Source organism: Poecilia reticulata, chromosome 13 (assembly GCF_904066995.2).
Source record: "Poecilia reticulata chromosome 13, P_reticulata-male-v2, whole genome shotgun sequence".
Taxonomy (NCBI): Eukaryota; Metazoa; Chordata; class Actinopteri; order Cyprinodontiformes; family Poeciliidae; genus Poecilia; species Poecilia reticulata.
In genome coordinates, this window is record NC_088842.1 from 7,061,438 (window position 1) to 7,199,192 (window position 137,755).

At 39.6% G+C, this 137,755-nt stretch overlaps 7 protein-coding genes across 12 annotated transcripts; 4 read left to right on the forward strand and 3 right to left on the reverse strand.

Annotated features, from left to right (window-relative positions):
- Positions 1-4,490: 4,490 nt before the first annotated feature.
- On the reverse strand, positions 4,491-21,787 carry hic1 (hypermethylated in cancer 1). Of its 2 annotated transcripts, none has more exons than XM_008424948.3 (2): positions 21,143-21,787; positions 4,491-14,814 (listed from the first exon to the last, which is right to left on the reverse strand). In XM_008424948.3, the coding sequence occupies exon 2, from the start codon at positions 14,795-14,797 to the stop codon at positions 12,608-12,610; it is 2,190 nt and encodes a 729-aa protein (XP_008423170.1). In that variant the 5' UTR covers positions 14,798-14,814; positions 21,143-21,787; the 3' UTR covers positions 4,491-12,607. The 2 variants fall into 2 exon arrangements, with proteins under 2 accessions (XP_008423170.1, XP_008423169.1); XM_008424947.3 differs by having other exon boundaries at positions 19,775-21,787.
- Positions 21,788-40,922: 19,135 nt separating this feature from the next.
- Positions 40,923-51,454, reverse strand: tsr1 (TSR1 ribosome maturation factor). Its single transcript, XM_008424949.3, has 15 exons — positions 51,268-51,454; positions 49,953-50,056; positions 49,630-49,858; positions 49,240-49,374; positions 48,674-49,128; positions 47,811-47,955; positions 47,389-47,579; positions 44,062-44,279; positions 43,811-43,970; positions 43,627-43,737; positions 43,414-43,546; positions 42,537-42,653; positions 42,273-42,413; positions 41,275-41,349; positions 40,923-41,190 (listed from the first exon to the last, which is right to left on the reverse strand). The coding sequence occupies exons 1-15, from the start codon at positions 51,392-51,394 to the stop codon at positions 41,012-41,014; spliced, it is 2,520 nt and encodes an 839-aa protein (XP_008423171.2). The 5' UTR covers positions 51,395-51,454; the 3' UTR covers positions 40,923-41,011.
- Positions 51,455-53,248: 1,794 nt separating this feature from the next.
- taok1a (TAO kinase 1a) lies at positions 53,249-72,390 on the forward strand. 4 transcript variants are annotated; one of them, XM_017308406.2, is made up of 21 exons: positions 53,249-53,971; positions 55,283-55,451; positions 56,794-57,047; positions 57,915-57,986; positions 58,684-58,785; positions 59,932-59,977; positions 60,070-60,166; positions 60,263-60,376; positions 60,622-60,713; positions 61,281-61,374; positions 61,451-61,532; positions 62,090-62,257; positions 62,347-62,547; positions 62,668-62,799; positions 63,468-63,704; positions 64,564-64,692; positions 64,799-65,002; positions 65,589-65,828; positions 66,939-67,151; positions 67,272-67,454; positions 68,290-72,390. In XM_017308406.2, the coding sequence occupies exons 3-21, from the start codon at positions 56,916-56,918 to the stop codon at positions 68,791-68,793; spliced, it is 3,042 nt and encodes a 1,013-aa protein (XP_017163895.1). In that variant the 5' UTR covers positions 53,249-53,971; positions 55,283-55,451; positions 56,794-56,915; the 3' UTR covers positions 68,794-72,390. The 4 variants fall into 4 exon arrangements, with proteins under 4 accessions (XP_017163895.1, XP_008423172.1, XP_008423173.1 ...); XM_008424950.3 differs by lacking the exon at positions 55,283-55,451; XM_008424951.3 differs by lacking the exon at positions 55,283-55,451 and having other exon boundaries at positions 53,249-53,779.
- A 4,913-nt stretch (positions 72,391-77,303) lies between these two features.
- Positions 77,304-86,870, forward strand: paf1 (PAF1 homolog, Paf1/RNA polymerase II complex component). 2 transcript variants are annotated; one of them, XM_008424952.3, is made up of 17 exons: positions 77,304-77,455; positions 79,296-79,432; positions 79,577-79,621; positions 79,719-80,882; positions 81,936-81,968; positions 82,065-82,157; positions 82,247-82,368; positions 82,494-82,560; positions 82,674-82,775; positions 82,862-82,967; positions 83,567-83,635; positions 83,781-83,884; positions 83,974-84,090; positions 84,168-84,296; positions 84,385-84,490; positions 85,937-86,021; positions 86,139-86,870. In XM_008424952.3, exons 4-17 carry the CDS (start codon positions 80,836-80,838, stop codon positions 86,552-86,554), a joined length of 1,596 nt encoding a protein of 531 aa, XP_008423174.2. In that variant the 5' UTR covers positions 77,304-77,455; positions 79,296-79,432; positions 79,577-79,621; positions 79,719-80,835; the 3' UTR covers positions 86,555-86,870. The 2 variants fall into 2 exon arrangements, with proteins under 2 accessions (XP_008423174.2, XP_008423175.2); XM_008424953.3 differs by having other exon boundaries at positions 81,939-81,968.
- A 900-nt stretch (positions 86,871-87,770) lies between these two features.
- gmfg (glia maturation factor, gamma) lies at positions 87,771-100,765 on the reverse strand. Its single transcript, XM_081615056.1, has 8 exons — positions 100,682-100,765; positions 90,213-90,303; positions 89,781-89,877; positions 89,613-89,662; positions 89,224-89,276; positions 88,856-88,935; positions 88,108-88,181; positions 87,771-87,943 (listed from the first exon to the last, which is right to left on the reverse strand). The coding sequence occupies exons 2-8, from the start codon at positions 90,213-90,215 to the stop codon at positions 87,872-87,874; spliced, it is 429 nt and encodes a 142-aa protein (XP_081471182.1). The 5' UTR covers positions 90,216-90,303; positions 100,682-100,765; the 3' UTR covers positions 87,771-87,871.
- Positions 100,266-116,370, forward strand: samd4b (sterile alpha motif domain containing 4B). The gene is made up of 13 exons (XM_008424955.3): positions 100,266-100,588; positions 103,207-103,713; positions 104,867-105,343; positions 106,026-106,268; positions 107,500-107,609; positions 107,909-107,995; positions 108,102-108,375; positions 109,501-109,586; positions 109,693-109,808; positions 109,946-110,138; positions 111,361-111,487; positions 111,656-111,739; positions 113,463-116,370. Exons 2-13 carry the CDS (start codon positions 103,518-103,520, stop codon positions 113,489-113,491), a joined length of 2,022 nt encoding a protein of 673 aa, XP_008423177.1. The 5' UTR covers positions 100,266-100,588; positions 103,207-103,517; the 3' UTR covers positions 113,492-116,370.
- A 96-nt stretch (positions 116,371-116,466) lies between these two features.
- Positions 116,467-120,775, forward strand: socs9 (suppressor of cytokine signaling 9). The gene is made up of 2 exons (XM_017308107.2): positions 116,467-116,628; positions 118,758-120,775. Exon 2 carries the CDS (start codon positions 118,919-118,921, stop codon positions 120,569-120,571), a length of 1,653 nt encoding a protein of 550 aa, XP_017163596.2. The 5' UTR covers positions 116,467-116,628; positions 118,758-118,918; the 3' UTR covers positions 120,572-120,775.
- The last annotated feature ends 16,980 nt before the right edge of the window (positions 120,776-137,755 follow it).

The following is a 137,755-nucleotide window of genomic DNA, read 5'->3' on the forward strand; positions in this document are numbered from 1 at the left end:
GTAAAACACACCTGCAATTCTTTGTGTTTCTTCCAGCTTTGCACATCTAGAGACTAAGCAATCAATTGCATCATAAATAGTTCTTTTATTTTGGATAATCAAAATATCTTCCAGTTCTAGTGTGGAGTGTAATTTACAAACTTAAAGTTTATTGGTCTATGAGAGACCAAACTTCCAATGTGATCAATATATTACATGAAAATGGTATCAAAACAACAATTTGGTCGTTTATAGACCTGCTACGGACTGATGTTTTTGTCCATTGCTTTTCCAAAGCTTCAGTCAGGCTGGATGGATGAACAGCATCTGTGTGTCTAACCTGTTAAACTTTTCCACAGATTAGTTCAGAGTCCAGGTTTGATTCTAAACCAGTTCTAAACCTGGACTCTGAACTCCGCTTGAACTGTTCTGTAGCAGCTGCGGCTGGATGTTTGCGGGTTAGCGTTTGGATCCTGATGGAAAGTAAACACTGGCACCAAGCTCAAGTCTTAACAGATTCTCTTCCAGGTTTGGACCGAGTTTAGTTCCGTTCAAATTCCTGTCAACTCTGACCAGGAGAAAAACTTCTCCTCACAACACAACCCTACCAACAACATCAGAATATTTTACAACGATGGTGCAGTTTCAGTTTTTTTGTTTGTTTGTTTGTTTTGTTCTTTTTTTTTTCTACGCGTAGCACTTTGGATTTTTGTCAAAAATTTCCATTTTGGTCTCATCTGACCAGAAGCACCTTCCTCCACATTTTTGCTGTGGTTTCAAGCTGCTTCTATAATTAACACTCTCCTTGCCTGGTTTCTCAGTTTAGACACTGTAGATGTCCACAGTTATATCCCTCAGCTGTCTGGTTTTCACCCTTGGTCTGTAAAAATGCTCTCTGACAAAACTCAGAAAAAGAACCTTCACATCACAGATATAGCAATAATAAATATAAACTACAACACAGGTGGGTTTAATTTACTAATCAGTTAAATTTTGAATGCTATGCATGTGCATGTTGTAAGAATTGATCGGACTTAGTTGCACATCTCTTGGATCGTGAGTCTGATATACATGGATTCATTTGCTGTTATGCTTGAATTTCCCCCTTTCTATTCTATTTCTAGTCTTTATTCTATTCTATTCAACTAGTTGCACTGAACGTTATTCATTGGTGTCAAAGTAATGGGGGAAAAATCCAAATGCACACCTGACTTTTCACATTGTAAAAAAATCATAAATCTTTACACTTTGCAAAATTCTGTTTTGTTCTATTCCACCAGTATGATAACTCTATGAATGTGTATGTTATATTCTTAACGGGGCAGTATTGTGTATTTTTCAGGCATTTTATAGTACAATCAAGTAACTATATTACTGTCAGTTGTTATAAAAATGCTTTATATATCAAATATTACTTTATTATTAACTTTAATGACTTCAAATTGGGCGTCTGTCTCTTTAAAACCTCCAGATGTTTTCTGAAACTCCGCCTCCAGGAAGTCATCACAACATGGCTCCTCTATTAACCCGTTAACAACATTTGTACCATTGTTTCATTGAGAAGAAGATCGTATAGTGAGCTTGTCAGATGCACAGTTCTCCCAGGTGTTTGCTAACTGCTGCAGGCTAGTCTGTAGGAGCTGAGTGGAGGAGTCGCAAGGGAGGACTGCTCTGTGTGAAGCCCGGTCCAGCCAGGCCTTTTTGCACAGCTGAATGGTTGGCATGAGAGGTTAAAAGATTTCTCAAACATGCATAAAAGAATCAAGGCAACACTCCAGATGTGTTTTTGATGAGAGAATAACATTATAACACGATGTAAAGCTTAAAAACAGTCAATTATACATGATACTGCACCTTTAAATTTCTGTATATTCTCTAAAGTTTCATCAGTTCCACTAAAGGCGACATTTTAAACGCTCCATGTGCAACTGTAAGCAAACACGAGACATTTTCAATCAAACCTGACAACAAATTACTGCTTTTTTGTTTTTAACCGTATATATTGTTGATACCAGAGGATAGATACAGCGTGTGGCAGAGGGCAACAGAGGCTCAAGATGCTGGTGGAGATCACTAAAACCTGGCACTCATCCTTTGTGGCCCACTGTGGGAAACCCAACCCCTGAGACCTTTGACATTTAATACGGTGCCTCCGAGTGGCAGAGAAGCTTGAGAGCAGGGTGGTGGTAGGCCAGCTGCCAAAAGCCTCCTGCGTTCTCAGTATGACCAGCGGGCACCGTGGTTTCTGGCAGGCTGTGAGCTTCGAAATACTGCACTTGCTTTTTGCTCTCAGCCAAACACATGGCTTTTCTCGCTCAGAGAGGGGATCATCACCAACGTTTTAATGTCTTGGTTTTGGATCACAGTCATGTGGACTCTATCCTGGAGTGAGACACAGACAGAATTGTGTAGGAAACATAAATTAGTGCCCTATTGCTTTAAATAAACAGGCCAAACTGGAATGTTTTGCAAAAAAAAAAAAAATTCATACCCTTAGAACCTTCTTTCTTACCTTTAGTCTCATTACAAACACAAGCTTTTAATAACTAGATTTTATGTGATTGAGCACAGTGTGAATGGAAAAAAAAAGAGAGAAGAAGACGGTTCCATGGTTTTCCATGTTTTTTTTTCACAAATACAAATCTGAAACGTCTGGTGTACGTTTGTGTTTGGCCTCCCGGGTCGAGACTTTTCGGAAAATGTTTATTAATTACATTTATTAGCTGAAAAAAATTCAGGCTGCAAGTCTTGGTGTGTTGTGTGCCTCCCATCTGTGCGCTTCGAGAGACTAAAATGTCTGATCATTCTTACTTTCAGTTCAGAAAAATGAACTGCATCTGGAAACGTTAATTATTCAAGTTTACCCACGGTCTGGGGGGTCCCAATAAATTTTTTATTTTTTTTTTTTTTTTACCTATGCCCTGCTAAAAGTTTTACTGGCCTGGTCTGGCCACCCTTATGAAATGTTTTTTGGGAGAGTCACAGCCTAAAGGTCCCTGTGTTTAGCTCCATTCACATTACCATAATCTCTGTCAAGGAAAGCATTATCCTCCACAGAATGATGCTGTCACCCCCATGTTTCACCATGGCGATGATGTTTCCAGAGCAATGTTCAGTGTTGATTTTCCTCCATATGTATAGCATTTTGAACGTGAGCTCCTCTGACCAGAACAACTTCTTCCACGTTTGCTGTTACACAAGTGTTCAAAATTAAAGATAAATGTTGAACAGGACTCCTTATGAATCACTTTCAACAGTTCTATTTTTGGGGAGTTTTTTGCCACTAGTCAATAGATTACAGAATTGCAAGTTGTGCCCTGTCTTGTGTCGTATTAAAATCTCAATACATTGAAGTTTAAAACTTTAAGGTGCTAAACTCTCAAAAGTTCAGGAACTGAGAATACTTTTGTAAGTTCTGATTTAAAACAAACAAAAAAACTCTCACTGTTTAACATTTTGCAATCTAGGAGCGAAGCTAATACTGCTCTCTGCCTGAGGACCCACTTGACCCTGCACACATATGTCGCTTTAAACACGTCTCATTCTGTGCATGTGCAAATTCTACCGTTAAAGTGATTTATTCGGACAGCCAAACAAAAAAAAGAAAGAAGAAAAAAGAAAATGAGAAACTTTGCAGCCAGCAGCATTCCTGCTGGCATTTGTAGTCAAAGGGGGGGGGGGGGCGTCTGCACTCCAAGTTAGGGAAACAGCATTAAGTGAGACATGTGATGGATGTCAAACGTTTCGTTGTGTTTTCACCCACCGGCGGAACAGCATACAGTTTGGGGCTGGGGAGCTTCAGGGGGGGCTGGGGGGGGGGGTGGGGGATGTCTGTCATTACACCCAGTGAATATGATCTCTCAGGGAAGCACCTCCAGTTCATGAATGCCGATGATTTACAGCACCTGAGAGAAGAAATGCTAATTTGTTTAACGTCGAGACGTGATTTGTGGCTTGTTGCCTGATTCATATCAAACATCTGGAAGGCACCGTGATTTCTTATGTGCTGGTGATAATGGGGTGATTTTTTTTTTACACAGTGTGCGTGCATGTGTGTGTGTATGTGTGTGTGCTTGCCTGGAGGGTTTTTGTTCCTGCTGACAGAGTAATGGATCTGCTCATTGTTGCATGTGGACTTGGTGTGATGTATGAGATTCATTTGAAATTCTTTGTCCTAAATGAGGCACTCACATGTCTCCATATGGGAGATTATGAACTGGAAGGGCAGCGCTCTCCCGGAAAATGAACTGAAGTAGCTCATACTTGCGGTCATCATCGCACTCAAATGGGATTTATTGTGTTTTTTTTTTTGCCTCATATTTTTCTATTAATGAAAAACTCATTTCATGGGCAATCAACGTGGCTTCGAATATAAATGTTTAGAATTACTATAAATCAAAGTAGCAAAAAGAAATGGAGAAAAATATATTGAAATTATTCGCACATTAGAAACGTATACAGGGATTTTTTTTAATGTATATTCAAAACAAAAGCAGAAATCGACTCTAAAGTCCATTACGCAATTTGTTTTATTGCCAAGTTGATTTGGAGTATATCTGCAAAACAAACAAACAGAAAAAAAGACATTTTTCACATTGGCTTTTAAAAAAATAAAAGCCTTATCAACAACAACAAAAATCATCAATACGTCATTATAAAATGAATTTCTTATAAAAACCCACAATTAAATTTACACGGAAAAAGAAAAAAAAATAGCTATAAAACATTTCGACATGCAATAAATACATTCATTTCATGAAAGCAAGATAAGATCAATATTGACACAAAAAAAGGCAGAATGTGTGTGTTTTTTTTTTCTTTGAAATACTGTTTGGTTTAAAGTATTGCTTTTAATTGTAACCACTGCAAAAACAAAACAAAAAAAAGAAAGAAAAAGAAAGGATTGGAGTCTGCTCATGTTTTATGAAGTTCTGCTGCAATCAGATCCGTTTTGAGGTCCTGAAAAATCCCATTTCCACTGTAAAATGTTGATGTTCACTTCAAGTTCTGCACTTTTCCAACTGTTTCCAACAACTGCTGTCCGCAAGTCACTTTGTGCTGCTGCTGAACTTTTGCGTCCCCCTTAAGACTCAACGTGAGCTTCATCAGATTGTAATCGACTATATGAACGCGTAAAATATGTTTTTATTCAGAACCAAAGTAGATGCCTTCTGCATGAGGACCATTGAGGCTTTTGTTGGAATGGAATCTGTCACTGGTGTGGGTTTTTCTTTAAAAATGACTTTCTCAACTAGGAGCGACACTCCAAACGGAGCAGGGCAACCTAATTAAATCTGACCTAATCTGGTGCAACCGTCTGCCAGCCAGCTGTGTGTGTGTGTGCATGTTTGAGATTTAAAAATGCTCCAATTTCTGACTCTTTTTTTTCCATCTTTTCTCTTTGTCTTAAAAGAGTCAATCTTATGTTTTTTTCTGCATTTAACGCAGCTGAGCAGATGTAAAGTGACATGCGAACAGAAACCCTTGCACTATCCGGGCTACAAAGGCACACACTGCAGGGTAATCATCTCGGAAGACACGATGACGTGAGCAATCATTTCAAAAACTTGACAAGCATTGCTGCAATCAGCGACACAACGGCAAAAATCGTCAGCTTAAAAGCAGCCACGGCTATCGAGTGCAAGCTGTTTGTTTTTTGTTTTTTTCCCTCCTCTGTTTCTGCTTCTTTTTTACTCTCAACTTTTCTTCTTTTTTCTTGTTCTCTCTCCATCTCCAACGCATGACTTGGCTGGTGCAACCAAGGCGCGACTCAATTGTGCAATTTCAAACATGTTTACTTTACTGGCATCTTTCTGAGCATATTTTCCCCCTGAACATTTCCCCTTGCATTATTCTGCATTTCCTCTACAACGGCACACTGTCTTTAATCTTCCCTTTACCACACCGTCTCTTGGTTTAAAATCTGAATATAATAATAGTGTCGGAAACTTTTTTGTTTTGTTTTATTTTTTTTTTTTTGGCCCATCGGTTTGCACTTTCTTCAAACACGCATCAAAGCTCATTTTAGAAAGGGGGTGGGGGGACTGAGAAGAAAAAGAAAGTAGCTCTTCACATAAACATTTAGACAACAGTCATCTTCTGCATGAAAAACAGCTGGAAGTTAAGCAAGTTAACGGGAGAGGAGGAGCGCAGAGCGAGGTGAAGAGGGGAGCTGTGCTCCGTCAGGGTAAAAGGGCAGCGCAGCCAAGCTGTGCACCGGTGGGAGGAAGGGGAGGGAGTAGAGCCAGAGGGAGGGTGGTTGTGGGACTTCTTGGGAAAGCTCTAAAGGCTTAATAAAGTTTTTGAAAAATATCACAATGCGGCGATTTCTTTTTTTTTTTTTTTTGCCTAAGAAAAGTGCAGTTTGGGGGGAAATAAATAGAAAGCAGCTGCTGCTTGTAATAAAAAAAAAGTACTGTTCCTCGTGCTTCTGAGCAGCGGGACAGTTGAGACCTGTAGGTGGACAGGTGCAGCAAGTGAATATGTCAGATAACAGATCATTTGCTAATTAAGGCAGGAGAATATCTGTTAAGACTATAAGACAGTATTATGAATACAGCAAGACTTCAGCATAAATTTAAAAAAAGGGATTTTTTTAAAGGTTTTAAATATTAGCTAGAAAAATACTGTTTTTGTTTGTGAATATAGTGTTCAATATAACAATCTTACTTTGTTTTGATAAAGCCTAGATTTTTTATGTAGCTAAACTTAAGATGTTGGTTCAGTCAACTATTGAGTGGACTTTCCTGCATAGGATATTAAGGCTGATTAATGGACTGTATTATCAATTAATATATTAAATTAAATATTAAGTAAAAAAAAAAAATCTTAGTTCTGACATGAATTTCTGCATTGGGGCAAGAATGTGAGTTTGTTTTTGTCTGTAGCCTAACCTAGCTAGTTATTGCAGTTAGGGCTACAGTAAGGCGTTCTAGCTAACTGAGTTTCTTATCCCTGATGCTAAAGATGTCACTGCTAATGGACAGCACATTCTAGTCTAGCTTTATGCCACCTTCTCTGAGTGCATTTAAAAATGTTGTGTCAAGCTTTAGCTAGCTCAGTGACACCACTGATACTAAAGTCAGTTTGCTAGCAGAGTTTCTGAATCCTGTAGCAGTTGATGAAGAGTTAAGGTCATAGAGGAAATGTTTACATGCTACATTGTTTAATAAATGCTAAAGCTAACAGCCGGTTTCAGGAGTGTGCATTTAGGCATAAATTCATTTAGAAACTAACAAAAGTGCCATGATATGCCAGATAAAAGAAGACCTTTACTATAACGCCAAATTAGTCAGAGGCCTAGCTTTAACTGTGAAACCTAAGTTTCACAGTTTGACATGTGAAAGTCATAAAATTTGTACTTTAGTTTTGCTTTTACTTCTGTCATGTCTGCTAAGTGCTTTAGTCTTTTTGGCAAATGCTGTAAAATCTAATAAAAGTTAAACAGCGGTAGGAGAACAGGACAACTCTGCTTGTCAGTCACATAATCTTTTCCTGTTCTGCTGGTGGAGAAACACTTTCTTTTACAAAAACTGGCAAAGAGCCCTCTAAATATGCCCCCCCCTTTAATTTTTTTTTCTATTTTATATAACTACAAATCAGTTTTTAAGAACCTATTAAATAAATTTCAGACTATCTTAATCTAAACATTTATGGTGGCCATGAGAGGCTTTTTGTGTTGGTTTGTCATCTAAATAACATTAACGAAGGCAAATGGCATAAAATCCCTTGGGGCTACACCAGTAAATTGAAACAAGGCTCCAATAATTTGACTGTGACTAAATTAGACAGCCACAGAGAAAAAGAAACACGCCGACTTTTTTATTACTTATTTACATTTTACTTTCGGAACCACATGAAATAATTTACAGTGACATGCTGAAGCTCTTTCACCCCACTTGAACTCTTTTTTTTTTTGTCAGGTTACAACCGCAACATTGTATGTACTTAATTGAGATTTCATCCGACAGATTTACCCAAAGTAGTGAATAATTGCGAAGTAAAAGGGTAAAATGCACAAAGTCTATAAACATCCAAAAATGAAAATCCAAAAAGTGTGGAGTGCATTTGTATTTAGCTACTTAATTCTAAGTAGAATACATTTAAACTATGTTAGGGGGCTACTTTCATAATTTTAATTTATTTTCTGATGAAACACCAACAACTGGGCAAGTAAGCAACCTTAAATATAAACCCTAAAATACAATGAAGCAGCTTAGATGAAAACATTCAAGTGTTAAACTGGCCCAGTCCATACAAAAACCCTTGTTGAGGATAACAATACAAGAAATCAGTTATGCAAAGGCTTTGCAAACAAAGAATTAGCTAGTTTGCAAAAATTATATCAAAAATGAATAAAAATGCACGGCACACTTTTCAGATTATTTGTAAATAAAAAATGGAAACCTATGACCTTCTTTACCCCACTTTATAGTTATGCACTTCAACAAGATGCACCCAAGTTTGCGGTTGTAGCGCAACAAAACATGACATTGTCTGCAAAGATTAGTAGGGTAACATCTCAGATACAAACAGCATCCCTAAATATATATTTATCACCCTCAAGTCACGGTCACTGTGCAGCTCCTAAAGCACACACCCACAGTGACACTGAGCAGAAGTTTTATTCCCAAAGAGCAAATAAGAGGAAGGAACAGAGACGATACAGTTCTCTGCTCTTCTGAATCCAGGGCTTCAGAAGTACGAACAGGCTTTTCATACTGAGACAATGGCTCACGTCCACCCCGCTGCGCTCTCCCAGCTTCTCTCCCTCCCCATATCTGCTTGCGAGCAGAAACACACGGCACATCCTGCTCAGCGCCGCTCACCAGCCAAAAGTTCACTTCCTGCTCCTCGGCTCTTCTCCTTCACAGCAAAAAAAAAAGAAAACTAAATCTATTCCCAGGACACGCACTAACACAGCTCATCTTACACCCAGATAACGCGGTGACAGACAAACAGACAAGTAAATATTTCCCCTGCCCTATAGATGCTCTGCCAACGTACGCTGCTGCACACGTTAAAGCAGATGAAGAGAATTTCAAAGAGTGCATACTGTAAAAAATAAAAAAAAACAAGAAAAAAAAAACCATTCAAGCATTATCTTTCCGTTTCCGCTCAGCGCAGATTTGAAGTGGAAACGTATCGTGTTATTTTGGTGGTGCTGGCAAGGAGTTGGATTTTCACTTGAGCCAGTGAATGAGAGAGAGCAAAGGAGCCTCGAATTCCCACGACTCACATCCGCTTGTTCCTACATTTTACGACACATGCACTTGTTTATGGAGCGTGTTTTTTTTCTACCACCGAGAACCCTGCGAGCAGTCGTTTTAGGCTTTTTGGTCACAGAGCTCAGCTGAAGGCACCAGGCGACCCAGAACGAACAAGCCGACTTCCTCTGCGCGAGCGCGACCTCTGTCTGGCCGGTGTCAAAAGTTCAACATCTTAAGGAGAAAAAGGGGGCAGAGCGACGTGAGGTTAGTTTCCGAGATACTGCCGGTTCTGTTTAAGGAAGTGCTGATGAGGCATCACATCACGACTTTGTGGGTGGGGGAGATATTTCAAAACACAGCACTTGTCACCTAGATATCGCCGTATATGTGGCTAAAGACAATTAAAAAAATAAAATAAAAACGCAAACCGTGTATACCCAGTTATTAAAAATCACAAACATTTACAGCCTCTAATGGTGTAGGAGTAAAACATGTCAAACGACGCGCCTCTTTGAGGACGACAGTAACTATATATGAAAAAGCAAAACATAACATCACATGTAATCTCTTCACCCATAAAGCTATAATAGGAAAGGTAATGTTCAAACACACGAAAAAACCCACAGGTTTAAAACAGGGACTGCTTCCCCATTAGCAAAGAAAAAGGTGTATTTGTCATGGGGGTGGGGGGTGGTTGATATTTTTGGGCTAAGATTTACAAAATCTTAGCTGGGTTCAGTCCTGAGGTAAGCACCAGTCTTTTTGTGTTTTTTTTCCTTTCTTTTTTAATGTGCGCCACAAATCAAAAAGAAGACAAGAACAGAAAGTCACAAGATAAAGCATGCTCGATATGATCATATGCTACTGGAAGAGACGCCCTTAAATTATTGTTACATTTGAAAAAAAAAAAAAACATATTCACAAAAGTGAGGCACTTTTTTTTTTTACTTTAAGGCTTTCAGAATAACTACTTCTGTCACAGTGTATTTATGGCTTTAGTCTTCACATTCACCTCCAGAGGTTGGCGTTGGCACTATAGTGGTCAATTTTTTTTCCCTAATCTAAATCAAGGACTAGCTATAAAAAGGAAAAAAAAGGCCAACATATTCTTTGGTAGAAAGAATTGCAGACAAAGAAAAAAAAAGTGCCTTCAAAACACAACTTTTTTTTAAGTGCTGTTTGTGTTTTCAAGTTGGAAGAATTCCTCGGTCAGGAAATAAGTTTTTATCTCAAAACTTAGGCTTGAGCGGGGCTAATGGGGGAGAGGCAGAGAGGCAAGAGGAGGCACTTGGGGCTCGGATGTAACGTTTTACAGTGGATCAGAGGAGTGAGATGGCAGGCGTGAAATGGGACATCATGCCGGCGAGCAAGTGCGAATTGTCCAGGAGAAAGTGGGATTTCACAGGGATTTACTGGAGGACAGCAGCTGGGGGAGTGCTTGTTCACCCCACCGGCTTTTTCAGGGAAGAGTCACAACAGGCTGCTTTCTTCTGATCGTGTTGCTGACAGATTAGCAGCCTGCTGTGTGCGAAAGGGAACATCATCCCTCTAAGTTGGTAGAGTGCTTATAAGGCAAGGGGGCCACAACAACGCTGGAAAATGAGAGGGATGAGAAACCATGAGCCAGTATGAGAGTTAGAGGTGCAGGGGAAAAAAAATTCTATAAAGAATCGCAATTCCTAGTCCTGGGAATAATGAATCTATTCAAAATGCTCAAAACTTGATTTTAAAATGCGTTTTAAATGCCGCTCGGAAGTATTTAGAATAATTCTTGCACCATTTTTTTTTATTTAAGAAAAAGCCAGGCAGCTAAGCCAGCCTAATGTAAATTAATTTTATGCACACACCCTATTTTTGTGTGGATATAAACTAATTAGGTTTGATGCGGTTTGGAATATTAAAGAAATGCTTTAAATAAATCTTTTTCTCTTATCAGGAAAATCATTTAAATACAATCTCCAGACCATTTGAGTGGAAAGATTGGTTCCTGTTTCAAAAAACTCTTCTGAATTGAATCGTGACCATGAAAATGGGAATCAAATAGAATCGAAAGATTTCCATCGCTAATGAGAGCACTCATGAAATTATTAGACTGAGTAAAAAATGTCACAGATTCACATTGTTGAAACCAAATAATCTTCCTTACAGAAGAAACAAATTAAAATAGTTTTGCTCTAAGATTTGGAGTTTATACATAGACACCTGTTACTTAACACTGACTGGAAGTAATGAGGTAACAGGTGGGGGAGGAGGGGAGAGAGGTTCAGTGTTACTCAGTGCTCCATCATGCAGCCCCTGGAATCTAATGAAGCATCCACAACAAGGCCTCTGACCACTGTTGATCATCACTCAATTATTAAAATAGAAACAATGTCTGTCAGTCAGTGACAGACTCCTTCGTCACTAATTCAGCCCCGGCGTATGCCTCTCTGCCTCTCCGTTTCTACAAAAGCACAAACCAACACCCGCGAGTCGTCATGAGCAGGGATTAGTGTGTCATCAGCTGGGTATGTGCAATCATGTCCCACTCATGAGATCACAGGGCTCTGCTCAGTGCATCTCCAAAACAGCTGAAAGCTAAGGAACATTTGTCACACTGCAGAGGAAGCTTTAGCTCAAGAGTGGTTGAAAGCCGGGTGTAAAGCCGATTAAGCCACCGCTGCTGTCACATAAGGGATGAGCATTTATCCGCACAAAGCCCCGCCCCTCGCTAGGGAGTGGGGGAAAAAAAAGGCCAAAAAAAAGGCATAGAGAAATGCATTATGTTTCAGCTATTTCACATAAAAGGGGGAGACAAGCAAAGAATCAAGACACACAAAGTATCCCGTACCCCAAGATTGTACAAAAAAATTATAATAATAAAAATCCAGGTGAGTTGCTTTTTTCTTGATGTTGTTTAGACCTGAAAAGTTCTGAATATTGAAAAGAAGTCCTGCATATTGTTCCTTTTGTGCTTTTTGCTTTTTCCTTTCATACATGAATAGTACACAGGTTTAGGGTCAGATTGCAAAGTATCTCTGCAACATGTTTTCTTTGGATTTCATCATATACAAAAATAAATAAACAAATTTCCTTTTGGTTTTGACTTAGTCACTATGGCTCAATGGTTGGAATTAAGAAAAAGAAACATGTTTCTTTGCATAGACTGTACATAAATACTGAAGTTCTTTCAACGAGTGTCCCTTGGTCACAGAAAGTAGAGCTCCTTTATGAAGGAGGATTTAAAAAGATACATTAGATGCATAGAAAGGCACTTACAGTCTAAACAGTTCGGTGTGCATGAGCAGGCCCAGTTCCACCCGGGCCTGAGTCTGAGGTGCAGAGGAAGATATGGAGTTGAGGTGAATGGCTTTCGAATACTGCAAACTGTGAGTGCGCGCAGACCTGTCTGTGATTGCCACCTTCACATATCAAATGTCTTAGCTGGGCGAGTAGCGGTCAATGGTTCGGCTGTCAGAGATTGGCAGGGGAGGAGGGGGAAGTGGTTGGCCCAGGATGTCCATCTTTTCATGGGTGAGGCCCAGATGCTCCGATGCAAGCTTGGTGAGCGGGTAGAGGCTCTCGATGGCCTTTGCGTCTGCCACCAGTTGCTGCTGCGCTTGAATGAGAAGCTCGTTGGCCTTTTCCTGCTTCAGCCCCAGGTGCTCCGCTGCGTACTTGCTCAGGGGGTATATGCCCTCTGCAAAGTCCAGCTTCAGCTTCCCATCTGCCGTCAGGCCGCCTCCAGTCCCCCCACCGCTGTGCATCTTCATGTGGCTGATGAGATTGCGCTGCTGGGCAAACTTCCCCCCACACACCTGACATTCATAGGGCTTTTCCCCAGAGTGGATGCGCATGTGCTCAGTGAGGCGGTACTGGCGAGTGAAGCGCATCCCACATGAATCGCAGGCGAAAGGCTTGAGGCCCAGGTGGCTGCGCATGTGGCGCGTCATGGTGCCGCGCTGTGTGAACTTCTTGCCGCAGATGCTGCAAGGGTAAGGCCGCGTCAGCCAGTGCGTCTTCTCGTGTTGGCGCAACGTGGCTGGGTCTTTGTAAGACTTGTCGCAGTTGGAACAGCGGTATGGTCTGATCATTTCCCCAATGGTTCCCGAATTCAGGCCCTGGTCAGATTTGGTCTCCAGATGCGACATGCTGTTTGGAGTGTTGCCGCTGTTAAGGCTTCCGTAACCGTTTGTGTTGCCGCCAATGCCTTTGGTGCCACTGTTGTTGTTGTTCCCCATCTCCCCAACAGAGCTGTACAGCTCCTCCTCTGTGTGCGTCTCCACATGTGCGTTGAGCTGCTCTGAGCTCGGGAAGCCTTTATCGCAGGGGATGCAGACGTACAAATTGTCCCCGAAGCTTTCGGGCTCGTACGGCATATGGAATCTCCCGATGGGGCCAGTAGGGGATGGACGGCCCTCGCTGCTGCCCGTCTCCTCCGTGCCAGAGCCACTCTTGTCGTCCACGCCTTCGCTCTCCTCCCCTGGCTTGTGATGATTGTGATGCTGGTCCCCATTCTCAGCCCCTTCCTCTTCATCTTCATCCTCGTCTTCATCTTCGCCAGCATACGGCAGGGGCTCGTGTTTCACCCAGCGGTAGATGTTTCCCATTTCTCTTCCTGCCTCTCCACCTTCTGTCGGGGTGTCAGGGCTGGCAGGGCATGGGTAGCGGTCTGTCCCTTGGGAACCTGAGCGATGTAGATGAGGCAGGTGGGGGGCTAAGGGCTGATTTAGGTGGGGAAAAGGTGGAGGGGTGAGGGAACCTGCCTGGTCGACAGACTCCATCTTTTCAGACATAAAAGCTCTCGCATTTGCCCCTTGAATGGGACTAGTGGCTCCACTTAGAGTTCCATCCCTCTCCTCATTGCTGTGACTGTTTGCCATATGGGTTTGAGAGGGTATGTGCTGAGACTGGGAGGTGGGGCTTTTTTTGGAAAGATCGAGGCCGAAGCTGGGGGAGCAGTTCCTCTCGGCGTGGCCAGGGCGTCCCAGCTGAGCAGGCAGAGATGGGAACACCTGAGAGGTCTGGTTGGAAGTGGGGGCATACAGCTCGCCGCTATGGATGGTTATTCGATGGGGGACCAGCTCATCCAGCGACGGCGCCCTGGGTGTGTTAAGAATCCCCCCCGGAGGACAGGACTGAATCACAGGAGTAGAAACCCTATACCTGCCTCCACCTCCTAAACCCATGCTGCTGGGCCCCATTTTTGGGTAAGGTAGAAATGCGGGACCGTGACGGGGAGGGTACTTCGCAGTTCTCCTCAGCTTCTTTTTGCACAGAGCCACCAAGTCAAGCAGCTGCAGATAGCTGGCCGCTGCCAAGACGGCACCCAGATTGGGTTCAGTGGGAGACGTGGGGTCTCCCTCACTGAGGCGCCCGGTGTAGATGTAGTCCAGGATGACCCTGAAGACGGCTGGACTCACCATCTCGTGGTCGAGGTTGATGAGATTGTCATGGACCACCAGGGACTTCAAGTAGTGGCTGCTGGCGGCCAGAATGTTCTTGTGAGCTCTGAAGAGCGCGTTCTGCACCACAATGATGACATCGCACAGAAAGCCTTTGGTGCGCTGGCTGTTGAGCTGCAGGAGGAGATCCCTAGCATGACTTGGAACTTCCATGGCATCCAGCATAGTCTTCAGTCCACCACCTGCAAGAGCAAAAATCTGTAAAATTTCATGCAGAAGTTGTCGTCCTGAAGTCAGCAAAAAAAGGACATACACAACAACATGAATGAATCGGAATAAATGTTTAAAATTATTTTGTATATTGGATTAATGAGAGTTTGATTTCTAGCACATAAATGCATTTTAAGTTAAAGTTATCGTTACAATTACAGAAATGAGTGCACAGAGCATGCTGCTTTTCAGCTTGACAGGTTGGAAGGTAAAAAATCTGATGTTTTTTCTGATCAGTGAACACGCCATGCATAAACACTTGCAGATTGTTGTATCAACAACACTTTGAAGTGAAAGCTGCTACTGTTGGCCTTCTCCAGTATCAGTGAGGTGCACACACAGATGTATGAAGCTAAATAGATCAGTGGATGCTTTTTTCTGATAACTGCACACTATTTGGTCTTAGAATCTCATCCTTGCCTGGCAGTATTATCATTCTTCATTTATTTTCTATGTTTTTAACACTTTGCATGAATCTAAGTGCCTCAATATCCTGTCACTTTGCTGCCGCTACACCTGAATTTTCCCACCGTGGAACAATAAAGGATATTTCTATTTTAAGGTATTCTATTTTGTTCTTTGGAGTTCATTCAGGTCTCCAAAGAGCAAGGTTAATAGCAGTTCACAGAAAGGCTGTAAAAAATAGAACGACGTTGTTATTTTTTATCTTTTTGGGTTTTCAAAATCTATCTTTCGGGGAACATGTTGAACTTAAACATACTGGCAGCTCTTTTCAAAATTTCAGAGTTAAGTTTGGTGACGCTAACCCTGCTAATGGGTAACATAAAATGCTAAAGAAAGCTTTGAATATACACTCCACAGTTTATCTTTATCATTTCACAGACTGCTGTCCTGTGGTCTCTTCTAATTGAAATAATGACTTTTTCTAACTTAAAACACATACAGCTCTGGGACAAATGAAGAGCCCACTGCTCTGTACCCCATTGAAAAGCCTCCTGGTTGTTCACCAAATATTGATTTCTGAACTCTTTAAATGTTAGTTTTGTTGTTTCTAAATTAATATGAACTTGTTTTCTTTGCATTATTTGAGGTCTGAAAACACTGCATCTTGTTTGTTTCTCATTTCCTACAAATAAATACAAAATAAATTTTTGCTTGGAATTTCGGAGACATGTCAGTAGTTTATAGGATAAAAGCAATGTTCATTTTACTCAAACATATCAATATAAAAAGTACAAATCAGAGAAACTCATCGTCATTTTAAGCGGTCTCTTAATTTTTTTCCAGAGCGGCATATATTTTTAACTCTGTTTTTTATATATGTATTTTCTCTTAGTACATTTCTTGAAGAGAAATCCAAATTGGCCAAAACCGGAATCAGCAGCTTTGCAACAGTTGAGAAGTAGGCCACAAAATTCAGATTTTTAATAACAGCCTCTTTTTAATTTTGCGCTTTATGATTTAGGTTGAAACTTCATCTGACTCCACCTGATGGGAATGAAAGGAAAGTGTGTGGGATGCATCCACAAGGGCCAGTCAGCAACAGCGAACTTTTTGCTGAAGGTGAGCACCGGGAATGGTTTTCTCATTAGCAGAAATTCAAGTCTGTGCATTGACCTCCTACTCGGCGAGCAAAGGGGAGAGAAAGAGCTTGAGTTACCCAAACCTCAGATATACATCTATTCTGTAAATTGCCTGCTTCCTGCTAAAGGTATTCCAGAGGAGCAAGCGTGGAGCTTTACACAAAGCAAGAGACGAATGTTTCACAAGTGTGATGAACAGCAGGTATAAACCGACGGGGAGGAAGGACACGTCCAAAAAAAGAGAGGGCTCCAGCTCGCTCTTTCTCCTCAGTCATATAAGGACCACAGAGCACACGAGGTGTAAATCAGCGTTAGACGGTTCGATACTTTGCACTGAGACGGACTCCAGGAATCACACGCGCACACACACACACACAAGCGCACGCACTTAAACATCAACACTGATTGTTCCATCGGGCCTAAAATAAACGACGTGGTCCGAATGCATGAAAAGCGCCGTATTGTTCAAGCGGTGGCATCCGAGGACAGTTTACTTCTGAGATTAAACGTCTCCAGCCGTCCCCCAGGGGCCTTGGTGTCACTGATGGGGAAACAAGCAACTAAATAAATATCATGTCATCCGTCTGATCACGGTCTTCCTGACACCAGCTCATTCACTTCTTGTTTATTTCACCCGCAGCGCAAGCTCTCAGAATAAGAACGAGGAAGTATGAACTTTTAGAAAACCTTGACGAGTGAACTCATAAGAGGAGGAACTCGTGAAGACGAAGAAGAAGAAAAAAAATCCCATGCTGATTTTTATCCTTTAAAAAAAAATGTGCAGATTCTTAAAACTCGTGGGGAATTCTTAGCACTGTTTCTGATTTTTTTTTTTTTTATTTAATTTTTTTTTTTTTTGCAAGTGCATGTTCAGCATGACAAACGACAAAATGGAAAGTCAGTCACAGTGAGGAGTGGCAATTGTACTGAGAATTTCAAAATGCATCTTTATCTTTCAAAAACTCCAGCATGTTTTTTTTTTTTTTGTTTGTCTATAAACAGCCTGATTGTGACAATAAACACCAAGAGATGACAAAGAAACGCCCAAGTTGAATCAGACTCTATGAGGTCACTGTCATTACATATGTTCACACCTCTGATTACTTTTTTCTCTGTCTTGCTTCTGTTGCCTTTCTACTTCACAGCGTCCGTCGGACGCGCTGGGTGTAGAAGTGAACCAGATAAAAGCGTGGCTCAACTTTTCAGACTGGCTGAAATTTTCTCTCTCCACTCCACTCAGCTCATTATCGCTTGGTGTCAAACTCTGATACCATCAGTGTGCATTCTCAAGCAGCAGGCCGGCACATCAAGCAACGGCTGCATCAGAAGCAACAAAAAAGAAAACAGTCTCTCTTCTTGCACTGACTTTTATTTATGAGGATGGATATTAAAGAAAGCTCAACCTCAACAGCATTGTGTGTGCACCTAAATGATGTTGTGCGTACAGCACATTATTCTGGGTTATGTGTTGTGGTGACAACAAGCATGATAACTGCGGTCTAACCATGGAGATACCAAGTTTTGCTTTGTTTTTTTTTGTTTTGTTTTTTTATCTTTAGCTGCTTAGAAAGCCCACATCTTTAAAAATATATATTTCAATGTGACCTTCATGCAAAAAATAAAAATAAAAAAAGGCATAGTCACAGTTTTAATCACAGTATGCAAAAAGAAATCAATAGAACTATGAAGTGGTGTATGAAGATGATATTCTGCTTTTTGCACGCATTAACGTTCCGCTTTTGTAATTTTGTGGGTATGGAGAGAAGCAAAAAAAAAAAAAAAAACACTCCTAGCCCTGACATCTGTTCGAAACATTGACATTTCGTTTGAATTTAGCCACGCTCGTTTAACTCTGCTCATTTAGTACTTGTTTTATTCTTATTTTCTGCAGCACACAAGCAAATGTTCTAAGATTTAACATCAGCTGCAGCCGTACGTATAAGCACAAAAAAAAAGTTCTTGTGAAGAGTTTAAGTCCGGTCAGCAGAGATCAGAATCAGTTTCCTGCTTTTAATGTCAACGCATCTAAAAAAAAACTCCTCACAGATGTTTGAGATGCTGTTTGAAAGGGACATGTTAATTTCTACAGGAATAAACGCAGTGACATACGAGAATGCTAAAACCATCACGTTAATTTATAACGTGCAATTTCCGTCCAGGCAAACCCTTAGCAGAGCCAATGTCTGAATAGCTGTCGATTTGTTCATTTACTCGTTCAATCTCCCATTTCGAGTGCGATTTCCAATTCATTAAAATCCAATTTTGATGCGTTTGTGTTGGCGAATTCGTTGAGAAAGGGAATGACCCCCGTCTGAGAGCCGGAGAAGGCGCCCTCAGCACAGACAGAGGGAGGGCTCCGGGCTCCGGGCTCCGGGCTCCGGGCTCCGGGCTCCGGGCTCCGGGCTCCGGGCTCCGGGCTCCGGGCTCCGGGCTCCGGGCTCCGGGCTCCGGGCTCCGGGGGTCGCAGGGAGGCAGCGCTCCTCTCAGCCTCCGTCCGTAATCTGTTTTACTCCGCTTCGTTTATTGTGCAGTAAACCGAATCACGAGTGAACCCAGCTTTCTGATCCGAACCCATCCCCAACCTCTCCCCATCCAAGCTCACAAATGAAATGTCAGAAAGTGTAGAATCGCCAGCAAAAAAAAAAAAACGAAAAAAAAAAACGTGTCAACTTATTATGCACTGAGAATGTTGCTGAAAGCAGCTTCAGACGTGTCAACACCAAAGAAGTTTCTTCAAATCTCGCTGTAGCCAAAGGAAACCCAATTATTGTTTTCTCTAAGAGTGCGTTACGCTGCGCGTGAACGTCGTTCTCGCTACATTAAATCAACAACGTGACTAATGTTACGTTAAAAGGTAATAATAATAATAATAATAATAATAATAATAATAATAAAAAGAAGAAGAAGAAAAAAAAGCGATTGAGGGGAAGAAATTGTTTGAAAACAATACAGGATGAGACGTTAAAAATGCAGAATTAAATATGTTACTCGTCTTTACGTCATTTTAGATGACAGCGTTCATTCTTACGCACGTAAAAAAAAAATCCGCATCATCTTACGAATGTAATATTCGCCGTTAATAAAAAATAAAAAAATGTAATGTGTGATAAGAGGGCAACCTCTGTGTTGTTGATCAACTTCGACTTGAACAAAAACGCAGCAGAATGTACACTGACTTTAACAAGAAACAATAATAATAATAATAATAATAATAATAATAATAATAATAATAATAATAATAATAATAATAATAATAATAATAAAAGAAAAATCAAATAAAGAAAATAGGATAAAACTCCTTTGCTCTGGTGCCGGTTCTGAACCGGACTGCATAAATGTCATCCTTCCTCCCCCCCGCGTGTCGCTGCCTGAGCGGCTCGGCTCTTACCTGCATGCCCGATGTCTTCTGCCATCCGATCTAAGTCTCCCTTAATGATCATCTCAGCAGTATCTGGGAGTCATATCTGACGTTTCAGTGTTCAACTGCCAGCCTCCAAAAACCCATGCCAGTTTTCCGAGCGCGTCTGCCAGCTCTCTCTCTCTATCTCTCTCTATCTCTCTCTGTGTGTCTCGCTCTCCCTCCCTCTCTCTCTCTCTCTTCTTTTTTTATGATTATTAATTGATATGAATTTCTTCTCGCTCCTTGGGTCCGTCCTCCCTCCCACCTACGTTTTTCCTCCTCCCACTGTCTCTCACTGCCCCGCCTCTCTTTCTTATTCTTTAAGAAAAAAAAACATATATATTCCTATATGCTCGCACCAGCATCATCTCCCCCCCACCTTCTTTTCTTTCTCTCTTTTCTTTCTGTCTCTCTTAATTTCCTTAGCTATTTTTGAGTTTGCCCAATAACGCGGACCGAGATGATAATGGAGCCTCTGTGCGCCTTAAGTGTTTTAGCGCCCCGTGTGATGTCAGTCTATAATAAAACTAAAAGGTAAAATCGAGGGCAGGAACTTCAAGTGACCCCGACGTGAACTCCTCAACACATCGTCTTAAAGGGACAGGCAGCCGTCGTGTAGATCCGACGGTAAACTTTGGAGATGTTGGGGAAATAATTTGCGGGGGGAAAAATAAAGATAAAAAAAAAAAATACTATCAAGGAATACATCGTATTTATTTATTTCAATTTAATCTTGAGATGCAATTTCAACTAATTAATTTGACTTTGATTTTATCCTGAGAAATTGATTCATTTGCATTCTGTTTACTCTAATTGCTAAAAGGGGAAGGAAAAGGTCGTCCACTTTTTCACAAATACGTAAGAAAATGCCCTCAAATTAAGCTACAAATGTTCAATTTCTAGACAATGGAGCCACTAGGAGGTTGACTGGACACCTGCTGTGCAGCATTAAGTCCTCTAATCATCAGCTGAGACGGGTCCAGCCGATGCGTTGTTTACGCAAAGGGCCTTCGGGGCGAATAACTGTAAATATGATAAATATACAAAATTAAATGTTTGTATCTCCTTTTCATTTAGGACGTGTTAATACAATGTTTGAACTTTGTTTACCTTATTTATTCTCGAGTTTTTTTTTTAATTCCTAAATGTTCTCGACCACTTTTCAGCAAATATTACAGCTTCATTTTAAAAAAAAAAAAAAAAAAAAAAAGTTTTTTAGATAAACGGATGAGTCAAATCCACATGGTTGGTCGGCGTCCGCTGCGTTCAAAAAGATTTAAAAGGAAGCCATATAAGAAACCCTTGGATGAACTCATCCCTGCGGTCTGGATGCCATCCCTGCCCCCTCTCTCTTACCTCGGACTCATGTCTGGTGCTCCCGCCGCGCGTCTTCGCTCCTTTTCGGCACCCGCGCCCCCCCTCCAGCCGCCGCCGCTGTAATCTCCGCTGTTCCTCACCGGAGTCCTGCGAAAAGCCCAGAGAGAGAAAGGAAGAGATGTCTCTCCAGGACTCTCTCCCTCTCTGCGTCTCCCAGTCTCAGTTCCCCTCTCTCCGCAAGACAAGATTTTCTCACGTGTTAACAGGACTATCTGACACTTTGGGGCTGTATTTTTTGGGGTCCGATCGGACCAAGCACGCGGCCCCGGCCGAGAGTCTACGCGCACAGCGACACCTAACGGCAGAGCGCCGTATTGAGCCGATTATCCGGGGCCGCTTCAGCACGGGGAGGTTCTGAGTTTTGTTTTCCCGGAAGACAACAGGAAATGCACAATCGGTTAAGTGACATTTTACTAACCATGGATAAAAGTTTAAGTTTACTTTTTCAGATTCACAATGAGATATAAAGTGATGGATTTTAGATGCCTTATCTGTACTTGTGACATGGCAAATTTATTATTATTTAAATTTATGATGTATTTTCTAATGTATGTACTTCTCATGATGTATGGCTGACCTTACAAATACTAGCTTTAGTGATGAAAGCTGATGTTAGTACATCCAAATCGGCTTTAGTTAAAATTAGTTTTCTGTAACGACCCCGACCTCAACCCTATTAAACATATACGGAATATCCTGAAAAGCTGAGTAAAAAATAAAGAAACTTGTCAGCGGCTGCAAAAAGTGCATAGTGGAGCTCAGACTTGCTATGGGCCAATATGTGTATGCATTTATCTGAGCCTCTATGTACAAAATGATCTTTAAATGTAAATGTTTGGATCCAGGTATTTACACATATAGTGCCATTTTATAGCACAGTCAAGCATCTATGTTACCTATAGTTATAAAAGTGCTGTATGAATCAAACATAACTTAAAAGGAATCTGAGTTCGATATTTGGCGCTTTGAAATTGGGCCTCTGCCTCTTTAAGAAGCTCCTGCTCTCTCCGGCTCTCCGCCTTCAGCGTCACAGTTTTGCTTTTCGTTATGCCATTCACAACCGTTCATGCAGTGTTGGAGTCAGAAGTAGCTCATATGATGAGCTCTAGTGCGGTTCCACCAGGTGTTTGCTAATTCCTGCTGCCACTAGTCTGGAGGAGCTGAGTGGGGAGGGGGCAGCTTGGAAATGGGCTTCATGAAAGCAAGCGTTCAGGTTCCCCCAAATGACTGCTGAGGGGAGATTCAAGGATTCATCAAGCATGTTTGAAAGAGTCAAAGCGATGCTGCAGGTAAGGTTTTGATGAGAGAATAACATTACAACATGATGAAAAGCTCCAAAACATTAATTTTACACAATACCCCCAAATATGGAACGGTCATATTTGCTGTATGATCCACATTCTTAGAAAAAAGTACAGTTCAAAGACCAGCATGAAAAACTCAATTTAATATTATATCTACATGCGCATGTAAATCGGCGGGAATGTGTAAAATACCTATTAATAGACAAGAAACAGAAGTTAATCACAGAAGGGGCAAGTTTATCAACCTGGCTACTGTGTTGCAGCCGTGTCCTGATATGTGAAGATCAAAACATCCTCTTTAAAAAGGTGCCGCATGACAGTCAGTCCTACCGTGTCCTGTGGGAGTCATTCTTCAATCATTCGTTCCTCTTTCACCCTGTGCTCAAGCCAATCAGCAGTGATAGTATCGCTTTTTATGTTTTGCTCCTCTCTCCCTGAGGTTAAACATCGTTGTGTTTCAAAAGAACTGGTAAAAAATAAACATCTGACATCTCAATATTTCTCTTCTTTCACTGTCTGGACTCATTTTGATCCTCTTTTCACACAGACCAACCAAAACGATGCAACACTCTCGTCTTTCCCATTTTGAATAGTGGCTCTGAGAATTGGGCCATTGTGTCACATTATACCTACACCCCTATAAGAAAGAAAGTCATATGACTGACTTCAAAAAGTGACTTATATGTACATTTATTTTAGTTATTTGTTGTACTTTTTATTGCTAGTGAACTAACAACTTATTTCTAGATTGTAAGTGGCCATTGATTGTTGTGCATGTGGTTATTTCTTAGCCGGGTTTTATATATTCCAATAACAGATTGGAATTTCAAATCTTTTAACATTTTAAATGCTACTACAGAAAAATGTGAATCAAATGTAAAACTTCTTAAATATATCTTTATCAGGGGTTTGAAATGAATGTACAATGTCCTCATTCTGTCCTAAAGGATAGAATGAGATGCACATGTAACTCTACACCTGAGTAACGTATGGTAGTTTGTTTGTCATTCTTAACAAATGTTGTTCTTTGGCTCAATTATTTCTTTACTTTGGTGTGAAATAAGATTTCAATCTGTTAGTATCAAATGAAACAATACTAAACATTATTTTTTATATAAAAGTAGTTAATAAAATATGCAAAATATGTTGAATTTTTATTCTGCTTGTAAGCTAGCTCAGGCCATAAGCTTTTTTGTAAACATAAACTCATATATGATTGTTGCATTGGTATGAATTAGGGCTCTAACTAACGATTATTTTAGTACTCGACTAATCTATTGATCATTCTGACAATTAATCGCAGAAAAAATGGTACATTTAATCCACTTCAGCCTTTTTTTTTATCCATATTAGAAATACATCAAAACATGCAAATGTAATCATGTATTCTATTCCTTTTTGTAAATAAGACAATAAACATTTTGTTGCTTAAAATGCTACAACAAATCTGAGGGGTTTTGCAGACAAAGGTTTCTTCATTTCTGTACAGTTTTGGCTTAAATGCTGCTCTGAATTAGTTTTTTCAGCAAATGACCTTTTTTTTTTAGTCTGTTTTAGTTAACGATTAATCATTGCAAAATTAGTGGACAATTATTACAACGATCGATTAATCGCGATTAATCAATTCAACCCCAGTTTCTCAGGCGTTTTTAAGTCTTTCCATTACAACCAGAGCTCCTTGAAGGACGACGGGTCGAACTGACAAAACTAATTATTTTACCATTACAGGGGAAGACGCACACAGCTGATGTGATCCAGAGAAGCACTCGCCTCGCCAAGGTCTATTCACGTCTGTTTTGATCACAACAGCATCTGACAATCTCATAAAGGACGCAGGGGTCTCTTCCTCTACGAATTATGCAGAGTTCAAGGTGCTGCAGGTTTCATTGAAATGATGCAATCCACCCCAAGAGCCTGCCGAAGTCGAGGAAAGGTATTGTCTCTCGCTTCCACGTTGCCTCGATGAACTGATGATAACCTCAGCGGCAGAAGGGCTTGTGCTGAAGAATAGGTATCTTCTATCAAGGATGTGGCCGTTTCAATTCACGCTCCAAAAATAGCGTCTGCCAGCGGAAGAAGGTAATGATGTATTATGCTGATGCTCGGGTCTTTGGGACAGGTTTTTTTTTTTTTCTTCATATTACCGGTAATTTAAAATTATTTTAACTGTTGTTTTTGTAACACCGTTAAAGTTTTGAGTTTGTAAGAAACTGAAGGTTGTTTTTTCTCACGTTAGATCTACAGACCTTTCAAAATATTCATGCAAAACACTTTTCAAATGTGGATAATTACTATAAATTATAATGTATCTTATTGAGAGTCAAAGCGACAGGTCAACACAAAGTGGTCCAGATTGGCAAAGTGAAAGAAAAAGAACAAATAAATAATCAGCAAGTGATCATTTGAAAAGTGTGTCACTCAGCCCCCTTCAGGTGGCATTTGGTAGAGTTTCCTTGATCTGACTTGACCCTCTTTAAAGGTGAGTCAGTTTGTCTCTTCACCTTTTGTGCATTGAGAGTCAAATTGTTGTCCTCTTTAAAATAGCATAATTTCCCCCACAGTTTGTCATGTTAAAATCAACAACATTGAAGAGTTTTATTTGGATTCTCTGATAGACTAACACAAGCTGGAGAATAATTGCAATGATAGAGGCATGTAGTGGCATTCTGTAGCACAGTCAAGTAACTTCAGTTACTTTCAGTAATACAAATGCTGTACATACCCACAACATAAATTAAAAGAAAACTTCCTTTGTAATTTAATGCTTTGAAATATGCCTCTGTCTCTTTAAGAAACTTCTGCTCTTTCTGACGCTCCATCTTCAGCACGTCATCACAACAATGCTCCTCGTTATGCCATTTACAACTGTTCCTAGGTTGCCGTTTACAACGGTTTGGACTAGTTTATAATGAGCTCTTTTCATTCAAGGTAAGCACCTTCCATCGCATGTTAGCTGCATCCTCTGGGTTTGCGGCAAACCTTGACCAGGATTCTTTATTACTCTTCTTTCAACAATTTGTTTCTTTCTGTCTCCCCTACATAAACACAAGATTCACCACATTCACCAACCTGAGCTGTAGATCTCTACACATCCTGGATTTAAAGAAAAAGTGCAGCTCAACCGGTTTTAAAACAACGCATCTCATCCTCTCACTTCATATTTATGCAACCTCTCATGTTTTACTATAAAATACGTCAAAGTTTTGGGTTGAAACATTACGAACTTTTGAAAACAATGACAAGTTTTGCGTTTTCTCTTCTTCATGCCACTTTTCAAGAAATTCTGATTGCAGTGGCTGTCAAATGTCTCTTTATTATCAAGATAAAGGGCGACAATGGCGGCATGGTGTAGACAGCTTCAACGGTCATAAATAAAAACACATTTTGTACTCGCACAGGCAAAACGGATCCTGCGGAGAAGGCGCCTAATCGCCAGCGCGCGGCCATGAACAAATACGATTAAGACAAATCAAATACCTCTGATGTGATTAACAGCGCATGCAGGCCGTATCTGAGATAATTAAAGAGTCGCCACAGACTCATAAAGATCCCAGCTCACTTCCAGCTGGAAGGCTGCTATACATACCATACCCGCCCACACCCGGCCCCTTCATCACCCCGTGTTTTCTCCCTGCCAGTTGTCCATTAAAGGCATAAGAAAAAAAATAAAATCCCCTCCATAAAATAATAGTCATATAAAAATATACATTATTATAGACATACTGCTAAATTTGTGTAGGTTTGCAGGTCTCCATTGTCTTCCCAGACGAGCTTTATCTCTCCAGTCAATCAACCCCTCCAATTCCCCAGGCCTGTGCTGGACATTACATTTCAGCCTGTCAAAACACAATTTAACATACTGCAATCTGGAGCTCAGCAAACCTAAAATGTTGAACTTTTGATGAACCAAATGCAAAAAAAAAAATAAAGAGAGCCTTCAAATGGTTGATTGTAAGCATTTATTCGATTAAAACCCAGCCTGGAGAGCCCATCGTACCGCCTTGTTCATGCGAGGCGACTCTCCAACAGGAACCAGAGCTGCAGATAAGGCGGTCCGAGCAAAGCTAAATCCTTTAACAGCCAGCTGTCACCCTCTAAATCACACACCTTTCCACCCCCCCCCCCCGAACTATTTCTTCAAGTGTGAGGATTGCAGGTTTTTTTTCTCTCTCTCTCTTTCTTTTTACATGTGGTGTATATCTTTGCAGAATCTCAGCGACTGTGGAAAACACAATGAAGGGGCGCTCCGAATGACTGTAGCAGAATCTCGCGGTCGCTCACATGTTGCGGAGGTCACCATGCCTCTCAAGGCCCCCGGGCCCACCTCGTTCCGACGTTTATAGCGATGAATAACGCGATCACCTTATTATTGTTCCATTTGTGCCTGCCAGAACACAAGACAGAGCGCTTGCCGAACAATAGACAGGACTGGCTAAAAGTGATTTTATCACCTTAAAACAGATGTTCCGCACTTTTTCACGGCCTCAATCACACCAGGCCCTCTTGGCTCTCTCCTGTCGTTCTCTCATTCCAATCCGTCACCCCGTTTCTTAAGAGTTTCTCTCTGTCTTTTCGAAACGGGGACAGGGCCACACATATCTCCGTGATGACTTGCCCTGACCACTCCGCCATACCAGACGCACCCCCGCCTCTCGAGCTTCGGATTCCCTTCGCCACCAGAAATTGAACGGTAGGCTCGACATTTACGCACAGGCCTCTCCTAATTCATTGTAATGAGCGGCTTCTCGACAGCTTTAGTGCGAGGGCGTGCAAGACGTGTCATTTTAAATGAGCAGAACTTTTGTCCACATTCGGTCGCTATAGTTTTTTTTTTTTTTTTTCTTTTTTTTGCCCATCTGGTGGTGACTGGTGGTGGGGGCAATTATCATGCCACGATTAGTGCCAAATAAGAAATATTTCTCTCTTTTTTATCGTAAAAGGGAAGCGTGATTGCCAAATTGTTTCTGGTTTTGTGGACACTTGAACAAAAATCTTATGTTTCATTTTTTTTCTCAATCGGAGTCAGATTGAGCGTTGCTGCAGGTTTCAGTGATGCTCCAAGAAGATATCTCTGTCATGTAGATACGAAATTACTAACAATGAAACTAAAATGGAAAATTCTAACCTTTGCTACGTTGACAGATAAGCTTTGTTACTATCTTGCCAAAACTGAAGGTAGGACATCGATTCTATCAATGAAGAACCCCGCTGGAGTATTCATAACGCTTAAAAGGGGGATATTATGTAGAATAGACATTTTTATTTTGGCTTTACTTCATCAAAAATTCCTGTGGCACTCTGTAAAAAAATTATTAGTAGTAGTAGTATTAATGTAATTATTATTTAACAAACACTATACAATATCTCATGAAGTTATCGTCATTTTCTCCCTGATGTACCTTATCCTCCACCCCTTTACCCTCATTTCCTCTCTCATCCTCTCATACCCCGCTTACCATCATTTACCCCCTTAAGGGGTGTAAGTGGAAATGACGGTAAGCCCCCCTTACTGTCATTTCCGGGAGCCATCTGCAGGAGGAACAGGATGCTGCACTAGCAAATTCAGATCAACATGATGCCACTCAAGCTGATCTGAGTTCAGGTGGACCGCCAGAGAATGCCGGGACAACTGACCGCATAGTCTACCTGCCAAGGGAGCGAAAGTGACCAATCTTTGTGGTTTTGGGGTTGAGGATTGGGTAGAAGAAGTTCACGCCAGCATGCGAGCCCAGCATGTTGGAGCCACAGATTAGGCTGCTTTCATATTTGACCATCTCGAAGGTGAAGCCATTAGCTGAATGGTAGCATTGTTGCCTTGCAGCAAGAAGATCCTGGGTTTGATTCCCGGCCTGGGGTCTTTCTGCATGTTGGCATGTTCTTCCTGTGCATGCGTGGGTTCTCTCCGGGTACTCCGGCTTCCTCCCAAAAAAAATGACTGCCAGGTGAATTGATCTCTCTAAATTCTCCTTAAGTGTGGGTGTGTGCATGATTGTTTGACCTGTCTTTGTTGGCCTGCGATGGGGTAGCAACCTGTCCAGGGTGTTCCCCGCCTCTCGTCTGGACATAGGCACCAGCCAGCCTCCGGACCCCAATGAGATAAGGGTGTAAGAAAATGGATAGATGGATGGATGGCATTAGCTGAACGTGGGAATCCAAAAAAGTTTTTCACCATTTTGAAAGAACTGCAAGGTTGCCAACCTTGCAGTTCTTGCAATGAGTCATATTTCTCATTGCAAGAGGATGTTCTCCAGTTCTACTGCCTCTCAACTTGCCACTCCAACTGCAACTGAGGCTCCCCTCACACTCAGGCCACCACTTTTGGAAACTCCCGCTCTCTGAAAACACCTCCTCGTGTTAGTAGCCGGACATTAGGAGGGGCTAGTTTAGGCTCAGTGGGTCCCAAAGTAGATGAGGTGAAGGTGTGTTTAATTGCGCCTTGCCACACATTTTTAAAAATGTGTTCACCTTTTGTGATAGAAGTAAATTTAGAGGAACATTAGTGACATAAAAAAAAATTGACAGAATTCTGGACAATTTAACCACCTCCAAAAATCTGTGCATTTGCAGCCAAGGAGAGGTTTGACATCCCTGAAGAAACCAATTTACATATTGTGGAAGAAACTGGGACGGAGGTGGATGAAGACATTTTCACTGATGTTTGTTCTGGATCCAACATCCAGAACAAACATCTGATGTTTTAACGCAGAACAAACATCTGGATGTTTGTTCTGCATTAAATAAGGCCCATCTTATTTAATACATCTTATTTAATATAACTAAAAATGTGTGAAGGGTGTGTGAAGGAGAGGTCAGTGGAGATACAATAGTGAGGAATTCAGACCAACACACTGAAGTTCTACTTTATATAGACCATAAGTGAATGATTTACATGTGAAAAGGAAGAATTTAAAAGCATCATATGTCCACTTTAAATCTAACCCCAGTAACCTACTGGTTTCCAATATGAAATGTGATTTTAAAAGGCAATGAGCAACTTTTTATTTATTTTTTTTTGATGTTATAAAAAACTAATCTTTCAACTTTTGTGCATTTTAGGCAGAAAATGAAATCGGCCAAATTTTCTCTGAGATTTAAGAGCCAACTCTGGACTTTTTAGCCAGAGAGTTTGCCTACTGGAGTTGGTTGTAGTGAAGCTGCAGTTCTATTTTTCGATGCGGGTCATTTCACGGGTCTAAAAAGCTCTGAGAGAATTACAGCAGATGGGTTTATGCTCGCAATAACTGATCTAATCACTTTAGGGACTCTTTTTTTTTTTTTGGCTGACAGGGCAAAAAAAAAAATTAAACACTTAAGCAACAACAACTGAGCCTTTTAAGACACAATATGGCATGCATATTGCTGGCTTTGTTTAACTTCCCCTGTCCCCTTAGAGCACATGTGTCAAACTCAAGGCCCATGGGCCAAATCCAGCCCTCAATAGCTTCTTATGTGGCCCTCTAGATTCTAGACTAAATATTATATTATCAGTCAAATCAATGTAGTTTTTATCTGCTTGCTGCCAAATTATGTCAATGGGTCCCTCCAGTTTTCTGAGAATTATCGTGGAAATTCATGCAAACTCAACAAATCCCAACAACTATTTTGCGCTAACACATAAATTAGAGTTTATTGCAGATTTTTCTCAAAAATTGTCAAAAACGTTCTTACTTGTACTAATAAGCTGGCACAGCCTTAATTGATGTCAGACTAGTCCATGGTCTACACAGCGAGTAATAAAAATTTGATTTACCGTCATAAGTAAGTTCAAATATCGCAAATATTTCCAAGGAAGTACCACAAACACTTTGATTTTTGTTGCAAAAATTCACACACACAAAAATCACAAACTCCTGAAGGGACTGAAAACATGTTCAATAATATTATTTAATTTTGAGAATTCATTTGACATTTTAATGGCTTGTGAATAGGTTTTCTCAATAGATCCTGGCCCAGCCGGTCCTTTAAGACCATTTATGATCTTGATTTGGCCCAAAACGAAAATGAGTTTGACACCCCTGCCTCAGAGGGAATATTCCTTGCAATTTTTTATGTTTTTATCCAGAATGATAACTCACTTCCTATATTTCCAGATTCCCAGATGCCAATCGTATGTGTCAGTGAAGGAATGAGTTTAATAATAATATGACAGCTGGTGTAAATCAGCTCTCCATCTGACAAATCCAACGTTAGCTAGGTTGAAAGCAAAGCTAACAGAGCAAACAGACTGAAAAATCAAGTGATATTGATGCTAACTGGTTGTATTCCTACTTGAGATACATTTTTTTTTAGTTATTCCACAAGAGTATTAGATTACAACCACAATGAAATGCAATTATCTTCGACATGAACTTGGAGCCTTGTTTTCCAGCTTCTCCTAGCAGCGATGCTAGCATGTTTCTCCCCTCACAAGTCTGTTCAGCACATGGCTGTCCGACGCTTGGACTCTGCTCTCTGGTCTCCCCTCATTAGCCTCATACAGCGCAAGCATTCTCCCCTTTTTTTTTTTTTTCTTTTCCCTCCCCTGTAGCTTCCACTTACAGTGCACACAGGGGTTTAAGAGGGAAACTTTTGAGTTTTTTTTTTTTTTCTTTCTTTCTTTCTTATATCCAGCCCTCCTCCTTTTTTACTCTGCTTCTCCTCTTCAGTGACTAAATCACTTTTCCGGCTTCGTTCTGCTGAAAACCATATGGATCGTGACATCATCACGGCAGGAAGCACTGGGAGAAGCGAGTGATACAGCGGCGGAGGGAGAGAATGGCCTGCCAGGTTCTTTGTGAAGTGATGTCACCAGGAAAGCACTCTGGGAGGCCCAATTGTGGAGGAGGAGGTGGATGGTGAGTGGGGGCTGGGGGTGAAAGTAGAGCAGGTTGGATTTTTATTTTTTCTTCTTTTTATTCAGAGTTAATTCCCACCTGGATAATCAAGGGAAGTGGAGAGAGAAAGAGAGGCATCTACACTTTAAAGGGAACCATGATGTGATTTGTGAACGTGTCAGGTCATGGACTGTTGAACCTATGCTGCATTTTTGGTGCAGGTGCAGCTTCGATATTTTTTGTCCAAAAAATGTCAGGAGGATCTCAGTGGGGTTTTTTTTGTTTTGTTTTTTTACCTTAGAGGGACAAGGGGGGGATTCCTGAGAGTTACAAAACTGGTGCAGAGTGCAGATATTTTCTGTCTCATCCTCTGGGGCTTAAAAAAAAAAAAAACTTCTGCACATCATCTTGCTCCTCGTCGCTGGCAGCTCCAATCTGCTCGCCAGGTTTTTCCTCTGTCACTCAACCCTCCGAGCCCCCTCCGACACATTTTTGTTCTCTGCGTGAACTCTCTCGCTTTTTGTTGTCAGATCCGTCTCTCCGTACACCATCAGCGCTGACTCTCTGTCGGTGTACGCACGTGAACACGCAGGCACCGAAATACCCCTTCCCTCTGTGCCAGGCGAGAGCAGCGAGGAGCGGAGAGCAGGGGCCGAAGCAGCTGCAGGTTTTGGACTTGGTCTCGTCTTCTGCCCCCTTCTCCGTCTCCTCCCTGGCCCCTCCAGGGACGTGGAGCCTTGGCCAGGCCCCAGGAAGCAGGGAGTCAAGACCAGGCTGAGAGGGAGAAAAAAAAAAAAGGGGGGGGGGGGGGGGCAGAGGAGGGAAGGAAGGATATCGCCAGAGGAAAAGGGGGAAAACAGAGCAGAGTTGATGTTGAAAGGCAACATATTGTAGAAGTAAACAAAATATGAAGGAAAAGGTTTACAAAAGTGGCATTAAAATGAATTTGTTATTCACTGTTTGCCACTAGGTTCACTGCTTTTAAGATTAGATATATTTTATCTAAAAAGTTGCAGTATGTAACTTTGATAAAAATATATATATATTTAAATTTGCTCAAACTCACTATGTTGTGACAGTTTAACATGAGACAGACTCTCTGTGAAAACATTGAGCTCCTCCATGTGGTCCTACTGCCATCTGCAGAAACATACAGCTCCCAGTCAGAGACAGCCAATCATAACCAGGAGGAGGGTCTTAGGTCTGTCAATCACTCTCACGTACACGCTGCTCAGACCCTTTCCCTTGCTCTCTGCATTGCTTTGCCTAGTTCTAGCACAACAGAGTCTGCCACAAATGCTAGTTAGCTAGTTAGCATGGCCACTGATGACAGTAAATGAATAATTTTACTGGAACAGTAAAGTTGTTTCTCCACCGTTATCTCATTAAGCAGTTGGATTTCTGAACTGCCGCTGATCACTGAGAAAGGCATCAGTAATTTTCGACATGCCATTTTTGTTTAAATAAAACACTAATAAAAACTGAAAAGTGATCATAAAGCTCTGATCTGGTGAGATGTCTGTCTTTTTAATGGCATGCGTATGAATATTATGTTTTAAAATAGTTATTTACTGTAGTGAGTTTAAAAACACACGCAGCAAAAAACCCCAACAAAATCAGATTTATAAATGAATTTTAGACATTATTTCCTTCAGCTATATGATAAACTCATCTTTTCATCAAAAAGAGATCAGTTCTGATGAAAAATCCTCTCCTCAACCAGATGCTTATGTTTCTTTCTCTTTTTAAAAAAAAAGATTTTTTTTTCTTAATGTTTCATCCTAATTGGAAAGCCGAGCTCTTTGTTGTGTGCCATTAACAGCACATCACTGCTTGCGTAGGTCAGCCTCGTCTGCGTCTCAACGGTCCTTCAGAGGCTTGTAACTTGTGCTCTCCTGAACAAACCATGGCAACTGGATACAGAAGCACTTCCTGCATTTAGATATTCTCTTCTATTAATGCCTTAAAAATGCTGTAAAATGTGCCACAGGGAAAAGAATAAAGAAAAAAAACAACATTCAGCAGTTGCAAAAAAAATACGGGGTAGCTCTTCTAATGTTATGATAGAGGGACACAAAGTAGAGAGGAGCTGGAATGAAGGGAAAAACGATGCAGAGGGTTTTCATGATGTTTTCTTAAGTAAAAATCTTAAATGAGCGACATGAATTCAAAGTCCGCTGGCAGATTATTTCACTTATCACAATGCATTTTACCAATGTTATAAGTCAGTGGAACTAGCACCTTTTAAAATAAAAATTAAGGAATTATAACTGACTAACTTCTATATCTTTCTAAAAATCTGGACCAGATTTCAGAAAGGGCTTACAGGGGCTCTAGCCCAGGGCACCAATTTTGGAGCATCAGCCCAAAAATGTTTCTAAACAAATGTATGCTTTTCAAATATTGCACTTTATATAAAACTCACAAGCCGACATCCTGTGTGTTGTATTCATATTTTTGGGATATTTATGAATGTAAACAATGTTCAATTATTTGAAAATTATGAAGTTGTAGTTGATTTCTTTGGGAACAACGTGGGCCTGTTGACCATTTATTGATGCATGGCATATACTAAATATGCCATGCATCAATTCTTACTACATATAATGTACTGTCATTTGCATCAGAGAAAGAATTTGTCTGTAGTGCATATGGCACCAAAACTGGCTCCAGCCCAAGGGCCCACACTCATGTAAATCCGGCCCTGCTTGCAAGTTAGTTTCATCTTATTTCAAGTGTACCAAGACATTTGCACTGGAAGCTAAAAACACTTGGTAAGATGTTGTGTTTTTGCAGTGGCATTTTTCAATTCTAATCATCTGTCCACACTTTCAGTGGGGGAAGTGATCCCCCAGCATGATGCTGTCACTACTATGTGTATTTCACCTATGAGGTGAAATACACCCAGGAATTTCTTAAATTGTTTCCATCAGAAGAGCCATGACCATTTTTATGTTATTATTGTCCAGTGTGGATAAATTCTAAATGTACAGAAGCCTGTTGTTCCTGTCATCATCCAAATTCTCTGCTACTGCTTTTGTCTTTCTAATAATGTAGGTTTTCCTGGGATCAACCCAAGTTAACTTTTCGTCATCCAGAAAGGCCAGAAAGAGAAACGACATGCTAACAGATAAACTCGTCATCTCTCCGATCGGTCGACTTGTTTCATCTCCAGAGGAGGGTAGAGTGCCCAAATATTTCACTCATGAAAAAGCTGCGACAGATACTTCAACATATTTTTACTCAAGTAAAAGTTAAAGTAAAAAGTAGCTGTCCAAAAGAAAATGTATCAATCATTCAATATTTAAAAATGACATCATCAGACGGACCAAGATGTTGGTGTTTTAAGGACCAAAATGACAATAACTCGTACAAAAAATTAAAAATCGAAAAAAATCAGGCAAAAGAAAAGTTTTCAAATCAGTTTCTTTCATGATAAAACTCATGAAACTTTAATAAAAACAGCAGGTGTGTGTCTGTTTGGTGAATTTTTGGGTGAAAACATGTTTGTTTTTCACTCAGTCGGGTATAGAGAATCCAGAAATTAGACCGTCGTGACTTTGCTTTACCCTATTGATAATGTGTTGTTGCAATAGTAATCCTCAAGCAAGAGTAGTGATGCTTCATAATAACATTACTCAAGTAAAAGTAAAAATGTACAGCAATTTAGGAATAAAAAATACTCCTAAAAGTATTTTTTTTTTTTTATGTTACCTAAGTTAATGTACCTAGTCACTCTGTTCATCTCAGAGTGTCAGGACGGCTTTCAGTTTTAATAACTTCAGCTCTGATGTGAACAGAAAAGGAAATCATTCCTGCAACCACGTGATTTGTCACGGTCGGAGGGGACCGCGCTTTTAAATCCGACATCTTCTCAGCTCCATTCTTGGTGTTTTTGCGTTATACCTGCTTTGTTTGCTAATTGTGCTTCGTTTCTTGAGCGTGACTGAACACAGAAAGTGTAACGTTGGCGTTCTGAAAACGGTGAGGGTTTGAGACCCTTTCTTTTCGCTGTTTTATGGGGCTCTGTGCTGCGGCGCGGTGACCTCCCTCTCACCCTGGTGCCACCCAGCCGGTGCAGGATCCAGGCTCACTCGGGGCCCCTGCCAAAACCCCAGCACGCCACATCTGCAACCCATAAACGCCAGCCACTCTCACTCCTCTGCTCCCTCGCCCACATCGCTTCAGACTCTCACACTCATCCGTTTCACTCTTTTTTTTTCTTCTTGTCACCCACTAATGTTTTATTTTAATTTCCCAATTCTGCACCTCCCCCATCCTTTTTTTTTTAAAAAGAAAACATTCTTTTACTGTACATCCTTTATCTCCCTTTCCTTTCCCCCTCTTTCTCTCTCTCTCTCTCCTTCCGTTTCTTTATCCACATCCAACGGAAAAACCTCTCACCCATTATATCTCTGGTGAGAGCCAACTGGAGTGTGGTGGCAGTGAACTGGGAACCGCAGGACATTCCTGATCCCAGCAGCACTAAAAGTCACCAGCATTCGTGTCCTCTGATGAGAGCGTGTGCCAAACACACACTTCACTTATGGGCTGGAGACAGTCTTACCACGTCGCTGTTGGTCCCCCCTCCGAAGGCAGCTAAATGTTTATCTGTTTAAAATTGATAGTGTTGGGTGAGAAGGGGCGGGCGGGGGGGGATTTGTGCTCAACCTATTTTTGCAGGATTTTGACTCCTCTTACCGTGAGCTGCCACCTACTAAAGAATTTTTTTTTTAATCAGTCTTTAAAAGATGTAAAAAGAAATAAAAATGTCCAACTTCTTTAAAATGAAGACGAAAAAAATCAAAATTGTTCTTTCTTCTGAACGCTGATGCTTCCAGTTTGCCCTCCTACACTGTAAAAACAAAATTATACTAAGACATTTTTGGCCTATTCTAGTGCAAATATCTTGGAACACATGAAAGTATTGAGCTCGTTTTAAGTAAATAATTCCTTAATTTTGATTTTTTAAAAGTACCAGATTCATTGGCGGATTGTTCAACTTTTAACTGGACATTTTTCCCCAAGTTACAAGTGAATTAATTTGCCAGTGTAGCTATAAGTGGTGAGATGAACGTTTTACCATGATATTTTGTGATACTATTATGATGTCGATAAAAGCGATGGTAAATCTAAACTTTTTTTTTTTTTTGGTAACTTTATGACCGTGTGTCACAACAATTATAGCCCCACAAGCACAAATAGTGCTCTTGAAAGACATTGCCATTTATAATGCGCATCTTTAGGACACGAATCACATCAAGTAATGGGATTGGATCAGTAATCTGCACACAGAAACTGCATTTAGTCATATTGCCAGATAGTTTTTTTTCTGTTTATTAATACTCTCATCAAATGAACAGTTTAGAAAACAAAGCATTTTGGTAGTTTTAAACATCACTAATGGGAATTTATAGTGACAACAATAAATCCATTTTTTTAAAATCATAAGACATTTATCACAATAAATGAAAATGACAAATGATATGACAAGTCCTAATTCAAGTGTACTTAGATATTTGCACTAGAAACTAGAAAAAAAAATACTTGGTAAGATTTTGTGTTTTTCCAGTGTAGGGGCCATGCAGCCATCTTTTTTCTTCTTCTTCCACTTTTTCCAGCTGTAATCAAATGAAAACAAAGTGAACTTTTAACTTACTTTCTTCTTCCCAAAGCCCTCACCTTCTGATATCCCAGACACATTGGCATGCCTCTGCGGTTCAGAACCGATTCAATGCGGGGATGAATCATGCAGCTGCAGGCATGTGAAGGGTTCAGCAGTTTTTTTTTTTGTTGTTGTTGTTTTTTTTATGATAAATATAGAATGTCATATAAATCAGTGTTTTCCTACACAAGAAAGAACGAGCCAGGAGGGAAGGACACAAAGCTGGAAAGCGCTTTGGTTTTAGTTTTTCAAAACAACAAAGAGGTCGTGATCAGAGAGTGAGTGTGTGCTGGATCTGAGAAGAAGGGGTATGGGTCAAAACCACTGTGGTGAGAGGAAGAGTTTTATCAGAGCGTTTTAAGATGTTAACACTTCACCTCTGAGGATGTTGTGGTGTACAACAGAAGAATTATTTACAATAAAACCACAAACATCTATGTCACGCGTGTCAAACTGGAGGCCCGCGGGCCAAACCCGGCCCGCCTAAACTATTTATGTTCTGGGGTCTGCAGCCTTTACAATCTAAGGAGTCATTTTAGTCTTCAGTCCAACTAAATAAAATTGATTTAGAGCTGCATCTTTTGAGGGGGAAAAAAAGACAATTTCTCGTGAATAGCTACTACAGAAAATCTGTTGTAAGTTTTAAATAGTTATTTCATTCCTATTTTTAGGTTTTAATGTAAAGGAAAGCATAAAATGTTTTCAAAAAGATTTCTTATCTGGAATGTTGATATTTACACACAGTTTCCAGTCAAAGAAAAATACATCTAAATAAAAATGACTGTTACGGTTAGTATCATTACACTGTAGAAATTACATTGTCGCATTAAATTTTTTTTTATTAAATCTATTTTTAAAACTTAAAGTATTTCTTTTATCATTTTGAGTCAAAGCTATGAAGAGTCATTGCGAAAAGGTCCAGAGAGCCACTTGCGGCTCCGGAGCCACAGGTTGCAGATCCCTGCTGTAAACTCTAGAGGGCCATAAAAATGGTTCAGTTGTGTGCGTGAATATTATTTTGTCAACTTAGTTTTTGCCAAATTACATCACTGTGAAAAGACGACAATGACACAAATCAAATACACAAGTTTTACCAATACATTCTACCACAACCGGCTGTTTGTGGCCCAAAATGAAAACGACTGACACGCCTCATCTATGGACGATATGCGAAGGACCAAAACACAGTATCTCACGAATACGAGATGAGAGGATGACAACGCGTGGCCTTAAAATGCTGACAAATAAAAATCCGAAAAGTGTGACGTTCACTTCCCGTTACTCTAATACAGTGGTCCCTAACCTTTTTTGAGGTACCGAACCCACCAGTTTCATATGCGCATTCACCGAACCCTTCTTCCCCCCGCCCCCAACACACAAAATACTTTGCGGTATTCTGATTTAGGAATGTAATTATATTAGTTGTGTTACCACCCCCACGCCACTAAAGGCAGTAGCAACCCTGAAAAGATGCGACTAAGGAGTAGATTTAGACTACAGAATTTGGCAAAAACTGTGAGCTTTGCTGAAGTAAATAAAGACACAAGTTCAAATCCATGCCGAGAGTGGTACTCCTTCAAACAGTGCTCCTCCGCAGCTCCGATTGGCTAAGCAATGTAACGTGATCCTCTGCAGCAAGTGATGGCAAAGCGGCGCGTTATCACCACTTTACACAAGTGTCTTTACCTCCGCTGCAGAGGCTCCGCCGAACCCCTGAGACCGACTCATCGAACCCCTGGGGTTCGATCGAACCCAGGTTAAGAACCACTGCTCTAATACCTTCAAGTAATCGTTTTAGTAAATTACTAAATCACTGCAATTCTGAAACAGCACCAAAAAAAAAAAAAAAATCAACATCATAGTTCACAACTTCTCCATATGGCTGAAATTATATCGGAGAAATCAAGCTCAATTAGAGAATTTCCAGACGGAGCGCCGAACGGAGATGAGAATCGAAACCCTTTAAAGTTTGCCAAAATTCAGGCTCATGTGCAACAAGGTGAGACCAAAATGTCATCTTTTGACCAAAGAAGTTAAAGCCGATATCCTGGTCTTGAGCCGGAAAAGGGTAGAGTGCCTTCTCCGGGTCAGGGGGGTCGTCCTGCCTCAAGTGGAGTTTAAGTATCTGGGGATCTTGTTCACGAATGAGGGAAGAAGGGAGCGGGAGATCGACAGGCGGATTGGGGCAGCGTCTACTGTGAAGCGGGTGCTGTACCGGTCCGTCGTGGTGAAGAGAGAGCTGAGCCAAAAAGCGAAGCTCTCGATTTACCGGTCGATCTACGTTCCCACCCTCATCTATGGTCATGAACTTTGGGTCATGACCGAAAGAACGAGATCACGTGTACAAGCGGCCGAAATGAGTTTCCTCCGCAGGGTGGCTGGGCTCTCCCTTAGAGATAGGGTGAGAAGCTCGGTCATCCGGGAGGGAGTCAGAGTAGAGCCGCTGCTCCTCCACGTCGAGAGGAGCCCGTTGAGGTGGCTCGGGCATCTGGTAAGGATGCCTCCTGGACGCCTCCCTGGTGAGGTGTTCCAGGCACGTCCCACCGGGAGGAGGCCTCGGGGAAGACCCAGGTCATGCTGGAGGGATTACGTCTCTCGGCTGGCCTGGGAACGCCTTGGGATTCCCCCGGAGGAGCTGGAAGAAGTGGCTGGGGAGAGGGAAGTCTGGGCCTCCCTTCTGAAGCTGCTGCCCCCGTGACCCGACCCCGGATAAGCGGAAGAAAATGGATGGATGGATGGATGGATGGATGGATGGATGGATGGATGGATGGATGGATGGATGGATGGATGGATCCTGAGCACACATAAAACATGGTGGCAGCCGCATCACACCGTCTGGATGGTTTTCTTTAGAAGAGACAGAGAAGCTGACCATAGGTAAAGATGGATGGAGCAAAAATAGTAGGAAACCTTTATTGGATGCTCAACTAGCTACTTTTTTGTCTCCTGATAAAATCCATGAGCTTAAATGATCCAGTCCAAGTCTAAAACTGAATTCAATTGGTAAAGTGTGGCAACATTTTTAAATGAATCTTTTCCATCCCCCTTTTGAAACCAGGGCCACAGTTTGTACTTTCTAGCTGTGCTAAGCTAAACGAGGCCTAACCCTAGATAAATCGCAGCTGTAGCTAAACCGTTTGTCAAAAAAAGTTTGAATCCAAAGTGACTTTACAAATAAATTATTCATGTAAAACTGAAGTTTTTCCTGTAATGTCAAAATGTGAAACAGATCCAGAGGTATGAATACTTTTGAGAGGGACTTCAAGAACAGTTTGCTTGGAAAACAGTTGTTTCCATTCCTTTTTCTTCCCCCTGCCTTTAAACTGATGTAATGTTGGCACTGCCATGTATTTTGAAACAGCTTATAAAATGCCTAATCTTGTACTTTCCACAATTGTTTTCTGCATCAGGCTCATTCTGAAACCAGTGATTTATTTCACCCTGATAGGCTCTCTCTCATTTCCCCCTTTTTTTTTCCTTTTGGACCAAAATCCACTGAAGCATGGCTATGATAAACGATAATAAATACAACCTGACAGCTGCTATTTGTCCGAATTCTGAAACATAATTCATTGATTGCAGACAAGAACTTGTACTTTAAGTACAACTTGGGAGTTCTCGTGCCGTGATTGCACTTCCTCAAATATCACATCATCTCTGTGTAATTATTTTGTCCTTGTTACGTTTTAATGCGGCTGAAAGCTGCACACGCGTGACTTCAAAGATTGAAATGATGGATGACGAAATGTTCAGATTGTTACAAGTTGTTGTAGCAACAGGTCCTGCATTTGTTTAATCATTAATTGGGATTAATAATAATAATAATAACACAGTGCTCTTTGTTTGGTCTTCCATCACATCTGCTTGACCTTTATCAGCAAAAATTGATTTTGAAAGTAAAAATGTATGATTACTTATTCATTACTGCCATCTAGTGGTTCAAAAAAGTCAAAAGCAGCAAAGAACTAAACACATACTTAGCAAGATATTTAGTTTATTTAATAAGTTTTTCACTTTTTAAACATTTCAAAACACCATCCGTCTCTCGTGTTTTATTTTTACTCTTCTACTCCATATCCAAGTCATCCATTTCAATGGTCACCTCTTTCTTGAACCAAGGTAACTGCGGGGGAACGTACGGGTCATATGTCCAGTGAGGATACACTCTCTTGTACAAATTCATTAGGACGGTGTCCTGGGAGCGAAGCTGATTATCAAATACACATTTCATGTGACCGTGAGTTCCTGGAATGATGAAGCAAAAAATATTTAGAAGTCCCATTGGCGAGAAGGGTTTAGAAAACGAGAAGAATTTGGCCGTTTCCTCACCTAAAGCATCCTTGATGTGGCCTCTCCTGCCCCATTTTGTCCGCAGCTCCACCGGTTTGAACCACATGATGTCATCTGTTGCAGGAACGAACAAAAACAATAAAATCTAGCAGAAACACATAATAACTTTTCTCCTTTTAACTAATAGCCGTATTGTCTTCATCTGAAACCTTAAAGAAGTTCCAAACTGCAGCTGCCATGTTCCCTTTGTATTACGCTGCATTCACATGGAGTTGGAAGTTTCCAGTTGGGGAGTCAGTATTTAATGTTTTCATTTCTGTAACGTGGTAATAAGTATAATTCGCTTTTAGCTATTATTAATATCATAACCGAGTCATTTCCTTTCTCCAATTATACCAACGCTGCTTGAACGTAGTTCTGTTGCAATGAGCAATAAATCACATGATAAATTATAATAAACTCAATGATTTCCATCAGCATGAGTCGTCATTTTCTCTCTTTCTACCAAAGACTGGCGGATAATAAAAGTCTTCAACTAGCCTTTTTTTTTTGAAGAACAGTTTTGTTTACAAATACTTCATAATCTATTTTATTTGTTGTTTTACTTATTTTGGATATTGTAAATGTCTTTCAGTTTCAGTGTTAAATATTCATTAGAACTGAAAGTTTATGGATTTTTGAGAACGTTTTCTTGCTCTATTAGGCCATTACTATTATACTACTTGAAAATGCTCTGGAAAAAAAACAATATCGTTTATCGCAATAACCTCTGGGACAATTTATCATCCAGCAAAATTGATTTTGACAGACCTACTTGAATTGTGTGAACGTCTCAGGCTGGAATGCTTTATTAAAAAAATAAGCAAACAAAGCCACGCCACCGAATGTGCTAACAGTGCTACCCGTTATATCGGATGTTTTCATTTCTTGATATCGGGTCGATAATTATCGTGCCTATAATCATCGTGCACCCTTAACATCCAGTAAATATTTCTGCAGACAGCGTATAGAAAAAGAGTAATGGGCCGTCGTCTCACCTCTGTTAAAGAACATGTAGCGGACGACGGCTGACCGCCTGTTGATTTTGAAAGGGTGTCCGCTCAGCACGATCCGCTTCAGGACGACGCGCCGCGGGTCGCAGCTGAGCAGGCTACCTGTAGCCACCAGGTCCTGAACGCCTGCAGAACAAAACAAACAACTCAGAGCGACACTAGACGAGCCGACGGGAGTCAACTTGAAGACTGAAATTCCAGCAGAACACAGAATTGACTTGAATAAAAACCAGTCGGTGATGATCTCACCGTCGTTTCTCTGTTTGAAGAGCAGCACTCCTGCAGGAGGGAAGGTGATGGGGGCAAACACCGACACCACGGTGGGGGCATCCGGCCTCAGGAAGCGCTCCATCTTGTGCTTGTCAGCTGGAGTACAAGACAATACTTTATTCGTTTGCCAAATAATTTTTAAAAAAATGTATGGGAACAGATATATAGAGGTTTGCAAAATTATTCTATGGGCTGTGTAAAAACATGTTCGTTGTATTTTATTTTGCACTAATCATCCTTAGATAATGAGATTTTAGAATGAGCTGTTTTAGAGCTTTGTCTCTTTAAATTTAAATAAGCTGCTGTTGGCCACGCCTCCCAACTCAACAATAAGACTCACACATGAAAATGGCTGCAAACAGAAGCGCGATTAATTACGTTAAATGATCGTTAGAAATTAAAGTTTATTGATTCTTGAGAGGATGTAACTGCTTTATTATACCATTATATTCCTTTGAAATTGTCTCAAAACAACATTATGGTTTATCGCAATAACTTCTGGAACTGTCTTGCAAAATTTGTTTTTGTGACATTATAGATTTTTTTATATATATATATATATATATATATATATATATATATATATATATATATATATATATATATATATATATATATATATATATATATATATAAATGATTTCAGTATTGCTGTGGAAATATACACCACAAAACTTGCAGCTGTAAGTAAAGCAAAAAGATTGGAAAAATAATGGACTTTTAAAAGAATATGTTCTAATTTGTTGGTTCATTGGTCACATAAATTCCCAATGAAACACATTAAGAACTGATGCCATAAGACGACAAAAAATGTGGTTAACATTTAAAACTTCTGCTTGATGACTAAATATTTCACCTGTAGTGTGCTGAGAGAATATAGGGGAGGCCCGGAACCTTCGAAACCCACAGTGGAACACCAGTTCCTCCTTGGACTTGATTGGCTCCGTGTTGCTGGGGTGCCTCTGCACCAAGAGGTGCATCACTGACATCTGTTCCAAGTGGGAAACAATTCATAATGAGTCCAGAAAGCAGCACGCCGCGCAGTCTGCGGCTCCGACGGAGACGATACCTTCTGCTCGTGCGGCAGCAGAGACACCAGCACCAGGGGCTTGCCAGACTGGACGCTCTCCATGATGGAGAAAGGAACGTCGATGATGTGCAGCGTGACGTACCAGCCATCCTGGAGGCAAGGACATGCGGTCAGAAAGGAAAGTGCTGGGTCTTTTTTTGTTTGTTTGATTGTTTTTTGATACCATGGCTCCGTCCTCATCGGCCGCAGCCTCCGCCAGGATTCTACGGCGAGTGCGTTCGAAGCTCTGGAACTGGAATATGCGTGAATAATCCAGAGGCAGGTTCTCCATGGGGTCCCAAGGCGAGGAGCGGAAACTTTTCAGGCCCCTGTAGCGCTGAAATCTGCGGGATGAGTCAACTGTTATTTTTTTTTCTCTCTTTTTGGCGTTTTTCTTTTTAAAGTATGTCTCCTCCCACATGAAAGGTCGCTGACCTGATCCTAGCTGGAGCGTCGAGGGGCGTGTCCACCTCATCAGGAAACAACTCGTGCGATCGAGCCTCCCGGTAGCGCTTCAGGCCTTCTTCTTCTGCTGCTTCGTCCATGTTATCGTCGTACCGCTGATCTGCTCCACCTCTCTCTGCGGAGCACACCTCCTCTTCCTCCTCCTCTTCGTCGTCTTCGTCCTCCGAAGCAGCTTGGGAACCAGTTTCCTGGGCAAGAAGGAGGCGGAGCAAAGAAGAACTGAATCTAAAATGCTAACCGCCCACCGATGCTTTTATCGTTTGACGTTTTGCGATAACCACGAAAGTAGAAACAAAAATGAGGCAGATAACCGTTTGTCTCACAGTGTAAACAAATATTCTTACGTCGAATTGACCTGAAGAGGAATTGTTCTAAATAATAAGGAAAGTTCAGAGATTCACAAAAAAACTAAACCATATAGCCAGAGCTATCAGGAAATGGATCAAATTGAGATTTTATTCATTTTAGTCCAGACACGAATTCTATTTAACACCAGGGCCAAAAAGATTACATTAGCTTAAACGTGATGAAATGATTAATGAAATAATCGTCCACTAATTTAGTAATCGATTAATCATTAACTGGACGATTAACCACTAAAATTAACTACTTTTTTTTAGGAACAAAAAGGCAATTTGCAAAAAGAACAAGGCACTCAGTGCAGTAATTAAGCCATAACTGTACAAAAAATGCATATAGACAAAAAAGAAAAAATTGCTTGTAAATGTGTTCTACTCAGAACTCCTTAATTTGAAGTTTTAGCACCTTTTAACCACCTCTTGCTATTAAATTATTAATCAGTTAATCCAAAAAGTAATCAACAGATCAGACCTATATAACAACGTAACAGCAATACACTGTAATGATCAAGATTTCACTAAACAAATGCTGTTATTGCATATTAGCCATAAATGCTTATCTTCTTATTTAAAAATAGGAATTTAATTATTTGCTTGTTTTCATCTTTTCATGTATTTATTGTAAAAAAAAATATGGGTTAAGTGGTGAAATGAAACATTTGCGGAATGTGGGAATGTTTTATCTGATTAATCACCAAATTAATTGATAGAATAGTCAATTACTAAAATAATTTTTAGCGGGAGCTCTGTTTAAAACATTTGTTTTATTTTAAAAAGACCCTATAGCCATGTCCTTCGATTTCACGATCATGAATTCATTTATGTTAATCTGTCTCTTTAAATCCCTGCAAAATACATCAAAACTTCTTCTAATGTGCCAAAAAATATGAACAGCTTCAAAACAGAATAAATACTTTTGCAAGTTTAGCTTCCTAATCAGACCAAGTGTAGTAACTGGGATTGTTTTATTGCCACTGAACAAACTGTGTTTGTTTATTCAGAGCTGTTTGTGCAGCAGTGCTTCCTGAAGTATGTGTTGATGTATTGGAGGTTCTCAATAGATGGAGTAGGCATGAATGAGACTCAAAATGCCTTTTATTTCATGGCATGCCATCTCAAACTCACAAGTCCCAATAGGGTTCAGCCTTCCTTGGGAAGTTTGGTTATTTTCATACAGTTTGCGTATTTTCATAAAGTTTCATACAGTTAGCTAAGACACTGGGTCAAATTCTTGGCTAGAATAACTTTATCGACATAATTAAATTGTTGCAGTTTATTTACCACAAACTGGGTGAGCAACTCTAGTCTCTGTATCTCTAGTTTTGTCTAAAATATCTCAAATAAGTTCACAAATGAGGGTCGGCCAACGATAGCCGGTGTTAGCTAGTTAGCTAACGTTGATCCTGTCTGAAGTCTGTGGTAGTTTGACCACAGTAATCTCTCCTCTCTTGTAGATAAGTTAGAGATATTTCAGGCCAAACTAGGGACACAGAGGCTGGGGTTGCTCACACACTTTGTAGTAAATACATTTATTGAAGTTATTTCCAAACCTACAATGAAAATACTAATAAAGAGTCATAGTTAGCATGTAGTAAGTTGACTTGGCTCGCTGTCTGAAGCAGCCAATCAGATGCCAGGGTCTCCATAGAAGCAGTCCTAACCCCACCTACTGAATTTGACAACTAAAGTTGACAGTTTAAATTAATTCATGATGTGCTTCAGCACAGGAACATAAAATTATTAATTAAATCATGAAATAACTACATCTAATTTAAAAAAAATATTAAAACATTTATTTGAAGCACATACAATTAATTCTACATTTATTACCAGCTTTAAGAAATTAATGGCATATTTAAGTAATTATTTCATAAGTTATTTATTTTAATATGGCACTCTTAACTTGTTGGAATTCTTGCTTTGCATACACATAAATGGAGGACTCTGCCATGGATGCAAAGCATGGACAGGATTTGAGGCATCCTCCCTTTTCATAGACCCAGCTTCCAGCTTCCAGCATGTGTGGGAGGAATGAATCATCAGCAGTCGCTCACATGGCAAATCACAGGAGAAGTCTGACACATGAGCCAAAAACACACAGCATGGGGTTGATTCACAACCTCTCCAACATCCTCGCCGCAGTAATAATAATCACTGCCATTTGAAGTGCCCCTTCGCCTATTGTTACCCCGTACAACCTACGTATTCCTGCTCGCTAATGCCGACATCAAATGGACGCGATTAACAATTACGGGTCGTAATGAACCCTTTTCATAAGGCCAGCTTCCCCTACCCCCCCACCCCCATCCCCTCCGAGCTCCGACTTCTTTTCAAACACTGCTGGAAACAAATAAATGCTCGACCCCTCCCTCCGTCCAGACAGGAAGTTCGGTTCACAAGACAGGAAGACAGGAGGCTTCTCTCGGGACTCTGGCTCCAAACACTATTGTTGTGATGTGGCGAGCAGCCTGGCACTGCAGGCTGGAGACGGACACAGAAAACAAACAGTGCCTCTCTGCAGAGAGGTGCACTGTCCGTGGGTCACGTATGCACCGCTCGGCCGTTTTGCAACTTCGCCGTGGGTTACACCATCCTGGTCGCCATCAAAACGATTTAGGCATCTTCCAAAACATCAGAGACACAAATTTATATAGTCTTCGACTCGTACGGCCAATTGAAAGAGTAATGAAAGCATTTCTTCACTCATCCATGGCAAAGGATACCTGGATTTGGTTTTGAAATATCTAACAATAAGAGCGATGTCATTTGTTCACTCATGTTCTCTAACAATCCTCTGAGGCCTCCACAGTGTAACTGGATTTATGTTAAGGTTAAGTCTGAGCAGTCAGGTGAGTTAAATAACGTTATTATATTATTGCTATTTAAATCCAAATGAGCATTTTCTTGAACAACTTAAGTCTGTCATCGGTCAGCTTACCTGAGAGTGATTCTCCTCATCTTCTCCATCCATAGCTTCGTCCATTAGGTCATCGCCATCATCATCATCATCACTGCTTTCTTCATCTGTCTCACCATTCTCCTCCTCCTCATCTTCGTCAATGATCCATGTGGCCTGGTAGTCAGACGTTCCCTTAGGAACCTTCATCACACGCTTGTTCTTTCTGGCCTCTGAGCAAAGGAACGAACATCCAGGAGAGTAAAGTGTTAACCTGCAGTTAATACCAAATGCTTCCAGGCATGTGTAGGCATATTAGAAAACTGAAAATTTGATCTAAAGTAGCTGCGTACGACTGATTCCTGAACCTTTACGAAGACTCATGTCTTCAGTGATTTAAAAAAATTTTTTTATCTTAATTTCTTCTCTTAATCGCTTCCAGTTTCAGGATCTCGTCTCCTCACCTTCAGCGTCGAGCAGCTCCTGTTCCGTCGGCCATGTCTGCTCTCCATCCATGGGGTCCACCTCCGCCTCCGCCTGCAGACTCTCCCGGCTGGACGGGTCTGCCTTCATCAGCACCCGCACCGGGGCTTCGCTTTCATCTCCGTCCTGCAAACAACAAAATGACAACATGTTACGCCAAAATTACAGATGTTTTAACGTTTACTTTTTAAAGTATTGTTTCGCAGGATGAAGCTGAACCGTGTCGCGTTGAAGGAGCTGAGCGAAGGAGACTTTTCTGTTCTGAATGCAGACATTTGCTCACACTCTTCAGCTTTTGTGTGAAAAAGGCTTGTGTAAACGCCGTATTTCTAGTTAAAGTTACCATACTGTGAGAATCTATCGCAGTTCTAAAATGAATGGTTTCAGCATTTAAGCATTATTTTTAAATCAACACACATTGATCACTATACCTCTGATTTAACACTTAAAAAACAACAACACACATTTCATTCACAGAACAGAAGATTATTCAGATTTAGTTTTGAAAAATGTGCCAAACTTTGGAGCTCCACATTCCTGAACAAATGTGGAAAATGTTTAGTGAATTTATTTTAATTCATTAAAATGATTGTTTATGGACCATTACAAGAGAAACACAAAGTAAGAATGTAATATCTCTCCAATAATAGAACTTTAATTCAGTTGTCCATAATCGCTTAGTTACAAAATAAAAGACTATTAATATAGATAAACTGACCTGACAAGTATTTCTTTTTGAACCGTTACAGTGACCTCTATTTTATCATCACCCCTGCTACATTTACTTTAGAGGTTTTTACAAAATTTTTGATGTACACCATGATGTCTGTGGTTTAACGTTTACCTGCATCTCCACATCTCTTCCCCTTCCAGGTTTTGTCGCTCTGACTGTGGTCAGGTTGAGGGGCAGAGGGTCTGGCGGAACGTCGATCTGACTCAGCTGAAAGTCCCCGTGCCCGCTGATGTGCACCACTCTGTTGGCATGGAGGGCACGACCTCGGACGTACCCGGACACGCGCAGGGTCCCCAGGCCGCTGGGCCCTCCGCCGCTCCCCTCCACAGGGCCATTTGGCGTGAACGCCACACGCTCAGCCAAAAGATGGGAGCGTCTGGAACGGAATCCCAGCTTTCGTTGCCTCTGGCTTCCCAGGTGCCTGAGGAGGAGGGTGGCGTCTTGATCCGAGTCCAACGGGAAGAGGCGGCTGTCTGGGAACCGGACCTCTGTGATCTTTGATAGAGCTTTTCTGAAATCTACCCTCTTCTTCACCGAGATGTCAGACAAACCCTGACAAACCAGAGCTACAAGGGGGCAGGGTGGGGAGAGATTTAGGAGAAATTAGATCTCAGAAGACAAAAACCAGGGAAATAGTGTCAAATTTTCCACAAATTGTACAAAAAATGGGAACCAACCATGGCTGGGGAGGCCCTGAGAGAAGAGACAGGACAGACAATGATCTCCGTAAGTGTCCCAGCCTTCAGTTGAGTCCAGGACAAACACCAGGCTGTCTGCAACCTTGGCAACATCCAGCAGGGAGTGCATGTCATCTGGCCAGAGAAACAAGGAGAAAAGCTTGAAAAATGGGAGGAAGACAATCTGAAACTATAGTTATTCTGAACTATACTTTTTTTTTTCAATTTTAAAAAGTTTGCAGAATTCAACTAAAAAAAAAAAATGTGCAAAAACTTCAAAAATATTTCCATTGTGTGAAACCTACTTCATTTATGCAACTTTTTAAACCAAACTTTTGATTTAGAAAAAAAAAAAAAAAAGCACAATAACAAACATTCAACAAAACGTACCTGTGCTCTGGTTTAGAAATGTGAACCTCTGTTTGAAGCGAGGCACAATCAGTCCAAAACTGTCCCCGACGCCGCTGACGCATCGCTCCAGGTGCACCACGCCCCCGGCGCCTCGACCACGTAGCAGTTTGCTAACCGCCCCGGCGTCAGCATTAGCATGCAGGGACACCACGGTCACCAGGTGAGGAGGACCGTCCCTGCTGCCGAGTCGCCGCTTTTCCATCAGAACCTACGGGGACAAAAAAAGAAAAAAAAAAAAGGTTAACTTTGCAACACTGGTCAGAATTTTTAAATAGTTTGTTCCTCATGTGCATTGAAAGGACCTGGTCTTTCTTCGTTTTCCGAAGCTGATTGGCTTTATGTCGTCGGTCCATCTTCCTCAGCTCCTTCCTCTGTTTTTTAGTAAGGGTCGTCACTGACACCCTGCCTGCGAGGAACACGGGAACAAGGACGTTAAAGTTCTTATTAAAATCAGGAAAACAACTGGGGAAAAAAAAGACAAAGAGTGTGAAGTTATAACTAGGCCTGTCGCAATAAGAAATAAATCAATTAATTGCATGATAAATTTAAACAAACTCAATCATTTCCACCTGCGTGATTTATTGTTTTTCTCTTTTCTCTCTACCAAAAACTGGATGACAAAAGTCCCCAGTCTCGTGTTTTCATCTCAACTACTGCTTTTATTTGCTGTCTTATTTATTTATTTGGGGTATTTAAAATGTCTTCCAGTTCCAGTTTTAAACCTTTGCTAGAATTCAAAGTTTATTGATATTTGAGAATGCGCTCTTGCTTTATCATGTCAATATCACTGCATTCCTAGACAATGGTTTCAAAATAACAATATTACAATGTATTGCAATAACTTCTTTGACAATTTATCGACCAGCAAAAAATTATTATAATGACAGGCCTAGTTGCAACTTTGCGCTCACTGTGCTTTTTCTGTTGAGTGGTTAAATATCAAAAGGGATTGATATTGATTAGATAAATCTAATCAATAGCAGTTCTTTAAATAATTAAAATACTGTATAATCTCAAATTAATAACACAAACTATCCGTTACTTATTGGAAAATGAAAACAAATGCAGCAAAGAAAATCCGAACACTTGCAGGACATATTTACGAGCAATTAAAATTAGATTTTCCAAATTAATATGTTAATGCGAGTTAATTTTAGATCGCACTCAAAAGTAAAACGTAAAAATTTAACGATCATCTCAATTTCTACTTCAACTCTCCCCAACAAAAGAGTTTCAATATTTATTTATTGCTCATTTATTTAAAAAAAATTAAATACAAGTATTAGTTACAATGAGGAAAAGTGAGAGTTTGCGTCTTTATAAGTACTGACGCAAATATTGATAATGTATTTGATCATTGGCTGCAGAGAACAGATCACCGTACATTTGACTGTAACTCTCACACTACAGCTGCTCGTAGATCCCGCGGAGAACTTTGAAAATCCCGAAATGACCCGAAGTCGGACTAAAACCTGATGTTATGAACTATCTGACTGAAACATGTGTTATCTTGTCCTCTCAATTCCTTCAGACTGCAGAACACGTGAGTCAATCAAAGCAACAACCACAAAGACACGCAACGATATCTGTAACACTTCGCCACGGAACAGGGCCTACCTTTGTTTTCTCTTTCGATTTCACCTTTCGTCCTGTGTTTGCCATGTTTGTGTCCCTTATTTTTCTGTTTGTAAACGCCGGGTCTGTGGCCTTGTTGTTTCTCTTCATTCGCAGCCATTTTCACCATGTGCGAAGGTAAGCCGATCTACTTCCTGACTTCTCTGACGTCACCTCGGAGGCGTGTTCTCCATAGTGGTTTCATTCTTCAAAATAAAAGCCTCTCATCTATGCTGTTCTAGCACAGATTATGTTGTCTATTCCTGTTTCTCGTGAAATAAAATACAATTCTAAGTTAATCTGTTGGAATACTTACGAGTTATTCTTAGTTCTGTCTTTTTATTTTTTTGTTAATGTGAATACAGACTTCGGCTTTACCCGTGGTACGCCTACATTTCCACACTTAGACAATAAAGAAAGTTCTGTTTGTTCTATTCAATTCTATTTTACTCCATTCTATTTTATTTATTGTTCGGAAAACTTATATATCTACCGGTTAATTTTTTAAGAAAGCAAGTCAAATTTTAAACTTTAATTTTAACCCCTTTCTGTTCAAAAGCTGCTCTTGTCAATGCTGTCAAATATTTCAGGGCGTTTATGGTAAAACCGGGACGAAAACCAGCCACTTCCGTGAGCTATACTGCCATCTATTGGCCAATCAGTGTAAGTTTAGAAAAGTCAATTGTATGGTTGTTAAATTGTAAAAGTTTCAATTTTATTTTGATAAGAAACAAAAAGGAAAAAAGAATTTAGGACAAAAGTCAGCAAAATATCAAAGATATTACCTTTGTTTGCTGAAAGATTTTTGTAATCAGATTCATATCACTGAATCTGTTATTTTGCTTAAATGTTGTTGATATGCTTAACAGTGAGTATACTCAAGAACATTACATTTAACATTTTTAGACAATTTAAACAGTTTAGAAGTATTTATTATTTCCTTCTCATTCAATATAGTATCACTAATTTGTACAGATAAACTGTGTAAAGGAGATTATTTTCCTTGGAGAGGATTACAAAAAACACAATGACCAGAATGACCAAAGGACCAGAATAATGACAAAAATGTAAGTATTTTATTCAAATTCATACGCTTACATATATTTTCTTAGTATTTGACATATTTGCCTACTTTGGTATTTTTCCACAATTTCTCACAGTAATTTTATGGAATTTGTGCCCATTTCTCCAAGCAAAATAGGTCTAATGAGTCAACTAATCAGCTATCTCAGTAACTGTGCGTAATACACTCTTATAGAAGATTTGGTTAGAATCTTGAGAACATCTTTTGCTTTTGTTATATGGTAACTACACACATTTTGCAACAAAACATGAACATTTCTCAGACACAGAATTAAGACATGTTCATTCAAAGGTGGGTTAAGCACGTCTTTTCAGTATTTTGAAAAAAGTTACTTAAATTAGTAGTTCTGGAGCACTTTGCTTTTTATTTTTATTTGAGAAATATTTATTTTTATTTGAGAAATATTGAATTATTGCTACTTTTGCTCGAATGTATTGTCACTGGAAATACTTTTGTTTCAAAATAGATATTACCTACTGTATTAGTTTCATAACTTTTGAGATGGCAAACGTTTCTTCTGCCTTCATTTGTATTTTTTTATTTAACTAATTTTTTTCTACTTTAATCAGTACAATATGAAAATTTACAAACTGTTTTTATTTTGGGTTATTATTATTTTTTTTTTTAAATATTAAATCAAATGATCATTTTATTGATGTTGCCTTTTCACAAAATACCTTCTTACTTTTACTCTTGAAATTTCGTGGACTGGTATTTTTTGCTTCTGCTTGAGTAAAAGTATGTTGAATTTTACGTCAATACACTTTTTGAGTACTATACTGAACTCTGCCTATATTGTCTGGAAAGCCCTGTTTTCAGTATTGCTTGTTTTAAAATCTAAACCTATGATGTTATCCCCCTGCATAGCGCGTGATTTTAACATGCCTAAAGATTCATACAAAATAGTGGGGGGAATCCTCATAATATTACTTATTTTATTTAAATTGAATCAGAAGGCTACAAACTTTTCCAAGGAATAAATGCTTTGAATGACATGTTTATGTTACTTTGCGTTTTATTTTGTTGTTGTTTTTCTTGTCTATGTAGAAGGCAAACCTTTAAAGGTTTATCGTTTTTGAAGTACGGCAGGTTCCAGAGTTTCCGCCTCCTGGTGTTCCTGGGTCAGGGAGAGTTTACTGCAACAGGCAGGGCGGAACTGCAATTTGTACCATGTCGAAGCGAAGACCTTTACATAACTTAATAATTCAGGTGTCATTTGAGCTAAGTTAAATATCCAGTTCGTCAGACGACTTCGCAGATTCCACAGTGGCTTGTTTATGGGTGTTTTTGCCGCTGCCTGAACTTTTCTCGCATTCTTCCCTAGTGTATTTTTCACGAAGAGAGGCGCGGCGGCGGAGCGCTCGGCAGCCATCTTTGGAGCTTGCCTGGGAGTGGGAGCTGACTGCTGTGGCACCCCCGTTTACTTCAAGGGTGGGCATTTTAATCTTTAGTAATTTCACTGACGTACTCTGTTTAATCGGCTGACAGCGTGAAGAACCGCCAGGATTTATCTTACGAAGCTTCCGTGCTGGGAATGAAACTGGAAAAGTACTTTCTAATCCCAAATTGGTCTAAAGTGTACGCCACTCTCCTCATCCCTCAGAACTGGCCTGTCAGAACAGGGTGAGTTCCAGCTAACCGGCTAAGCTAAATTAGCAAACATTAGCTTGTTGGGCTTTTTAAATTTTATTTTCTCTTAATTAAACCAAACTGATGTTTAACTCACTGTCTATTGAGTAGTTACACAGTAGTTCAGACTGTTAACACATTAGGAACACTGCTTGAGCTGTTTCCTCCTATGACACGTAACTTGGCTAACGTGAAGTTTGGTGCTAACATTATATAGTCAACATTGGGAATCTCTTGAAACCTTTCGTTTTATATTCGCACGTTAGAGCTTTGAGTCGTGTGTTAGTTTCTTGCAATGTGAAGGTTTACCTTTGTCACTCACAAGACGAGTGGGAACATGACTACTTTAAGGAAAATGAAAGAATGTGAAGGCTGACTTGTAAAAGAAGGGAGTTGTGACCAGTGACATGAGCTGAAACGCCCAGGTAAGATGTGATGCTTGTCAAACCCCAGAAGTGCTCACCTGGGAAACACGTGAAGCAAACTTTACACTTATCAACAGTGCTGTGTGTATTAACGCAAAAATGTATTCACATTTTCCTACAGAGAATTTACTTATTGAAACACTGTATTTTTTTTTGTATTAGATGTATCTACTTTTTGTATACTTTTTAGAGTAATCGTCTGTTTCATGTCAAAGGGAGATTTTATGTGTAAGTAAGGTGAAATGTAGAATTTTAGACTTGTATTTGACCATTTCTATTTCCTTACTCTTAACCTCTAATTTCAGTTAGTGTCATTTGCAAAGAGAATTTCCCAAATGACACCAAAAATGAAGAGTTTTTAGAAGCAGAGACTGTGAGAAAATGTATGTCCCTTGGAAGAAAATTTGATTTTATTTTACCATTAAGTGTTCAGCTAATGAGTGCTTTCTTTTTTATTGAGAATAATAAAAGTCAGTTTATTGACTTCTTATAGCAGTTTCCTTATTCAGCTAAAAATTAGTTACTGTAGCACAGAATACATTTTGCACCATCTAAACCATATTCTGCTTCAAACTAAATATATTCTGTTCACATTATCCCTCAGATTAAAACTTAAGGCTATTTCCATGTTTTAATGGAAGCTGGACATATGTTCTTGATAAGATAATTTTATTAACATAAACCTTTTCAGTAAGTCCCAGCTATGCCATTATCTGAAGATGAAATGAAATGACAGCTATTTGTTTTTATTATTTCTTCTTCTTTGTCACGCTTCGGCCTTTGAGTTTTTCCCCCCTTCTGCTGTCAAATATTTCAGTGCATGTTTGCTCTTGTTTTTGTGCCAGGGATGCTAGATGTAACTTGTCAAGTTTCTCACTAGGGCCCATTCCTACCTCTCCGGAGCCGCGTGAACAGGAAGTGCAGAGAGTCGCGGTGTAGTGAGGGCATACGTTGGGAATTCCAGCCCTCCGGCTTTGTTGTCCTGTCCTGCCGCATTCTTAAGCGTTTTTGTGAGCGGCGGTTTGGAAGGCTTGTCCTGATTCACGGAGGTATCAGTTATCAGCACTTCTTTCCTCGTGTGTGTGTGTGTGTGTGTGTGTGTGTGTGTGTGTGTGTGTGTGTGTGTGTGTGTGTGTGTGTGTGTGTGTGTGTGTGTGCGTGCGGTCGAAAACGGTGTCATGACATATGACAACAAAGCTCATTGAATCGCACCGATGTCATAAAGGACAATAGCAATAAAGAGGCTCAGTTCTGCATGGTAATGAGGCTTTATTTCATGCCTGTGGCTGCATCTGTGTGGAATAGTGGGGTTGTTCAGTGTTGTTGTGAGACAAAAGATGTCTGCTTGGACCGGGGGCTGTTTCGCCCGGGCTGGGAAAGAAGTCTTGTGACTCGAGCGTCAGCTCTGCATCTGTTTGCAACTGATCATCTGAGCCGCTGCATGGACTCGGTAAATTTTCCTCAGTGATCTTCTACAGTCCACATTAGCAGGGCCATTCATAACAACGGCAAAGGACAGGAGTATTTACTTCCACAGAGGAGTGTATATGCGAAAGAAAAAAAATTTAAAGGGTTTTAACTATTAGAACATTTTTGTTGCAATTTCCTCATAATAACTAGTTGCATATCTTTTTGAACAGGCTGTTTTTATGGTAAACATATGGAAGATTTTAATTGAATTCAGCATTAATGTCTAAATAATAAAGCACTGTAGAAGACTTGATGTATTTTGTTCAACCCAAGCAACTTCTGCAACTGCTCTTTCTGCCAGCTGAATTGTATAGAATTTTTTGTTAAGATGACAAAAAGTACAAAACCAGCCATCTGAGATCAAATGTTTAAATATGTTGGGGGTAGGAATGGGCATTTATCGTATCGTTCATAATTTATCGTGATAACTTTTCTATCAGAGATGGAGAATTTTGATTAATCTCCGTCAAATAAATTCAGTTTAATGATCTTTAAAACTCCCCCAAACTGTCTGATTCTTTGGATTGTTAGTTTTACTTAATTCTGTTTATTCAATGAGAAAATCAATAAATACAGAAAGAAGAGGATGAAGTTATTGTGTGCAGTTCAGTGAGACAAATCACACTTCTTTATGTGATTGGTGTCCTAAAGAAGCGTGTTGCAAATGTTTTAATTGTTGTGCCATACAGTCACCTAAAAAAGTAATAATAAATAGTTCTTATTGTCACTATTGTCGTCATCACAGTGGTAGCACAAAGCATTGTACTGAAGCTGTAAGTCCACATTGCCCAGCTCTGCTGTATTTCTTCTGATTCTTATTCAAATGTATTTTTAAAATTGAGAATTTCCATAATCTTGAAAGACAATGTCTAATATACAGTTTTTTGTTCGTTTGTTTTTTTGTTTCTCCTTGTGTTGCAGCGCTGAACACATGAAATCACTGTCCTGCAGATGAACCGTCGCAGGGGGCTTGCCCGTCGCTGTCGCAGACCCAGATAGTTCCCGGCGGCGGCGGCAGCGGCACCGCCCCGACGTCCCCCGGCATGCCCAACAACAGCCGGGCGGGGAACCTGAAGGACCCCGAAATCGCAGAACTCTTCTTCAGGGAGGACCCGGAAAAGCTCTTCACAGATCTGCACGAAATCGGACATGGCAGCTTTGGAGCTGTGTATTTTGTGAGTTTGTTGTTTTTTTTTAACAGGACGTATAGCGATGCACCAGTGAGTCACCTGATCACATCCACTTATTTTCCCTTAATCAGGTTTTGTTCTTGTTCAATAAATGCATCACAACTGCAAACTTCCTCATTTATTCTTATAATCGCATTATAAAGCAGTGTATTATCTGATGCATTTTTTTTTTGTATAGGCATATTATAATATTGGAATTGGATTATTAATGCTTAAGTGATCTGTCCTTATAGAAATGTTTATAGTTTTTTTCAGTCTGACCTTTGAACTTTTGCTGAAAAATCGTCACAAAAAATTACATCTTCGTTCAACTAACTAAAAAAGGTTTTATTCCATACCGTTCTAGATCAGAGTCTGTTTATAAGTGTGTTTTAGTCTGACGCTTTTAAAGATTATATGATTGATTGTGTTGATTATGCTTTCAATACCAGATGAGTCTGTGTAATGAAGGCTTTCAGTTGGCTCTAAATGTTTCTGAGTATTCCCAACACAATATTTTTGCTCTTGATGAAGCAGTCTAAATGGTTGAAACCTATTTTTGTTTGATTATTTATTCAGTTATTCTCAAAATTTTGCATTTTATGTTTATTATTATCAGATCAGTATCTCCAAACAAAATCTGTTTTTTTTGGGGGGGGGGTTTACCATCAAAATAAAACAAATATTGCTGTTATAATAGTTCAGTAGCAACAAACTGCTGGTTTGATGGTCTAAGAAAAGCATTTTGCAATTTGTGGATGTGTTCATGCATAAAAATAAGACAAACATGAACAAATGACACACAAAGAAAAAGTAAATCTTCAAGTATTTGTTAAATTACAATGTTTAAAATCAGTTCTTCTTATCTTCCAGGCACGGGATGTGCGGTCAAATGATGTGGTGGCCATCAAGAAGATGTCCTATAATGGAAAACAGTCTAATGAGGTATAATGGCGTTTCCTGGATGCAAACATATGATCAAAAACCAGGAATGTTTGTGCTTTGGGTCATACTGTAAACACGTTTAATCAATTTTGCCTTGAATGCCACCATGGGGGGGAAAAAAAGAATTGCCCATAAACACAATCTGTTATATTTCTTCAAACAGCTGTGTATAGTGTCTCAGTATGAAGCTGTTTATATATATATATATATATATATATATATATATATATATATATATATATATATAATGTCTTTTTAATGATTGTAGAAGTTGACACTTTAAGGTTGTTGAAATAGGGGGAAAAAACTGCCATCTCCTAAAATTTGTTTATCAAACCATTAAAGAAAATGTCAGGCACACTACCAGCAGATTGTATTGCTGTCAGAATAATGGAAAAAAGTGCATAGTATGTTTGGCTTTTCTTGATTCTACATAATGCAAATGTAAACGTTTGTTAGGCTTCAGATCTTACACTGTTTTGTTGTCATTTAAATCATACTACATCAAAATTGATTGCAAAACAATTCATGGGAATTAGTCAGTTTTCTCAACTACAGCATTATATTCTATTATTATTATTATTTTTTTACTTCATAAAATTTGTTTCCAAGCTGTTTCTGGGGTCACTTAACATAAAACCTAATTTGATGTTTGCTCTCGTTTTCTTTTTATGAACTTTCTGTACTTATTTCACAGAAATGGCAAGATATAATCAAGGAGGTGAAATTCCTACGGCGAATACAGCACCCGAACAGCATAGAGTACAAAGGATGTTACCTGCGAGAGCACACTGCGTGGGTAAGGGCTTCATTTTTTTATTTTTTTTTAAATCAGGGAAATTGTAAAGTGACGAGGCCTGCTTGATTGTGAAAACAAAAAATTGTGATTGCAATTGTTTGTTTTTTTTTAACAAAATTAATATGTAAAATGAATACACCTTCAACAATCAACTTGAAGGATGGGTAGTTGCCTTGAACATTAAATCTTTTTTTTTTTTCAATTTGTTAAAAATAAGTGAGAAGTATTGATCCAGATGTAGCCTTTCCTTAAGAAGTAAACACAAAGAAAAGCAGCAACATGGTTTACATCAACAAACTTTGAAAAATGAATGAATGCACTGAAAATATATAAGATGCAGTAATGTATTTAAAAAATGAACTAAATTTTAAATAATATACAAAATACAAAAATTAATGATGGTTAAGATTGATTTTCTTATCATTTAACCTTTAATCTGTATTATTTCTTGATTTTTTGATACATCTTATCCGTCAATAATTATTAAGAGCAATGTATTTCAGCTCAACAATTTTAATGTAGTCACTAAAAGATTCCCTGAATTTGTTTACATGTTGGCCAAATGTATTAAATAAATTCTAGCTATTCACTTTAATAATAGATAATTGGCCACTTTGTGTTTGAATTTCAGGTAGTTGCATAAATGGGCTGCTTTTTTTGAGTGGTGCAGACATCACTTAGAAGCAATTATTGCAGAGAATGTTTTTCATCCACATCCGTTTCTTAGAACTCCTTGTTTTCTCACAAATTCCAATTTTTTGTATTTTTCCAGACACTGCTGCTGATTCCCTTTGCCACTTTGCCATTCTGTACTTATTGTAGTTTTGGTTGTTTTCATATTTGACTGAAAGGTACAAAATGGGGCCTTGTAGATGGATGTTTTGTGTAGACCTTAACTTTCCGAGGGACGTTTCGCTGGCTCTGTCATTAAAAGGATTAAGGGTGCACATCTTAAGAAAATTATATATGCCAAAAATAGTGCAGCACAGTTATACTGTAACTGTTCTTTAATTTTTTGGAGCCAAATCAAACTTGAATGAAAACTATTCTGTTGGATAGACTTATAAGTAGCAACTTAAAAATGTTGAACATAAACTGAAAGACAAAAGCAAGAAACAAATACACAATCTCTTTATTTCTCAACAGCTGGTAATGGAGTACTGTCTAGGCTCAGCTTCAGATTTGTTAGAAGGTGAGTTAAGTCAATCACAACAAGGGAATGTTGTTCCTGCTTTGCAAGTTTGTTGTCGTATTGCGTCACCAATGATAATTGATACCTTCCAGTCCACAAGAAACCCCTGCAAGAAGTTGAAATTGCTGCAATTACCCATGGTGCTCTTCACGGATTGGCTTACCTTCACTCCCACAACATGATCCACCGGTGCGTATTTGAGTATTTTTCAAGCAAACCTTTTTTTGCTCTGTGTTCTACCGTTACAGCGAAACGTCACTCGTTTCCTTCTGTATGTTTCTGCAGTGACATCAAAGCAGGAAACATCTTGTTGACTGAACCGGGTCAGGTGAAACTAGCAGACTTTGGCTCGGCCTCCATTGCCTGTCCAGCCAATTCTTTTGTCGGGACTCCATATTGGTAAGTGAACAGCCATGTATAGATGCATCTCTATACTCGATAGATTAGAATGTAAACAGGAAGGTCATTTATTTCAATAGTTCAACAGAAACATGCAGCGCTTTGCGAAAGTATTCATACACCATGAACATTTCCATATTTTGTCACATTAAAACCTCAAATATATATTGTGAGTTTGTTTTCGTCTTATGTTTTTACTTGTTCCATCTAGTATGTTTATCTTGGTGCATATGTTTTCTTCTCAGGATGGCCCCGGAGGTCATATTAGCCATGGATGAGGGTCAGTATGATGGAAAAGTGGACATCTGGTCTTTGGGAATAACCTGCATTGAATTAGGTACGTCTGTATTATCAAGATTGTTCCCCTCCACACAGTATTTAATCGTTTCTCCCAATCAACATTACTTTAAGCCACTTAGGCTGGCTCCTTGCAATAAAAGAAACCTCCACAAGTCTGTTGCTGGCACTAATGTGACTTTATTCATACATAACTTGCCTAAGCTTTCAATGCCTAGGCATGTAATTTATCTGCATTCCTTTTTTACCTCGTAAATGAAGGATTCTCGAGGTGTGGGACGCACCAAACATTCATCTCTGTCTGCTTTGTGTGAGCTTTTGTGTTTCCTAATTGAGGGTAAACATGCTCCAAATACTTCATCTGCTCAGTTATGTGTGTTTAGACTGTACACGGCCAGACAAATGAACCTTCAGAGAACGAAATCAACAAGCCTACCCTTCTTGAAGGCCAAGATTAGCTTTAAAAAACTAAAATCACAAAAAGAATTATATTGTGACTTATTTTTACCTATTCAAGTATAAACCTAATGTATAATATTTGCACTACACACGCAAGGTTGTCAACATTTTGGATTCTTTTAAAACTGATTAGCTTCTTGGTTTCTAGCTGAGAGGAAGCCTCCACTGTTCAACATGAACGCGATGAGTGCCTTATATCATATAGCACAGAATGACAGCCCCATTCTGCAGTCTACCGAATGGTGAGTGAAAAGTGATGCGACTCACAATGCTTCTGAAAATGTCATCTAACGACTAAATTTGACATACTTTTTTCAGGACGGATTATTTTCGGAAATTTGTCGATTCGTGTCTTCAGAAACTTCCTCAGGAAAGGCCAAACTCCGAGGAGCTCCTAAAGGTGGGGAATGTAAAATTTGAACAACAGATTCCTTTTAACTTTGTAGTCTTTTCTTTTTAAACAAGGTGTCTTCACATCCTTAAAACGTCTTAATGTAACTAAAATTAGGGACTTGAAAAGTCTTAAATTTATTTAGTAAATACAAGTTGGTCTTAAATACATTAATCACAGGTCTTAAATTTTGCTGTGGCACGACTTTTTAATCTCATATATTCTATGTAGTTTTCTTTTTTCCTCATAATTTTACTGTTGCGCAAAAATTTAAGTCTATTCAAAGCAGTTACGGCTATCACTAACTAGCTAGTTTTACCCTTGCTAGCTGCTACCTAACTAGCTACTAAATAATGTGAATTTATTACGAGTTGGCTGGATGTTGTTCAGCTTGGTAATTTATTTCTTTGAGGTTTTCCTTTGTACATTTCTGTCATGATACAGGTCTTAAATTCCATTGATTAAAGGTCTTAAAGTCTTAAATTTCAGTTTGTGACACTTGCAGTAACCTTGTTTAAACCATAAAAGTTCCAACATTAACTCTTAGTCTCTTTTCTGGCCCCCAGCATGCGTTTATCCAGCGTGAACGGCCGGAATCGGTCCTAATAGATCTGATAAATCGGACCAAGGATGCTGTGAGGGAACTAGACAATCTGCAGTACCGCAAGATGAAGAAGATCTTATTTCAGGAAGCCCACAATGGCTCCACGAATGAGCCGCAAGACGATGACGAGGTCTGCCACTAGCTGGCCTGTTTAGTTTAGCAGCATCCTCTATTGTTGCAGCCTTTTTATTGTTTCTTGTCCCGTGTTTGTGTATGTAGGAGCCGGACCCCAGCGTGAGCGGGACGGGCACGGTGAACAGCGTCGGGAGCAACCAGTCCATACCCAGCATGTCCATCAGTGCCAGCTCCCAGAGCAGCTCCGTCAACAGCCTACCCGACGCAGGCGAGGACAAGAGCGAGCCGGACATGGACGGCGACGGCACGGTGATGTCCAACAGCTCGGTCATTAATCTCAAACCCGTAAGAGAATCAAGTCCCAGAATCCTGAGTATTCTCATCACAACTGAGCTGTTGTGTCTCTGTTTTCTGGTTGCTATGCAGTTTCTTCACTCTGGTTTTGTTGTTTTTCCTTCTGAGCAGGAACAAGAGACGCTCAAAGAAGAGTCAGAGCCTCATGGTAGAGCCACAACGGAGCCACAAGCTGCCCCCACTCAGACCCAGAGGACGAGACGAAACCGTGAAGACTTTGCGACTATACGCACAGCGTCAGCGGTAGAAACGCCTTCTGTCCTTACTGGGAGTTTAGGAATTAAACTATCTGAAGTCATAAAGATGATGCAGGTGGAATTAGAGGCATTTCTACATAGAAACCTGATCCATATAAACATATGGACATAAACTGCGCATCATACTTTTGGTTCCCACAGATCATTTGACAGTATTATCATGTTGCTACTGTATGTTGTTTAGTGGATTATATTAAGTACTGACACTTGCCTGCTAAAAGGAAAACTGCAGCAATTTTGTCATAAGAAATACTTAATCTAATTTTTTTTTCAATTCTTGTGGCTCAACTGATAGTTATTCAGAAAGACTTCTGATTTTCCTGGCATATGTTTTCTTAACATGCATATGGATATGTTCTAAGTTCACTTTTTCATCTTTTCCTTTTATCCAGTTATTTAAAAAAAAAACTCAAACCCCACCAAAGGTTTTTTTATTTTTATTTTTTAGAATTATTCTTAATGTAAAGAAAATGTATCTCTTTGAGCTCACTGCTGAGTTTCTGAAAGGGTGACAGCATGTCTGTGTGGCATGGCAGATTTTTTTTTTCTAGTACAGCACATTATTGACAATATTTATGTAATTGTAATCCTTACAACCTGTTTCCATCAAGTTGATTAAAAAAAAAATAAAAATCTGTGTCTTGTGTTTGTCAGCTCACACGCCAGATGAAGGAGCACGAGCAAGAATCGGAGTTAAGAGAGCAGATCCTGGGCTACAAGCGAATGAGACGGCAGCACCAGAAGCAGCTGCTGGCTCTGGAGAACAGGCTGAAGACCGAGATGGATGAGCACCGGCTCCGTCTGGACAAGGAGCTGGAGACCCAGAGGAATAACTTCGCCCAAGAGCTGGAGAAGGTGGTCAAGAAACACCAAGCATCCATGGAGAAAGATGTGAGCTTCCGAAACACAAGCATGTACCAGCTCAAAGCTGTGCTTAACAATGTAGAACTTCTGAATATATTCCTTTTAAATATCCCCAGATATTGCATTAGGGAAGCAATGGTTTCAAGGGTTGGCTAGAAAATTTCTGAAGTTCTTTTTACCAGTAGTAGAAAATGTCATCTTCGCACAAGCTTGTTGGAAAAGTACATAAATCCTCTAAGAAGCGAGTCAGACGTACGCTGATTTGACTGATTTCAGCGATAGAATATTTTACTGTTTGACAAAAACACACCAAAGTCAGTAATAGTCTGCAGTGAAATTGTAGATGAAGTTGTTTTAAATTGTTAAAGTTGGCTAAAACTGTACAGGTAAATGAACTATAACCAATTATTTTGCTTTTTTATGCTTGGCAACGGCAAAGTCTACATGTAAGAAACAGACTTTTGACTGTCACTTCCAATCCTCAGGTTGAATTTAAACCACTTCAGTTTGAATTTGCTTGTCAACCAGCCACCACCTACAACTAAATGTTTGTCTTTCCAGTGCAACATTTGCAAATCAGTAGATAACTGATATTTTTAGCTGTACAGTTTGGATCCCCGCCTTGTTTTTAACATTGTGAACACAGCACTTTAATATATGTCCACATGAAGAGAGGTTACGCTTAATTAAGAGTTTTTATGTTGTTGTTAATTCACCTTCTATCTCGGAGTCACTGATGAAAACAAAAGTTCAAATCAATATGTGGATTTTCGCTTTCCGTGGATAAAAATGTAGCCTAACTGATGGTCCTACGGTGGCTGCTGTTTTGCATTGATCACCCTGATAATGGTGGGTTTTTTTGGTTTTGTTTTGTTTTTACCACTAGGCAAAAACATTTAGCAACGATGAAAAGAAGTTCCAACATCACATCCAGAGTCAGCAGAAGAAAGAGCTGAACAGCTTCCTGGAATCCCAAAAACGGGAGTACAAGCTTCGCAAGGAGCAGCTGAAAGAGGTTCCAAACTTCATCGCACTTATTTTCATTCATATTTGTCTTTCTGTGTACTACATTTACAAATTCAACTTTAGTAGTAAGGTCAAATGTGTTTATTTATCTGCAGCAGCTGAATGAAAACCAGTCGACGCCCAAGAAAGAAAAGCAGGAGTGGCTGTCCAAGCAGAAGGAGAACTTCCAGAACCTCCAAGCAGCGGAAGAGGCCAACCTCCAGCGCAGACAGAGGCAGTACCTGGACCTGGAGTGTCGCCGGTTCAAAAGAAGGATCCTGATGGCTCGCCACAAAATTGAACAGCAGCATCTGCGAGAGGTCAGCACTGCTCACTGTGGCATTTATTGACTGGGGATGGAAACCAGTTCATATAGAGAATTGTTAATCTGCCTGCCTAACGATTCCACTTGTCGGTTCCAATAACGTGAGATGTACACACCTCATATTTTGATTTAAAATGCATCCAAGATGGCGTACCGACAGAAGTGCTCCAAAGTATGAACCACATGGAGTAAAATAACAATAAATATCATTTGGGAAGGTGTTTTCCACAGCTGGAGACAAGTCCTGACAAATCCTTCCTGAAAAGACATAAAGGATTGCTGCCCTTCTGAAAGCAAATACAAAAACAAATGTACAAAAAGTTGCATTTCATGTTAAAATGTCCATTTGACAGATGTATTCTCATTATTTTTTGAGCCAGTTTTCATTTATTTTGAATCAAATGCAACATTTTTCATACTTTGAGTTTATTTCCTAATTCAATGACGATCAATAAGGAGTCTGTATCACTAAATTCTCATCAATTCCTGACAAAACAAAGTCTGTTTTGTTTGTTTTACTTTTAAGTTTCCACCTTAGGAAGTACCTTTTGTGATTTCCTCTTGTGTACTTGTGTTGGTAGGAATTAAACAAGCGTCAGACCCAGAAGGACTTGGAGCACGCAATGCTCCTTCGACATCACGAGTCCATGCAAGAGCTTCAGTTCCGCCAGCTCAACACCATCCAGAAGACGCGGGTTGAGCTGACCCGGCTACAGCACCAGACGGAGCTGACCAATCAGCAGGAGTACAACAAGAGGAGAGACCGGGAGCTTAGACGAAAACACGGCATGGAGGTTCGTCAGCAGCCCAAGAGCCTCAAGGTTGGTCTCTGACCTGTCGTGAAACTTGTTTCACTTTTTTGTGTTCAACATCAACTGAAACAGTTTTTCTGCTTCTGATTTTTTTTCCCTATGGTTCCTGTTAGTCAACATGCTATTGATAACTCACATCCTACTGGTAGTCTCTACGTACTAGTCATTGTATATGCTAGTGGTAGCCCTCATGCTAACATCAGCCTACAACTAAAATAAGCCATTTAGCTATTTTTTTATATATATATTAGCCACATTTAATATACTGAATGGAGTAAGTCAGTGCTACAGTAATGTTTGTTTACTGAGTTTAGTAAGTCCATGTTGGTCAACATGTTTGTGATACCCCACATGCTAGTGACTACATTTTAACTAACCATAGCATTGATGCTAATTTTTAGCATAACCCCTTATTTGTTTCCAACCAATACGCACACTTTGGCAGGCCCCTGTTAAATTTCTCCAGAAATTTTCTAGTTACCAATTCTTCGTTCTCAATTGTAGCCTGTTGCGAGGAGTCTGAACAGTCTTCCAATTTACAAATCTAAAATGAAGGCATTGAAATGCCTGAAATTCATTAGAAATGATGTAAGTCGGCTTTAAATGTCATAATCACAGGTCTCAACGTTTGTCGTGGCAGGCCTGTTAATTCTGTGTATTTTATCCAATTTATCTTTCATTATAGAGCTTTTCTGTCGAGCAAAGATTTGAGTCGCCCACAGACATCGTATGTTCTGTGACTCCAGGCGATTGAGGATGCAGCTAACTAGTTGCTAGTAAACCCATGCCTAGCTAGAAAGTTTTTTTTTTTTTTTACATTTATCATCTATTGTTGTTGTTGCCACTGGCTGACTTCTGTAGCCAGCCCTTACTAAGCTGTTAGCGTTCTGTGGGAAAAAAAGGCTTGGCCCTGTTCTATAAAATATGCAAATTTCTTTTGTTTATTTCTGTCATGATACAGGTCTTAAATTTCATTGATAATGTTCTTAAAACAAGCCTTAAACTCTTACATTTGAGTTGGTGAAACCTGCAAAAACCTTATAGTAGAGATGTTTGTCTCCTAATGCGATGACGGTCTACACACATTTTTAATCTAATCCCTGTTTTTCTGTTTTCAAGTACAAAGAGATCCAGATCAAAAAGCAGTTTCAAGACACGTGTAAGATCCAGACCCGGCAGTATAAAGCATTGAGGAACCACCTGTTGGAGACCACACCAAAGTCCGAGCACAAAGCTGTCCTCAAACGTTTAAAGCAGGAGCAGCATCGCAAACTTGCCATTTTAGCAGAGCAGTACGACCATTCCATCAGTGAAATGCTCTCAACACAGGCGGTGAGTTTTCAGTGCCAGAAATGTACAAGCAAGACTGTTGATCCTCAACGCAGCATTGCATTTTTATCATCTTAATGTTTCAGAATGAGTAACATTGTGTTGTTCATTCCTCGTCTTTAGTTACGCCTGGATGTGACTCAGGAATCTCAGTGCCAAGCATTACAGATCCAGCTGCAGCAGGAGCTGGAGCTTCTAAATGCCTACCAGAGTAAAATTAAGATGCAGACGGATGCACAGCATGCCCGCGAGAAGAATGACCTGGAACAAAGGGTGTCACTCCGAAGAGCGCTACTGGAGCAAAAGGTGTGACATTTGTTCACATTCAAGAGTATATTTCCTCCGTTTGTTGCTCGGAATTATGTTTAAAAAAAAACAACAAAAAAAACCACTAGCTTGAAGTGGAGAAAAGTCAATACAAAGCAGCTTGAAAACGAGCCAAACAAGATGACTGTTAATGTTGATTCAATATTTGGAAACGTACTGAAAGGCTTAGTCTACTTCGTCTGCCGCCATTGCTAAAACTACAGGCAGAGAAAAACATCATTGTTCACAACTTCTCCTCCTCATTGGCCCAGTTAAAATTCAACTAGATATTAAACCCAATTGGAGAAATCCCAGAAAAAAAGTAAGGGCTCAGAAATCATCCATTAAAAAAATGTGAGTTGGTCATAAATATTTTAATTACATGTCTTAAATTTTGTGATGGCAGGACTGTTTAATCTCGTACATGTAGTTTGTGTTTATTTTTATTTTTTTTCCTTGTGGGACTTGTCTTGACTCTGTCAAGCAAATGTTGCAGCTACCGCTAACTCACTACTAATATGCCATAGCTATCCAGCTAGCTTTAAATTTATTGCCTGTTAGGTGGACGACATTTGTCTTTGCAATTGGCCCATTTTTGTTTCCAATCCATACGATGCTGCATTCATGCTGTGCTAAAAAACTCAGTACTACTACTATGCAAAACGTGATTTTCTTTTGTAAATTTCTGTCATGATACAGGTCTTAAATTTTTTTAACGGCCTTGGAAAGTGTTCAATTTGTGTTGGTGCAGAAACCCTGTATATCTACTAAATTCTCATTCGTTTTTACCCTCATACCTGAGAATAATGCTCCATCTTCTTTGACTTTCCCGAAGATTGAGGAGGAAATGCAGTCGTTGCAAAACGAGCGCACCGAGCGCATCCAGAACCTGCTGGAGCGCCAGGCCAGGGAAGTCGAGGCCTTTGACTCGGAGAGCATGCGCCTGGGCTTCAACAACATGATGCTGGCAGACCTCTCCCCCGAAGCGCTCAGCAACAGTTTCCCCGGTGCGCCAGGCGGCTACAGCCAGCACCAGCAGCTGCGGCCCTCCTCAAGCTCTCAAGGGCCACGCTGGGGCAGCCGCGGTTCCAGCCTGAGCTCCAATCACAGAGGCAGCCACCACCACTACCAATCCAGCTTAGGAGGGTCGCCTATGCAGCAAGGGTGGGGGGGGCATGGCTCACCGGGCGGAGGAGGAGGTGGTGCGGGTCAAATGCAGTGGGGCCACCCACAAGGCGGGGCCCTGCAGGCAATGGGAGGGCGCGTCGAGCCCGGGATGAGCAGGAGCTCCAGTGTTACCTCGCAAATATCCAACGGGTCGCAGTTCTCCTACTCTTAGATTCGCCTTCCTGTCTGCTTTGGAGTCACTTTATATAGAAACCTGTCTGCCTGTGACACTACCCCCTTCCCAAAATGTCTCCCCTTGTACAGATGTGGATGTGTGGTGGAGTAAATGTTGCTCAGGTCAAAAAAAAAAAAAGGGGGCGGGGGGGAGCCTCCCTCTCCCCCAGCCCATCCTCAACGGCAATTTTATGAGCACACAGATTCTGAAATGCATGTTACACAAGAGTATCAACAAGTAAGTTTGACTTGTTTTTCTTTTTTTTGTTTTTACAGTTCTCCTTTGTGGAGGATATTTTTTCGTACGTTTGTGCTATTCACAGCCATTGCTCTCGTTTTGCACATAAAACACCACTCTAAAGCCTTTTGTAGGTTCAAACAATCGCATTAAATAGATTTTTTTTATTATTATAATTTTTATTTCAATTTTTTTATCTTCCCGTTTATGTTTAGCGATGCACTGGCCAAATTGTTTTGTTCTTTTTTTGTTTTTTTTTCTGTGGTACAGTGGAGAACCCAATCAAACGACTGGGGATGCTTTGCTGTTGTCTACCAGCCTGCTGTAGTGGCCCTTCATGTTTTTTTTTTAATTAAAAAATTTTTCGCTCCGCCTTAATTCTCGAGGATCAACCAAAAAAAAAAAAAATAGAAAAAAAAACTTCACAAATACAGAACCAAACAAATCTTAATCGCTTTAGACGGTTGCTTCTACTAACACTGTGCCTTTTAGCTTTCATTAGCTCAGTTTGTTTCAGCTAACTCGGGTTAAGTACTTTTACATTTCTTCATTTATCTCTGGTCTCTAACGTAGATTGTATTTTAGTCTCCGAAATGGTTTTGCATAAATTTCTACAACTAAATATAGCAGAAACATTCAAAGCTACTTTTTGGCATATTTTTTCTCTTTTTTTGTTGTTGTTTATGCCTGAGTGCAGAGAATGTCACTGTAACCCTTAAACGTATCAGCCTTCAAAAACAATCTTTAGTGCTAATCCTTATTTTTTATATATATAAATATATATTGGTGCCTTTTTAATACTGCTGCCTTTTTCGAAGCACTTTATACAGCTCGACGAGTGTAAGATTAATATTTGACTTCTTTTCTCAAAGCTCCTGGTGAATGAATGTTTCATTGGTACGCATGTAGAAAAGTCACTTACTGTGCTGTGATATTTTCTTTTTCCCCCTTTTGCATGTTGGACAGTATAAGTGAAAGCAATTTCCAAATTTTTACAGCCTTTTCTCTTTTTTGAGACTGCAGATGTGTGTTACTGCTTCTGTTTGTGTTTCTGTGTGACGTTGACTGAACAGAATATGTGAGGATGCAGCCTTTGTGTTTTTTTTTTTAGATGTGTACAGATGACAGTTTCCATGAAACCAACTGAACAAAAACTCGAACCTTTTATGTGCAGGCAGTGAGTTACGACCAAGACAACCGGCTCTGTGCTACTGAACGTAAAGGCTTATTGAAAATAACATTTTGAGGCCTAAATCCTTTTTTTTTTTTAGGTTGTTTTTTTGGGGGAGGGGGGGTAAGATGCAGAATCTGTCAAAAGCATTGATGCCTCTTGAACTTTTTGTCACATTACAACCGCTAAGTTGATTTCTTGGGGATTTTACTTGATATTACAACTGATGACACATAGGAACTCATAACTGTGAGGTAAAATAAAAATGTTTTTTTTTTTCTGTCCAATTCTTTGTTAGATCTTTTAGAAAACAGCTGAAATTCAGTCTGATTGACCTTGGACGGTATCTTTAACATCAAATATTTCTGCAGATTTAGTTGGACTTTGACTAGTCCATTCTCACTATTGCAGCTTTCACTATAGGTTTTGGACTATTGCCCACTTTTATGTTTTTAGGTTGTTTTTTTACCCCTTTCAACACTAGATTCCTCCCCAACGCACCCAAGTCATTTTTTTTTTTTTATTGTTTCATTTATTTCTGCATCACATCATCCCCACAGCATGACACTGCCTCTACTGTATTCCGCTGTGGGGACTGTGTATCCTAGGTGATTATCAGTCGTAGTTTTCCAAGCATACACAGACACACATAAATATATGTTTTGAGGGCTAAAAAACAGAAGTTATGTTCTCATCCGACCAAATAAATAAAAGCCTAATGAGGTACTTTTAAAGTTTGTGGTTGTAGCATGACAAAACATGAGAAGGTTCAAGAGGTGTAAAGACGTTTTCCCTTTTTTTTTTTCCTGCTAACAAAGTTTAAACTTTTTTTTTTTTTTTAAAGAGTAATTTGACATAAATAATTCAGGTGTGTCCTGTGACTCACGGTTGAAAATATTCACATTTTTAGTGTTCTATGGAAAGTTTGTTTTTCTTTCCTGATCTTCATGTAGCAGTATCAACCCTATTTTTTGGTTTATTTTCTTTTTCCAAGTCTCATCTAGTTGTTTTGAAAGCACCGGACTTGATTCCTCATTCTTGAATTCAGTCATCTCCTTTGAATGCCACCTTTGTAGTCTGTTGAGCAACACTTGTGCAGATGATTTTCCGAACCCTACACCTTCGAGCGTTTTGTCCTCATTCCAGCCTGATTCAGGGCTGTTGTTAAACTTCTTTTTCATTTTCTGACGACACAAAAAGTGCTGGGATTAATTTTTTTTTCCCTTTCAGGTTGTACTTTAATTTCTGTATATATTTCACCACAGAAAAGTATGCATAATATCAAGTAACGTAATATATGGCCTCAAAAACTTTTATGCCTACTGCTACTGTATCCAAGTAAGTTGTATTCAATTCTCTTGAAATTTTTTTCCCCCTTTGGCTAGAAATAAAATTATAATGTACTAATAACTGGGAGTTTTTCTGCAACTCTAAAGCCAAGACCAAGTGTTTGAATGTTACGCCAGCAAAACCTTGCATACATGCCAAGTTTTACTTTCAGATTGGACAATTCGACTTCACTCTAAAATGTGGCTAAATCTTGATGTTACAGTCAAGCCCGTACTTTCTTTTTCGCTTTTTTTTAATTTTTTTAATCGTTTCATGGAACAGTTTCTAACATCCTACTGACTGAAAGCGAGTGGGATGCAGGATTGTGAATCGGCAACTGAAACAGGATTCTCTCTCTGCGGTCAAACACTGTGCCATACCGGAAGTCGCCAACACCGAACATCCGCATGTCTGTTCTCATCTCGAAGCTTTCACCCGTTAAGTGACTGTTGGTTAGAATTGAATCTTAACGATCAAGTTTTTTTTTGTTTTGTTTTTTTGGTGGGTTTGGGGGTTAAAGTTTAATTTAAAAAGAAAAAAAAAGGCGGAGTTACAGACAAATGATGAAAAGATCGCATTTCTTTGAAGATGTCAGTATTCTTTGGCACATTACCACTACAACTTATAACCTGTATTAAAATGTATAGATGGTGGAGATTCTTATTGAATGTCAGATGTTATGAAGATACTACGTGAAAGATGGTAAAGTACTAAAATTGTGTAAAAGAAAAACTTTTTTTTTTTTTTTGAACAAAAATAGGATCCATTATTGTATTGTTTGTATTGTATACCATTTTATTGTGTTGGCAGAGGGATATTGAACAGAAATCAGCTGTAATAAAGTAATTTTAGTATTATTTTGGCTTGTGCTTCTTTTTTTTCTCCTGTAACTATAAAGAAGTGTGAATTACAAAGCGGGTACAGAATATTTTTAATTAAAACACATTGTCAACTTACATTTTCCAACCACATTTTATTGTTCATATTTAAATAGAATTTCAGACATTAATTGGTCCAAATCATAACGCTGAAGTGCATTGAGAAAGAGGATACATGTTGATTTTCAAAGAATCCAAACAAAAAAATGTAAGGGTTGTGAATATAAACATAAGTTGTATTTAAATGCATGAAAGTAACAGTAATGTGATTTAAAAAAATGTAAAAAAGGAAAACAGTTTGTTAAATGTGATGAAGCCTAATGTTCTTTGTAACTCCTCTCTGTTGAGCTCTGTCACAGATATTGGCACAAAGGGTAGTAAAATACAAGCAATTGGTGAAATACTTTGACTAGTAGAGTTTTAATGAGTGGCATCAAGAATCTTATTTGTCTTTTGCAAATACATGGCATATATTATAAATAATTCAGGCTTATTCATAACAACCGCGTGCCAAGGCAACGGGTGTGCTTAAATAACAGAGTAAAAAAGTACAAATGGTTTTGAGTTGATCACCCGTTTGGGTTATTTTACCTCTGCTGTGGAGCATTACAGCTGCTGCAATTTCTAAAAGTTCAATAAACGACAAACTTGGAATAATTGCCTCGTTGGTTTGCAAGTATACGCCATTCACAACAAACGTCAACACGGTAAATATGTTTCATGAAGTATTTAACAAACAAATGGCTTCTACTGCGATAATTATATGAAATTAAATTGTTTAATATAAAAAATATTTTTCATACTTTATTATTTCATTGTAGTAGACAGAAAAGTAGGTTATAAGAGACGGCAGAAGACAGGGGGCAAAGGTCAACGGGGCAGGACTCAAACCCGTGCGGTCTGAGGCCTCAGTACCCGGGTCGTGTGCTCTACCCACTGCGCCCTGTTTTTGATAGTTTATTTGCAATTTTATGAATAAAATTCCCTTTTTCTATTTTATTCACAAAATGTATCATTTATTCACACCTCAGGAAAATTTAGAGAGACCAATTAACAACAGTCATCTTTTTGGACTATGGGAGGAAGCCGGAGCACCTGGAGAGAACCCACACATGCACATGGAGAACATGCAAACCCAATGCAGAAAGGACCTCAAACCCAGGAACTTTTTTCTGCAAGGCAACATTGTTGCCACCAGAGCCACTGTGCATGTTTTATTCACAAAATTAATGTTTTAATCAGAATTTAGAAACCAATTAACCAAACAGTCATGATTTCAGACTGTGGCAGAAAGCCGGAGCGCCCGGAGAGAAACCTGCAAACAGGAAACCTATAAAATCTTTTTAGCCTTTATTCCTTAAATTTGGTTGTCATGAATCGCTGAACACATTACGACACTGATATTTTCAGTCCCAATTATTCAAACTTCTCCTGCCTCAAAATGATCACTTATTTTATCTTCTTGGATTTTTTCTTTTTATTTGTTGGATTTTTTTTTCTTCTTCCAAATTAAATATTTTTAAGTCCTCTCCAACAGCGCCTTCATCACTGTCAGGAGGAGAGGCATGGGAAACCATCATATTCTGGTGTCTTCCTCTCCATTTATGTCCTTTTCATAAATATAAATGAATCCCTTTTGTCTTCAGTCTTCATTTTGTGCAAGAGTTTGCGGTGTATAATTCCCTGTCTGTGTCACCACCAAATCAGCCCAGCCAGCCCAACAGAGACTCCAGTAGGCATTTTATCTCAAACTCTTTTCCCACCTTTGATGACAGTTTTCTCTCTCTCTGCTCCATCAGAATTGGAGAGATTTCGTTTGGGGAAAAGTGTTTCCCTGGATGTCTAACTGCTGAGTGGATCAGACTCACACAGCATGGGATGGATGAAGCCTACAAACATGTAGTTTCCCGAGCGAGACACCTCCTGGTAACACTCAGGTTAAGGACACTTTGAAAAGTGGCATTCACCCAACTGTTTTGGAATTTGTTCCTCCTCCTCCCATGTCAGTTTGACCTTGTTGTGCAGCTTCTGTCCTCTCCACATCTGGGATGTCTGAGCCAACGTCTGTTCTGAATTGTTAACATCCCCGTCCAGGTCGGTTATTCCTTTCGGAACAGACAGAAAAAAAATCATCCTTAGACAGAGCCACCCCAGCTGGGGTAGTCTTGTCTTTGAGTACTGGGAGCAACATACCACTGGTTGGGGTTTCACAGATGTTCCTATCTGGTAATTGAAGTTCTTCGCCCAGGTAACAGTTAGCCTAAAAAACAACGGATACCCTACAATTCAGAGGTGATATTTTGGACAAGTTGACGGCTGTGACGTCTCTGTTGACTCTCTCTGCCTCTGAGACAAGTGTCCCATTCGGGGAACTTGGTAATACAAACACACTGGTGTATGCGCCTTTTAGAAGAGACTTCTCTGGCAAAGACAGAGATGAAATCGGTGAAGTCAAAACCTGTGCAAAGGCTTTTGCTGTGAGGTCAGCAGCAGATAAATCTTCCCCACCCGGGTCAGTTTCTTCTTTGGGAACGATTGAAAAATCATTCCGTATGACTGTCCTCTCACAGTGAAGATTGTCATGTAATGTCGTCTTTGTAAAGCCACTGATATTGTTTTGACTGTCAACTGTCTGACTTTCAGAACAAAAAAGTATTTGTGCTTTCAGAATGAACTTCCTCATCCTCAGAGGAAGTATCCATGTCTTTAGCATCCACATTGCCAAAGTCATCTGTGTCCATTTGAACTTCATCTCTTGAGTTTTCGTCAACTGAAGAGGATTCTTCCATTGATGGATCCTCAGATATTTCTTCAACGTTTGTCACACTGTCACAGTTTGGTTTCACTTCCAGGTCCATTATGTTTTTGGGAACATTGGTAAAGACACTTAGCTGTGGCTTTAAACGTTACTCGCTCTAATCCTGTGAGCAATCAAACACATCCAGGTGCATTTGGTCATGGGAAACATCAACACTTTCAAAAGCATCAAAGTCATCTGATGTGTTTTTAATGTTTATTTCTGTATCCCCAGAGGAAGTTTCCAAGTGCAGCTCAATTTTCTTGTCTCCAGAGCGCTGTGTGAAACAGGAAAAACAGTTTCATATCTGGATAGCTGTTCTAACTCAATTACTTTTATATTAAGGCAAGTTTTTTACTGTCTGATATCTGATGTTATTTGTTTTAGGGGTGGGTTTATTCACATGGTTCTAGGCTATTACTGTGCGTGAGATTTTCTGCCCAGAGACGCAGGTGTTAAGCTTCACAAAAACAACTTCACTGAAAGTCACGGAATCTTTGGTGCCAAAGCCATCCTCCCTACGCAGTTTCCAACCTAAGAACAATGGACGTGTTGTTTTATGCGGAAACGTCTTAAATGTTGGACCAAATTTTATCAGCTATCTCGCTTCCATCCCTCCAAACTCCCCCAGATTGGTTCCTGAGTTCGCACAGAGCTCTCCCGACTTTTTTCATGTCATGTCACAAAGAAAAGAGCAGGTTCTATAGATTATCACACATCTCTTATAGTATCTTCAAACTTGTAAAACAGACATGAAAAATTGTAATACTAAGACATTACAATATTTTCTGATTAGTTTTCTGCTTCTTTGGTTATAATAAACAAGACAATTTTTCAACATATTAAACTTATACACTTAAGAATTTTATGAAAAACTCCATTAATTAGACTAATTTAATTAAATAGTGAATACTACATCTAATTTGAAATACTCTACTGATTATGCTATGCGTAGATTAAACCATAAGACTAAAGATAACAAAACTGAGGCCTACAAAAACTATCATAATCAACCTAAAATTTCCAACATTAGCTAAAATTAAACATCATTGAAAACTAGCATAATTAAGTTAATATTTCTTACAGAAAGCAGCCAGGAAACAGAATCGCGATTACATTAGGAGTTTGCAGGTGACAAGCAAGTCATTAAATACAATTATAGCTAAACACTGCCATTGTATGCTAAGCTATCGGTCACTGACTGATGTCAAAGCAGTACGACTCATGACACTAAACAGCACAAATCTATATCCTCTTTAAGAAATCCTACTTATAATTTACAGTTTATCGAATAAAACATTATTTTACCTTCTTACTTCCCGTTGCACCGACGTCCTCTAATTTCATCAGTTGACTTTTATTTTTTTGTTTCCAGAAGAAAGTTCCAGAACGCCAGACCCAAGAAGCGACGTGATTGGTCAATGGTTAAAAAAACTAAATAAATAACTATATATATATATATATATATATATATATATATATATATATATATATATATATATATATATATATATATATATATATATATTTATTTTTTTAAATAAAAAAATAAATAAATATATATATATATATATATATATATATATATATATATATATATATATATATATATATATATATATATATATATATATATATATATATATATATATATATATATATATATATATAACACATCTCTTCTAAGAGTGTGGTATACTGTGTATATTTGAACAGGGTAAAGTACCTGCAGTGACGAGTGTTTACTGTATCTTATTAAATAACAGAACAACAAAGCTGATATAAAAACAAGAGTTCTTTAAGTGTGTGTGTGTAATATGTCAAGTAAGAGTATTAGTAGCTCCTAAGTAGTACTTTTAAAAATTTAAAGTACCGTGCAGCAAAACTACTCCTAAAGATGCATTTCTTTCCTAAACAGTTATTAAAGTACTTATAAGTAACTGTAATTACAACTCATCCATAGTTTTAAGTCAGAATAATCAAAATTAGTCATAACAATAAACATTTCAAATATTTCACACCGAGAACATTTTAAAATATTACTTCCATGTAAATAGGCATCTTGTTTTGGGTGGGCCCCTTTAATTAAAGTGGGCTGACAGAACCGGGATCCACAGATTCAGCACCGTCCAATGAACTCCAGCCATAAGCGGAAGAGCGTCCTACGTAAATTATGACGAGCATTGTAAACAACAGCGAGCGAGTTAGCTTGTAAAAGTTATGCAGCCTCAACAGTGTTTGACCTGAGTAAGTATTCAGATTTTATTTTTTTACAAAATGAGCTTGTTAAGCTTGGGTTTCTGCTTCACAGTGCTGACATTAGGCGCATATAGGAAAAATAATCCTGTTGTGCTAACGTCACATATTGTTGTCTTTGATTTGCGTGTAATGTCATAAATAAACCCAATAGAAAATGCTTTAACGGGGAAACCAAGCTGCTTCTCAAAGTAAGCCCGTTTAAAGTGTAGCCAGCTTTTTTGCGTAGCTACTTGCTGCCTAACTCTGGAGACACGCTAGCTGTAATTGGTATGCTGCTCAGTAAATTGGTCAAGTAGGAATAACAACACACACACACACACCTCAGCTAAACGGTTGCAAACCCTCTTAACTGTGCTTCTCTGGCTAATGCCATGTATACAATCTCAGGAAGCGTCGTAATTTTAGTGACCTAGATTTAATTACTGATTAACCTCATTTTATTACACTAATTTAAAAAAAGAAAGTCCGGAGTTCATCCATCTTTGTCTATACAGGCTTATCTTTTCCTTTAAAACCACAATTGTGCACTGCTTTGTGTGTGTGTGTGTTTACCACATATAATGTCCAAATAAAAGTTTTCACAGATGAATGGTTTCTGCGACAGACTGGCGACCTGTCCAGGGTGACCCCCTCTCCCCCGGAACGTTAGCTGGAGATGGGCACCAGTACCTACCTACCGACCCCACTAAGGGACAAGGGTGTAAAGAAAATGGATGGATGGAGATAAATGGTTTTGTGATGCAACATAACTTTTAGACGTTTGTTTTGAAACATCAAATAACTCGGTATATATCTTTTGCAAGATACTGTAGTGAGATGAAAACTTAAACAAAAGTCAATCTGTATTATGTTAGTTAAACAATAATTCATTTTCATCCATCCATCCATTTTCTTCCGCTTCATCCGGGGTCGGGTCGCGGGGGCAGCAGCTTCATGGTCAACCCCTTATGTGTTTATATTACACCACTTTTTTAGCGTACAGAGTAGGCCTGCAGCTAATGATTATTTTAGTAATCGATTAATCTATCCATTACTGTGATGATTAATAGTATTAAAAAATAGTAGTTTCTATATATCCTTCATTTAATCACTTAAACGTTTTTTACACATTAGAAATCCATTAAAATATGCCAACAAACAAATAATTAAGATCCTTTTTTGTACAAGAAGTTACATATGTTATTGCCTAAAATGAATAACACATATTATTCATTTAGTAAATCTGAATTGGGTGAAGCTAAAACTCGGCCACTTGAGGAGTTTTAGCTCAAACCTATTTACCAATAAATGTGTTTGTGCCTTAATTTAATTTATTGTTTTTTCAGTTTTGGCTTAATTACAGCTCTGAATATATTGTTTGTTTCAGCAAACTGCCTTTTTTTTTATCTTTATACGCCAGTATAATTTAGTAATTTAATCGATTATTAAATTAGTTGACGATTATTACTATAATCATCCGATCACGATTAAGCCGATTAATCGTTTCAGCCCTGGTACACTGACTTGTATTGTTACTTAATTGGACCTAATAGCTGATTGTTTGGCGCTAATGACCAACTCACAGTGGCTGTTCTTCCTTTTAAAATGTAAAAAGCTAAAAATAAGCTCAAGGTTTCTTTAGGCATTTCAAAGTCATATGACACTGCTGCTACCAGTTTTCGTAGTTGGAGCGAAGACATTTTGTATTGTGCCTATTTTTGTTGTCTGAAAGCACAAATCTGAGAAAGACCTCTTATAACCTGTAGAAGTTTCTAGTGGTGTTCTGTATTCTTCATCTCTAAGTTGTTGGTTTTACACTTTGACGTGTGTGTAACTGTTGTTCTCACAGAGCTCAACGATGCTGTGTGAAATCCTCCTGTCGTCACTGTGGTTCCTGTTTGTGATCTTCTGGGCCGAGACAATAAGCGTGTGGCTGTTTTTATTCATGTTTTACCAGGATCAGGCGTTTTACCACTGGGGAGATGGGTAAGAGTTCTCCTTCCTGTCTTTTTTTTTTGACACTTGTAAACTTAAAAATGTGTTACTTGGAAAATCTAACTCTGACTTAAATCTGTGAATTAGTGATACATTTGTGATGCGTTTTTCCAAGCATTCACTTGATTTTTACAGGTTATTTGCAGACGATCCCGGGCAGATGATTTACATGTTGAGCAGGTAGAATGTCTTGGCGCTCAAGAATTAAATTTATGACATTTTATGTGTAAGAATATTACTAATTTGCAAGTTTTCCGTTATTTCATCGTGTTCGCAGAGTTGAAAACGCAGCAGAGACCGAGCCACATACCTGAAATGGAAATATGTCAAGAACTTTAAAGAAGACAGTGTCGCTGTCATATGACTGAAGAGCCAATGAAAAATGCCGGTTTCTCTTTGCTGCAAATGTATTCTATCAGTTTTCTGGGGAGCAGAACAATATAAAATATGCAAATCTGATTCTCACGTGAGCTCAGTGCAACTTTGTTTGACTTTCTTTTTCTTTTTTTTCTTCACTCTAAACTCCATTTTGCACTTGCACTGAGATCATTTCTGTCTTTTGTCTTCTCTATGCAATCACTGTTTGCTAGTTGCACTCATATTTGTGTTTTCTGGTCAATTTCAAATTGATGTTTTGAGTCCTTCTATGATTTAGCCTACAACTTGTAAGCTTATCAAAGCAAAGTAATGAGCTTTTTCTATTTTGAATCAATATTTGTAGTATTATCCTGAGTTTCAACAGAAAAGCAGTGGAAATTAAGATTTTTTTTTAAACCTGAAAAATCACAAGTTATATTTCTCATTTGTCTTGTTTATGCATGTGTACTTTATTGCATGTTAATTTTGTTTTGTTGTCCACTTTCAGTTGATAAACTGAAATTTCATGCTGACGTATATGACGTCAGATGGGACGTTTCCCTTTTGCGATAAATCTCTGTAAAACAGAACCAACTCAATATATATATTTTTTTAAATAAAAATGTGTATCACATTTTCCCCCACTGATGTGTAGCAGCATGTTTTAGTGTCTTTTTGTAACTTCGACAAATAATATTTTTTGTTCTGTATATTGAGTTATTAAATAAAATAAAACTATGTTCAAGTTTGTTGGTTACCGCGTTCCAGTTTTATACCACTCCGAGACAGCAGGGGTCGCTCTCGATAAAGAGACCTTTTCGTATTCGGAGGTTTTGCCACCGGTTCTTCCTCTTCATCCTGTTTTATCGTGAGGAGCTAAAAAAAAATGTGTAGTTTGTTGCTTTGTTAATATAAACATTTACGTGTTGTAGGTTGTGCGAAGCTGAGGAACTGCCGGTGACCTCGTTTGGATTTCTGTTTTATCTCCAAAACTAGCAGCTTTGTTTTGAGTTGCGAGGGGAGATTTTGTCGTAAACATGGCTCCAACGATCCAAACTCAAGCTCAACGGGAAGACGGTCACAGGTACGACACCACAGCTACACTTTAAAATCAGCAAGCGGCATCGGCTCCTTTTAATGTTCAGCGCCAGAAATGAACAATTATTTAACATGAACCAACAGCGTGAGATATTAACAGTTATTGTTTAACACAAACCAACAATACAGATTACCTTCCTGCAATAACTTGGCAGAGATTGTTAGTTGAGGTAATGGCGTTCTTGTTTATTGTGAGGAAAATTTTAACACTTAAAATGGCTCAGAATGAATTGGTTGACCGTGTTAAGTTGAAGGGGTACTACTGAAGAGGTATAAATATAACACATATATTGATTTAATAAACAGTTCCCTTGTTAAATACGTTAGAGGTTTTAAAGTGCTTCATAAAATTACCTCGCGCCTGTTGTTGGAACCCCACGAGTTTTAAGCACTGCCTTACAGTTGGGAAAATGCATAAATTTGTAGAGCACCATCCATAAACACGGATGTTTACAGTAAATGCAAGTAAAAAGAAAGCTGTCAATGTTACCAAAATTGGCTCTTAACTGATAAGCAAAGCTTTGCCTTCATGTAAAACTGCAGGAAATAAAGTTTTTTTTTTCTTTTTTTTAGGAAGGTGTAGGTAGATGTCTTCTCTATAATTAAGTATTGCAAAGTTTTTGCATTGGACTTATCTAATATTCAAATTTCATTTTGGACTTTAACTGTAAGTCTTGACAGAAAACTATCAAAAGCACTTATTGCATTACAGTGTGTGTATTGAATCCATTTAATCAGTTTTACTTTTTGCAATTGAATTACTAAATAAGTACTTCAATACCATTTTTTGTTTTTATGTATATATTTATTGGCTAATCTTTCCAGAACAGTCTCTGAGCTCATCACAAAAAGCCCCACTGCAAAAACCATGGACAGTTTTTTAGTTCTCCAATCAGACCCAATTACTGACGGTCTGGTCATCTACAGAAATAAGCAACAGCCGTTACATTAATCGTCAAAATAATCGATTAATCGATAACTAAAATAATTGTTAGTTGCAGCCCTCATCTAAACGTTTTCCTGTTTGTTTTTCTTGTAGCAGGCCGTCTTCTCACAGAACGGTGCCAGAACGGTAAGCACATTCATTATTTTGTAATGAATTGATGTAAAATCATGTTTGCCCAGCGGAGGTGAGTTGTAAATGTTGTTTATTGCGTGTCTGCTGCAGGTCAGGAATTGTTTGCAGAGTGAAGTACTGCAACAGCTTACCCGACATCCCGTTTGATCCCAAATTCATCACCTACCCATTCGATCAGCACAGGTGAGTTCATGTACCCACTTATCTGCCTTCTCTGTTGACTCCAACCTGTTCCAGAGCAACACAGGTGTGTGTGTGTGTGTGTTGTCTAGGTTTGTCCAGTATAAAGCCACTTCTCTTGAGAAGCAGCATAAGCATGAGCTCCTGACCGAACCGGATCTCGGGGTCACCATTGACCTCATCAATCCAGACACCTACCGTATCGATCCTAACAGTAGGTTTAGATCAATGCACAGTAAAAAATATGTGCACTGTTTTGTTTTTTTTGAAACTCGCAACTGAAACACTGAATACATTAATTCTAAATGTAAAAATAAGAAAATACGTTTAAATTTTCAGTTCTTTTGGACCCTGCCGATGAAAAACTGTTGGAAGAAGACATCCAGGCTCCATCCAGTTCCAAAAGGTAAGGCTTATTAGATAAGTAGCACAATGTTTTACCTTCTTTTTAGGTGTCTTTTTTTTTTTTTTTATAAGAAACATACCATTTTTTTTTTTTTTTTTTTTTTTACTTTTAAGGTCACAACAACATGCCAAGGTGGTACCATGGATGAGAAAAACAGAATATATTTCCACAGAGTTTAACAGATACGGCGTTTCTAACGAGAAAGTGGAAGTCAAGTAAGTTGGACTCTCCTGACTCTCCGTTTGAGAGCCTCAGTGTTTTTGGGAGGTTGTGTTTAAATCGGACCTTGTGTTGCGTTCAGGATCGGAGTGTCTGTTAAACAACAGTTTACCGAAGAAGAGATCTACAAGGACCGGGACAGCCAGATTTCTGCCATTGAGAAGACGTTCGAGGATGCACAGAAATCGGTGAGTGGGAATATTTTAGGATCAACTCCCGCTGCAAAAATGCGACGGGTGCACAATTCTGTTTCTGAATAAAGAATGAAGCATGAGTATAAATACGATCATTTCTTTCAGTAGTTTACAAAAACCAAAATATTGGTGCAGTATTACAATTTAGTACAAATATCAGAAAAGGGGATAGGCTGAAGCCAAAGGTTAACAATGCCTGTTGTGTTCAAAATTCATAAATCACACAGAAACTGCCACGCAGAAAAATAGGACAACAATTAATAAAATTTGTCGCCCACCTTACATCCATCTGACTTTAAAATATCTTAAAGTCTACATTTGTTAGCTTCATTTGTCTCACCACCTGTTTACCTGTTTTGAGCTCATCCAGATTTCTTGCAGAGATGATCTTTGTTGTGAATTGTTCTCCCCTCCCTTTTTCTATGTTTCCATTAAGTGTAAGTTACCTATTTCCATTGCAAATGCATTTTTTGTCACAAAAGCAATCTGTTTTGTTGAGTTATTTTGTTATACTCTATGATTCTATTCCAAATGTAAAACGTTAGGATGTGCATACATGTTAACAGTGTTTTTTTGTTTCACATTGTTTGCAGATCACACAGCATTACAGTAAACCCAGAGTCACTCCTGTGGAGGTCTTGCCTGTGTTCCCTGACTTTAAGGTGGGCTTACTGCTCAATAAATGATTTCAAAACTCTTTAATTTGTGTAAATGCTATTTTACAGTCTAAGTAATGTGAAGAGACGACTAAATGTGGGGAGGGGGAAACAGGTTTGACTAATAAGCCTCGTACATTTTCCCTTTCAGATGTGGATCAACCCATGCGCTCAGGTCATCTTTGACTCTGATCCTGCACCTAAAGACATATCAGGGCCAGCAGGTGTGGAAATGATGTCTCAGGCTATGATCAGGTATACACTTTTTTGTGTGTGTTTTTTAGCGTTAATGCTTACCATCAGTACCATATTTTTTACTTGAGTGTAATTTGTGTTTATTACAGAGGAATGATGGATGAGGAGGGAAATCAGTTTGTGGCCTACTTCTTGCCCAACGAGGAAACGCTTCGCAAGCGGAAAAGAGACTTCGAAGAGGGAGTGGATTACATGGCTGAGGACCTGTAAGCAAAAGTTTTGGATCAATATGGAGCTTATGTGTATAAGCCAGGGGCAATAAAAAAGACCATTTTGCTTTCAGGTACGATTACAAGATTGCAAGGGAATACAACTGGAACGTCAAGAACAAAGCCAGTAAAGGTTACGAGGAGAATTACTTCTTCATCTTCAGAGACGGCGACGGGGTTTACTACAACGAGCTGGAGACGAGGTAAATACTCAGACTATGACACATTATTTTCAAAAAGAAGATGATGGTTTTCTTGATTCCTTATTAAAAAATAAAACTTGACTTGTAGGGTACGCCTGAGTAAGAGGAGAGCCAAGGCTGGAGCACAGTCCACTACAAACGCTGTGCTGGTGTGTAAGCACAGAGATATGAATGAGAAGGAACTGGAGGCCCAGGTGAGTCTCCTGCTCTGTTTTTAGATATATGAATGTTGGGGCATATAAACTGAACTTGGGAACCATTTACTGCACAACAGTTACGTGACAAAGCTCAGTCGGTTGTATTTGACACTAGATCACAATCATCAAGTTGGTTCTCATATCTAAAGTCGTGGAAATATTTATTTAGGGTGAAAGGGAGGGGGTGAGGGGAGGAGCATAAGGTAGGCAAGTAGAGTTAAAACTTTAAGGAGAAATGTTATCTGTGAACTGTAGTTTAGAGACCTAACTGAACAGCATCCTACAGGGGAATTTAAAAGCTCTGTGAGCTGTAGAGAGTGAAAATGCCAAATTACAATAAATACATAGCTTAGAAAATGGTTATTTAAAAGTAATTAATGTATTAAAACTGCAAATAATTACAGAAATAATTTCTTAAAATAAATGTAATTATATTTGTTCGCAAGAGAGTGTTAGCTAGTAGGCAGGGCTAACGTTGATCTTGTCCGTAGTCGGCGGCAGCTTCCCACAGTGACGTCTCTTGTAAATTTTTTAGTGATATTTCTGAGCAAACTGGAGATACAGAGGCTGGAGTTGCTCACTCAGAGTTTGCAGTAAACAAATTACAACAATTTATTGAAGTTATTTTCACACTTCCTGTGAAAATATTGACCCAGAGTCTTAGCAAACTTGTATTTGATTGATCCCCATAGGGAAATTTCATATTTATTGACAATCTACTCCATCTGAAGGGTTAAATGTTAGCAAATACAAATATTGCTGTAAGCAATATAACATTTATTTAAATTTAAAAAACACATAAGTGTGCTACCTGAATGCATGTTTTTTTCAGGGGTTTTGCCAACCACATACATGGTTGAATATATTCACAGGGGGGATTGTTTTTGTAAAATGTACTATAGATTTGTAAAAACATCTAAAAAGTTCCAGTTATGAGGCCAACATTTGTAGCTAGTTGCATCAGAACAGCACTTCCTCTACCATCTCTTTCCCCTACTGTCAGTTCAGGCAGATTTAATCTACAATGCCACCCGCTGTTTAAAATAGGAACTGTCTTGGCCCTCTTCAATTTCATTTTCGAACGGCAACAGAAATTCCAATTAGAAAGTTCGTTTCTTAGAAAGAAAAACAATAAAATTGGTGGGGTTTTTTGTAGAAAAGTGTGCTTATTTCAATCTAAATGAGTAATTATCTGATTTAAAAGACTATGAAAAGTCAGTAATGATTCATTTACTGTATGTGTTATGCGTTAAAGATTTTTAGAAGGATTTATTAGTGCTTTGAAAAAATTATGAAAGTTTTAACTCATTTCTAGTGTTTTAGAGCTTAAAACAAGCAAAAAACTACTAGAAGGAGAAGTTTTATGGCTCTATCAGTGAATTATTAGGATTACTTTTTAGTGTTTGACAGCTCATTGATTATTTTATTGATATTGACTTTCAGGAAGCACGTAAAGCTCAGCTGGAGAACCATGAGCCCGAAGATGAGGAAGAAGACATGGACATGGACAAAGACATGCAAGATTCTGGTTAGTTCCTTAGAAATGAACTTCCTCTTACACATTCTGGATTTTTAATGACGTTTTAATTTGCACTTGAGTAAAAAAAAAGAAAATTCAAATAAAACTTCCAAATTGTGTCTCCAGGCGACGAGAAAGAAAAGGGCAGCGGCAGCGAGGCAGAGAACTCCGGCAGCGAATCCGAGAGGGAAGAGGAAGACCAGGAGCAGAGCGGCGAAGACGACGAAGAGGACGAGGACCGGAGCAAGAGGCGGAGGAAGGCCAGCGGCAGTGGGAGCGAGAGCGGCGAGGAGAGGACCCGGGAGATGCGAGACGAGGAGGAGATCTTCGGCAGCGACGACGACAGCGACGACAACGAGCCCAAGAACTCGGCCAGGAGCAGCGGCGAGGAAGGCAGCGGCAGCGAGGATGAGGCAGAGAACAGGCGAAGCCTCAGCGCCTCCCCAGCACACAGCGACCACAGCAGCGACCACTCGGAGACCCACGCTCCGAGCGGAAGCGAGAGGGGATCGGACTCCTCTGAGGCCAGCGACAGCGAATAAGACCCTCAGTCTGCTTGAGCTTCACGTTCGACTCCAGAACTTGACCTTCTCGCTCTGCCGGCGAGCCGAAAGCGTCGTCGTCCATAGCTACTTGATGCGCTCTTTGCGTTTGAACTCGATCCGTCTCCATTTAGTCTAGATTTTATTTGTAGATTTAGATCGCACAGTAGTAGCTGGATTTTGTTTTCGCCACTAATCTCTTCAAGATTGTGTGTAAGATCATGTAAAAATTCTTTGTTCTCTTTATGTATGACTTACTATACTGATACTGCTTTTGAAATGGATAATAAATCACTGGCTACATTTTGGTCATAAAGTTTGTTTGTTTTCAATTCTTTGAGCTGCACGGAAACTCAGATGCAACATTTTACGAGATTATCAATAATTGAAATTGAATCATTTATTGGAGTCAAACAAGTTTATTTTGTAAAGCACATTCCAGCAACACGAAAACATTAAAAATAAATCTTACATCACATAGTCAGCAGATTTGAAAACCAATAACAGATGTTACATTTTGGTAAGTGCCATCATCAAAATCATTAATAGACACCATATTGGTTAATGATTAATGCTCAAATTCAGTGTTTCAGCTGTTTTGTAGTTTTCTGGAAGCGTGTTCCAGATTTGAGGTACATAGAAGCTGAATGCTGCTTCTCCGTGTTTGGTTCTGGTTCTAGGGATGCAGAATAGACCAGAACCAGCTCAGTTCATTTATGTAGTTCCAATTCTCAACAAATGTCATTGCATAGCACTTTACAAAATGAAATAAATCGAATAATGTGCAGTTACCAAACGTCTCAGTTGAAGGAAAAGCTTAAATTTTATTTTAGAGGAATACTTCAAATTACTTTCATTCGTTTTATATGTTGCAGTTCTGATCAAGTCATTACTAAACATTCTTACGTAACACCAATCACGTAAGAATTGGTGTACATTTTTATATTCATCTAAACGTATGATATATTTAACATGGTTTGGCTTGAAATCAGGGCTAAAACGTACGAAGAACAGCTGTTTGATGTTTAGCTTACACTTACAGAATTGAAAAACATCAACATCAGAAGAAAAATGTATATACAGTATAATCTGCTTAAATTTTAAGGTAAATTAACTTGATGACTCAATAAATTTCATGGAAGCTCACAGAAATCCTATGTTACAATATTAAGGAAAAACAGGCAACGCATCTAAAATGAGTTGGAAACCAAAACTCTGTTGCTGTAAGTGAATGTTTTACTGTCACAACAAACAAAACAGGAAGTCAAATTCAGGATCTTGCTTAGGGAATGAAAAGCTGGTTTGAAAGTTGCAGTTTCAGCGAAAAAATGCCAGCTGGTTCTTGAGCCATTCTTCCGTCAGGTCGTCGGCATTCCTGGTTTCAAAGATCTTCCAGAGTAAAAGAGATGCTGTTAGTTAAACAAAAAAAATCCAAATAATGGAAAGAACAACAGTATTTTAAACTTTTACTTAGCATAACATGAAGGCCTGGCTAATTTCTGCCAGTGAATGTTTTTTCAGTGTCAGCCATTTTACTCATCAATCAGAAATACCTTTGTGAGTTCTGCGATTTGGACCAGTCGATTCTTGCTGCCTGCATACATCATCTGCTGCTCTGGCTTACACCCTGTCATAAAATGACAAATTAACATACAGTGCTGAGAGACAGAAAAAAATGAATTTGCTACCTTACAGATTTTATTCATTTTTTTTGTTTGTTTTTTTTTTTTGTAACATTTATGTTTCACATCATCAAGCAAATTTGAATATCTGATGGTGCATTTTGTGTTTTCCTATCAATTAACTTTCTTGCCCTTTATTCAATAGCTTCCATGTTTTCAAAAAATCTGATCATAACAATAGTTTTAATAATAGTCACAATCCAGTAATGCAAGTAATATTTCCAGAGGAATTTGTAAACCTGGGGTGTCCAAACATTTTGGTCACATGGGCCAAAATTGCTGAGTCAAAAGTATTCACAGACCACGAAAAACAAGAAAAACAAAAAACAAAAGAAAAACAAAGATCAGGCAAATAAAATTGTCCTTTGTGTAATAAAGGAATATTATTATTTCTGTTGTATTTGTTGTTGTTGTATTTAACATTTTCCATTTCAAGAAAATGATTACAAATACTAAACATCAAGTACTTGCGCTGGATGGGTCAAATTTGTATGATTATTGAATGACAGTTGGGAGAGGGTGCGCACAAATTCAATCAAATGGCCACAAATGGACCCGAGGCCACACTTTGGACACTCCTGACAAAAACGTTACGATTCAAGAAGCTGTAATTACTTACCCATTGGGCTTGAGAAAATGAAACAGAGGGGATAAGACACTCTCCCATCTGCATGGGTGTATTTGTAGCTGTAGACAATGTATGTGAGCTGTTGTCAAGGAGAATCGCCTATCTTTTTAAAACTGTACAAACCTTTCAGTTTGACTGGTAAAAACTTTGAGAATAATCCGGTCCCAAACCACAAAGTGAACCTTTGTGATGGAGTGAGCGTCTACTCTCGTGACCTGCGCAGGTTTTGCAAAAGACTGGGGAAAATGTACATTAATTTCTATCTCTTTTTGATGATCATTGCTGTTTCTCTCTATGTCAGCGTCAGCAAAACTCCCAGCTCTCTACAAAAAGAGTAAATACTGTTGACACTCTTAGGATATCTGGGTTGGCGCTCGGGAAGCTCATTTCTCAGGTCGTCCAGTGAGATATCCTGGAAGACAGTGAAGGATGTAAGTTACTTCAAAGCAGAAGAAATAAATGCAAATGTAGAAGAAGGAGTATCAGTTTTCATTTGTAAGTTATTAAAAAGTCCATGTTGGAAAATAGAAATAACACCAATCAAACCCTTCTATACTAATCCTTAGCAGATTTTAACATGTTTTTTTGACTGGAATTTTGATGATTTATTTTTGATGTTGATCTCTAATTCTTTGAAGGCCTCTGTTGCATCACCTTAATTCAGGACAGGAAATTTGCTCGATTGCTCCAAAACAATAAAACTTCCATTCACGAGATGGCTAAACTGTGAATAAACCAGCTAACTTACCTCATACTCCTCCTCGAGGATAACAAGCTGTTTCGCCATATCTATTTTAACTGAAATAAAAGAAAAACTTCTTTATTACTGTTGAAGAGCTAAAGTATCAATTGCAATACATTTTGAAAAAAAGAAATTGAATATTTTTCACCAGAATACAGTTCTTGCAGTACTTACTGAGTATGGCTGCATTGTTGGTTTCTTTTCGAAATCTGAACTTTTTCAGTTTTTCTCTCAGACTTTCTTCCACCTCACACACGACCAGAGAGCTTGACTGCAAACAGGTTGCAAGAATATATCTGTCAAATAAAGTACTCTATCTATGACCTAATCAAAAAGAAGCCAAAATAGCGCCTTACATAGATGACTTAAACTTTCATAGCAAATTTGATCATTCTGACATGCTAAGAGCAGGAAGTGTCATTCTGCACGAGCGAGAATCTAGTTTCCTGTTTGAAGATGAGAGGCGAATGGTCGACTTTTGCACTACTACTAAAGTTAAATCGATGTATCTACATTTTTCAATTCTTATGGGTAAAATTTCATAAAGTCCAGTGAAACTAAGCTGCATATCTAAACTCTAAAAGCCACTGCATTGACTCCACCTACCATCTTGAAAGGATCCTGTCCTGTGTGACACTGCCTTGCTGAAACTGCTTGCAACGAACAGCTTCTGTCAGATTGTCAGCAGATCCTCCTTCTGTGGACGAGGGGAGGGCAGATACGGAACTCGAGTCTGCAGCAGGACTCTTTCCTGTTTTTACTGACATAACGTCAGACATATTTTTGCACAAGCACAGCTGCAAAAATGTTGTTCTTTATTGCTGAACACAGAAAGAAACCAGATTATTTTCAGGATTTCCAGGGCTTTTCTCTTGCATGTCATTGCCACCTACTTACTTTCACTTCCAAATTTCACACAGATGTATGTGGCTGCGGAAATGTGGAAATGTATGTGTTCCGAACGAATCAGTCAACCTGATGTATGTAAACTGAAAACAGGAAGGGGTCGAGTACTAATCTCTGAGGTGCTCCAAGTCAACCCAGCGTGTAAGTTTTGTGAGCAATGACAAGATCTGTATTTGAGATTTGGGTGAAATAGATATCAACCCATAATTTTAAATAATACAAGAGAAACGCTGTGGTTGAAATTATAAGGAATGAGGGCAGAGTTAAAATGTAGTGCAACTGGTGCTGCATTTCATTTATAGTCGGAGCTTTCGAGTTGGAAAAATCAATTGGAACAAAGTCGGACATCCCACGCGGAAAGTCAGAGAACTTTTTGAATGCCAGCTTCGAGATCCAAAATGGCAGCTCCTCACATCAACAATAATATGTTGTGGTGAAAACATATTTATTTTACAAAACAGGCATGTAAGTTTTAGGAGTATTACTACCAGGGGGGTGAAAGTAGTTTTAAATTCTTAGGGGTTCTATGACAAAAGAGTATATTTATTTATTTATTTATTTATTTATTTATTTATTTATTTATTTATTTCTCAAAGGGATGAGTCCCATCCAACTATCGGCCAATAACCTGTCTCTCTACAACATGGAAGCTCATGTCAGGCATCATAGCGGCTAAGATAAGCGGGCACATGGATAAATATATGAGCACGGCACAGAAGGGCATAGGCATAAATAGGCAGAGGGGCCAAACATCAACTCCTTGTAGACCACACAGTCGCCCGAGACTGCAAAACCCAACACCAACCTGTGCACGGCATGGATTGGATTGATTACAAGAAAGCCTATGACTCAATGCCACATACTTGGATCATTGAATGCTTAGAGATGTACAACATCAATAGGACTCTAAGAACCTTCATTGCAAACTCAATGGGGCTGTGGAAAACCACCCTTGAAGCCAACTGCAAACCACCTGCACAAGTGTCCATCAAATGTGGGATATACCAAGGAGATGCTCTGTCCCCACTGCTGTTCTGCATAGGCCTGATCCCCTTCAGCCAAATCATCAACAAGACTGGCTACGGATATCAACTCAAGAATGGGGCCACAATCAGTCACCTCCTCTACATGGATGACATCAAGCTGTACGCCAAGAGCGAGCGAGACATCGACTCACTGATCCACACCACCAGGATCTACAGCACTGACATTGGGATGTCATTCGGATTAGAGAAGTGTGGTCGGATGGTCACAAAGAGAGGGAATGTCATCCACACAGAAGGGTTCTCACTCCTATTAGGAACAATAGCAGACATAGAGCACAGCTACAAGTACCTGGGAATACCACAAGCAAATGGCAACCTTGATGAGGTCACAAGGAAAGGAGCCACAGCCAAACACCTCCAACGAATAAGGCAAGTCCTGAGAAGCCAGCTCAATGGCAAGAACAAGATCAGTGCGATAAACAGCTATGCCTTACCAGTAATCAGATACCCTGCAGGAGTAATTAGCTGGCAAATGGAAGAGATAAAGACCACAGATGTTAAGACTCGGAAGCTATTAACCATGCATGGAGGGTTCCACCCCAAATCCAGCACCCTGAGACTGTACACTAGCCATAAGGAAGGAGGCAGAGTGAGTGTGAGAGCCACTGATGAAACATTCAAGATCCATAGATACATCAAGGACAATATGGATGTAGCAATACCAAGTGATTACAACATCAGGAAAAAGGAGCACGAGAAACTGGAGAAATACCAGGGCCTCAGAGAGGAACTGGAAAAGGCCTGGAAGGTGAAGACCACAGTGGTGCCTGTGGTCATCGGGGCCCTCGGGGCAGTCACCCCCAAACTGGAGCAGTGGCTAAAACAGATCCCAGGAACAACATCAGACATCTCAGTCCAGAAATGTGCAGTTCTAGGCACAGCCAAGATACTGGAGAAACCCTCAAGCTCCCAGGCCTCTGGTAGAGGACCCGAGCTCAGAGGATGAAAGAGAGAGAGAGAGGAGAGACACCCCCCGTGGAGAGTGAATGGAGATATAAAAATAAAATTCCCTTCTCACCCTCCGCGGGTGGTCTGTTTCATCCTCTGAGCTCAGGTCCTCTACCAGAGGCCTGGGAGCTTGAGGGTTCTGCGCAGTATCTTGGCTGTGCCTAGAACTGCACATTTCTGGACTGAGATGTCTGATGTTGTTCCTGGGATCTGTTTGAGCCACTGCTCCAGTTTGGGGGTGACTGCCCCAAGGGCCCCGATGACCACAGGCACCACTGTGGTCTTCACCTTCCAGGTCTTTTCCAGTTCCTCCCTGAGGCCCTGGTACTTCTCCAATTTCTCATGCTCCTTTTTCCTGATGTTGTAGTCACTTGGTATTGCTACATCCACCACAATGGCTTTCCTCTGTTCTTTATCTACCACCACAATGTCCGGTTGGTTCACCATTACCATCTTGTCTGTCTGGATCTGGAAGTCCCACAGGATCTTAGCTCGGTCATTCTCCACCACTTTTGGGGGTGTTCCCCACTTTGATCTCGGGGCTTCCAGTCCATATTCTGCACAGATGTTCCTGTACACTATGCCCGCCACTTGGTTATGTCGTTCCATGTACGCTTTCCCTGCCAGCATCTTGCACCCTGCTATTATGTGCTGGACTGTCTCAGGGGCCTCCTTGCACAACCTACACCTTGGGTCTTCTCTGGTGTGGTAGATCTGAGCCTCTATTGCTCTGGTGTTTAGGGCCTGTTCCTGGGCGGCCAGGATGAGAGCCTCTGTGCTGTCCTTGAGTCCAGCTTTCTCCAGCCATTGGTAGGTTTTCCTGACATCAGCCATTTCAGTTATTTGTCGGTGGTACATCCCATGTAGGGGCTTGTCCTCCCATGATGGTACTTCCAGCACCTTGTCTTCTGTTCCCCATTGCCTGAGACATTCGCTGAGCACATCGTCCGTTGAGGCTTTGTCCTTGATGTATTTATGGATCTTGGATGTTTCATCCTGGACAGTGGCTCTCACACTCACTAGTCCTCTGCCTCCTTCCTTACGGATCATGTACAGTCTCAGGGTGCTGGATTTGGGGTGGAACCCTCCATGCATGGTAAGTAGCTTCCTAGTCTTAACATCCGTGGCCTTCTTCTCTTCCATTGGCCAGCTAATTATTCCGGCAGGGTATCTGATTACTGGTAAGGCATAGCTGTTTATTGCACGGATCTTGTTCTTGCCATTGAGCTGGCTTCTCAGGACTTGCCTTATTCGTTGGAGGTATTTGGCTGTGGCTCCTTTCCTTGTGACCTCATCGAGGTTGCCATTTGCTTGTGGTATTCCCAGGTACTTGTAGCTGGGCTCTATGTCTGCTATTGTTCCTTCTGGGAGTGAGACCCCTTCTGTATGGACGACCTTCCCTCTCTTTGTAACCATCCGACCACACTTCTCTAGTCCGAATGACATCCCAATGTCAGTGCTGTAGATCCTGGTGGTGTGGATCAGTGAGTCGATGTCTCGCTCGCTCTTGGCGTACAGCTTGATGTCATCCATGTAGAGGAGGTGACTGATCGTGGCCCCATTCTTGAGTCGGTATCCGTAGCCAGTCTTGTTGATGATTTGGCTGAGAGGGTTCAGGCCTATGCAGAACAGCAGTGGGGACAGAGCATCTCCTTGGTATATGCCACATTTGATGGACACTTGTGCAAGTGGTTTGCAGTTGGCTTCAATGGTGGTTTTCCACAGCCCCATCGAGTTTGCAATGAAGGCTCTTAGAGTCCTATTTATGTTGTACATCTCTAAGCATTCAATGATCCAAGTGTGTGGCATTGAGTCATAGGCTTTCTTGTAATCAATCCAAGCGGTACACAGGTTGGTGTGTCGGGTTTTGCAGTCTCGGGCGACTGTGTGGTCTACAAGGAGTTGGTGTTTGGCTCCTCTGCTATTTATGCCTATGCCCTTCTGTGCCTTGCTCATGTATTTATCCATGTGCCCGCTTATCTTAGCCGCTATGATGCCTGACATGAGCTTCCATGTTGTAGAGAGACAGGTTATTAGCCGATAGTTGGATGGGACTGAACCCTTCGAGGGTTCCTTCTGTATCAGGATTGTGCGCCCTTCAGTTAACCATTCAGGGTGAGTCCCATTTTGTAGCAGCTGGTTCAGTTGAGCTGCCAGTCGCTCATGGAGGGCAGTGAGTTTCTTAAGCCAGTAGGCATGGATCATGTCTTGGTGCTGTCCAGTTTTTCATACCCGAGACTCTGTCTTGGACATCTGCCACAGTGATGGTTACCGGGGCTTGTTCCAGGAGGTTGCTGTGGTCCTCTCGTAGAGAGGTTAGCCACTGTGCATTGCTGTTGTGGGACGCCTCCCTTTCCCATATGCCTTTCCAGTATTGTTCAGTCTCCAGCCTGGGTGGGTCTGCTCTGTTGTTATGTGTTATATATATATATATATATATATATATATAAAATTGCTTCTTTGCTTTGGAGTTTCTGTGCTGATGAAATTTTTGCGAAGCGGTAAAAGCTGTGTAGCTCTTGCATTACTACAATATGGAGCTGTATTTCCCTCAGCCCACTGGCTGCAATGTTGACACCTTGAGGTGCCGTGAGACCTAAATTCTGAACATAGTCTTCCACATCGAGTTGATGGGGTAACAGGTCCAGAAGGGAACCACAGACAAGACTAGACACATAGACCATCTTCATCAGTTCATTTTAAATCCTGCATCGTATTCAAAAACAGTCTAATTATTATTAATAATAATGTCATCAAAAGCTGCTAACGCTTCTCATCTGATGGAGACATAAGAGAGAAGCTACTATTCTTTTAAAAAACAGATATAAACATATGTTTACCAGTTGGTTTAATAGTTAAAATACAAGAAAAGTGTAAAACCAACAGACTCATAACCAGTTTACAGGAAAGCATAGAAATGGACTCATTTATCTCCTTCCCGACTATCAGCAATGTGGGCTGCTGACACTGTGCTGCTGTTGTTGTCAAGCTGGAAGACGTTACGTTCTGTCTATTGTTTACGTTTCCGCACCATACAGAACAAATGTGTTCGAGTGGGTCGTTTACAACCCATCAAATATGGAGCGGCAGCATCATTTCTTTGGGATCATCCTTTATTCTATTTCTATGCTAACGTGTAAAATTATTAAACCAAAATTATTTCTTTGTAGCTCTTCCCCAAGCAGGGAACATTTCTTGTCAGCAGCAGCAAATGTTTGTAATATACATTTACTTTTACTTTTAAGATATTTTTAAGTCATGTATAATTCAAAATTTTAAACCTGATAGAATGATGAAAAATCCTACTTAAATTAATGGTTTTAATATACCATTGTCAATCTAAACTTAATATTTAACCATTACAGTCCCTGTTTTAATCCCTAATCTCCTGAAAAATACCCTTCTTAAGTCCGTCATGGCGCCTCAAATGATTAACTGACGCAGATGCCAAGGGTTAATAGTTTGAGTCATGCAGAACTAATTTGACCGTTTCCATAGCAACGATCAGAAGCAAGACATTCCCCCAGAACTACAGTGACTCATTGTAGCTATGACCTCATCTATGACATAGATCAAAGAACATCTGAGGTTTATGAATGCTTGTTCTCAAAACAGGAGGTTATATGCAAGGATCTCTTTGAGCTTTAACATCGTGTTTGAAAAACATTATTACAATGCAACAAATCAGCGTCACTACCTTGCTTTTCCCCCTGTCATTTGGAGCAGGTTATTTGATAACAATGGGAGTGAGAAAGATTTTCAACAAGCTACTTCCTGGAGTTACGTTCGATATCAGTAGTTACAAGGATGAGAATGAGTACGATGAATTTGGTGCGTACCTCTTTAAACCTTCCCCAGCTGTGAAGCAAACTTCACAGCAAAACCCAGAGCAAGCTGCCCCGACTGGGGCAGTTTGCTCATCAGGCCACAGCAAACAGAAAGATCATTCAGGTTGGTCTGAAGGAGAGAATGCTGATGAAGGGAACGATTTCTGCAATCATCCTGTGCATAGATTGAGAAGGGTTGGAACAATAAGGAGGAAGAAGAGTATGGATTGCGCTGATGATAGCAGCATTAGTCACCCATCAAAAGAGATCTGACCTAGGGGACGATTTCTCTAATCTTAAAGAACAAACTTCCCCGGCTGGGGAAGTTTACGGTGAAAAGGAGACCATTGAGTCAAAGAGCTCAACCTCTGCGCTGATGATGGCAGCATTAGAAGACTGGACCCATCAAGAGAGATCTGACCTAGGGGATGATTTCTCTAATCTTAAAGAACAAACTTCCCTGGCTGGGGAAGTTTTCTGTGAAAAGATGACAGCTGAGTCTGAATACTCAACTTCTCCTTTGATGAAAACAGTATTAGAAGACTGGACCCCTGAAGAGACCATTGTCCAGGTAATGATTTTTCCAATCTTCCCTTGGTTGGATGGATGGATATGTTAATGAACAGTGAAAAACTTGCGGAAAGTGTAAGGGAGTTGTAATTACAACTGTCCATCCATTTCATCTATCCATTTTCTTCCTCTTGGGTCGGGTCACAAAGGTAGAAGAAGGGAGGTCAAGACTTCCCTCTCCCCAGCCACTTGTTCCATGTCCTCTGGCCAGTCGAGAGACATAGTCCCTCCAGCGTGTCCTGGGTCTTCCATGGGCTTTCCTCCTGGTTGGGCGTGCCCTGAACACCTCACCAGGTTGGCGTTCAGGAGGTATTCTGACCAGATGCCCGAGCCACTTCTTGACGTGAAGCAGCAGCGGCTTTACTCTGAGTCCCTCCCAGATGACCGAGTTTCTTAGCCTATTTTTAAGAGAGAGCCCAGACACCCTACGGAGAAAACCCATTTCAGTTTTTGGGACGTGAAATGTCTCCTCTCTGGTGGGGAACGAGCCGGTGTGTGAGGTTGAGAGGTTTCAGCTAGAAATAGTTGTTCTTACCTCGACGCATGGCTCTGGTTCTGGAACCAGTTTCCTTGAGAGGGCCTGGACATACTTCCACTCTGGAGTTGCCCATGGTGAGAGGCGCCAGGCAGGAGTGGGCATACTTGTTGATTCCCATCTTATATAATAATTTAATTATTTAATAATAACAAATATTAGTATTAATATAATAAGGCCCCGGGGAAAACCCAGGTCACGCTGGAGGGACTATGTCTCTCGGCTGGCCTGGGAACGCCTTGGGGTTCCCCCAGAGGAGCTGGAAGAAGTGGCTGGGGAGAGGGAAGTCTGGACCTTCCTTATTAAGCTGCTGCCCCCGCGACCCGACCCCGGATAAGCGGAAGAAAATGGATGGATGTATGGATGGATGAATGGATTATTATTAAAATAATGATAATAAAATAATTATTTATAAGAATATAAATAATAATATTTATCCATCCATCCATCCATCCATCCATCCATTTTCTTCTGCTTATCCGGGGTCGGGTCGCGGGGGCAGCAGCTTCAGAAGGGAGGCCCAGACTTCCCTCTCCCCAGCCACTTCTTCCAGCTCCTCCGGAGGAATCCCAAGGTGTTCCCAGGCCAGCCGAGAGACATAGTCCCTCCAGCATGACCTGGGTCTTCCCCGAGGCCTTCTCCCGGTGGGACGTGCCCGGAACACCTCACCAGGGAGGCGTCCAGGAGGCATCCTGACCAGATGCCAGAGCCACCTCAACTGGCTCCTCTCAACTTGGAGGAGCAACGGCTCTACTCTGAGTCCCTCCCGGATGACCGAGCTTCTCACCCTATCTCTAAGGGAGAGCCCAGCCACCCTGCGGAGGAAACCCATTTCGGCCGCTTGTATCCGTGATCTCGTTCTTTTGGTCATGACCCAAAGCTCATGACCATAGATGAGGGTGGGAACATAGATCGACTGGTAAATCGAGAGCTTCGCTTTTTGACTCAGCTCTCTCTACACCACGACGGACCGGTACAGCGCCCGCTTCACAGCAGACGCTGCCCCAATCCGCCTGTCGACCTCCCGCTCCCTTCTTTCCTCATTTGTGAACAAGATCCCCAGATACTTAAACTCCTCCACTTGAGGCAGGACAACCCCCTGACCCGGAGAAGGCTCTCTACCCTTTTCCGGCTCAAGACCATGGCCTCGGATTTGGAGGCACTCAGCCTCATCCCGGCCGCTTCACACTCGGCTGCGAACCGCTCCAGTGAGAGCTGCAGATCACGTTCCGATGAAGCCAACAGGACCACATCATCCGCAAAAAGCAGAGATGCGATCCTAAGGCCACCAAAACGGATCCCCTCAACACCTCGGCTGTGCCTAGAAATTCTGTCCATAAAAGTAATGAACAGAATCGGTCCAACTCCGAGATATATTTATATTTATATTTATATTTATATAATTATATTATTTATATTCTCGGAGTCCAACTCCGAGAATATAAATAATATAATATTTATATTATCATTTATATTATATAAGTCCATCCATCCATTTTCTTACACCCTTGTCCCTCAGTGGGGTCGGGAGGGTTGCTGGTGCATATCTCCAGCTAACGTTCAGGGCGAGAGGCGGGGTCACCCTGGACAGGTCGCCGATCTATGTTTTCGCATCCACCTGAATAATGAGTAGTTGCGCCACTGTCCAGAGGAATCACCTCAAACCAGATGTTGGACTGGATTTTTCTGGTCTCAGCATCCTGGCGGCGTTCAGCTTGTCACCTACCGCCGAGATCGAAGTATTGCTCTAGTAAAGCACGAACAGCTCAGAAACAATATGACATGGGAAAAAAGCTATTAATGAATTGATTAAGTCGTGTTTTAGATTGTTCTTGAAAAACTAATCAGTCACAGCTGATTAGTGGCTGCAGCCTGCAGATACACCCACTGATTTTTTACATCAGACAGCCGCTCCCCTCTCTTGCAGGTACTGCGTACCCCCAATAAATCTTTTAGGGGTACGCAGCACCTGACCGTACCCGCCTACTTTCACCCCTGATTACTACCCTGCATTTTTACTTGAGTAACATTATCATGAAGTATCACTACTAATTGAGTAAAATTTCTGGATACTCTCCACCGCAGGTAACTTTAATATATGAAGTAAAAATGCGTTTTAACTTATTTAAAAAAAAGACAAAAAAAAACAAAACACTAGACACAGACACACTTTATGTTAAAATTGAGACTTTTTTTTTACACACAAGCTTTGCTATTCTATTGTATTTGAAACTGGAACTAGTTTGTCATTTTCTACATATATCACACTCTATTACTTTAATAATTTTTACATTAAAAATATTACTGAACATTTTGTCCTCTGCTTGAATTTATTGAATTTCGCAATTATGTTATTCATTCATATTAATTTTGTGATTTTATAACCTAATATGTTTGTCTGTGTGGTTAAATTTTTAAATATTAAATGTACCCTCTGATTAGTTTCTCAACCTTTTTGCGAAATGCTTTTTTTGACTGTCATTTGAGTAATTTCTTGGATGGCTACCTTTTACTTTGAGTAAAAAACGTTGAAGAAGTGTTACTCTTACTCGAGTGTGGTTTTTGGGTTCTCTACTACTCTACCCACCTCTACTTAAAAAAAGTACATGGGCAGACCACATACTTGTGTTCCATTTACACTCAAATTTACAAAAAAAAAAAAAAAAAAAAAATAATAATCTCCTACGGGAATGAGTGTGACCACCATAAGCCTACGGTGGCTATATGACTTCTGTAAGTTTTTTTTTTTTTTTTTGATAACCCACAAACCCGTCAATGGAAGCTTTGAAAGGTCTGGAACAGGGGCGGAAAACCATCATACGTACGTGAAAACGTATGACACTGTGCCCACGTCTTACGTCAACTCAAAATCGAAGAGGATTTCTCCAGGCGTACACTCCTTATTTTCTGTATCCCAACTAGCATTTTTGTACATACGCTTATTCAAAAATGTTGTATTTAAGACAACAGTTTCTCGCCACCGCCAATGATAATTCTTAAGGGTTATTATGCGTGGGGATGAAAACAAGCGTTTCTGCCAACTAAGCTAACGTAACTGCAGCCGTTAGCAGAACTATTCCTACTCTTCTGTCGAGCTAGCTGTGGATTAGCACTTTAGCCTAGCTCGCTAACCAGGCACATCTGAGAAAGGTAAACAAATTTTCAAATTCCATGTATTGTAAATAACAGCTTATGGATATTTGTGTTGTTATTTAGCCATTGCCTTATCTCAAGAGAAATTACCTTTAGTTGGACCGCTTTCGTCGCAAATTCTTTAAGTACCAACGGAGAAAAGGTGTAGCAGCAGCGTCAACGCAAAACAATACAAATCCCGAATCCCTCACCAGAGACTAGGCCGACTAGGCTAACTCCAGTTTACCGCTATTAAATATGCTCAACTGTTTGAGGACAGGTTTTGTTTTAATTGTCACTGTTAAAATCACGATTCACACGCCCACTACTTCCAAGTTACAATCGACATATGATACAGAGCTTAGTTTTTCTTTTATAATGCTAAGAGAGCTACCATTTGCCGTGATGGGAGTTAGCTCTTTTGACATCTATTTAAATCTCACATTCCCTTTGCTGTTTAGATGTGATCTGGTCAAGAGAACAACTTTCTCTTGATCAGACCATTTGTATTATAATTATATCATAGAAAGACAAACTTTGTTTCTCGTTTTATGACAGTATAGTTTGGGGTAATACTTTTTTCTTTCGCTGTTAACTAATACTGAGTATACAACTCGCCCAAGGAATAGTTGATTTATTGGTTTCCTTTTTACATACGTTTCTTCTTGTTGTTGGAACATGTGTTTATTCAGACATACTTGGGAAGCAACTTTTTGATTACTGAACTCTTGAATGCTTTTATTTATGTTCGATACTCCGCAACGGGCTTTGTTTGCATATTATTTCAGAATTGTCTCCTCAAATTTTCTCTCAGTGAACTTTTTGAACTTCTGTGCTCATAATTTATGCATTTCCATAGGTGGAAGAACCTGCTATTCCTAGAAATTGCATTGGTACCACATAAATGTTTTAGCATTACGTCCCAACCACAAACGTCAATGTGTTTTATGTGTTGAGCAACACAAAGCAGCACATAACTGTGAACATGAATGCTTTTACAAAAAGCAATCTGAAAAAAAAAAAAAAACATGGATTAGTATAGAACTTAGCAAAAAAATTAAATAAATATTCAACCCACTTTGGAACCACTAAGAAATAATCGTCAACTAATTTTTTTGCCTTTCTTAGATAGCTGAAGTTAAGTCAGATTGGATTGATAAATAGCTTTTGTATTTATTTTTTTTAATCTCCGCATCAGATTCTCAATAGGATTTCAGGCTGTGCTTTTACTAGGCCATTCTAACACATAAATATGCTTTGATATAGACCATTCTATAACATTTCTGGTAGTTTGTTTAGGATTACAAACCTCCACCCAGTCCTGTATTTGACCCCAAATATTTTTCCCATCCACTCTGACCATCTTTCCTGTCAAGCACAAGCATCCTCCACAGCATAATGCTGCCACCACCACCCTTAGTGGTGGATATGGTGTATTCACGGTATTGTGAAGTTTTAGCTTTCCGCCACATGTTAAACAGTGCTCCAAAAGATGCTCCAGGTTTATGATATATCAACCTAATAATGTTTTAAACTGTTCCACTTGTTAGTTTTAGTGATTTTGCTAATATTTAACAAACTTGTTATCCTAAGATACTGTATTGATACTAAGATAAGGTAAACTCCATTTATTAACTTGGTGACTTTTACTATATAGACAGTTGGTTGCACTGGGTTTTATGTTGGGTGATTTGGAGGGCTACCGGTTATTTTAATAATCAATTATTCTATCTATTCATGTGATTAATCGATTAATGGCTAAAAAATATAGATGCATTCTGCAGCTTTTTCATTTAACCACTTACACCTTTTTGTACAGTAGTAAAAATACATTAATAGATGCAAATAGTTTAATTTTAACATTTTATTGCATCAAATAAAATGGCATATCATTTTTTTGGTGTATGCTTGATCATTTGCAGCAAAGGACGAATCTGCAGCTTTAAAAATACTTTGACTTCAACATGTGAAAGGCCTCCCTTTCTGCAGTACAGTGTAGATTCAATCTGTTGACTATTTTTGAATTAACCAGTTATTAATTGGATCGCAAAAATTGGAAATTGTGAAATTGGAGAATTATTTAACACAATTTGAACTGGATAAAGCTAAAACTATGCCACTTAAGGTAGAGCATAATTTTTTTAAAATCGTAAATGCAAAATAAATATTTTTTTGCAGTTTTGCTTAATTCCTGCTCTGGGTGTGTTGTTCCTTCAGCAATTATCCTTTTTCTTTTGAGTTTGTATACTCCAGTTAACGATTACTTGATAATTAAATTAGTTGACGATTATTTAAGTAATCGATTCATCACGATTAATCGTGATGAATCCCTAGTGATTTGAATATAGGGCTTAATACAAATGTCCATCACCTTTTTTAGATTTTTTTGTTTTTTAAATTGCAAAAGTTTTAAAAATGATGCATAGTTTTCCTTCCAGCTAGCAGCTATGTGGTACTTTGTGTCGGCCTATCATAAAATCCCAGGTTTGTGGTGGTGTATGTGAAAATGATCTCAAACACAAAAATAAATACCAGTGATTTAACATTGGTATTTATTTTTGAAATAGTTTTAAAAATGGTATTCTTACAAACAATTTTTGTGAATTGTTTCAACTTTATTTTGTTGATCTAAATAGGGCACAGATGACGTGAAGTAACACAGCTCCTCCGTCGTGAGCCATTACCTGCTACGGCTGACGCACAGTGACCATTGAGACATCTTAAAAAAAAAAAAGAAAAAAAGAAAAATCCCAGACAGCATTCGTGTCTGCAGCTCCTCCAGCACCTGAGCCATGTGAGGGGGCCCCCTCGGTCCAACCTGAGGGGAACCCTGGACTGTTGAAACGACGACCCTCCGACCCCCGCTGTGCGGGGAAGGACTCATCCCGTCTCAAACTTAACGACCCCCCTCAGATCCCCGCCCACACATTCCCACTCTCCCCACGCCATGATGTTCCGGGATCAGGTAGGTATCCTCACAGATTGGTTCAAAGGCTGGAATGAGTGCGAACAGACGGTGGCGCTCTTGTCGCTCCTGAAGAGGGTGTCCCGCACGCAGGCTCGCTTTCTCCACATCTGCCTGGAACACTGGCTGGCAGACTGCACTGAGATCCACATCCTTGAAGCTGAGGCCAACAGTGCAGGTAACCCAGAATTACCGTTTGACTTACCGTTTTACAATTAATCAACTTACAAATAATTATCAATTACTGGTTTATTAGGTTAAAATTAGTTCCAATCGGATATTTAAGGTGTTCAGTTTGATCTTCTCTAAGAGTTGTAGTTTGGCCGCCATCCAGCAGAGGGCGGCACAACTTATTTTTAAACAGAGCCAGCTGATCCAGGAGAAAAGATGGCAGTGCTGCTTTTGAACAGGAAAGAGAGTGTCCAAACAGAGTCCGGTGTAAGATGTAATATTTACTTTATGCGGTTCTGTTTTGAATACTTAGCTTTATAAGCACCTGAAAAGTTCCTTAAGTTTGCCCTTCATTGAGCGCGCCAACCTGCATGACGGAGCTTCTGAACCAAAAAATACTGATTTGCTACGAAGGTTGGGATGACGTGACGGAAAAGCGAAGAGCATAACAGAAAAATAAGCACGGTTGATTTTGAGAGCTGTCGTTGTCGGTTAAAGCGCTTTATGGAGCGAAGTTTTCACATACATGAATGCTCTCTGTTCATGGGGAATTAAATGTGTAATATATTTAATTGTTTTTCATCTTTTATTTTTCTGGTAAACAATGCCTTGAGGGGTTCTATTAAAAACAAATAATATCTATTTGTTATTTTTAATAGATATTATAATGTTTCCGTTTATTCAGTCTGTTTAATACAACTGACCCAAAATATTGTGAAAATGTAATTCTGTTGGGTGCAGCCATGATGCAAAGATAAAGCGCACGACGCCTACAGGAGCCTCAGTCCTCCACGCGCCGACACTGGTTGAGTCCCAGCTGTTGACGCGTGTCTTCCCTCTCTCATTACCTGCTTCCCTGTCTGACCACACTCAAACACAGGCCACCAGAGCAAGAAATAACCTTTAAAACATTTTTCATCCCTTTACGTTATGAAAAGACTGTCGTCCCTCTTAATACAAGAGAAAACTCGGGTTTTTAATAATCAATTAATTGTTAGTTGATTGATAAGATCAATCGACTGCAGATTAACTCAGTAATCAGTAAGTGACATCCCTATGTTTTGCTATCTATACGCAACTGGTATAATAATGAAACTGATTTACTAAGTAGGAAAATATTCATTAACTTAACATTAGCTTTTTTTTCTTGTATTAATCAGCAACCGTCAGTCAGTGGCATCAGGAACCGAAAGAAAAGGTGGTGTCCCTGCTGCTGTCCCACTTGCCTCTGCTTCAACCACGTAATTGCGAGGCCAAATGTGAATACATGAAGCTGCTGCAGAAAGTGTTGACTCACACCATTGAGAGTAGCCTTTTCGTGGAGGAAAGCCGGCAGCTGCTCTCCTATGCACTCATCCACCCCGCCACCACCCTGGATGATCGCACCTCGCTCGCCTCGTGGCTAAACCACCTGGAGGAGCACCTTTCCAGTGGCTACGCATCCAGGGCACCACCCAGCCCTTACCACCCGCGCCAGGGCTCGGACGAATGGCCCGGCTCGGCCGAGGCCCTTGACCCCGGCAACGCGTGGCCGGACAAGTCCCCATCGTCCAGCACATCTCCCGCGGGCCAGAACGGACACATGCCGTTCCAAGGCGGGCTGTCCTCACCGATCAGTGGCAACGGCAATAACACAGGTATGTGTGATAAGCTTTTGATTTGAGAGTCAAATGTGCTCTAACAGTGTTGGCCGCCAGGGGGCGTTATGGGGGGCTTCAGAAAGTTTGGAGACATGAGAAGAAATATGCAGGAATAAAAAAAATCTGAAACGCTTAATTTTTAAAATCTTTTATCATAATTTTTGTTTTCTGTTTTTCAAACATTTAATATTTTCTGGCAAAGAAAAAGACCCAAAGAACTGCCGCAAGAAAAAAATTTTTTTTGGTCTGGTCAAATAAAATTTTGTGATTTTATATAAAAAATTACTTGCTTTCTTAGAATCACAAGAAAAGATTGTGTTGAAAAATGTTATTTTCTGGTAACAGTCATAATATATTATCTGATAATATAATATATCATTATAGATATATTTTAGATGGCCACAGAACTCATGTCCATCTAAAATCAAAGGAATGATGCAGCATTTATGCTAAATGAATATCATAATTTCTTGGAACAGTTGATCAAAAACTTTCTAAAAGTCGATGTTTCTTTGCATATTTTGTAGCATGTGGGTTTCCAAAGTGGGTCATTGGCCAGCGGTTAATGCTCTGTGGGGGGCCATGGCATGGAAAAGAAACCCGGTGCTAGAATACCGCGTTTGTAATGGAGATGGCTACGAGTGTTAAAAATATGTTGTTTTTTTTATCGTTTTTCCAGGTCTAGTCGGACACATGCAGCCAAGCCCTCTGAAGAAGCCCATGCAGGTCATCCCTTCCAATCCCCAGGCCTGTGGCTCAGAGTGGGGCAGTCAGGATGACGCGGGAGGGCGACAGAACTTCATCTCCACAGACCACGCACCGCTTTCACCTCAGAGCAGCATAGCGTCTTCAGGCAGCGAGCAGACAGAAGAGCAGGGCTCCGCGCGCAACACTTTCCTGGAGGACGGCAGCGGCATGAAAGGTCAGGATTAGCTCTTGTTTGGCTCTGGTCACATTGATCATGTTGTACACTATAGTGTAACCTTACTGTTAACTGCTTTCAAGATTTTGTGTACTTTGTTGTGTTGATTCGTTTTGTCTTTGTTGCTATTTCGACATTGTGAACAAAAATTTGATTTGTGATTCTTTCTGCAACCCATGGCTCTTCAACCCCAACCTCTTTGATCTGATTTGAGAATTATGTTATAATGTTATTCCCTCACCAAAAACATTCCTGGAGTGTTGCCTTGTTTCTTTTATGCATGTTCAAGAAATCCTTTAGACTGTTCCTTCAGACTAGCCAGCAGCAACTAGCAAACACCTGGTGGAACTGTGCATCTAATGTTATTATATACAAACTAGTTCTCAGTGCAATGCTGGTAAAAACGTTGTTAAAGGGTTAATATAGGAGCCATGTCTTGATGACTTCCTGCAGGTGGAGTTTCAGAAAGACCAGGAGTTTTAAAAAGACAATTTAATGGGTTAAATTATGAAGCCAATTTAAATTATACTTCATATACATGGTATTTTTCTAACAACTTGATTGTGCTATAAAATGTCACTATGTGCTGCCACTTGAAAAAGCTATAAGCTATTTTGACTATTGTGCATCATGTGCATACATTTTTCACCAATAAATTTACAGTAATTCAAAAATGGACTGGGTTGTAAAGGAAAATATTATCAAATATGTAAATCTTCCTATAAATACTGTACTTGGCTCAAGACACTTCATTTTGATTGGCAGGTAAAATGGTGAAACATCTAAATGCATAAAAAAAAGGAAAACTTACTATTTTTGTTGCATGAACCTTCTTGAGTTCAGTAGCCATCATATTAAAGTGTAGGGCCTTCCTTTGATACATAAACTACTAGAGTTTTCTAAATAATTTATTTTCTATTGGAACCGAAATTACTACACAGCTACCACTGTATCAGTAAAGGAAAGCTGCAGAATGTTTTATGTGGCACAGCTCTTAAAACGGAGAAAAAAAACTCGTAACTTTCAAAATTGTACTACGGTTGTAATAACAGCCCAAACCGCAGCAAACTAAAAAAAAATAAAGTCCGCTTTTGGTCTGGACCAAACTAGCGGACCAAGGGACTTTCCTGGTGTGAATGCACCCTTCACCAACCGTTAAAAGGTTGATATTTTTTTAATCATCTGACTGACCGTGCTAATTTTTTTTGACCGTTGTGCGTCCTCTTTGCAGATGTTCCTGCATGGTTGAAGAGCCTTCGCCTTCATAAATATGCATCCCTGTTCTCACAGATGACCTACGAGGAGATGATGATTCTCACGGAGCAACATCTAGAATCTCAGGTGTTTCCATTTGTTCTGTCCTCTTCGCTGCTCGCCGACTGTGGTTTCTGTACAGTCTTCAAACCTGGTGATGCGTAAGCTCTCAATGAGGCGTGAAATTAAACAATGAACCCTGCAGTTGCGTATATTGAGCCAGTCACACATTGTAGGAAATGGTCGGATATTTTCCCCCTCCCCTCGCCTTCCTTGAAACAGACAGTGATTAGGTTTGTTATTTAGTGACTGTATAAATTGCTCAGTGTGCCTTGAAAGACACGACTTCTCACACCAGTCTGCTGTTTGTCTTCTGTCTTGTTCAGAACGTCACGAAAGGAGCGCGACACAAGATTGCGTTGAGTATCCAGAAGCTGCGAGAGAGACAGAGTATACTCAAGTCTTTAGAGAAGGTGAGTATTTCAGCTTCCTCTGAAGCTACAACAAAGACATCAAACATCTAAATTCAGAGTGTACACTTCCGCATTTTTTGATATTGATGCCCTCGTGTCCTGTCAGGATATTTTGGAAGGGGGAAACCTGCGCAATGCCCTCCAGGAGCTTCAGCAGATCATCATCACACCCATTAAGGCCTACAGTCCGCCCAGCACAGCACAACCCGTCTCGGACACCTCCACTTCCTCAACAGACGGCACAAAAACAGGAGCGGACAAAGAAGCGACGTCCGATGACTTGCAGTCCCACAACCCACCCCCCTGCGACGGAGACTCGTCGGTCACGCCCATCTCAGATGGGGACATAGCGGGACAGTTCACTCGTGTCATGGGAAAAGGTAACATTAACCTCTCAGCTTCTGATTGTGGCTGATTGGAGTTAAATTGGGTTCATAAAGAAAGGTGACAGTTAGATTTGTCTTTTAGAAGGTGATTGTTTTAACTTGAGTAGGATGTCAAACCAATGAGAAATTTAATAGTTGCACTGCTGGAGCAAAAAAAAAAAACCCCCAACAAAACCAAGAAAAATCTTTGAAATCTCAAAGCAGTTACTTAACTGACATCAAGTTTTTCAATGCAGACCATGTGAACCAAAGATAATTTATTTTTCATAGGTCAAGTTGTATTATGTGAAATGATTTATGCTCCCAAAACAAAACTTTTCAACATTGTGTTACAATGACAGTCTTCAGCGCATTTTTATGGCATTTTATGTGATATAGCAACACAAAGTTGGATATGGGGTAAAAAAAATATACACAATTTTTTGTAAAAAAAAAAAGAAAGAAAAAAAGAAACTAAAATATTTATGTTGGCATTGAGCTCCACCTCCAGAGCCAAATCTTTGCATCACAACATTTCACTGAAAATCAAGTCATTTAGAGTGTGTATCTACCAGATTTGCACCTCTAGAAACTAAAGATGGGTCCAATAGGTCGGATTTGGATCCAATCATACAGATTTGATTTGAATAACTTATGAACAGCATTATTTAAATCTTAAGTCAGACTTTCAATTGGTCTGGACTTTGAGTGGGCCAGTCTAACTTGTGTATATGCTTAACTTCAAACCTTTCTCCACTGGAGCTTTTGGTGTACGAAAATATTTAGCAAATGTTAATAATGCTGTAGTTCACATATAATTTTGACCCTCTCGAATTGGACTTTTAATATTTGATACAATAGTATTAGTGTAATGGGAGGGCAATACAAGTCCACACCAAACTACTATTAATGTGTAAAAACTTGTTTTAGGCCGTTAAGCATTTTTCTTCTACTAAACAGATACGTTCTGCTTTGTCGGTCTTTTACATGAAATCCCACTTGATGAAATGCGCAATATTCTTACACTTTGCTAATAGAATCTTTATTGTCAGTTGTAAATCCAAAAGTTATTACCTTTTCTCTATCTGCCTCACCTCCTTAACATGTGTGGTAACATGAAATATTGTTTGGCCATTTCAGTGTGCACCCAGCTGCTGGTTTCAAGGCCAGATGAAGAAAACATCAGCTGTTACCTTCAACTTATTGAGAAGTGTCTAGCACATGAGGTGAGAAGTAGCTTCTATTTTTTTGTTCTTGGTCAGTATGTCTCATGCAAGAAGTATCAGTTATCAGAAACTAAATTTTTAGAGGCTTTTTTTTTTTGGGTGTTAGGCTTTCTCAGAAACTCACAAGAAAAGGCTGGTCACCTGGAAGCAGCAGGTCCTCAAGCTGCTGCGGCTGTTCCCTCGGAAAGCTATGCCGGACATGTCGGCGTACCGACAGAAAGGGTGAGGTTTCCTGCTTTCTTTTACCTTTGATCTTTCTCCTAACCACTGTTTTTGTCAGAATAACTTAATGTAACCTCACTGAATTCATCCTCCCCTTTCCTCCATATAACTCCCTTTTTCTACCTGTGCTGTTTCAGCTGGAACTATGGGTCAAACTCCCTACCCACAGCAGGCTCTGTGAGTGGAGGTGTAAGCCGACGGGGCCAGAGGCAGTTCCCGATGACCCCTCGTGGACTCCCAGCTGGGCGCATGTGTCTTCCTGGCGGGATTGGCGGAGCATCTCCACGCCACACACTCGCCAATCCTGCGTTGGCAGGACAGGGTAGACAAGTCAGTATTACCTCCAGGGAATAAAAAATGGCTCCTGCCTAGCATAGAGCGATCTTAAGCTAAAAGTGAGGTGTCCACTCATCTGTAAAAAGTCTTAAATTTATGTATATCAAATGAAAGTCTTAAAATGCCTTAAAAATGTACGTTTTCCTTAAATGTTACTTTCAATGTTGTCTTCAACTTTTCGAAGTTAATAAGTCTTAAATACGCTGGTGACAGGTCTTAAATTTTGTTATGGAACTTTTCTGTCAGGCAAAAGTTTGAGTTGCATGCCAACATCATGGTTGCGTTCTGTGACGAGGGGCAGTCGCTAACTAGCTGCTAATATACTTTTGCTAGCTAACTAGCTTTTTTATGCATCTATCCTGGGTAAGAGCAAATATAGAACAAGTTGGCTGGACAGTGTTTGTTTTTACCACTGGATCACTTCTTTTGCCAACAAATATGAGCCAGCAGGGTCTTCTAACCTATAGTAAGCCTTTTTTTCTGTCTTAAATTTCATTTGAGCTGGCAGTGGAAAGATCTTAAATTTGACTTGTTGAAACCTGTTAATAACCTAAAAAGTATTTCAGTATACTAAACATTTTTGCATTTTGTCAAGTGATATCCATAGATTTGGTATTTTATTTGATTGAGTAATAGTACTATATAATTGTAAGGTGGAAGGGAAGAGAGAATGTTGTTTGAAATAAATTTTCCAAGAAGTTAAATTTGCTTTTAGCAGAGCAGAAAATCTTTTTACATTTACCATTTCCTCAACTACACTCAAGGTCTTATGTTAAAAATACAACATTTTTGTATTTTGATTAGCATAACATGAATACATTTCCTTCCAGTTATCATTTATGTGCTTCACTATGGTGGTGAATGAAATAGTGTCTCAATAAAATACATTAAAGATGTTTTATTGTGGGAAAAAATAGGGAAAATTAAAAAGTTGTCTGAAATCCTGGTAGGTGCTGCTGTATGAAAGGTCAAAGCACTCATAAATGCGAAAATGTTGATAACTGGGATAAAATTTAAGTGGATGACATTAGATGCAGCTTGTAATTAGAACCTAATGCATGTTTTTAAAAACTTGATCACAAACATTGGTTTTCCTTTGTTGTCCCTTTTTTGAATCATATTTTTTTATTATTATTGCATATGTCTGAATGATTAGCAAACCGTTTCCAAAAGTCTGTATCAGATTGATATGACACGGTGTTGTCTTCCTCCACAGAACCTGTGGTTTGCCAACCCTGGGGGCAGCAACAGCATGCCAAGTCAGAGTCGCAGCTCTGTGCAGCGGACCCACTCGCTTCCTGTCCACACATCTCCACAAACCATGCTCATGTTCCAGCAGCAAGGTGGCGCACATCAGCATATGTTCATTATGCTCATACACTTACCCACATTAATCCTCTTTCTATATTGCAAGAAAAACATTTTTAAAATTTAGCAAGAAAAAAAAGCAACAAAAAAACAAATGATTGAGTAAATAGGATCTTAATGTCAATTCTTTCCGTTTTCTTAAGAATGCCAAGTTCCAGGCTCTGACCTGGAGATCAACCCCACGCTGGAGTCACTGTGCCTCAGTATGACGGAGCATGCCTTAGGGGGTAAGTGTCCCCACCACACATTAACTATCCGTGCTACTACCTATGAAACCTTGCATGTTTGTTCATTCAAAGAACACCAACTTGTGGTGTGTTTGATGGGAAATTAGGAGAAACAGCTGTGTAGCCAGAAGAAAGCTACTAATCACTGTTTGCATTTCCATTACAAGTTGGTGCAAAACTTTGTCGATATTCTGCTAATGGCCGAAGAACAAAGTTTTGCATAGTTAAAATTATATGGAAATAAGTTTGTTCATGCTATAAGTCATTAAAAAACACACTGCGCCAACATCCTCCAGCTACCGTATTTTCCGCACTATAAGGCGCACCTAAAAACCTTCAATTTCCTCAAAAGCCGACAGTGCGCCTTATAATCCGGTGCGCCTTATATATGGACCAATATTGAGCCACAACAGGTCTAGCAACTACGGTAAGCAGCCGCCGACTTCATTTTCCCCCGTAGAAGAAGAAGTGCGCGGTGCATGCTGGGATAGTTGTCAGAACGCTGGTTTGTTAATAAAGTTTGATAATACATTTAAAGCCAGGGGGTGGAGGGGGTCGGGGGAAGAGAGACAGAGACAGAGACTGCGGCGGCAGCGTGTCTGTTGATCTGTGTTACCCAGAAAGCAGTTGGGCAAAATATCGCAACACCAACACCGTGAGTGAAACAACGACTGGGCAGCCTACTATATAAAGCACTTGAGGATCACTTCTTTACAAATGTGGATGTGTAATAATAGAGTACGGAACAAATCGGCAACCCAAACTGAAGCATCTATTCTATGCGGTGGTGCGCCTTATATATGAAAAAAGTTTTAAAATAGGCCATTCATTGAAGGTGCGCCTTTTAATCCAGTGCGCCTTATAGTGCAGAAAATACGGTACTTCCTGCTATGGTCTTCCTCGTTGTTTGTGTCAGTGGCAACATCTGGTTGCTGATCACGTGACTCGTGATGCAAAAAGTGTTTCATTGCAGTATTGTGAAATAAAGCACTTTGACAACAGACACAACACCCCCCCCCAACCGATGCGTCGTTTTTTTTTTTAGCAAAAATCTTTCTATGGACCCATTTGTGTCTTTAATAAAGCTGCTGCTGCTGCTAATTTTTTTTTTTTTAATTAGCGTTAACATTACGCAAATGTATTCTCGAAATGTCAAATTGCTCAGTATGGTCACCGGAAACTCAGCAAGTGAGGGCAACCAGAGAAAAAGGCTTCAACTTGTAAGGGAAATATAGTGTTACAGATGAATATAGAATTATTTCAACTGATTGTGTCACTTACAGCATTTGCTATTCATATCTGATGGACCTGAATAGGGAATAAATTGTTTAAAGCTAAAAAGTAAAAAAAAAAAAGATTAAAAAAACTTAGCAAAACTTTGAAAATAGATGGTACTGTTTAAAAGAGAAAAGAAAAAGTAAAATGACATCCTAAAGGTGGCGTATTTCATATCCACTGTCTTAAATACAATAACTGTGACTGAAATGCATTCATTAATGTCAAGATTAATGGAATAAGATTAAGATTACAATGGAAAACAAAACAAAATGCTGTTTTAATGGGTTCTAGTCATTATACATACTACCACCTACTGGACAAGAGATGTAATTTCACCCCCCAAAAATTTCACCATCATTGGGGTTTCCCTACCTGACAAAATTAAGACTTATATGTATACACTCAATGCAGGCTGTTGCCTAACTGTGTCACGTCTTCTTCTCAGATGGAACTGATCGGACATCAACAATATGAAGAGGAAAAAAAAACAGACACTTCATTTGAGGCCTGCTCGGTTCAGCACAAAGACAGATGTGATGCTTCAAAAAAAAAAAAACAAAAGGAAAAAAAAAAAAACCCAGGCAACGCAGTCACTACAATATGACAAAAAAACTGTGTATATGTTCTTTAATATTTTTGTACTTTATTATATACAACTAAGTTTATTAAAAATGGAATACAGATGATTATTATATTGTGGAACAGAGAAACGGTGAACTGTGTCGGCTGTGCCATGTCACCTGCAGCAGGACTGTGACATGGTCGTGCAGCGGTTCAGTTTACCACAATACGGAGAAAAAAAGAAAAAAAAAAGCAGTGGATTGGTGCTGTCTTTAGGGGTTCTGCCCTGAATTTGCTCTTCTTCTCTTACTGCCTTGGAACAAGGTTTTCTATCCACAACACACTGACAGCCCCTTCACCCGTGTTCTAGATTCGAAAAATGATAATAATAAATATCCAGCCACAAGTGAGGCACTTTTATTAACTTATCTTTGATATTAGGCACTAACTGTAATTGGTCATCATGGTACACTCTCTGAGGTTTCACCTGGAGGTTGGTGTTAACCTACTAATCCTATAGGCAGCTCTAGTCAGGGCTTTAAAATTAGGCTGTTTTTTTTTTTTTTATGTCCTCGTTGGAGATTTCGTTGCACAAACGGAAACCAGAGGACCAAACAGGAGTGAGAAATAGTTTGTATTTCAACTTTAGGGCATCTCTTTTTGTTTCACTTCGACATATAAAGTAAGAAAAAAAAAGTAACTGTCCTCCTCTAAGCTTCTACAAAGCCAAAGACAAGGGTTGTGCGTTTGTTAATTTGTGAAAGATATCTGTAGTGAGTTGCAGCAGAACAATTAAACGAAGAAAAAATAGCAGTGTGAAAAAATTGCCAGCCGCAACTTGTCTTTTATTTTAACGTCCTACATTATAAATGATGATGAATCTCATTTTGTGCCAGGGAAACCCCGAAAGGGGGCGAAGGGGCGGCTTGGTAAGAGCTGGCGAGGTTTACACCGTGCAGGAGCTTGTTAGACATTGAATTTACGATCCAGTGAACGCTAAATGAAAAAAGATCTCGGTTCTCTTGTGGGGGGAAGGGGAACTTTGCGATTTGGCTTTCAGAAAACGTTTAAGAAACGCTCGGAGCGCCCTCGTCCTTTAAAAATGGCCAACGTGATGATTTGATGAATCGTTCTTTTTTTTTTTTTTTTTTTGAGGTGCTTGACGATGTCCATGTTTTGTTTTGTTCTTTCCTGTTTGTCTGTGTTTCAAGTCTCAGAGCTCCCTACGTTATCATCTGTTATCAGTGTTGAATCAAAAACTTGTCTTTTTTTTTTCCCCCCCCAGCTTCTGTCTTTGAATGTGACAGAGCCGGAGGTGCATGTTTGTGTGATAATGGACTTTTTGGATCACTTTTTGGTTGCTTCATAAGGCAGGGAAAAGAGAGAGAGAGAGAAAAAAAAACATTCGTATATTATTTCAGCAGAGCCATAGGAGGTCTGTCTAGTAAAGATGGTTATTTACAGATATCTTTTTTCCAATTGTATTTTTTACTCTTCCCTTGATATTGATGACTTGTGCTTCTTTTCTATAATCGCATGTTTTGCCACACTAATGCAACACTGTTGTAGATAAGAGGCCATGATGGCTGACGGCGCCAGGTGTCGCCAACAGCTAGAGACCAGTCATCTTGCAACAAATGTTGTGTTCATATCGCCTAAATGTCACTGTTTACATCTTTCTGGGATGATCCCCCGATTCATAATATTTGATGTCATGAGTAATCTATTGTCTCGCAATGTAACACATAAAAGAACTGAAGCCTTCTCACTTTTGAGATGGCTGGGTAGAGTCTAAAAAAAAAAAAAGTCCTCTGTCTGCAAATCTGTGGACTCCAAATAGCACTCAGATTTTTTTTTTTTTTCCCTGTTTATACAAAGTGGATGACGCAGTGAGGAGAAAGAACAGCTTTCTCTGGCTGTGTGATTTCAAACTGTTAGCTGTCCATGTCCTGATAAAACTGTTCATCTGGTGCCTAAAATGGAAACACTCGAAACATTTATTTTAAAAGTGGCTGCATTCTAGTCATGGATTTCTTCAGAGCAGGCTCTCGGATTGATCTGACTTAGTAAAAAAAAAAAAAAAAGCATTGCACCCACAGTCTGAACTCCAGTTTGTGAGGTAAATGCGGGCTTTACGACACGCAATCTACTTTTTCTTTCAGCAGTCCACTATGTTCATCAGCTGTGTTGTCACAAATGGCTCAGATTATCCTTTTCATAGCCTCTGTTGCTGTCAACAGCCTATTTATTACATTTAGTGGACACAGAGGTACAATACAGATTTCTGCAAGAGTGTGTTTATGATGCTGATGCAGCAGGGGATGACGATGCTTATCTGAGCCAAAAATAAAAATGATGCGATGAGTAAACTGAAACACTTTTCACCGGGCCAAGGAATATGTTTACTCCATGTTTACATTCCAGCGATCCAAGAAATGAGTTGGGGAGGGAGGGGGGGGGGGATGCATTTCATGAGTTCAGCCTGGTGTTAGGAATCCAATAGAAGAGGTACAGGGCTTGTGTCATATGGAGACAACTACCAAGTGTTGCCCAGGGTTTATGATGGTTCAATTCTGCAGCCAGCTGTAGGTCACACTGCGCGTGTTTGTCGTGTACAATTTATATTTAATTATAAATAACTTTCCCCCTGACATTTTCTAATATTTTGTGAACCTTTTGCATCACATGCTTTATTCTACTTTTTTACTGTCACTTTTGTTTGTGAATGGTCTGAAGTACAACATCCCTCGGATCATGACAGTCCAAATAAAGAGGTTCAGTTCTTTTGCAAACTACAGTTGTGTTTTTTGTGTCCACTTGGATTGACTTTTGTACTTTAGAGAAGAATTGTATTCATATAAAAACGTCTTGTTTGCTTTTATTTTAAAAATTTGCCACAATTCCGTGTAGCTTTCACTTCCGAGTCATAGGTAGTTTCCCTCCCCGTCTGCTGTTCGTCAAGCTAACAGCTAGCTTCCTTTTTAACGTCCTTACTTTATCAGTGGAAATGCTACGTAGTTGATATGGAAACTACATTGCAATTGCTCAAGGTATGTTTTAATTTTGTTTATTGGCAACTAAAAACGAGTTTTACGAGTTGTTTTACCATTAAAACAGTCGTTTCTTTCCAGGAGTTGGGAGTAGCCAAGTTAGCAGAAAGCTAGTCGCTAAGCTAACTTAGCTTGTACCCAATGAAAACAGCTGACTTAGCTTAGCTGAGATGCTAACTTAGCAGCTGCTGTTAACCTTTCTCCCGTTTTTCTAAGACATGCATTATAAGTAAATTTGCGAGAAACAAAACAAAAGATCCCCAACATTAAACGGGAGTTAATGTTAGTAATGTACATAAAGTTGATAGATGTCCGAGTCTTTCTCGAAATCACAGTAACTTGGTGTGATTTAAGGAGACAGAACGAGAAAGTAAGTTAACATTTTAGTGTTTGGTTTTATACCGAAAATAAAATGAACAGTATATGCAGTGGGATGCTTTTATACCACGCAGTCTTCTCCAGAATATGAAGTTATTATAATAATGTTAACTAGTTTGAGTAACTTCTAATTTTTGAATGAAAGTAGAAAACTTAGGGTTAAATCGTAGTAGTTTAGATTTAAAACTGTTGAGCCCGTATTAAATGCAGGCGGATAGATGGAGTCACCTTAAATTTAATAAATATGCATATTTCTATCAAATTTTGTTTTTTAATTAGACCAAAATGACATAATAGTATGTATATCGCCAAAAATATTCAAAATCTAATATTTGTGCATTATTTACGTTGGGCATGGATAATGTTGCAAATCAATATCTGAGACACATGTTTTTTTTTCTGTTTCCAGTTCCTGAAATTGCCAGTTGATGTTTTTTTTCTGGTATTTGTCTGAAAATCTTGAGTTAAAACAGTTTTCAGACAAAAATGAACCGTCACTGAAGTACAGCCATAACTTAGGTTGTTGAGGTTGCATCAGTGCATATAACAAACCTTTTAATGATACAGGCCAGTAAGCTGACAATTGACATCTATGGTAGGGATGTGCAGACAAAAAGAAAACTTTTTTTTAATAGTTATTTCAATAGAACAATATCTTCAGAGTCCTCTAGGAGACATGAGGATTTATTTTTCTTTTGCATTCCCTTGCAATAATGTACTGATCAGTTCATGCAGCATAATTGAATACATTCTTACGATGCCATAGTACTTTCTGCTATATTATATATTCTGCTTTCCTGAAGTTTTTCCATGTATATCAATATCTTGTGAAATATCTTAAGTTTTATATCTTTTTCTTTAGGATAGAATTGCACCACAAACCTATAATATAAACAGAAACTTTCAGTAAGAAGGAAAAAAATGGAAAAATGCATCCAAACTATTTGGACTATTTCTGAGTTATTATCAAGAGATAATAAAGTGATCTGACAAAGAGACTACCAACTCTTTTGTCTTGGTAGTCTGAATGGTTTAAATGGCTGTTTTTCATGTGCAGTTCCCTTACACAAACAGACAAACATTCAGTGACTAAATCGATTTACAATCAGTTTTTTGCACCAAAGAGATAATAATAAACACATTTTCACATTTTCCAATGTGTATATATATTTGAAATTTTAAATTGACATTTGTAGCTGTATGCTAAATATGTCCCCTAGAGGGCTCTGTAAATATCAAACAAAAAACATATATTCAGTTTAGGGAAAACAAAATAACAACCATGTTCGAAGTGTGTAGCCAAAATAAAATATTAGAATATTTCAAATAAAAATCTGGAGGAAAATTGGAAAACAGGCCATCATTGGGTCTTTTCACATTAACATCCAAAACATCAACGGAGAAATGATTTACCAGACACAAAATCAACTTTCCTCCATCTCGGTCTTTGGACCTCAATCTATGACGGACCAAAGGAGTTAGCTGAAAAGAACAGAATATTCAGAGATTGTACAAAGAGGAATGCTCAAGGCTCCAGCCTTGTGAAAGTATTGTCTTTTTGGTGGTGAACAATATGGTTTTTGTTTTTCCCACTAAATTGTGTTCAATTGAAAACATTTCTAGTATGAGACTCTTGGACTGCAATATTTTAAGACTTTTTACATATCATTAGCATGAGTCAAATTTGTGCCTGTATGGTGTGAATTTTTTCTTGTGGTGAGTAAATTGTGCTGTCATTTTTGTTTTTGCAGGTTGTTCAACACCTTACTGACTACTATACTTGGACATTGATAGACATCTGAAACTAGTGATGTGGATGAAAAACTTGCTGAAAAATAACTGCATATCCAGCTTATCCTATGGCGACTTTCTAGAGTGGTACAACTGTAACTTCTTCTCCACATAATCTAGAATGTCATTACCAAATGAGTCGGGAAACAGAGGGAAGGAGCGAGAGAGGGGAGCTCGCCCAAAAGTGAGACAGAGCCGGTCGGAGGAGAGAAGAGACTCTGCTGGTGGTCGGAAAGGCGGGAAGGGAAAGAACAAAGGCCTCTCCACGCATGACACCGCCACTGAGCGACCCGTCAGTGACGGGTTTGAGTATGGCGAACTGTTGAACGATCTGGAGGCCAGGAGCCAAACCTCTTCTTCCACCTCCCCACTGAAGGAAACCTGGAAATGGCAGGGCTTGGACGTGGCGGGATCCACTCCGGGGCAAGGCGTCACCGCCAAGCAAGGTCAGGGCACCGTTTGCTCTGCCGCAGAATTACCTCCCCTCAGTGAGGTGGAGGGCCGAGGCTCAAGCAGCAGCCGCACTCTCAGGCAAAAAATCCAGGATGCAATGGGCCAGTGTTTCCCAATAAAGACCCACAGTGCTGCAGCGGCACCACCTCCACCCCCGCAGGCCTTTTCATCATCAGCCGCCTGCGCCTCCTCCTCCAGGCGGAAGATCCATCTCAGCGAACTGATGTTGGACGACTGCCCGTTCCCCGTAGGGTCAGAGCTGGCTCAGAAGTGGTATCTCATTAAGCAGCACACAGCCCCCATCACCCAGCCTCCCCTGTTGGATCCCGCAGCAGTGGTGTGCAGCGCCCCGACTTCGGCGACGGCCGCCGTGGAGGATGTAGACGACAAGCTGCGAGAGCGCAGGCGCATCAGCATCGAGCAAGGCGTGGAGCCGCCGCCCAACGCCGAGATCCACACGTTCGAGGTGACGGCTCAGATCAACCCACTGTACAAGCACGGCCCCAAGCTGGCTCACGGCATGAACGAGTTGGCCGGCACCGAGGGCGCCTCCGCTCACCAGCAGCAACAGATGCTTCTCCAAAGGCAGCAGCAACACCAGCTCCTGCTGCAGAGCTGCTTGGATACGCTCGACGAAGTGGCGGCCTCAGCGTCCGCTTCCCTCCACGCCTCGGACGCCGCCTCCGATCCGCCAGTCGACACGGAGGCGGCGGCAGCAGCGGTGAGCAATTCGAGCTCTAGAGCCGCCGCGCTCCCTCGAATCGAGCACCAGACGCCCCACGAAGGCTACCGCTTCCACACCCAGATCGACTACATCCACTGTTTAGTGCCGGACCTGCTGCAGATCACCAACCTCCCGTGCTACTGGGGAGTTATGGACCGCTACGAGGCGGAGACGCTGCTGGAGGGGAAACCCGAAGGCACCTTCCTGCTGCGCGACTCCGCCCAGGAAGACTACCTGTTCTCCGTCAGCTTCCGGCGCTACGGCCGCTCGCTGCACGCGCGCATCGAGCAGTGGAACCACAATTTCAGCTTCGACGTCCACGACCCCAGCGTCTTCCACGCGCCCACGGTCACGGGCCTGCTGGAGCACTACAAGGACCCCAACTCCTGCATGTTCTTCGAGCCCCTTCTCTCCAACCCCATCCACCGCACACACCCGTTCAGCCTGCAGCACGTCTGCAGGGCGGTGATAAGCAGCTGCACCACGTACGACGGCATCAACGTCCTCCCCATTCCGAACGCGCTGAAAAAACACTTGAAGGAATACCACTACAAGCAGAAAGTGCGAGTACGGCGGATGGATACGTGGTGGGAATGAAGAAGACTAGAAACTGGACTCAACCAAATATTTAAAAGTATCTAGCTGTATCAACTCACACAACACTGTATTTATTTATTTTATTCCTGCTGAATCTCATAGCAATTGTACTAAACCACACTGATGAGACAACGTGTAATCTCACTGATCTTGCACATTCAGAGCGATGCTAAGCTGAAATTAAACAAACAAGTTTCAGATTCATGCTGCTTAGAGGACTGCATCTCATCTGTGTCTTCAAGTGTGACTAAATCATCTTAATTATTTGATGATGAGGGTATGAATCAAGATGATTATAATGGAACTGCTCATCGATCACACACTGAGAAGCTGAAACGCGTCCTTACGGGGATCGGCACTGAGGTGCTGCAAGTTTTACACCGCAGTGCAGAAAGAAGTCTTTGTACTTGAGCTTTTTTCACATTTTGTCATGTTAAAAACCACAGATTTAACTTTTTTGCCTAGATTTGGACCAACATAAAGTAATAGATTATTTTATTAGTAATTTTAACCAGGTGTATACCATTGAGATTGAGAGTGTTTTCTCATTTGATAGTCCCACGGACTCTGTTCATTGGGGACCAAAACTGCAACATTTGTTACATTTGCAGCTGATGCGGTTCGCTTTCACACCGGCACGGTCAAATCAACTAAACCGTTTGAAAAACCTGCTCTCTCCCCCCCGCCCCCCCCCACCCACCCCCCGTGTGGAGTCGCTGCATCAAGAACCACTGAAGGAAACCAAACAAAAACCACCGAAGAAGATTTGAGCAACTTCCTCCTTTTTGTAAACAAAATAAAACGGCATCAAATTTTAGCAGTTGTAGGATTTCGCTTTTGTCTCCGGCGAAAGACCACGAGCCATTTTTCTCACTAGCATTAGACTCGCATGTTTAGTTTAGTAATATTTACCCAGAATGCCCTGCTGCGTTGTAGTCATTTAGTTGTAGCAAAAATAAATTAGTAAAAAGATTAATTAAAGCGGTAACGGACAGATGAGTCCTCAAAATTAGTAAAAGCAGCCTTAAAACATTTACTGAAAACAGCACCTTTAACTTCATGGTTTTCTTTTTTTCCTAACTGGTTCCTAGAAGATGAAGCAGGAAACTGAAAATATTTATTTCCAAGTTCATTTCGGACCTTAGGCACCGAAAGTAAAAAAAATAAAAATCTGCACCTTATCAGTGATTGATGTAATTAAACTGCATGCAAATCCAGCTGTTACGTGAAGACCTCAGGTAATTGTTAGATAATATTGCTGAAAAACTCCATCACATACCAAGAAGCTCACCTCTCCAGTTTGTGATTCTGAAAAGAAACGGCACAAATTTTCAGTGTGTAGTTGTGGAAAGCTGGTAGAAACGTACCCCAAAAGACTGGCTGCACCTGTTCTTTCAAAAGCTGCCTCTACAAGCTCTAAAACGGTGAGTAGAATACAAATGCGTGACACTTTAAAAAAAAAAAAAGAGTTTTATTTGTGTGACAAAATGTGAAAAAGCTTCCAGCAGCAGTGGGTTTTGTGTTTTGCGAAGCTACGCCATGAAACCAATCGTCAGGTTTGAATTTTGGGTCAGTATGCAACCCAGCCTTAATGTCAGGAGGTTCATGTGCTACATTGAAGCAACCCGGTATTCCGTCATCAGAGACCTGTAGCAGAGGATGAATTACAGGTAAATATAAACCGAGTCTCCTGACTAACACTGAACTGCTGCACAGTAAGGAGTTTAACCGGAATTTGGACGGAAATGTATTTTTCCCAAACTTTATTCCTGCTCTCATTGTCGACAAAAATATCTATTTCTTAAAAAAAAAATAAAAAAAAACTAACAAAAAAAATTCTATTGTTTAAGCCATTACTGTTGGTCTTGATAATCTCAAGTGTAATGTGGGCTTTGAATCTTTTTTTTTTTTCAAATTTGTTAAAAATATCACTATCAATATGAGAGGTAATTATGAAAAAAAAGCTCTTCTGGCTCATTGTCTTCCTATGACCATCTGCAGATATACAGCCAGGAGGAGCATCTTAGCACAGCAGAGCCTGCCGTGGATGCTAAGGCTAGTTAGCATGCCACCAGAGGCGGTGCATAAACAGTTTTCCTGAATTGGTAAGTTGTTTCTCAGCCATTAGCACATCTAACGTCACATGCACAGGCTGATTGACAGCCAGAAGACCCTCCCCCTGGCTCTGATTGGTTGTTTCTGACCAGTGTATTTCTTCAGATGGCAGTTGGACCACAAAGAGGAGGTAGAAGATTTTTCACAGATTATCTGTCTCATGTTGTACTGATACAACATAATGACAGTTTTAACAAATATGTAAAAAAATAATAATTTTTTTTTTGTAGAAGTTATGAAATGTGTTGGATGTGTGGAGATTTTATAAGCTAGTTCTTAATTTGAGGGACAAAAGTTGAGAAAATAAATAGGTAATTAAATATTTATGGATGTGATCTAAATAAAATTAAAAATACTCTTTAAGAATTACATTTTATATCTTTAAGTTGTTAATTTAAAAAAACGTTAAAGCAATAAAAAAATCAGATTCTTGGATCTAACTGATGGGTAAAAGTAACATTTTAGCTTATTTCATGATCACTTCAATACAGAAAATATATATTAATTAAATGAATGCTGAAAAATGTGTACCTTTTAAAATCTTTATGAATTTTAATTTGAATAATTTTGCTATTGATTTTATTGAGTGTTTAGTAAATTGGTACAATATAACACTCAATATTTATTTAACATAGCTACTAAAAATGTCAAAATATTTGATTCTGATGCTTTTGGCCCTTGTTATTAAGTTACATTTATTTCTGTTTGCTTTTTCATCCAAAACTGAGTTTCTACTTTCACTTTGTAATTTTCACCAAGGAATTTAAGGCTTTAAAACAAGAATGAAGAGGGAATTACTTTTCACAGTATTGACTCTTCTGGATTTCTAGCTAAAGTAATACTGCTGGTGAAATTGGCTTATTGTAGTTTGTTTTGGGGATTTAAATCACAATTTTATTATTTCATTATATAGGTTAAACCAATCAAGTACTGTTTGGAGACTTACTTTAGAGCACAAGGAAGGTGTTAAAACTGAGAAACCTTTGTGTGAAGGTGTGCCAGAGCCAAAACACAACAACTTACCGTATGTTGATAAAATGCATATTCAACTTTTCTAAATTTTTGAGTTAAGATATATTTTTTAAACATTTTGTCTTGGCTACTTATATATACTATTCTTAAAATGCCTTAAACTTAAGCAGTTGGAAGGTGTATGTCAGTGTGCTTGGTTAACTATGGTACTAATGTAATGTGCTTCGTGTGATTAATATGTCTAGAGAAGAAGAATATAAATTTGTTCTATTTACCTTAACGCCAGACTTGTTTTTGTTTACCACCTCCGTTTAGGAGTTTAGCATTTTAGTCGTAACTTTTTGAATCACAAACTGAAGAACCGCAGGTTCACTCATGTTCAAACACCTCAGAAGGTTTTATGTATAGATGATCTATCACCTTTGATAGAACAGGTGATACAAAGACAAACCCCATGATCTCACAGAACCAAAAATAGCTAGGTGGTAATTTCTTAGTGTTGCTTTTTTTTTTTTTTTTTTCCCAATGTGTTCACCATTGAGTTTGTTTTCTTAGGGTGCACTTCCTGATTCCAATACTTAGTCGAATTGTTTCTACTTAGTGAGATAGGAAGTGAAAGATAATGCCAAAATAAAGCAAAGTCACTTACCAAATGAAAAATTACTTAAAACTGGAAGAAACGGCACAATAGATCTCTGCTCTACTAACACTTCGATTCCAAATAGATAGTTATCTGTAAAATTCAGTTTTAATCTGTACATTTGCAGAACCGTACAAGAATTTTTGTAATTCTTAAATTTTTCACATCTTGTCATGTTGCTGTGACAGTCCAGCCCAAAGCAGTAAAGTAATGTGATGTTGAACTCTTCAAAAACACAACGTTTTATAAAGTGATTTTGGTCTAATTTCTAGCGCAAATGTCTTAACTAACTTACGAGTAACTTTTCAGAAAGATATAGGAGTTTGTTTTAAATCAATAATTCTGAAATATCGACGAAAAAGTGCTATTTCTACTTACAGCCTGGGAAACATGTCTTGTTATAAGTGAAATAATCAGCCAGTGGAGCCAGTCCTTTATTTTATTCAATATTAAGGAATAACTAACTTAAAACAAGCTCCTGTTTCTTGCTGACAAGTTACTTGTAAGTTAGTTTTTGTCCTATTTCAAGTGTACTGAGACATTTGCACTAGAAACTGGACCAAAATAATTGGTAAGATTTCGGGTTTTTGCAACACAAAATGTGATTTAAATGATAAAATCTTTTTATTTAATCGAAATTGTCAGTCAAAGTAGGTGTTTTTGTATTCTTCCCCCTTTAGTCTAATTTCCTCAAACAAAAACTAGTGCAAACAGCTGCCATTATCTAATGTGCCAGATACAGTAAATACAGTTCAAACTGGCATGAAAACAGACCTCAGAGGTTTGTTAGAGAACATAAGTGAAAAGCAGGGTTAGATTGCTACAATTTCCTAAGCTTTAGAAATCTCACAAAGTTCCATTCAATCCATTATCCGGAAATGAAAACAACAGATTTGCAAACTCCCTCCGAGACATGGCTGCACACCTAAGCTGACAAGTTCTGTTTGCTGTTTGTCATATCGGAGAGCAAACATACCCTGCTAAAAGAAGCCCCTCTGGTCAGAAGAGATGCAATTGAAACTGTCAAGTCTAAATGCAAAACACCAAAAAACTAACACTGCACATCTCTAAAAATACCACATGCCCAAAGTAAAACATTGTGTGGGAGGCGTCATGCTGTGGGAATGTTCTTGTGCTGAATGTTCACCTTCAAGCAGGACAGCAAACCTAGACATAAAGCTGTTCTGTAACAAACAGTTTCAAACAACATTCAGGTCTTTGAATGACTCGGACTAAATACAACATTAAATTCAGTTAGTGTTCGTGCTAACACCTGTATATAGAAATTCACAGATGCTTTTCATCCAATCAAGCTATGATTTAACTATTTTAGAAGGAAGAATTTCCGGTAACACTTTATTTGAAGGGGTGTGCATAAGACTGACATGACACTAAATATGACATAACACCTGTCATGAATATAAAGAAGTCTTTATGAATGTTTAGGACAGTTGTCATGAAGTGTCATTCGGTAAATAATGACACTTTTAATGCAAAGTTGCTCTAAAAGTTGCATTGAAAATCCATTAAAAATGCCAACTTTGCATTAAATTGTCATTATTAACAAAATCATGCAAAGTTGGCACATTTAATGGACTTTTAAATTTCCTTCTACCTCACAATTATATGCAAAGATTTGTTGTAATATTTGAAGAACCACTATTTTATTTCTATATTTAGTATTTAGAATAAAGATAAACATAAAAGAGGATAAATATTCTCTTTTTCCTGTGGGAGGAAAGATGCAAAAAAATAAAAAAAAAAGGGAGAGAGAAAATAAAGCAGATCTTAAAGTATACTATTGGTAAATTTAGTGCCATTTTCTGTAAAAACCAAGTGCAAATATTGCAGACAAACTGTTAAACACCTGCACTTGTAGTTATTGGGAAGCATTGCAGAATCTCCAAATAGGCAGGTTGCAAACCAGGAGTTTGCAGGTTTATTCTATAAAGAATTATTCTATAATTCTTTATAGAATAAAGAATTAAAACTTTATTCTATAAAGTTTTAATAAACTACAACAGAGGTTTTAGTTGCATTGTGACATTTAACAACTCCCTGTATGCATTCAATAGTTTAAAGATTAAAAAAAGAAATAAAAAATGGGCCTTCAAATTAAATCTTCATGCTGGTACAGATATTCATTTTCCCAAAATGTTTTTGACTTAGTTTCTGTTTTTGATGCAGTGACGCGGAGCATTTCACACAATTCTTCAGCCGCGTTCGATTTCTTTTATATTTCTCTATATCACAGAACCTCTTGATGTCACTGTCGGTATAAAAGCACACCACATCCAGTTGCTACTGGCGATACGACCACATTTAGACATTTCAAGCTAATAACGCACAGTCTGGTGGTAGGCTCGTCTTTAGCAGCGTGACGTGTCAGAAATCACGCTAAATGTCTTGGATTCCACTTTGCTCCGCTTCTTTTTGCTTCCTGTCCATGTCAGGCAGCCACCTGTGGGCTTTCTGGGGTTAAATTACACGAAGCCCGAGCCAGCTGCCCTCATTAAATTCAAAGTAGAGAATCAAAAGTGGCCTTTGTGAACTTGTCACCGGTGATGCAGTCGTGTTATCAGAATGCATAGTGTGACTGTTGTGCTGCCTGGTTTCATTAGTCCGAAGGTTCGGGGTGTCGTGCTTTTCTAATTAAGATGTAAAGCGCCAGGTCCTTCCATAGAAGAAAGAAAAAAAAAAAGAAAAAGTCATCAGACTATATTTCCTGCTGTTTGGAAAAAGGCAGGGTGTCTCCGCTCTAATCTCCCACTCCTGTTTTTAATGATGAAAATTACCATAATGAATTGGCTCAGGTGAATCTCCAGAAACGAAGGCAGAATGAATATGTTTTCAGCTTTCTGTGAGAGTCTGACACATTAGTTGTCATGGAGACAAAAACGCTGGAGCTTTGAAAGAGCTCTCCCAAGAGAAATCGGTCCAGGTATTTTTTAATTAATTTATTTTTTAAAAATAAAAAGCAGTAATGACTAGCGAAAAAATAAAACACAAACACCTAGAAAAACATTACCGTGGCAACTGAACACAGATGAGTCATGTTATTGAAATACCCCCACACCCCCCCACCCCCCGCAAAATAAGGTGAGTTATTGTATGAACTAGATTAGCATAGAAGAACATGTCACTAAAACTGAGTATCCTTGAAAAGTTCATTATTTTCCAGAATTTAATTTAGAAAGTTATTATAGATTTAGTACACGCAGAAGTATTTCAATCGTTTATTTCTGTTAATTGTGAACATTAAGAGAGTTATTATGCTCTCTCCAGGCATATTAACTGGAAGTTGAAGCAAGCGGAAACTGGCATTGATTTTGTTTGTTTTTAGACAGACCTGTGAAGACACATTTGCAGTAATCAATACGACTAAAGATAAACACATGGATGAGTTTCTCTAGATCCTGCTGGGATGTTAGTCCTCAAAATGTTTTATAAGGTGAGAGAAGACTGTCTTTGCAACTGTCTTTATGTGGCTCTGATGGTTCAAGCCCATCGCTGCACCCAGGTTTGGGGCCTAATCACTAGTTTTTAGCTGTAATAACTGAAGTTACGTGCTGACTCTAGATCGTTCCTCCTTAGGTTGAAAGATCATAACTTCAGTTTTGTTTCTGTTTAGCTGGAGAAAGTTTTGTCACATCCACACATTGATTTGTTCTAAGCCATTTGTTTAGTGCTTGGATGGGTTGAGAGAGTCAATTGGTAACATTGTAATGTCGAGCAGTGTCTAATTTCTTCTACTTGCTGTTGGAGCATGTAGTAGTTACTAAATAGGAGGGATTCCAGGAGCGAACCTTGGGGTACCCAACATGTGACAAAATCTTACTAAGTAGTATTGGTCTAGTTTCTAGTGTAAATATCTACATTTAAAAAAACAAAACTAACTCAAAAGTAACTTTTCAGCAAGAAATAGGACCTTAAAGTAAGGTCCTATTTCTTGCTTTAATGTCGAAGTCAATAATTCTTTCATTTTGATGAAAAAATACTAATTAACACTGAAATCATGTCCTGTTCAACTGGCAGATTATTTCCCATACAGCTAGGACATTTTTCATCAATATTAAGGAATTATTGACTTAAAACAAGCTTTAATAGTTTGTCTTTTTAGCAGTGTAACTTGTTAAGTAATGGCTGACAGAATCTGCCCTCAATCAACTCTCCCAAACAACCACAATGCAGTTTTCTCCTTGAGATGTCTGATTTGGCATGCAGGATGCAAGTCATCCATGACAAGCACTCATCCAACACAGACGCAGCTTTAATTTAAACAGCAGTTCCGAGGCACCATTAAAGTCTGCACTCAAAATGCAAAGTCAGGATCTGTGGCCTTTCTATTCTGAGCGAAGTCACTCCAAAAGATCAGCTATAAAATGAGATTTGCAGTTATGGACGACATTTGACCCACCATGCATACTCAAGTGGCCTGCACGCTGAACCTTCCAAACAAGCAATTTGAACGTCTTGACAGCTCAAGGCTTCTGTCCTGTGCTTTTCCAAAACAATGCAGAGCGCCACAGTTTGCTTTCTGACCCAGACAGGTCAGGGATAAAGTTGTGGAGGCGTTTAAAAGCAGGATTAGGACGTAAAGCTCTTTTGCGCATGCACGTCGCTTCAGGGTTGTAAACACAGTGTTTTCTTTGGTTTCTTGCAAAGAAGTTGTAACTCAGAGCTGGGTTTGACGACACACTCAAAGTACCTGCGTTCTAGTTGATGGCAGCTGTGTTTCACTGACCTTAAAATTGCACAAATTGGAATTACGAAAAGAAATCTTCTTAATGGGAAAATGGCAATGTCGAATAAAACCCCTCATGTTTTCGATAAAAAGGTTTTGCAACAGGATGAGGTGGTTATCAAAATTTTAGTATTTTTCAAAACAGCTATTGAAACACTTTTTTTGCATTACACGAGTCACACGATCAACAAACGGATGTTACTACAAGCGAAAAAGACGAAGAAGGCAACAGTAAAGTAGTAAGTAAGTAGTATTCTGATGTTGTGGCTTGTTTTATTTTTTTGTTTGGACAATGCGCAGCTGATGATGACCTCTAATGTCATTGGCTGAAATATGACTCATGTAGCTGACATGTTTTTTAATGACTTATTGGTGAACAAACTTATATACGTGTAATTTTAATTGCATTTGGAGCATTTGGAAACACCGCAGTTGGAAATTTTAGTTTTTTCCACATTAGCAGAATATCAACAAAGATTCGCACACATTTGTAATGGGAACACAGCTACAGTCATACTAGTTGGGATTTCAACGTGGCGACGACCACCAACATTGTTCGCTGCACATCATTTTCCACAAACCAGCGCCACTTTAAATTTGTTCAGCTTGGCGTTGCATGTGCTACATGTTTGCTAATACCCAAAAATCAATTTATTCTTCTGCCTCTCATGATGTCTTATGATGTGATGTCATTGACCCAAATACACAAAGCTGAGTAAGCTGTTTTATTTATGTTTTGTTTTGTTAAAAAAGAAAAAACAAATTTTTTTTAAAAAATCAAGTGGTGGAAGTTTGCACGTAATTATCCACCTGTATTTGTAATTATTTTTTTCTTTTTTTATGAAAAACAAACCTCTGGATACTAATTTTAACAAAAAAGTACATTTAACTCATCGATTTGAATAAAAAATAGTTTTTAATTGTCTTTGAAAAAAGAACTGCATTTATCTCCAGTAAATTACGCATTTCTGCCATTCACAGTCCCAAATGTATAATGAAATGACATATTTGTCAACCCAAATCGGCTTTGCAGTTAACAGAAAACTGAGAAAACATTTTCTATATAGTAAAATACATTTTTTGTTGTTTTTTTTTTTTGTCTAATATGCAGTTTTAGTAAACGCTGTATTACAACAGCACACCAGGGGGCTCTAAAGAGCTTCAGTGTTCCCTTAGCCACTGCACTGCTCTGTGTGTGTGTGTGTGTGTGTGTGTGTGTGTGCGTGTGTGTGTGTGTGTGTGTGTGTGTGTGTGTGTGTGTGTGTGTGTGTGGGCCGTTCACTTGGTGGGATTGAGCTCGCTTGCTGGCGCTCATCACACAGGTATTACAGGACCTGAAGGGGAAAAACGGAAAAGGCTTTTCTTTTCCTGTATCAAAAAGGCCCAGAGGAACAGAATGCTCGCAGGAAACACCGAAAGCTGATTGGTTACACATTCTTAGCGCGTTTGTGTCTGTGTGGACGTCCTTTTACCCCCTCACTCCATTAAGGGAAAAGATTTCCCTCCCAGCTATAATGGAGAATGAACTTTGCATGTTCATAACACCTGAGGACAATGACTTCCCCAAATACCGTAATCTACCAGTCATAATCTATGAAATGCCTTGAAGGGGTTTGTTGCCGGACAGACTTACTCGTGACGCAGCCTGTCTGCATTTGGGGAGTTGTAAGCGGACCCATATAGATTGCAAACTCGGTTACCGTGAGATGTAGTGTGTGTGTATCTGGGCCATTAATTCTATGGAGGGCGTATCAAACCGACTTCAAAATTCCTCCAGCATGCGTACAGCCAGACATGTTTCTTCTTATCCAGCCAGACAGGAGGAATAAATTTCTTTGAAGAGAAAAAAAAATAGGCAGAAGGGGGAAAGAAATAGATTTTTTTTTCTTCTATTTGAAAATGAATCCAGCTGAATAACAACCTCGCACATGAATCGGAACATTTGAGCCTTTTCAGTCAAATGAAGATCTGCTTTTGTCAGAAGCAGGTAAGAATCGTAATTTGACTTGTATCAATTCTTAAAAGACTCGCAAATCCCTTCAGGAGGTACACAGCCGGTGACATGGTAGTGATTGTTCCTGTTAAAGTAAGTCACAGTGTTTCCAGGTGGGGAGCCTGTTTTAAACTCTCTCTCCAGGCCTCTACTGCATCACTGTTCTCAGTTCAAGCTGCTTGTGTGCTATGAAAAATATTTTATAGCCTTTGGAATCTTTCATTTTTCATTTTGTTTCAACCACAAATTTCACTAAGTATTTGGACTTTTATGTATTAAACAAGGACAAAGTAGTTTCTTTTATTTTATGTGGAAGTAGAATGATACAAGATTTCTTAATTTTTTAAAGGGTTGTATTTAGGGTTGCCACCCGTCCCGTAAAATACAGAATCGTCATATCAACACTAAGTGTAACAATAACGACCAAAATAAAATACAGGAATTATTAAGGTCAGCTAAATTGTCGTGGCGAGAGATAAAGGACCCTCCCCACCCTCCCAGAACGCTACGGTCCGAAGCTGTTGTCACAGTTGACAGGAACAGGTCTGGAAAAAAACTGTGTTCTACACTCAAGAAAGAGATTCCTTCGATGCATCAAAGAGTGATGTCATCATTGCTGATGTCATTGTTACCATTGAAACGGTACATTCTAATGGTGCATTCACACCAAACACATTTTGAGCATCAGACGAGTCTGGTTTACATTCAAAGTCTATGTGGAGCATCCAACGCCGCCGCACTAGACGCTCCAAACGTGCTGCAACGGCCCTCGACGCGCCTTCACATACAGTCATGGCCAAAAGTTTTGAGAATGACACAAATATTATATTTTCACATGATCTGCTGCCCTCTGGTTTTCATGTGTGTATGTCAGATGTTTTCATCACATACAGAAATACAATTACAATCATATCATGAGTAACAAAAGCATAATGACAGAATGAGTAAATGCAGCAAGTCAATATTTACAGTGTTGACCCCTCTTCTTCAGGACCTCTGCAATTCTCCCTGGCATGTTCTCAACTTCTGGACCAAATCCTGACTGATAGCAGTCCATTTTTACACAATCAATGCTTGCATTTTGTCAGAATTCCTAGGTTTTTGTTTGTCCACCCGTCTCTTGATGATTAACCACAAGTTTTCAATGGGATTAAGATCTGGGGAGTTTCCAGGCCATGGACCCAAAATCTCTATGTTTTGTTCCCTGAGCCAGTTAGTTATCACCTTTGCTTTATGGCAAGGTGCTCCATCATGCTGGAAAAGGCATTGTTCATCACCAAACTGCTCTTGGACGGTTGGGACGGTTGCTCTTGGAGAACATTCTGGTACCATTCTTTATTCATGGCTGTGTTTTTAGGCAAGACAGTGAGAGAGCCGACTCCCTTGGCTGAGAAGCAACTCCACACATGAATGGTTTCAGGATGCTTTACAGTTGGCATGAGACAAGACTGGTGGTAGCGCTCACCTTGTCTTCTCCGAACAAGCCGTTTTCCAGATGTCCCAAACAATCAGAAAGGGAATTCATCAGAGAAAATGACTTTACCCCAATCCTCAGCAGTCCACTCCTTGTACCTTTTGCAGAATATCAGTCTGTCCTTGATGTTTTTCCTGGAGAGAAGTGGCTTCTTTGCTGCCCTCCTTGAGACCAGGCCTTGCTCCAAGAGTCTTCACCTCACAGTGCGTGCAGATGCACTCACACCTGCCTGCTGCCATTCCTGAGCAAGCTCTGCACTGCTGGTAGCCCGATCCCGCAGCTGAAACACTTTTAAGAGAGGGTCCTGGCGCTTGCTGGTCTTTCTTCCCTGTTAGGCCATTTTTGTGCAGTGCAATGATGACTGCACGTGTTTCTTTAGAGATAACCATGGTTCACAGAAGAGAAACAATGATGCCAAGCACCAGCCTCTTTTTAAAGTGTCCAGTGATGTCATTCTTACTTAATCATGACAGATTGATCTCCAGCCCTGTCCTCATCAACACCCACACCTGTGTTAATGGAGCAATCACTGAAACGATGTTAGCTGGTCCTTTTAAGGCAGGACTGCAATGAAGTTGAAATGTGTTTTGGGGGATAAAGTTCATTTTCTAGGCAAATATTGACTTTGCAATTAATTGCTGTTAAGCTGATCACTCTTTATAACATTCTGGAGTATATGCAAATTGCCATTATAAAAACTGAAGCAGTAGACTTTATAAAGATTAACATTTGAATCATTCTCAAAACTTTTGGCCATGACTGTAGATTTGAATGTAAACCAGATGCGCCTGATGCTCAAATACCTTTGGTGTGAACGTGCCATTATATGTCCAGTGTCATATTCTGTCCATCATAGTAGGACCCAATCCTGGTCCTAATATGATGGACTCATTGCTTTAGTTAAGGTCAAACAGGGGTTTGACCTTAACTAAAGCAAGTTTCAAACAGGGGTTTGACCTTGAGTCAAACCCCTGTTTGACTCAAGGTCTGTCTTTGCCTGGACTCCTCTGTTTGCAGGGGGGTCTCTGGTTGGACGGAGACTCTAGGATGGTTATTTTCCAGAGCAAGTTTCAACTTCTCCTTCAGGTCTTCAACCTGACCCTGCAGAGATTTCACCATTTGCTCCTGTGCTTTGAATTTGGAAGCTTGCTCACTGTGGCTTTTGAGCTGCTCCTCATATTTGAGTCTCACTCTGTATTCTTCAACCATTACTTCTATCAGACCTTTATTGCAGGAGGCATATTTTTCAGCCTCCCTCTTGAAGTAATCCAGCTGTTGAAGAATGCTCTTGTCGGTTGTAACTTTGGAAGAGCAAGAAACCTTTGACAAATCTTTAATCTCTGGCACGTTTCTTCCATGGTCACGTTTGACTAGCAGGTGACGTTCTTTTTCCAACAATTCTTGCAGTTTTTGAATCTCCTCCTGCTGTGATTTGACTTCAGCCTGATATGCAATCCTTCTGTCCCTTTCCTCATGGAGATCAAAAATCTTACTCTGCAATTCTTTTTTAAGATCGTCTACCTGCTTGGTGAGATCTCTGACGTGTTGGGTAGTCTCTTCCACGTCTTCCACTGAGGGGGTGATTTCGAAGCCAGCAGAGGGAGTTGTTTCCTGCCCAACTTCCAATGATATTGGACTCTCCAAGTCGCCGGAAGGACCTGATTCCCCCTGGATCTCTGCTGATTCATCTTCCGGCTCAATGGGGCTGTCGCTGTCATCTTCCAAAGGGAAAACGACAGCGTCGTAGTCGACTTGGATGTTGAGGTCCATCATATCGATCCATGAAAGCTCAGCTGGAAAAGCTTCATGTTCACAAGCAATCTGTTGTTGCTTCATGTCGATATTCTGGTAAATTCTTGCTACTCTGAAAGGTGTGTAATATCTGGAATCAATATCCTGCTCGTTTTGAACGGGCTCTGAAGAGTGATCTGTCGCGATAGAACTGTGGAACAGGTCTGACAAAACTCTGTCTGTGAGCTACATTCAAGAGAGAGATTCCCTTGTGATATCATAGAGTGATGACATCACTGTTGATGTTATTGATTCCATTGGAACTGAACATTCTATTGTAGCCTGACGTAAAAACATTTTGCCAGAAAATGTCAAACTTTGAGACGTTTCAATTTTTGTTATCAAACATTATGAAGCCAAAAGAAAAAACCCCGCAAATATATATTTTCTAAGCATATAGTGCCCTTTTATAGCACAACCTTACTTTATAAACCTTATAAATTTCACTTGTTTCAAATATGACTAAAAATAAATTTTACTTCGATATTTGGGCCTCTGTCTCTTTAAAAACTGCATGTCTTTCTGAACCTCCGCTTTCAGGACGTTATCACAACATGGCTCCTCTAACAATGTTTTTAACAGCGTTGCACTGTGAAGTAGCTCCTATAATGAGCTCAGCAGAAGTTCCACCAGCTATTTGCTATTTGCTACTCGCTAGTTTGAAGGAGCTTAGTGAGGGGGTTGCAGTGGGAGGAGCTATGTCTCGAAGACGGTACTAGGTCCACCCGGGCTTTTTATCTCTCATTTATCATGAGAGATTATGACAGAGAGATTAATCTCTCTTTGTCATGAAAGATTGAAAGATTTCTCAAACATCCATGAAAGAACCAAAGCAACACTCCAGCTGTTTTTGATGAAGAAATAACATCATAACACTAATGTCAAGCTCAAAAAAGTTGGTTTTACATAATCCATTATTTTATAGCTCAATCAAGTAACTATGTTACCTTCAGAAGGGTTATATCCATTTCACTTAGCGCCTTGAAATTGGGCCTGTCTCTTTAAGAAGCTCCCGCTCCTTCCGACTCTCCGCCTTCAGCACAGCAGTGCCTCTCATTCTGCCATTTACAACTATTTTTAGGAGTGCTGGATTGACACAATACTCCAGGTATGTCTTTTGATGAGAGAATTCATATTACACTTTTCATAAATTTGAATTTACTAATTTTTAACACTTTGGATAGAGTAGCTTGTCAATTTTCCGTGGGAGATCAATAAAGTACATTCTATTGTATTCTATTCTACAAAATAATCTAAAACTCAAAAAAGTTGATTTTACATAATACCCTCCTTTAATAAATAAAACCCGTTGTGCATTGGTATTCAGTCCACCTCCACATTTTTTTTATTGCACCTGCAAATTTTTAAAGTCTCTCTGTTCAGCTCTGAACGTTTTGCCCATTCTTCTTTACAAAATAGTTCAAGCTAAGTCACATTTTTGGAAAACGTCTGTGAACAGCAAATTGTTTACTACAGATTTCCAGTTAGGTTATGTCTGGGTTTTAAATGCTTTGAAATAATGTATTGTAGTGCTGCCTGTCAGTTTTGGGTTAATGGGTTAAAGTTGAGAGTCAATGCAACAAATCTTTAAAAGTTGAAGAGCTAATAATTATTTCACAAGTCCTCATAAGTTAAGCATCACATCCCTTTATGAATCCAGATATGAATAAACCTAAAGATGAAGCAAACAAAATGGAAGGACGTACAAGATCCATTATTTTTGAACGTCATTTGACAACAAAATAAAGTTCTTATGTTTATGATAATGGGTTTTGCGCAAACAGACTGTAACAGATAGCCAGATGTAATTACAGACGAGCATTGTTTGTTCTTAGGACAATGCTTAATCATAATGAGGCTTCACAATTACCACACACAAAAAAAACGGCCCATGTATCATTGATGAAAAGGTACGAGGGGAGGGGAGAAAGAAAAAAAAAAATGAATTGCATGAATGATACATTAGCTTGTGTACCAACTTGACTAATTAGGCTGCTGCTCATAGAGAGACCAGGAATGCGTAGTCGCCACTCCTGCTTCAGCTGGTGGTTGTAGGAGTTCTTACTCTGAGTGGTTACCTTTCAGACAAAGCAAATATTTTTGGCATTCATTTCTATCCTTTTAGCGGCTGTCAGCGAACGGACGAGTCTAATTAGTAGAAAGCAGAAATCCGACATCTAAATTATGTAAAAGTTTTAATTAACTAGCATACTGCTAACTTGCATTTATACACTGAAATATAAATGTAGGACTGTGGGGGGGGGGATAATCCATGCACAACTTAAATAAGACAGATGAAAAAAAAAAAAAAAAAGCGTATTTTCAATATGGAAAGCTTACTCATCCGTAGCGACTACCTCCACCGATTCCAGTCAAGCATGGACTTCCTTAATAACACTGTCAGAAATGAACATGATAAGAACTAAAAAGGATTTGTTGTGCCTGACTTGACAATTTGAATTTGGTGGTTGTGTTTGTGTAACCCTCCAGACGTACCTGACTGCTTGATGAATATATTAAAAGCACGGTGATTTTCCTTGTAGCTAAATAAAACATGGCCAACTCTGAATTCTTCTTATTTGGAGGAGTCAGCCATAGAACCAAGGGAAAAAATAAATCTCATGACTTTATAGGGTCTATTCAAATAAATGTCCAATTGATCATTTAATGTGTAAAATGATCTGAAAAGTTCTTGAATAAGTCTTAATGATGTGGATGATGATAAATATTTGAGTGAGTAAGATGCAAAATGCTAAATCTCTAGTCTTTTAATCCCAGGTGTATTCTGAAATCTACCTTTTGCAATAATCAAACTGCTAAAAGTCAAGATTTTTATTTTGTAAATCTGTTTACAAACTTTAGTTTGAAAGATTAATAGATTCACATTTCATAACATTACGTAAATAAAACCGTAGAAGAACAAAGTCATAATTTGGGAATAAAGTCATGCTATACGATAATTATTGATGCCAATTTTCTCTAAGACTATTGGCCAGCTATTGGATGGAGGTGGAGTCATTTTGGTTTGATCAGGGATATAATGACTTTATAAACATTATCTGAAACATACACACACATGCGCACGCACACACGGATGAGATTCAGAACCATGAAAATGTGGAGCAAATAATATATTACCAGATTTAAATATCATGCAATTTGAAATTTGGTATGAATATGTAAATCTATAAACTATTAAAAATACTTAACTTCTACAAAAAGAATTTCTAAAGGGAAAATTTGACTAATTGCCATGAAATCCCTGTTCATTTCTTCATATAGCTACATAAGCAATACTTTTGGTCAGGCACTGAAACAGCCAATAATGTCTAATGACTGAAATTACAGTCTAGGTATGTAATTTCACCTTACTGCTTTTCTTTTCCCATTGATTAATTTATATTGTCAAATCTCTGGTAATACAGTAATGTTTAAAAACAAATGTGCTATCATTT

Bases quoted from the DNA above. Each gene is read 5' to 3' on its own strand.
- hic1 (XM_008424947.3), bottom strand. From the start codon at position 19,826: ATGATCATTAAGGGAGACTTAGATCGGATGGCAGAAGACATCGGGCAT. The intron at 14,815-19,774 runs GTAAGAGCCGAG...TTGCTCTTGCAG, and splicing joins AGAAGACATCGGGCATGCAG to GTGGTGGACTGAAGACTATG.
- tsr1 (XM_008424949.3), bottom strand. From the start codon at position 51,394: ATGGTGAAAATGGCTGCGAATGAAGAGAAACAACAAGGCCACAGACCC. The intron at 47,956-48,673 runs GTAAACGTTAAA...TGTTGTTTGCAG, and splicing joins GAAGAGATGTGGAGATGCAG to GACGGAGATGAAAGCGAAGC. The intron at 44,280-47,388 runs GTAAGCTGACCG...CTTCTTGCCCAG, and splicing joins ATGAGGAGAATCACTCTCAG to GAAACTGGTTCCCAAGCTGC.
- samd4b (XM_008424955.3), top strand. From the start codon at position 103,518: ATGATGTTCCGGGATCAGGTAGGTATCCTCACAGATTGGTTCAAAGGC. The intron at 103,714-104,866 runs GTAACCCAGAAT...TGTATTAATCAG, and splicing joins AGCTGAGGCCAACAGTGCAG to CAACCGTCAGTCAGTGGCAT. The intron at 108,376-109,500 runs GTAACATTAACC...TGGCCATTTCAG, and splicing joins CACTCGTGTCATGGGAAAAG to TGTGCACCCAGCTGCTGGTT.
- socs9 (XM_017308107.2), top strand. From the start codon at position 118,919: ATGTCATTACCAAATGAGTCGGGAAACAGAGGGAAGGAGCGAGAGAGG.
- gmfg (XM_081615056.1), bottom strand. The intron at 88,182-88,855 runs GTAAGTAATTAC...ATTTTATGACAG, and splicing joins CATTTTCTCAAGCCCAATGG to GGTGTAAGCCAGAGCAGCAG. The intron at 87,944-88,107 runs GTATTTCTGATT...TTACTCTGGAAG, and splicing joins AAATCGCAGAACTCACAAAG to ATCTTTGAAACCAGGAATGC.
- paf1 (XM_008424952.3), top strand. From the start codon at position 80,836: ATGGCTCCAACGATCCAAACTCAAGCTCAACGGGAAGACGGTCACAG. The intron at 83,885-83,973 runs GTATACACTTTT...TGTTTATTACAG, and splicing joins ATGTCTCAGGCTATGATCAG to AGGAATGATGGATGAGGAGG. The intron at 86,022-86,138 runs GTTAGTTCCTTA...TTGTGTCTCCAG, and splicing joins CAAAGACATGCAAGATTCTG to GCGACGAGAAAGAAAAGGGC.
- taok1a (XM_017308406.2), top strand. From the start codon at position 56,916: ATGCCCAACAACAGCCGGGCGGGGAACCTGAAGGACCCCGAAATCGCA. The intron at 58,786-59,931 runs GTAAGGGCTTCA...ATTTCTCAACAG, and splicing joins TGCGAGAGCACACTGCGTGG to CTGGTAATGGAGTACTGTCT. The intron at 64,693-64,798 runs GTTCCAAACTTC...ATTTATCTGCAG, and splicing joins GCAAGGAGCAGCTGAAAGAG to CAGCTGAATGAAAACCAGTC.